Source organism: Acomys russatus, chromosome 29, assembly GCF_903995435.1.
Source record: "Acomys russatus chromosome 29, mAcoRus1.1, whole genome shotgun sequence".
In the NCBI taxonomy this organism is placed as follows: Eukaryota; Metazoa; Chordata; class Mammalia; order Rodentia; family Muridae; genus Acomys; species Acomys russatus.
The window spans coordinates 19,226,119-19,365,743 of NC_067165.1; the positions used below are offsets into that span (position 1 = coordinate 19,226,119).

The 139,625-nt window shown below is 48.6% G+C and overlaps 5 protein-coding genes across 9 annotated transcripts; 3 read left to right on the plus strand and 2 right to left on the minus strand.

Moving 5' to 3' along the window:
* The first annotated feature begins 4,103 nt into the window (after nucleotides 1-4,103).
* Gnl2 (G protein nucleolar 2) lies at nucleotides 4,104-31,590 on the plus strand. Its single transcript, XM_051171350.1, has 16 exons — nucleotides 4,104-4,263; nucleotides 8,948-9,032; nucleotides 10,011-10,105; nucleotides 11,634-11,773; nucleotides 14,722-14,906; nucleotides 17,276-17,342; nucleotides 18,263-18,421; nucleotides 18,882-18,995; nucleotides 21,487-21,615; nucleotides 23,225-23,329; nucleotides 24,039-24,197; nucleotides 25,022-25,135; nucleotides 28,110-28,567; nucleotides 29,199-29,278; nucleotides 30,404-30,489; nucleotides 31,402-31,590. The coding sequence occupies exons 1-16, from the start codon at nucleotides 4,200-4,202 to the stop codon at nucleotides 31,552-31,554; spliced, it is 2,193 nt and encodes a 730-aa protein (XP_051027307.1). The 5' UTR covers nucleotides 4,104-4,199; the 3' UTR covers nucleotides 31,555-31,590.
* Nucleotides 31,591-32,054: 464 nt separating this feature from the next.
* On the minus strand, nucleotides 32,055-40,953 carry Dnali1 (dynein axonemal light intermediate chain 1). Its single transcript, XM_051171379.1, has 6 exons — nucleotides 40,788-40,953; nucleotides 40,200-40,345; nucleotides 38,622-38,791; nucleotides 35,866-36,044; nucleotides 35,395-35,559; nucleotides 32,055-32,654 (listed from the first exon to the last, which is right to left on the minus strand). The coding sequence occupies exons 1-6, from the start codon at nucleotides 40,866-40,868 to the stop codon at nucleotides 32,619-32,621; spliced, it is 777 nt and encodes a 258-aa protein (XP_051027336.1). The 5' UTR covers nucleotides 40,869-40,953; the 3' UTR covers nucleotides 32,055-32,618.
* Nucleotides 40,954-42,069: 1,116 nt separating this feature from the next.
* Nucleotides 42,070-47,896, plus strand: Snip1 (Smad nuclear interacting protein 1). 2 transcript variants are annotated; one of them, XM_051171367.1, is made up of 4 exons: nucleotides 42,070-42,330; nucleotides 43,367-43,469; nucleotides 45,894-46,480; nucleotides 47,284-47,896. In XM_051171367.1, the coding sequence occupies exons 1-4, from the start codon at nucleotides 42,131-42,133 to the stop codon at nucleotides 47,546-47,548; spliced, it is 1,155 nt and encodes a 384-aa protein (XP_051027324.1). In that variant the 5' UTR covers nucleotides 42,070-42,130; the 3' UTR covers nucleotides 47,549-47,896. The 2 variants fall into 2 exon arrangements, with proteins under 2 accessions (XP_051027324.1, XP_051027325.1); XM_051171368.1 differs by having other exon boundaries at nucleotides 43,367-43,460.
* Nucleotides 47,897-57,394: 9,498 nt separating this feature from the next.
* Nucleotides 57,395-82,624, plus strand: Meaf6 (MYST/Esa1 associated factor 6). Of its 4 annotated transcripts, XR_007833426.1 has the most exons (9): nucleotides 57,395-57,532; nucleotides 58,429-58,544; nucleotides 63,738-63,825; nucleotides 63,961-64,006; nucleotides 76,422-76,614; nucleotides 80,590-80,619; nucleotides 80,730-80,787; nucleotides 81,388-81,421; nucleotides 82,244-82,624. XR_007833426.1 is itself a non-coding variant. In XM_051171380.1 (8 exons), the coding sequence occupies exons 1-8, from the start codon at nucleotides 57,443-57,445 to the stop codon at nucleotides 82,250-82,252; spliced, it is 606 nt and encodes a 201-aa protein (XP_051027337.1). In that variant the 5' UTR covers nucleotides 57,395-57,442; the 3' UTR covers nucleotides 82,253-82,624. The 4 variants fall into 4 exon arrangements, 2 of the variants coding, with proteins under 2 accessions (XP_051027337.1, XP_051027338.1); XR_007833427.1 differs by lacking the exon at nucleotides 80,590-80,619; XM_051171380.1 differs by lacking the exon at nucleotides 80,730-80,787.
* Nucleotides 82,625-91,337: 8,713 nt separating this feature from the next.
* Zc3h12a (zinc finger CCCH-type containing 12A) lies at nucleotides 91,338-99,716 on the minus strand. The gene is made up of 5 exons (XM_051171353.1): nucleotides 99,125-99,716; nucleotides 94,811-94,950; nucleotides 93,660-93,894; nucleotides 93,132-93,238; nucleotides 91,338-92,940 (listed from the first exon to the last, which is right to left on the minus strand). The coding sequence occupies exons 1-5, from the start codon at nucleotides 99,565-99,567 to the stop codon at nucleotides 92,075-92,077; spliced, it is 1,791 nt and encodes a 596-aa protein (XP_051027310.1). The 5' UTR covers nucleotides 99,568-99,716; the 3' UTR covers nucleotides 91,338-92,074.
* Between the last annotated feature and the right edge of the window lie 39,909 nt (nucleotides 99,717-139,625).

The window sequence follows — 139,625 nt, forward strand, 5'->3', positions numbered from 1 at the left end:
CTGACCACACTGAAAAAAAAATTTTTTTTTTTCTTCTTTAGAAGCAACTGCTATTTACCTACCTGACACTAGTGTCAAATGAGAATTAGGTCAGGATTCTCTGCTTCCTGTGAAAACATCAGCTCGGTATATAGCACTGGCTTGTTTCAGAAAAGAGGCATTTCTAGTCAGTCTCTGGGGGACTCTCCCCATCCACACAGACCCGTGGCTATGAGCAGCAACAAGGCTGCAGAGGATGAGGTGCTGCTAATCCTGAGTCTGGAGAAAGAGAGAGAGAGAGAGAGAGTGCGTTGCATCTACACACTCTGAACCGTATCTGTAATGTGTTCACCTACCATTACTTGTGGAATCACCTTGCGAGCTTTCAGGGTAGTTAAATCATCCTGTCCTTGTAAAGCTGAGGAGTTGCACTCCTGGACGCATCTTGCCCGCCTCTGGTTGCCATGCATTAGCGGGGAGGGGGGCGGGGAGTGAAGAAATGGTCACGACATTATATCTGTGGGAAGCAGGGTAGAGAGAATGCACAGGTAACTTGAGCTGAACTCACCTCCATCAGCCCCCTCAACGCCGGCCGGGAGAACTGAGGGTGGCTGTCAGGCTCAGAAACCACTGTTTGAAGGGTTGATGGGAACTTTGTACGATCAACATAAGCAGGGTAAGAGAGCAGGAGAGAAACAACCCACCATATCATCTGGGAAAATAAACTCTTTGGCAAGACTTCACAACAGCCCGACTCGAAATTTCATAATGAAATTATGCCTCTGATCAAAGCCTGCATGAGTTCATGAGCTGATTTTTGCCATTCGTGTTTATTCTGGTTTGCACCAAGTTGAGGCATCAGAAACACATTAATCTGATCTTCTCTCTGGGAGGAGGCTCTTGCACCCTCTTTTTGGGGGATCAAAGGGACAGTATATGGCAGGAAGGACCATCTTCAGCCCCTCGGTGAATGGACAGTTTTCTTTGATTGGTTCTCAGAGTCCCCTTAGGCACAGATCTGGGGTAAGACCTTCCTAGCAGTGTTGAGGCTCATGACTCTTGCCCTTGAGGCAAGAAAAGCAAAGCTTAAGACAGGGAAGGGCCTTCCATCTCCCCTCTGGGACATGGTCTGCTTTTGTTCTATAAAGAATATTTTGAGGGCTTGTTTGTTTTAGACTCAGAGAAATGCTCAACTGTGCTTCTCTCCCAACTGGAGTGCTTTATACCAAGATCTTCCTTTTCACAACATGAAGCCAAACCCACGGGCCTGCACTTGTCAAGGATCTCACCCACCTAAGCAGCACTTTCCTGGTCCTTCTTGAGGGCACATAGATAGGCACTTCCAGATAAGTCGAAGTCCCCAAACAGATGGGAGGCTCTCAGTTGAAACCTTGGAAACAGAAATCACTGGGTCTTCTCACAGAGTTGCTTCATGTTTAGATGAGAGGTGTTTCCTCCCCCTCCCCCATCTTATTCACGCAAGAAAGATTTAGTGAGGCCTTATTTTATGTCAGGTGCTTGGTCAAAGGGTTGTTAAGCCCAGGGACCTTTACACACTTGACAGCACCATTGTGACACCTTAGCTCTTTTTGTCTCAAAGGGCTGTGGTGGTGCACCATCAGGCTGCTGGTGGTGTACGCTTTTACACACAGCTCTCACTGAGGCAGAGGCAGGCAGATCTCTGAGTTCCAGGTCACTGTTGTCTCCAGAGTGAGTTTCGGGACAGCCAAGGCCGCACAGAGAAACCCTGTCTCACCAAACAAACAGAATGCCTTGTTCTATAGGCTGGTATGTACCTCCCTATATAGCCCAGGCTAGACTAGCCTTGAACTCAGGGCAATCCTTCTGCTTCAGCCTCTTTGACGCTGACAGGCTCATGCCATCAAATTCAGCTTTGTTTTAAAATCTGAGGACACAGAGGTGAATCAACATCTAAGGCGTCCGCTTTCCTGATGCTTCTGGCCTAGATTTGGGACAACAGCCAACACGCTTGTGAATAAGACCACTTTGGCTAGTGGCACATGCCATGAAGTATGATGGGTCCAAGTAACAGGAAGAAAGTGGTTGATTAAATCAATAAACCAAGAAAGACTTTGACCAATAGACTATGTTGCCAGATAAATCAAGGGCATGTAGGTCAACTTGAAAACAAGTGAACAACGGAAAAAAAAATTTTTTTTTTTGGATGTAAGGTCTCTCTTTGTAGCTCAGGTTGGCTTTGAACTTGTGGCAATCATCCTTCCTTAGTCCTTCAAATGCATCCTTATTTTCTTTCTTCTTTCTTTTTTCTTTTTTCTTTTTTTTTTTTAGGTTTTTTGAGACAGGGTTTCTCTGTGTAGCCTTGGCTGTCCTGGGGTCACTTTGTAGACCAGGCTGGCCTCGAACTCACAGCGATCCGCTTGCCTCTGCCTCCAGAGAGCCAAGATTAAAGGCGTGCGCCACCATGCCCAGCTCCTCCTTCCTCTTTTAAGACAAGGTCTTGCTGTGTAATGTGGTCAGGCCTGGAATTCGTAGCAATCTTCCTTCCTCTGCTTCTTGAGCTCTGGTATTCCAGGTGTGTGCCACCACAGTGATGTGTTTGCTAGTGTTTGCAATCCCACGGACAAGTGATACATGAGCAGGGAACTGACCAGAAGGACCAAGCTATGCAGATTCGGGGAAAGAGTGATTCAGATAGAACAGCAGCCAGTATAAATGTCAGAAGGAGGGACAAAAGAGGGCAGAGGAGACCGAGCCAGAACAGAAGGTTTTTTGTTTTGTTTTGTTTTTTGTTTTTTCAAGACAGGGTTTCTCTGTGTAGCCTTGGCTGTCTGGAGTCACTCTGTAGATCAGGCTGGCCTCGAACTCACAGTGATTCACCTGCCTCTGCCTCCTGAGTGCTGGGATTAAAGGCAAGCGTCACTGCGCCCTGTAGGCTCAATTTTTTTTAACCAATATATTTTATTAACAACTTAGTGACTGAGCATACGTCCCTTATAACCCGACTAACCAAAACAATAGGAAATGAGGATTAATGGACATAATAACAAAACTATAAGGATATCAGTTCCGAGGAACGATTCTCCTGGCGCAATCTGCAGGATTTCTTCTGCTGGAACCTGGAGTAACCAGAACCTAGAACCTCAGCAGGAGCCCGGAGCCCGGAGCCCTGAAGCCTTCCCTCGAGCGGTTCTCTATAGGAGCGTCTTGAAGTGCAGCGATAAACAGCCAAAACTATCCCAAATCTCCAAAGGTGCCCCCTCTAGTTTTTGGCTCATTTATATATCTCCTCCCAGAGTCTGTTCACGGGATCTTTTCAGATGGCAACAATCAAGCTCCTGCACGAGGTGGTTGGTCTTCTAGTGGATTAACCTCACCTGTTCTCTCACAAAAACCTTCCAATCCCGCACTTGGGATCCTAAAAAACAGGTTTATCTCTCCTTCAGCACCCGGCTTTATTTTTTTAAAGGAAGTATTTTTTTTTTTTTAAAAAGATTTATTTATTACATATACAGTGTTCTGCCTGCATATAAGCCTGTAGGCCAAAAGAGGCGTTCAGATTCTATTACAGATGTTTGTGAGCCACCATGTGATTGCTGGGAATTGAACTCAGGACCTTTGGAAGAGCAGCTGCTGCTCTTAACCGCTGAGTCATCTCTCCAGCCCCAGATCACAAGTTTTGTAAGGATGGAAAGGATCTTTCTTTGTGATTATAGGTCGTTAGAGGATTAGAAGTCTTTTTTTTTTGTTTTTTTTAACTGAGGTTTGAACCCAGAGCCTGGTGTGTACTAGATGCATGCTCTACTCCAGTCTAAAATTTTATGGAGAGGACCTGTTCTGATGTTTGCCTGCTGTTGCCGGGCCACTTTTAGAAGGATTCAGAGGGCAACTTCAGATCAGTTCGTGCACTGGCCTGAGAAGAGGATTCTCTCTTTTGGGGCCAGACTCAGTAGGAACCTAGGGTTGGCGGTGACCTGGTCGTTGCTATAGAGGGGACGCTTGGCGGTTGCTAGGTCAGGAGGAGGCGCGAGCGGGGCGGAGGCGGAGCCAGGCCAGCCCTAGGCTAGCTCGGCGCGTTCTCAGGAAGTCGCTCTGAGCCGCGCGTGGCGCGAGCGGAAGTGACGTCGCTCGTGTCCAGGGGGGGGGGTCCAACGTGTTTCACACAGGTCGCTTTCCTGGTTGGGAAGTTCTGAAGTGGTCTACCTCGGGTGTTGCAGAGCGGTGTCGGTACTGTCGGCAAGATGGTGAAACCCAAGTACAAAGGACGGAGCACCATCAACCGGTCGGCGGCCAGCACCAACCCGGGTACGGCGGGCCGGGCGGGACCAGGCCGCGGGAGCCCTCGGGGAAGGACGGCCCGGCCGGTGAGGCGGGTCCGGGGTGTAGGCACCTGCTTTAAAGTTGGGGGACGCGTCACGCCAGCCTCTGGCAGCCCTGCGGCCTCTCAGGCCGAGGTGTAGAGAAAGGCAAGTGAAGAGGGGACTAAGATCCTCGAGTCCTGGCGTAAGCCTGTCATCCCAGCACTCGGAAAGCTGAGGCAGGAGGATCACGAGCTAGAGGTCACTTGGGCTACAGGGCACAAAGTGGAGTAGGTTGACCCAGGGGCCTTTTACCCTTGACCATAACTTGTGTGCCACCGTAACTCTGACCATATAGTGATAAATGGTAGCTTTGGTCCTTGGAGTCAGACAGTGCGTAGGCACCCACAGGTAAATATGATCTCAATAGTGACGTTTTGAGATACGATTAAAAAATACCATCTACAGAGTGAACAAAATAAGCCTTAGAGGAGTCCCTCTCGCTTGGATTTAGCTACTAAAACCGTGTTTAAATATGGCTTGGACAGCAGGGCAATGGTGGCACATGCCTTTAATCCCAGCACTCGGGAGGCAGAGGCAGGTGGATCGATGTGAGTTCAAGGCCAGCCTGGTCTACAAAGCGAGTCCAGGACAGCCAAAGCAGAGAAACCCTGTCTCAAAAAACAAACAAACAAAATACGGTCTTGACATAGGTGGGCTTAGTGGTGGTTCCCTATACTTCCAACAATGAGAAGGCAGAGCAGGCAATTCTCTGAGTTTGAGGTCATCCTGGTCTACATAGTGAGACTGTCTCAAACTAAAAAAAAAAAAAATTTATTTTTTTTTAGGTATACTCTTGTGTCCATAAAGCTTCAAGGATAGCTGGCTTCGGTGTTTTCTTGTAATCTGCATAGCTAGGTTTTTAATTAGATTAGGGGCTGAAAACACTCAAGGAGGCTGGAGAGACCTGGGAGGGTAAGAGCTCTCTCATACGGCTCTTTCTGGAAAAACCAGAGTTCAGTTTCCAGCGTCCAGTTTAGTCAGCTCTCAAGCTACCTGTAACAGCTCCAGCTCCAAGGGGAATCTGATGCCTCTGGTCTTCCAGGCATCTCCCCACACCCGTACATGTAGTTTTTTGTTTGTTTGTTTGTTTGAAGTCCTCAAGCATGCTGTTTATGTAGCTGCGCCAAATGAGCCTATCACGAGTTTAAAGTTGTATTCCTTTGCTACCTTTCATAACAGTATTTAGTCATAGGATACTGTTCATTTGGAAATACACTTAGGATGGGCTGGTAGTTGGTCTGATGTTTTTAAGCAGAGATTGTTTATTAACAGTTTTAAAATACAAATGGAAGCCTTGGGGATTAGTAGAAAGATACTCAGGAGAAGAATATGTAGCCAGGTGTGCGTGCGTCGTGTGTGTGTGTGTGTGTGTGTGTGTGTGTGTGTGTGTGTGTGTGTGTGTGGACTTCTCAGTAGAGAGTTCTAGTGACTAGGTTTTATTTTGGATTTTCTCTTAAAATTTGGAGTAGAAGGCTGGAGAGATGGATAGCTCAGTGGTTAAGAACGCTGGCTGCTCTTCCGACTTCAAGTCCCACCCCCTCAAAGGTGGCTCACAGTTGTCTATGGGATCCAGTATGCCCTTTTCTAAGTTGCAGATGTACATGCAAACAAAACATAAATAAGATACATAAAATACAAATAAATAAATATTAGCTGGGTATAGTAGCACACGCCTTTAATCCCAGCACTCAGGAAGGCAGAGACAGGTGGATCTCTGTGAGTTTGAGGCCAGCCTGGTCTGCAAAGTGAATTCAGGACAGCCAAGGCTACACAGAGAAACCCTTGTCTGGAAAAACAAAGAAAAAGAAAAAGGAAAACAAAAAACAAAGGGGCTGGAGAGATGTCTCAGGGTTAAGAGTGCTGCTGATTTTGCAGGGGGCTTGGTATGATTCCCAGCACCCAGTGATGCTGACAACCATCTGTAACTCTAGTTCCGAGGGATCTGACACCCCTTCTGGCCTCCTTTGATACTCTGTTCATTTGGTACCACAGACGTGTGGGCAGGATCCCCCTCCATAAGATAGAAATAGAGTTACTAAGGATTTAGGACAGGAGAACTAGTTATGAGTTCACACACAGAGGGTTTCTAGACACACGCTCCTAAACTCAGTACTGTAAGCCATAATTTGTGTGGAAATTAACCCAACTTTAGGAAGCGTCAGCATTTCTTGAAATTTAAGACTACAAATAGAAAGGCGGTGGTGGTGCACGCCTTTAATCCCAGCACCTGGGAGGCAGAGGCAGGTGGATCTCTGAATTTGAGGCCAGGCTGGCCTACAGAGTGAGTTTTAGGCCAGCCAGGAAGGACTACACAGTGAAACCCTATCTGAAAAAACAAACAAAACAAAAGGGCGTACAAATAGCCCCTTTTAAAAAATATCTATTTACTTTACGTATGAGTTTTGCTTACATATATGCCTGTATACCTTGTTCACCTCTATAGATGGTTGGTGCTGGGAACTAAACTCAGGTCCTCTGTTCTCTTAACTGCTGAACCATCTTTCTGGCCTAGACCTTTAACTATTTTTAGACAGGCTCTCAGTGTGTCACCTCTGACTCACTGTGTAGCCAGGGATGTCTTTTAAACTTCTAATCCTCCTTTCTAATGCTGGAATTATAGTCTGTGCCATGGTAGCTGGTTTGTGCAGTATTTGGGATCCAGCCTATTTCGTTGTGTGTGCTAGGCAAGCATTCCACCAATTGAACTCCAAGATTATTGTGGACATAATAGCACTTAGTTAAACTTGTTAAAGATGGGAGCTGATTTTATTTGACCAGTGTGATTGAGGATTAAAAATCAAATGGTGGCCAGGCATGGTGGCGCACACCTTTAATCTCAGCACGCAGAAAGCAGAAGCAAGAGACTCTGTGAGTTCAAGGCCAGCTTGGCCATTACAGTGAGTTCCAGGACAGACAGAGTTAAATTGTGAGACCCTGTCTTTAGAAAAGAAATCAAATGGCCAACACAGTCAGTTTCTCTCACGTTGGCCCTCAGTTCTTGTCATCATAACGTCCTTCAATTTTTTACTTACATATTCCTTTCTCTAGAGAAATAAAAACACCAGAATTCTGAAAAAAAAAAAATTAATTTGTATAAAGCTGAGTGAGAACTTTGATGTTAGATATCCCAAAGTCCCTTTTTATTACAGATACTTTTTCCATTCTGGGCCACTGCAAGTTAAATGGGAAGAGTAAGATTCCCAGATGGCAGAGTCCTAAGTATGACGTGTCTAGATGAATGTAGCTGAGTGTGCTGTAGAGTCGTCTTATGGGGCTGTTTATGCTGGTGCTCCGGATGGTCCTTGAAGTCCTTGTTTAAGAAAGGGTCTGGAACAGCCTTTGGTGGCACAAGCCTTTCATCCCAGCTCGCAGGAGGCAGAGGCAGGTGGATCTCTGAGTTTGTGGCTAGTTTGGTCTACAGAGTGAGTTCCAGAACAGCCAGGGCTACACAGAGAAACCTTGTCTTGGGGTGGGGAGGATAGGAGAGAGCATAGGCGATTGGGGGGGGGGGTCTGGTAGCGCACTCCTTTAATTCCTGTACCCTGAGGCAGAGGCAGGCTGGTCTCTGTGAGTTTGAGGCCAGCCAAGGCTACATAGTGAGACCGTGTCTCAAACATCACAATTGAAAACACAGAGGGTTAGCTGGGCACTGGTGCAGCATGCCTTTAATCCCAGCACCTGGGAGGAAGAGGCAGGAGGATCACTGTGAGTCCAAAGTGAGTCCAGGACAGCCAAGGCTACACAGAGAAACCCTGTCTTGAAAAACCAAGAAAGAGAGAGAAAGCACAGAGGGTCTGGAGTGCATGCTAGCTCCAGAATAACTCTTTGAGGATTGGCTCTGTGTAGTTTTTTTCCTTCCTCTCTTCTTTCAGGTTTACCAATTTTACAACTATGTTTTTGCAACTATGTTTTAAGATTAGAAAAAAAATTTTATGTGTATTTGTGTTTTGCCTACATGTACATCACTCTATGTGCCTGGTGCCTGCAGAAGCAAGAAAGGGGTGTTAGATTCCCTGGAACTGGAGTTAGACTTGTTAGAATATAGGAAACCGAACCCTAGTGTTCTGTAAGACAGCTAGTGCTCTTGATGAGTGAGCCATCTCCCCAGCTCCTTTGAGGTGGGGGTTTGCTTATTTATTTGTTTTTGGTTCTATTTAGTTGTTAAACTGAGAGCTAGATTGGTGTCCTTCATAGTTGAGAACACAGAATGTGATCAAATGTTTGTGTTAAAATACTGGGTCTGCTGATTAACAGTTATATGACTTTGGCACAATGTGACTGCTCGCTGTGCCTCAATTTCTTAGCCTGTAGCACGGCAAAACATATCCCTGTATATGACAGTTGTGTGGGTTGAGATAAGACAAGTAATGGGGACAGCATGGTGCTGGTGCCAGAATCAAAGCTGGTGGTATTAGCATCGTGTTGTCATTCACAGTTTTTGGACATTCAGAGGTGGGATCCAGCTTCGTCATACCTCATTCCCATAGTCATTTATTGGAACAGCTTATGGAGAGAATAGACATTCTTTGGTAAGGTTAGCTTGGCTAGGTGGGTAAACAGTTTGGTACATTTCGGTGACTGTATTTTAACAATTATTGGATATCTAATGGCTTCTTGCCCATTTCTAGATCGAGTACAAGGAGCTGGTGGCCAAAACATGAGGGACCGGTCCACAATTCGGCGCCTGAATATGTACAGGCAAAAGGAGCGCAGGTGAGCATTGGGCACAGCCAACTTTTCCTTTCCTTCATGCCCTGGATTTAAAACTTGTATAGCCTTTGTTCTCACCCCTACTTTTTCCAAATAGGAGTAGGATGTTTTTAAATGCCATCTCATAGGAGTGTTGCTGAGTTACACAGTTAATATGGTTAAAGGCATGGGTAGTAGATGGCGAAGCACTGATTACAGTTAATACGGTTAAAGGCATGGGTAGCAGATGGCGAAGCACTGATTGTTTCCCAACACTTCCCAGCAAGTAGCCATCCTGTTCCTCTTACACTGCTCTCCAGCAGTGTTGTGTCAAATCCTAGCTAAATACCCATCAGCCACAAGTACAAAGTGTATAGGACTATTTATGAAAGCTGCCAGGAAACTTGGCTTTTAGAGCCAGACTTCAGAGCCCAGCATTGTGGCACGAGGCTGCTCATCACAGCCCAGAGTTCTGCTGAGGCAGCCTCCACGCCAGGACTTGCTGAGGGTGGCATTTTGCTAGCTGGTCTTAATTTGTTTGGTAATTAGATTCATTTCTTCTAAAAGTTATGTGTAAAACACAAACGTCAGTAACCTAACCTGCCTTAGTCGCCCACTTTGCAGTTTGTTTTAGAATTTTGAGTTCCAGGATAAATCACCCTCTACTTAAAATTCATTTAAACCAGCCTTTAAATAATTACCAAAAAACTCAAGTATGTGATTTTTTTTTAAAAAGCAAACAAACAGTAAATGGATTTTTAAACATCAGCGTTGTTACTCATCTAGCAGAAATCATTACGTGCTCTGTTGCAAGAGGTTAAACAGCTTTTGGGCAATCTGTTTTAAATGTGGAAGGACTTTTTGTTTACTGAAGTCTGTATTTCATGATCATTTTAAATCCCCCCAAAGTCCTTTTGATGGAAAGCATGTTCTGTAAGCCAGACTGTGCTCTTGCTGCCTTTCTTCTGTCGTCAACCCAAATCTGTTATTTCCTCAATTTAGGAACAATCGTGGTAAAGTGATTAAGCCACTGCAGTATCAGTCAACTGTGGCTTCTGGCACAGTGGCGCGAGTGGAGCCAAATATTAAATGGTTTGGTAAGTATCGTCTTGTATCTCTATTCTATGAAATGTATGTTGAATGGAAAAGACTCAAATGTTGAAATGTCCAAAAGAAGGTTTTGGTGAGTGAGACTGCCACTGGTTATGAAAAGGGAGTAAAGAGTATCTCAGTGGGAAAGGAGCTGCCGGAAGCGGTGGACTGGTCGCGCTGCTCCTTTGGAAGAGAGCTCATTCTTAGTTGGACCACAGAGGGCAGCTAGGACCCTCCTCATGAAAGCATCTGCAGACCTTGGACCTTCATCTCTCCATGTCTAGTTGCCTGGGGAGATGGCTGTACAAGAAGTCTTGCAGCAGCTCTGACCCCTGTACTAAGTGCAGGTGGCCCCAGCCTGTCACTAAGTTAAGTCCCTTTGATGGGCTGCCCCCTAAGAACTAAAACAGAAAGAGAATCAAAATTCTGTTCAAAGACAGACTTGGGGAGCTCAGGAGAGACTGCTTGCCTGGTATGTGCAGAGCGCTAGGGTCTGTCACCATCACTGTAAAAGGAAATAAATGTTGATGTATATGCATGTCAGCGAAGACTGTGGAGGGATGATTTACCATTGAGCTGGCTACTGGGACTCCAGGTCCAGAGAATCCGAATTTTGTATCAAGTTGTGTGTGGTGCTAGAAGCAAGTTATTAAGACTCTGCCCCTTAATTTCCTGATTTCTAAAATGGGTATAAGAATGGTCCTATCTCAGGGTGGTTGAGATAGCCCTGTAATCCTAGAACGTGGGAGTTGGAGGCAAGAGACTCAGACGTTCAAGGCTGGACTACATGAAACTGTCCAGAAAAAAAGAGGGCCAGTGAGGTGGCTCAGTGGTGAAGATGGCTACGCTCAAGCCTGACAACTGAAGTTCTGTGTGGAGCCCACATAGTAGGTGAACGGAGATAACCAGCTCCTGCATGTTGTCCTGTGGTCTCTACACAGGTGTATGGTGTGACTGCCAGGTAGTGAGCGTGAGCCGTGAGCCTTCAGTCTGCCCCTGCTGTTGCTGACTGGATGCTTTGTTCAGCATCAGAGGTCTAGCATTCTCCGGGTGCTTTTGCCTTCTTGTACGTGTCCTGGATTCCTTAGCAGTCCCTTAAAGCCCTCTTGGCTCTGCGCTGTGGGGTGCCCTCTCTTCTGTGTGAGTGGCTCCAGATTTGGGGTTTTGTTTGTTTGTTGTCTGTTTTGTTTTTTTGCCAGGACTGGCAGGAACTAAGACATTTGTCAACTCTCAGTTCCTTCAGTGATGTTTATTTTTTGGTTTCATCCAGTCAGGAAGTAGGGCTCTGAAAACTGTTGAAATCCTTTATGTGTGAGTTGGTATATGAATGCCTACTGTGTGATTGTGAGGGAGGCACGCTTCCCCCCATTTCTGTGGTTTTGCAAAGAGTTCTAAGGAGTGGATGGATGTGCTGACATTTGGGTGGTTGAGATGGTAGGATGACTAGCATTGTGCCTTCCCCTGACACAAGGCGGGGTGCCAGGCAAAACCAATCTCCTTAATAAATGGCAATGTTCTCTATCTGTGAAACAGGAAACACTCGTGTGATCAAGCAGGCATCGTTACAAAAATTTCAAGAGGAAATGGATAAAGTTATGAAGGATCCGTACAAAGTTGTCATGAAACAAAGCAAGTTACCAATGTCTCTTCTGCATGATCGAGTCCAGCCTCATGTAAGATGCAGTGCGTTATTGGTGCGGTGGTGTTGGGGCCAGCTCGGGGTAGATACCGCCTTAGTTTGTCTTTGACTTTGATGAACAGCAGTGTGAGTTTTATGAGGCTTGGGCTCTCTCCATTGTCCCTCTTGGTGTGAATTGAGTTCAGCCCAGGAGGTGCAGCACTGTGTGGATCCAGGCAAGGCATTCTGCCTTCACGCATCCTCTCTACTATCCTTAGTGAGCTCTCCAGGAACCTTACCTCCCCTGCCATGTTGGGACACAGCTGAAGCACCTGTAAGCGCCTGGTCTAATAAGTGTGCAACACCCTGGCTAGTAAGACTAAAGAGAGGACAGCTATTAGTAACGTCATGTGTGTGTGTGTGCATGCATGTCTTCACATGTGTGTGTGGAGGCAAGAGGACAACCTTGGCTGTCATTCTTTAGGCACTGTCTACCTTTCTTCCTTTCTTTTGAGGCAGTCTCTCTCTGGCCTGGAGCTTACTAAGTAGGCCAGCCTAACTAGGCAGCGCCTGGCGTTTCCAGTGATGGTTCATCATGTCTGGGGAGATGTAGAGTGTTGGGTAAGACAGAAGAAGTCCTTCGGTATTTTGTGAACTCCTTGGAGGTTTTTCCAGCTACAGGAGAGAAGAGTGCTGTTGAGATTGTTGGTTGCTGGAGCTGTGTGGAGCAGTAAGGGCCGAGTCTGGCCAGAGTAGAATGAGTTCATAGGAACAAAGAAGTGGCTTCATGTTTGCTTGCACGTTTTTAACTTGCATTGAATAATAATTCCCAGAAACATAACCAGTGCACATGCTTCAGTGCCAGTCTGAGGAGGGGAGGAAAACATCGACATGCATACAAGGATTAAACAGTTCAAAGAAAAGTGTTTACTTACAGAACAAAAATCAAAAGCAAAACTGCCTATTGCCTCAGGTTTTGTCAATTATGTTGTGTTTTATGATGGACTAGAAGAATGGCACCTATTAGTGGAGGGACTGTTTTCTTTCAGGGAACCATATGAGCGTAATTCATGAACCACAGACAAGTTGCTCATTTCCCCTGTTCTCTTTGTCTCTTCTCCCTAAAGCCATCTTCTGACCAGCTATTGAATCCATTTCTGGGAAGAACAGAGGTTCTATTGTGGATTTATTGCTCTGTTGCTTCTTTCAGTTGTTCGTTGCTTAGATATCTGATGTGTGGAATGAGGGAGCCTTCAGTTGCAGGAGTCGGCTAATGTTTTGATGCGGGAAAATACTCAGAATAATTGGTGGGCTTTCTGCGTTGGCTTTGAAAACTAGTTTAATCCAGTGGCTGTGGTATGGTATGGACTCTAGTTTTGAGATGGTTCTACACAGGGAAGTCAAGTCAGATATGCTTTAACTTTTGCTCATTCAGTTCTGTGTATTAGATGTGTTTCTGTAGCAATGTAGTAAAAATAGGTTTGTATGAGACTTTAATTGTGTAGTATTATATTAAGCTATTTGGTTCAAAACCATATGCTTCATAGGTTATAAGATTTATTTTAGATTTTATTTTGTGGGTATTTATGTATGTCATGTGTATGTACATGTGAGTACAAGTGCCCTCAGAGGCTAGAGGTGTCAGATCCACTGGTATTGGAGTTATAAGCAGTTGTGAGCTACAAGATGTGGGTGATGGAAATTGAACTTTGGAAGAGCAATATGTATTCTTAATTGCTGAGCCATCTCTGCAGCCTGGTTGTGAGATTTCTAAGAATAACTTTCACTCATGCTTGATTTTTAAACCTGAGATTGATTGTGTATGTCATTTGCCTCTACCTTCCATCTCCCTGGCATTACAGACTTACACCATTGTGTCTTTTTATATGGCTTTCAGGGATTAAACTGGGTCTTCACCCGTTGAGACATCTCCCCAGTCCAGTCATACTTAATTTTTACTCATTGGCTTTAGAGCCCATTGCCACAGAAAATGCAGTTTTCCTTGTAGATGATCCCTTCATTAGAAGACAGCAGGGGAAAATAAGCTAAGAGGTCAGTGAGTCCAAGAAAATGATGGTCGAGGAAGTTGGAGGGTCAGTGGATGTTTGGAGGTGTGGTGGGACTGTCCATCACTCATGAGCTTCCTAGCTTGTGCTGAGGGGAGGAAGGTGTGTTTTCTGTTTTGTTTTGTTTTGTTTTGTTTTGTTTTGTTTTGTGTTAAAGGAGAGTCTCTGGAGCCTTTAACAGTCTGTTACCTCAGACTTTGACTTTCATCCTGCTTCAAGAATTCCTGTGCCTGTAACTCCTTTACAGGCGCATCAAGTTCTAGTTAGGATCAGGTTCCTTTTATCACATCTAACCTATTATTCTGGACTTTTGCTAGATGTTTTTCATCTGCAGAGTTTCCATGTGCATTTAATAAAAATGTTACCTAAATTAGGGAGAATGTTATCTGAAACTAAAATGCATCTTATAAAACAAGCAATTCCTTTTAGCTATGAGAGAAATTAATTTCCAAGAAAAAGTTGGCATTTACAGTTGGTTTAAAAAAGAAAAACACACACACAAATTTGACTGATTGTCCTTGACAAAACCTGTGAATTTGGCAAATTTTATACACTTGTTTGAAAGCTCCAAAGAAGGGTCAGAGAAGATAAGTTAATTTTCATCTTTGTTGCCTTGACTGCATTTGACTGGAGTCTGTGCTGGGTGAAGGAAAGCAGAGTTTAGCACATCTCATGTGGCCGTTCTTACTTGGTGTCTGTGTCACTGTTAGAGTTCTGCAGGGAAGCCCATAGCCTTTCAGGATAGAAGAAGCCCTTGTGCAGTTTAAACGTGCATTGCAGACTTGAAACTGGGTCTGTGCTGTTGTAGGTTTTGGTATGGCTTGAGCTTCGGAAAAAGTAAACGCAGACATCTTTTCCCAGGTGGTTTTTTAGCTTTTTGCTTTGGCTCCATGTTTTCCTTTCCTGAGACTTACTTGTTCCTCTCCTTTGTCTTTAGAACTCAAAGGTCCACATTCTTGATACTGAAAGTTTTGAAAGTACATTTGGCCCAAAGTCACAGAGAAAGCGGCCAAACTTGTTTGCAAGTGATATGCAGTCCCTTCTAGAAAATGCTGAAATGTCCACTGAGAGCTATGACCAGGGCAAGGACCGTGATTTGGTGACAGAAGACACTGGTGTAAGGTACGCATTTGAGATTCTCATCTTTGCTGCTGTTCTACAAGGTTTTCTCGGAGCGCTTCCTGCTGGTGTGGGCTGTAGTGATTGCATTCACAGCTAGCTGCTTCTCCCCTCAGACTAGAGGCATCAATGCAGTAGAGGCCAGACCAAAACCAATTTCACACAGCTTCATCAGTACATACCCCTCTTCATTCCCAGTGTCAGTGGGGTACACTGTCATCCCTAAATTATATAATGTAGTTAAGTTGGAAATGGACACTTTGGCTTCCTGGGTCTCTAGACCACTGTAGTTTATGGTTGATCTTTTTCTGACTCTCCAATGAAAAATATGAAAAAGTGGTGAGCCTGTATAAAGGTCACGGGGTTTGCTTGTTTGTCAAAATTTGTATTATCTTATTTTTTATGTGCATACATGTGGGTATGTGATGCCACAGTGCATGTATGAAGGCCAGAGGAGTTGATTCTCTTCTTCTCCCACATGATCCTGGGGGTCTGATTCAGGTAGTCAGGTTTGGAGCAAACATTTTTACTCATTAAGCCATCTTGCCAGCCCTTCGTTGTTTTTTAAGTTAGTGCAGAAAGTAATAGGTTTTCATTATGGTGTTTTATATGTGTGTGTCCTTTGTGTAATGAGTGGTTTTTGTTTTCATTTTATATTTGTTTGGGAGAGAAATGATCGTTAGCTTTCTTATGGGGATTATAAACTACTAATAGCCTGGACATGGTGGCACACACTTTTAATCTCAGCACTCAGGGAGGTAGAGGCATGTGGATCTCTGTGAGTTCAAGGCTAGCCTGGTCAACAAAGTTAGTCTAGAACAACCAAGGCTACACAAAGATACCCTGTCTCAAAACAAACACAGAAAACAAAACAACAAAAAGCCCCAAGTTACTTATAGGGATCCTCCCCCAGACCCTCTTTTGTGAGATAGGGTCTTACTATTTAGCCCTGGCTGACCTGGAACTCACTGTGTAGAGTTAGTACGTAGCTTCAAACTCACAGAGATCCTCCTGTCTTTCTCTCCCAAGTGCTAGGCTTAAAAGCCTAGCCACCAGAGTTGGAGAGTTGCTCTTCCAGAGGTTCTGGGTTCAATTCCCAGCAACCACATGGTGACTCACAAGATACTGGGAACTGATGCCCTCTTCTGGCATGCAGGTATACATGCAGATAGAGCACTCATATACATTAAATAAATAAATCTTAAAAAGAAAAAGCATGTGCCACCACATCTGGCTATAGTTGTCTCTTTAATTTACAAACCAACTTTCTAAATAGACTCTAATTGTGGTGAGCTTTGCTGTTGGCTAGTTGTACTGTCTCCAGGTCATCAGTGACACTGGATCTTCCTCATCCTTAAGGGTTACTGAGATCACCTGGGAGGCAGAGGTGGGCAAATCTCTGAGTTTGAGGCTCCCTGGTCTACAGAGTAAGTTCCAGGAGGGATGGGTGGTAATGGAGCACACCCTTAATCCTAGCACTCAGGAGACAGAGGCAGGCAATCTCTGAGTTTGAGGACAGCCTAGTATAAAGAGCAAGTTCCAGGTCAGCCAGGACTACACAGAGAAATCCTGTCTCCAAAAGCAAACAAAAAGGATTATGGAAAGGATTAAAGTCACGATATCAAATCAGAGGGTATACCGACTTTTGATAGGCAGCTGCTTCCTTGTCCTGCAGAAAGGCCTAGCGTCTCTTGGACAGTGCTGGAGAGCTCCTGTTCTCCCCACATCCCTTTAACAATGTGTAGGCTGGTTTGCTTGTCTCACAGAAATGTGTGGCCTGAAGACTACAGTAGTGTTCTCTCATTGCTGTTGCCACCTCATCTCAATAGAGGTAAGAATAGGTCCTTTGGGAGCAAACAGACCATTGTGAGCCAGCCATGTGAGTGTCAGGAAATGACCTGAGGTTCTCTGCAGGGTCTGTTGAGCCATGACTCTAGCACTCTACCCCTTTCTACTTTTTTTGATACAGGGTCTCACTGTGTAACCCTGGTTGGCCTGAAGCTCACAGAGATTTGCCTACCTCTGCATCCATAATGCTAGAATTAAAGGTACATACCACCAACCAGGCAGTGTCCTTCCTTTTTAAGCCATGTACCACTCCCGGTTTATCTGCTGTTGGATGCTTTGGTGTAGTGACTTTGAAAATTCACTTCGATATGTTTTAGAGGGGTGTGTGTGTGTTTCATTTTTAAGACAAAGTCTTATTTTGTAGTCCTTGCTGGGCTGGAGCTTAACTGTGTGGACTAGGCTGTCTAATTCCCAGAGCTCCGTTGACTACATCGGAATGCTGGGGTTACAGGCATGAGCCCTCACAGTTTCCTTTTAGTCTTGATAGTACTTCAGTTGCTCATTCCTGGTTCTTTCTTACTTAGAAATGAAGCTCAAGAAGAGATATACAAGAAGGGACAGTCGAAAAGAATATGGGGAGAGCTCTACAAGGTAAGGCTCCTGGTGCTCACTGCGCAGCTCCTGGCTTTTATGAGCTTGCAGGTAAAATAACTGAACGACTAAAGATCTCAGATGAAATAATACTCTTCTGCCCGATCATCCGCTTCCCTCCATGAAGGAAATGTGATGTAGCCACGTGCATATTGCTGTGTGCTTGAAAGGAAGAGCATTTGTGTTAGATGCCTCAGTCTTCCGAGAACTACCTATTAGGACGCTGCCCCTCGTAGTTAGTGCTGGCTGCATAAGAAGTTGTAAGTTATTGTTGGCCATGGCGGCACACGCCTTTAGTCCCAGGCCTCAGGAAGCAGAGACAGGTGGATATCTGTGAGTCCAGGACAGCCAGGGCTGTTATGCAGAGAAACCCTGTCTCAAAAAACCAAAGTGGAGGGAAAAGAACAGAAAGTGTAAGTTACTTAGCCTCGCTCTCTCATTCTGTAAATGAGAGCACATGTCTGGGAAGCCTGCTTGCCTGGCTCTGTGGGGAAGGGAAGAAAGGCTTTGTGCTGCCCTGGTCCTTTTGACCTGACTGAGCTTTGTGTCTGTAGGGAAACAATAGAGAAGCTGCAAGCATGGCCAGGTAGTTAAAGTCATAAAAGGAAACTAGTACCATAAAGTAGACTAAGTACATTTAATTTTCTGTAAAATGTACAAACCCATACATAATGTCCAGTACTTAAGAATCAGAAGGATTTGGTCTAAGCCAGCTTTCCTGTTTGAAATTTGACAAATTTTGAATATTCTTAAAAAGCTTTTAAGTGCACATCAGTGGGCATCAGATTGGATGTCTCCCACTCTCCTCACTAGACTGTTTGCGGTTGCTTCTAAATACCATTTTATTCCTTTGGGCTCCCTGAAGCGGCCGCCTTACTTCATATACTACAGCCAACTGTTTTGCCCTTTTGGGTTTGTAGGTAATAGACTCGTCAGATGTTGTAGTTCAAGTCCTGGATGCTAGAGATCCGATGGGTACTCGGTCCCCTCACATCGAAGCCTACCTGAAAAAGGAAAAACCCTGGAAACACCTCATTTTTGTACTCAATAAGTGTGACCTTGTTCCAACTTGGGCAACGGTAAGTTTAGCTCATGACCTAAACCCACTAGGGCAGGGTGGTAAAGTGTCACTCTCTTGGGAGTGTAGTCACTGGCATGTCCTTACTGAAAAGAGGGACAACATGTGTACTGACAATGGGCAGAGCCACCTCCCGTCCTCTGGCCAGGCGCAGCTGAAAGATTCTGTGTCCCCTCAGTGGAGGCAGTTGCCAGTCACCAACTGCTTCCCCATTGTGTTCCATTAATTGCATTTAGTAGTTAGGTTAGCTTTTTTTAAATATTGTTTTGTAGTCAGTTATTAAGCGAAAGACAAAGTACTAACTGTCAAACTTGAAAGAGCATCTCAAAGAATTATAGCTGCTGCCTCCCTTAGGCAACACTGTATTTGAAGCCATCCAGTAATTCCAACTCAGAATCTTCCGAATATTGTAAAAGAAAAACAAGCTATAATTTACCAGCATGTTTTCTTCTCCCCTTTAGAAACGATGGGTTGCTGTGCTCTCCCAGGACTATCCAACACTGGCTTTCCATGCCAGTCTCACTAACCCCTTTGGGAAAGGAGCATTCATTCAGCTTCTGCGGCAGTTTGGGAAGGTAGGGAGGCTGCGTCTGCTGGAGTGGCGGAGCTGAGTTTATATGAGGAGTTGGCTTGTGTGTCCAAACTTGCTAACTTCAGGTCAGCACTTGGGAGGTTGAGGCAGGAAGATCAAAAGTTTGAAGTTGCTTGGCAGTGGTGGCGCATGCCTTTAATCCCAGCACTTGGGAGGCAGAGGCAGGCAGATCGCTGTGAGTTCGAGGCCAGCCTGGTCTACAAAGAGAGCCCAGGACAGCCAACGCTACACAAAGAAACCCTGTCTCCAAAAACCAAAACCAAAGCAAAACAAAAATAACAAAAACAAAAGTTTGAAGTCATTATGGGCCGCATAATGGAATCTGTCTCAGAACAGCTGTTGACTTCACTTCTCACTGTTATCTAGAGGTATAAAAACTCATAGGCCCTCTGTATTGGGAGGGATCTGAAGTGTTTTCTCATGCCACTTTTGCCCTTTCTGACATATCTCTAGCACCTAGTGGTTCAGCCTTTGCCAGAGGATAGTTGCCCAACCCACACCCTGATCCCCATCACATGAGGGACACCCTGGAACCAGATCCTTCTCTTTTGCCTGGCTCTAGCAAAGCGCTCCTGCCCCTCCCTTCCTCATTTCCCAGAAGCAATGCCGCTGACTCTGAGCCATCACTCCTGGCATTCCCTATATGCTGTTAGTACACATTTATGGTTTATTTCTTGATTCTCCCAACTCTTCCCCACAGTTTGACATACTTATTAAATGTTTCCTGCTATAAAATTTTAGGGCTAGATTTTTTTGTTGGGATGTTTTTCTTTCTTTTGTATCTTTATTTATTCATTTACCTATTAGATTTATTTATTATTTATTATGCATGTGTGCCTGCTCTCCAGAAGAGGACACAAGATCTTATTATAGATGGTTGTGAGCCACCATGTGGTTGCTGGGAATTGAACTCAGGACCTCTGGAAGAACAGACAGTGTTCTTGACCTCTGAGCCATCTCTCCAGCCCTATTTATTTATTGGTTTGTTTGTTTATTTATTTATGTTGGCCATTGAACCAAGAAGCTCAGCCAGAAGTAGCTCTTATGCATGCTCCCTCTCTTTCTCAAACTCACTCTTTTATGAGGGAGGGTTTCATTTTGTGGTGGTTTGAGACCAGATCTCACTGTGATCCAGGCTGGCTTCATATTCACTGTGTAGGTGAGGCTGGCCTTGAGTTTGCAGCAATCCTCCTGCCTCAGCCTCCTGTTGCTGGGCACGATTAGGTTACTTCTGTTCGTCTTCCCTGCACACATCTTTCACTCCCTCTGCTTTCCCTGTACTACAGCAGCAGTGTTGGGCTGACTGTCACTTGATGTTCACAGTATTCTGACTGAAGTGCCATTCAGAGCAGCCCACTCCTGCTGCTCCATGCAGTTCTCTGCTAGAAGTGTCTATCTCCTCTTGAGCTAATTTGTTTTCTTGTTTCTTTGAATGTTTAGCGTTTGAGCAGACACTCTGGTAGAGTACTTGGGCAAGCAAGTACTCTCTCTAATGAGAACTGGCTGCTCCCAGCCTGTGGTCTGCCTTTAAGTACTATGATGAGCACAGTGGCACGAGCTTGTAGTGTTAGCCACTCAGAGATAGGGCACCCCCTTCCCTCCCCCCCCAAAAATCACTTTAGCCTAGGAGTTTGAAACTGCCCTGGGCAACATAGAATTGGTATAAATCAGATGGAAAGCAAAAGGCCAGCCGGGCGTGGTGGCGCACGCCTTTAATCCCAGCACTTGGGAGGCAGAGGCAGGTGGATCACTATGAGTTTGAGGCCAGCCTGGTCTACAAAGTAAGTCCAGGACACAGCCAGGGCTACACAGAGAAACCCTGTCTCCAAAAAAAAAAAAAAAGAGAAAGAAAGAAAAGAAAAGAAAAAGAAAAAAGAAAGAAAGCAAAAGCCCCCACAACTCTGATAGGCTCTTGGTGTCTCTTTGGTTGTGGGAACTGCTGGGTAGCTAGATTGTTGGGTGGTGGATCTTACTGAAAAGTGTGTGACTATCTTCAGAAGAGTCTTCCAGTTTCTAGATTATCTGAGAGCCCTGGGGAGCAGGGTGGTAGAGGACTAGTCTCACTGCATGGTGTTTAGACTTGGTTGGGACTTGAACACTTGCCTTTTGCTCTGCCACAGGCAAGGTTGTGATCAGACTTGCATGTCTGGAGTGGGAACTCTTAGTCTCCTTCCCTAAACATGTCTCTCCTGTGGATGGTGACGCACTGAGATGAGGAGATGGTCAAGCTGCCACGTCCTGATCTACGTGTTGTCAACCTAAAGTGAGGATGCTTTACATAGATGCCTGAGGACATGGCCTACTTGGGACGTGTAATGCACGTGGCTCACTCGGTGGGCTTGTGTTTAGTCTTCGCGTCAAGTTGAAGTTATGTGAATGGTCCTTAACCAAGGAGCACCGTCTGACCAACCTGAGGGAATGTATGGCTGAGCATGTGATTGATAGGTATTCTTTTCCTTCTTTTTTTTCCACAGTTGCACACAGACAAGAAGCAAATCAGTGTTGGGTTTATTGGCTATCCAAATGTAGGCAAGAGCTCTGTGATAAACACATTACGATCCAAGAAAGTTTGCAATGTGGCCCCCATTGCAGGAGAAACAAAGGTACGTATGGGTTCTACTCTACATTTTCTTCCCTTCCCCCCCCATCCCTCCCCCTCTCTCCCTCCCTCCCTCCCCCCATCCCTCCTTCCTGTTCTTCCTGCCTTCCTTCCTTCCTTTTTTGAGGCAGGGTTTCTCTGTGTAGCCCTGGCTGTTCTGGACTCACTTTGTAGACCGGCCTGGCTAGAACTCAAGATTTCCTCCTGCCTCTGCCTCCCGAATGCTAGGATCAAATGCATGCGCCACTGTGACCAACTCTACATTCTGTTTCAATAGAGGGTTGACTGTTTAAGATGCGGAGACCACGCAGGCCATGATGGTACACACATTTAGTCCCAGCACTCGGGAGGCAGAAGCAGGCGCAGGTCTCTGTTTGAGGCCAGCATGGTCTACAAAATGAATTCCAGGATAGCCAGGGCTTCACTGAGAAGCCTTGTCTCAAAAAACCAAACCAACCAAACAACAAAAACTCAAAAGATACGGAGATCTCCCCTCTCTCTTTTCCTTCTTCCTGTCCTCTTCCTTACTCTGACAGTACTTGGGGTAAATCCCAGGACACCTAACACACATGCTAGGCAAATGTTCTGCAGTGAACATGGTACCCAGTCCTTGTCTGCCTTTTAAGACTGAGCATGCCTTGTATGCTAGTAGGTGGCTGTAATGTGATTTGGTTGATGGCCTATATTTAAGTCTTCTGTAAATTGCCACTGCCACCTTTTTTTTTTCCTTCAAGATTTATTCATTTTTATTTTATGTGTATAAGTGTTTGGCCTGCATGTATAAATGTGTGTGTGTCTGTTGCCAACAAGGGCCAGAAGTGAGCACCAGACCCTCTAGAACTAGACTGACTGATGGTGTGAGCTGCCGTGTGGGTGCTGGGAACTGAACCTGGGTCCTCTACAAGAGCAGCAAGTGCTCTAAACCACAGAACCACCCCTCCAGCCCCTAATTGCAACCTCTTGCTTTGATAAAAGCAACCCAAGAATATTTTGTGTATGAGTTAAGAAGTAAAGAAAGCTTGATCTTTAGGGCAGATTCCTGTATTTGCAAGTCAGTAGCTGCAACACAGAGCTTTTGAAACAGCATGAGTTTGCCTAGTGGCAAGGAAGCTAACAGCTCTGTACTTCAGAGGGGTCCCCCCCTCCCTGGCCCCCCCCCCCCCCCCCCCCCGTTTTCCAAGACAGGGTCTCTCTGTGTACCCTTGGCTGTCCTGGACTCACTTTGTAGACCAGGCTGGCCTCAAACTCACAGAGTTTGCCTCTGCCTCCCCAGTGCTAGAATTAAAGGCATGCACCACCACCCCAGCTTTTAAGACTTGGCGAGGTTCGCTGTTGTACTTTTACACAACACCAAATGGAAAGCCTGCCTCTGCCTTATTCTTGGATTCCTAGTAATAGAACTCTAGTTTGTGCATGGTGGAAGTGTGTCACACTTGGCCTAAGTAAAGGACCTGGCTTGGTTGTTCAGCACAACAGGTCAACCACAACAGGTTGCTTTTCTCCAGCCTTCCCTCCCTTCCACTCTTTCTAGTGTAATACCCCAATATCACAGATTAGTGAAGTTAAGCTCCCAGTATTTGACCTTGGCAATACTGAGCATTTCCTGTCTGCAGGTCTGGCAGTATATTACCTTGATGCGTCGTATATTCCTGATTGACTGCCCTGGCGTGGTTTACCCTTCTGAGGACTCAGAGACCGACATTGTGCTCAAAGGAGTGGTGCGTATTTGGGCTTTAACAGGTCTGTTTTTATTTGTGGGGAGCCCAAGTATCATTGCTACTCCTGTTTCAGAAGGCAGTTTGGGGTCAGCCTGTCTAAGCAGACACAGGAACGTGATGCTGAACAGAGCAGCCTCCTTTTCACTCAGCCTACCTCAGGAGGTTGAGGGGCTGTGGGCATGTCTGGTCAATGTCATCCCACGGCAGTGTGTAGTTTCCACATGGGCTCCAAAGAGAAGCAGGGATTGTTTATGCTTAGTGATAATTCATCTTCGAGGGTTTATGACGTGAGTCATCTTGGAGTCCACTCATTTCCTCACGTGTTTCTGAACATGACTGAAAACTTCAAGTGATCCCCCTTAACCAGAACCATGCTTCTAACATACCTCCTCTGCACATTCCTTCCTTTCCTTCTGAAATCCTTTTTGTGTTCTGGGTTCTGAGTAGCAGGCATCTTAACTATTCCTGCCAGTGGGTGACACAAAGCATTCCCGGTTCAAACTGCCTGTGGAGACCACAGTCAGTCTGTGGTAAAGTAGGATTAGAGTTGCTCTCTGGGCTCCATGCTGTGGTCAGCTCTCAGTGCTGCCCCTTACCCCTGCCAAGTTCTCTCAGACAGACTCCAGCACGCCCCACTCACCTTGTGATACAGAAATCCATTTTCCTATTTGTGTAGAAGAGTTGAACACAGTATTCTATTACTCTCTAGGTTCAAGTTGAAAAAATTAAGTCTCCTCAAGACCACATTGGTTCTGTTCTTGAACGAGCAAAGCCAGAATATATCACCAAGACATACAAGATTGACTCCTGGGAAAATGCCGAGGACTTTCTTGAGAAGCTAGCTTTCCGCACTGGGAAGTTACTGAAGGTGAGCTGTAGTGAGAATTCTGAAATTTTGGTTTCTTTAAAAAATGCAGAAATACTTACACCTCAGCACTCAGAAGGCAGAAGTAGGTGGCTTTCTGTGAGTTCAAGGCCAGCCTGGTCTACAAAGCGAGTCCAGGACAGCCAAGACTACACAGAGAAATCCTGTCTCAAAAAACCAAAACCAAACAAACAAAACACAGAAATGTTATAAGAATATTTTTCATTTTAATCTCAGGTGTGGGGATATGGGGCTGCTTTCAGATGTCCTAAGCAGCTGCCTATGGTTTGCCTTATGCTTCAGGAGAGACATAGTTTTGCCAGCAGCACATAGTTTCTGTGATTGTGTGACATTTGGGATTCTAGGAACTTTTCAGAGGGTCTATAAATTCTAGAGCCCCAAGAGATGTGGTTGGTGGTCATTGGGAGGGGGAGGTGGTTGTAGTTTGTTAGTAGTCCTGCTCAAAGAAGAAACAAAAGGAAAGAAGTTAGATTCACGGCTCTCTCACTCTATTCTTATTTCTCTCCTATCTAGTGATAGGGTGTAAAACTGGTGGGAAAGGGAAGAACCGACAAAGTAGCATAGACCAGCTAGCTACAGTGAGCCAGCGTCTTTGGGGATTAGGACTGGGACACAAAGTAGCATAGACCAGCTACAGTGAGCCAGCGTCTTTGGGGATTAGGACTGGGACACCCAGACCTGCCATTGCGAGAGCAGTAGGAACTGTGTGAGCTAGAAGATGAGGGGCTGCCAGCGTGACTCAGGTGGCCCTCGTGGGAAGTTCTTATGCTTTTTGGGTTTAACTGGAATCTGTCTTGTCTTTTCAGGGTGGAGAGCCTGACTTGCAGACTGTGGGTAAGATGGTTCTCAATGACTGGCAGAGAGGCCGGATCCCTTTCTTTGTCAAGCCACCCAATGCAGAGGAGCCGACAGTTCACCAGGTAAAAACGGGGGGAGCACAGCTCCTGGAAAGTGGGGTCAAATGACCCTGATGTGATGTGACCTATGGTTGTCTCCCTTTATGGGGCATTTTCTTCATCTTTGGTACGTGTGTATCATTCCAGAGAGCCCTTTTATAGACTTGCTGAAGAGCAAGCATTAGAGACAAAGAGCAGAAAAGTAAGACAGAATAGTGGGTATAGGTAGCAGCCTTTGGGGATGGGAGAAGAAGAAAATATTTGTTCCATGTTTGTTTTCTGTGAGAGCATAGGTGTTGCCAAAGTTCATTTATGAGGAATCCTTTATTCATACCAGCCTCGGCCACAGAGAACAGGGAGTGACAAGGAGCCCTTGCCCTAAAGAAAGCCAGAGCACAAAGGAAGGGAACAGGAACAGTAGAATTGATACCATCCTGGCCAGGAGGACTGAGCTGGGACGTGGACAGGAAGCTCCCTGCTGCCCAATAGCTCTTACCCTGAGAGTGGTGTGGCCCAGGGCTCAATCTTAACACTTGACTTTTGTGTTTCTACGGTCCTTTTCAGAACTCAGCAAGTCTTTGGAAGTGATGGCTTTGGGTTTTGTTTTTGTGCTTATATCAGGGTGGAACTCCTAGCACTCTGGGCACCAGAGGGGCTGCTGTGAAAAGCAGCAGGTCGCCAGGCGTGGTGGCGCACGCCTTTAATCCCAGCCCTCGGGAGGCAGAGGTAGGTGGATTGCTCTGAGTTCGAGGCCAGCCTGATCTACAAAGTGAGTCCAGGACAGCCAAGGCTACACAGAGAAACCCTGTCTCAAAAAACCAAAAAAAGCAAAGCAAACAAACCAAACAAACAAAAAGCAGCAGGTCACCACCCTAATGGACTGAGAGTTTAGTGAGGGGAGGAGGTTAGGTATGAAAGTACTTATACAGATGTGCGGTGGTGTCATGTATGTCTTTCCACTCCACTTCTGCAGTTCTCTTAGCTCTAGTGAGGTTCTGATTTTAACTTTTGCAATTAGTGGAGACCCCACAAGTCAAGGGCTTGAGTCCACAGCCTGTTCCCCCTTAACATCACAGTTACACTGAGTCAATTACAAATTCAGGGCTCTGGCATGTGATTTGCTACAGGAACAACACAACTCAGGAAAGTACTTTATCTGTGATTACCAGTTCACTGCAAAAGCTAAAGATCAGAAAAGCCCAACGGAACCATGCGTAGGGAGAAGGCAGCAGCCTCTGTTCTTGCACTGGGTGGGCACATCAGTGTCTTGTCCTGGAGGAGTTTTTTATTAAGTAGGTGAATCAGTGGCTACAGATGATTCAGGTGAGTCTCTGGCCCCTCTTCTCTCCCCAGAGGTTGGAAGTAGGGCTATGAGTGTTCCCTGGAGCGACCAGAGGATTTAGGAACTCCGTGCCAAGAACATTTTTATTATGCTGAATGCAGCCAACAGTTGATGGAGTTGAGGGTACTGCAGACTCCATAGGATATGGTGTTGAAGGAGTCAGAGGGCTTTTGCGTGGAGCTTGGGGAAGGCTTTTGGGGAAGAAGCACTTTCACAAAGATCTGCCGCCCCGCCCCCCCCCCCAATACAGGGTTACTTTGTGTAGCCTCGACTGTGCCGAACTTGCTTTGTAGACCAGGCTGATCTTGAACTCACAGAGATCCACCTGCATCTGCCTCCTGAGTGCTGGGACTACAGGCGTGCACAACTATGCCTGGCATAAAGACCTGACTCCTAAGCACAACTATGAGGCCTTACTCAGTGCCTCTCCTTTTTTTCTTTTTTCTTTTGGTTCATCCTTTTTTGTGTCTGTGAAATACTAATTTCTCTTTGTTTGTTTGTTTTAATTTTATTACTTATACAATATCCTGCCTGCATATGTGCCAGCAGGCCAGAAGAGGGAACCAGATCACATTATAGATGGTTGTGAGCCACCATGTGGTTGCTGGGAATTGAACTCACAACCTTTGGAAGAACAGCCAGTGCTCTTAACCACTGAGCCATCTCTACAGCCCCGAAATACTAATTTCTTGAAGACTGGGAAGGTATAAATCATCAGATGTGGTGGATTGTACCTTTAATCCCAGCAGTCATGAGTGGGTTTGGGGGTTGGTCTATAGAATTAGTTTCAGAATAGCCAGAGATGCACAGAGAAACCTGCCTTGAAGGAAAAAAAAAAAATCTAGAAATCATCTCACTACAAAATGTACAAAACTTCTTAAAAGTTATTATGTTTATGCCCATGTGCATATGCTGGGTACACACATGCATACCCTGATGCACATGTGGGGACCTGAGAACAACTTTGGGGGGCTGAATCTTTGACCATGTGGGTGCTGGGGGTAGAACTCAGGTTATCAGGTTGGGCAGCAAGTGCCTTTATCTGCTGAACAAATTGGCCAGCTCAAACCTTTTATGCAGTTTCCTGCATTTTATGGATTCTGGACTTGTTTAGCATATTACCTAGACACTTTGGAGAGTCATTATATGAGTCTAGGTCACAGGGATAAAACTATGTGTATGTGAAATACTCTGGAAAGCTTGGCAATGCTGGGTACCTACAATAGGCCAGTCATCTCAGTGTTTCCAGACTCAGTGCTCATTCTGAATTTGGGCCTGGAACTCTTCTTTGAAAAACTACTTCCCCACACCTCTCCTTATATTTCGTGGTCCTCTTTTAGCCTGGCTTCCAGTTTCTTGGACTTGTGCCTTCTATTTTTCCATGCGCTTCCTCTGCCCCCTTTTCCTGATATCCAAAGACAATGCTCATTGTCAGTTGGGTCAGTACCCTTCCTCTGGAACCACAGCTCTGCTGTCTGCCGGCTTGAGTTACATTGGCTCAGAGTAGATGACTGGTGCAGTTGAAATTCGAGGGTCTCCCTCTTGGCTTGGATGTGAGAGGAGAACTGCTCATCTGAGAGCTGGTAGAAGTTGAAGCATGGTTCTCCTTTCTGATCTCGTTTTTTCCCTTCTCCTACCTTCCCTTCTCCTCAATAGCTTCCACCTTCCTCACCATCAGAAGGTCCCACAGAAACAACCCAGAACCACCCAGAAGAAGAGACCAGAGAAACCGTAGTTGAAAGGTCAGACTCTGTCATTGAAAAGGAGCCAGAAGTAGACCGTTCCCAGGATGCAAACTCAGAGATGCAGCAGATCATTGCACGGGTTCGCCAGAATTTCGGCAAAATCAATGTGGGGCCTCAGTTTTCTGAGGATGACCTGGTTCCTGTGGAGATGTCAGACATAGAAGAAGATCTGGAAAGCCTTGCTGCAGAAGAGGAGGAGCAGGAGCAGGTAGAGGCAGGAGAGAATGCTGAGGAAGAGCCTTCTCAGCACTTTCAGGAAGAACCAGTAGCAAATGACACCCAAGCTGTCATTAAAGCCCTAGACGAAAAGATTGCCAAGTACCAGAAGTTTCTAAATAAAGCCAAAGCTAAGAAGTTCTCTGCCATCAGGTAATATCTCTTCCCCTTCTCCTTCACTAGCTTGCCTGTTCATTTTGACTGGCTGCGAACATTCGCTTTGGTGTAGGGGTTCTAAAGTACTTAGCATGGAAGCCAGGGCTTGTGTCTGCCAGGTAAGTGCTCTACCACAGGGAGCTAGTAGACGTTGCTTTTATTTATTTATCTTGGAGTAGTTTTTTTCTTTTTAAATCTGTAAATTTGTATTTAACCACCTGAAGTACAAGGAGCTTGGTTACCTACAATTTTAGCCCAGGAACTGTTCAAACTACTGGGCACTGGCTGTTTCATCCAATGATCATCACAAACATGGTGGAATTTCCTTTTCTTCAACGATGTTACACCTCAGGCTGGAGAGATGGCTCAGTGGTTAAGAGCGCCACCTACTCTTCCAGAGGTCCTGAGTTCAATTCCCAGCACCCACATGGTGGCTCATAACAATCTATAATGTGATCTGATGCCCTTTTCTGGCCTGCAGGTGTACATGCAGGCAGAACACTGTATACATAATAAATAAATAAATCTTTAAAAATAAAAAAGAATGTTACACCTCTCCAAACTGGAGTTGTCAGAGCAGTTAAAAAGGAGTACCAAGCAGCTTTGTGACTTTGCTTTTATTTTTCAGAATATCCAAGGGCTTGAGTGAAAAAGTTTTTGCAAAATATGAAGAAAAGAAGAAAACATCTGCAGAAGTCAGTGATGAAGGTGAGATTGATGCTTTGAACCATGTATACGTGATTTGTATTTTTTGATTTTTTTAAAAAAATATTTCTTTATTATATATACAGTATTCTCTTGCATGTACACCGGCAGGTCAGAAGGAAGCACCAGATCTCATTATAGATGGTTATGAGCCACAATGTGGTTGCTGGGAATTGAACTCAGGACCTTTGTAAGAACAGACAGTGCTCTTAACTTCGGAGCCATCTCTCCAGCCCGTATACGTGATTTGTAACTTCAGGATAATTCCCTCCATCGAGCAGATACTTAGCATCCGGAACCACGTTCTACTTACCGTGTGCATTGGACTGTCTACTTGAAGCTCTACACATTTATTAAGATCAAGTTGATGGCTTAGGAATATTGCTTTTCAAAAGTACATATTAATAACTTTATAGAGTCGAAGAGAAAATTCTATAGAAGAATTTGGGCAGGAGGTCTGTCTTAGTTATTTTTCTAGTGCTGTGATAAAGCACACTATGGCCAAAGGACGGGTTTAACTGGGGCTTGAGTTCCAGAGTGATAGGAGTCCATGTGTCGTGGAAGGGAGCATGGACGCAGGTGGGCGGGCGGGCAGGCACCTACTGGAGCTGACGTCCCAATCCACAAAAAGAAAACCAGGCATTAAGGATGGCTGGAGGCTCTTTTTAGCTGCAAAATCCACCTGTAGTCTTCTAGACAGATTTCCTTTTCTTCTTTTCTGTTTTTTCTTTTCTTTCTTATTTTCATTCTGGTTTTTCAGGACAGGATTTCTTGTGTAGCAGAGCTTTGGCTCTCCTAGACTTGCTTTGTAGAACAGGCTGCCTCTGCCTCTCGAGTACTTGGCTTAAAGGTGCATGTCACCGCACCTTCTAGACAGTTTGGGAATGCTGTTTTTCTTTTCTTTCTTTTTGTTTTTGTTTTGTTGTTGTTTTTCGAGACAGGGTTTCTCTGTGTAGCCTTGGCTGTCCTGGACTTACTTTGTAGACCAGGCTGGCTTTGAACTCACAGAGATCCGCCTGACTCTGCCTCCCGAGTGCTGGGGATTAAAGGTGTGCGCCACCACACCTGGCTTGGAATGCTCTTTCTATTGTTAATCTCCTCTGTGTTTTATGTATCATTTGTGTCCAGCACCCACGAAAAAGGGAAGAAAGCGGAATGCACAGATGGAAGAAGAACCTTCAAATAAAACTCAGAGGATGCTGACGTGTAAGGAAGTAAGTACTCTGTGTCTTTTAATGAGACACAGGCACAGAATTCCACCCAGGCGTAGTGGTGCGTGCCACCATGCTCTTAGTCCCAGCACTGGGAGGCAGAGGCAGACCTGGTATACACAGTGAGTTCTCAGACAGTCAGGGCTGCATAGTGAGACCCTGTCGTGGGGGAAAAACAAAACAAAGAGCAGTAGAAGTCCATTTTGAAGTTTGTTACTTGCATTTATTTTATCTACATGACACGATGATGAGCACCTGGAGTTCAAGGACAACTTGTGGATGGAGCTTAAGCAGTCAGGCTTGGCAGCAAACACCTTTACCCCTGAGCTATCTCTGCAAGCCCTGGTTATCCTCAAACTCGGGCAGTCCCCTTAGTCTCGCAAGTGTTGGGATTACAGGCGTATGCTATCATACCCAGCTAGAAGTCCAGCTTCTAAGACCCATTCTTTCTGAAACAAATCAGCGGTTAGAGCTGAGAGTCCTAGGAACCCCACTTATTAGTGACCTGGTGTAAGTAACTTAATTTGGTCAAGAAGTGGCCCCATCAGTCATTAAGACTGGGAGTTAAGTTTCAGAAATTCTAGATGACCATCCTCACACCTGTGTCCTGGTTGCCCACAGGATTGGATGGGTTTGTTTGGTTCCAGGGAGTGACACACAAAGAGTAGAGCTAGTAAAGGCAGGCGGGTGACTGACCCTTGGGAAGGGAGCTGTGCAGAGCTGAAACAGCCCCGCTTGGGAGGGAGTGAGGGCTGAGCCAGAGTCTGCTGCTGGTCATCAGTGTGAGGTGGACCCTCCTCCAGCTTTGCTTCCTTTGCTGTGGGAGCTGCACAGGTGTGGAGAGGGCTGCAGCTAGGCTCTTGTTTCAGAACTGTCTGTATCTGACTGGTTCTCTTTTGTTGTGTTTTCTTACAGCGGAGGAGAGCAGCACGGCAGCAGCAATCCAAGAGAGTTGGTGTACGCTACTATGAAACACACAATGTGAAAAATAGAAACAGGAACAAAAAGAAGACAAATGACTCAGAGGGACAGCAACAGAAGCACAAGAAATTCAGACAGAAGCAGTAACATCTAGAAAGCTGTTTATTAAATTATATAAAAATACGCCATTAGGAACTGTGTTCATTTTCTCATGCCCAGTTGGCATCTGTACGGCACACCCACTTCGGAAGCTTAGTGGTTGATGCTGTACCCCAGTGCTAGTTGGCAACAGTAAATCCTCAGCCCAGAAACAGTACCTGGCCCTTAGTTCCTCCAGGTGTGACCCTCTTGTGTGTGTCCACAGACATGTGTGTTTCTCTCACGTTGCTGAGCAGTGCTGGGGCTAGGAGCGCACAAAGCTGTAAGAGCACAAAGTATTTCAGAGACACTAGTGGTGAGGCTTGGAGAAATGAAGAGTGCTCTGGAAACTTTGTTGACTTTACTTGGGCTTGTTAGGGTACAAATGCTTTCCCGCACTGGCCACAAAGCTAGCACAGCACAGAGGAAGTGCTCTTCCAGGACCATGGCCGCACATGTAGGTTGCGTTAGTGGAGACTTAGTTCTTCAGGGTACTGGATGAGGGTCAAAGATGTGACTTCTAGTTGAAGTCAGAGTATTGGGATATATTCAACTCTGAATGGTTCTTGTGGGGCTCATAGGCCTTGGGGTAAGCCTTGACGGGGATGGGGTCAGAGCTGCCAAGGAGGAAGTCCTTTCTGGCACCCCTTCAGGGGTACTTGAGGTACTCCCACCAATTGGAAGGAAGTGTTAGTACCACTTTAAGAACAGTACTTCTGACACTTGACTAGATGATGGGTGTCCTCCCTGGGCTTCCTTGAATGGAGATTGGTCTATAAGTTAAGTCTTCTGGATCTACCAAACTGTCTTCAGGCCATAGGCTGACTAGAACTATGTGTGAGATGTAGCTTCCTCCTCAGCTGTTCATTCATGAGAGTGTGGAGTCAGGCTTTGATATCCTGCATAGGGTGAATAAATGTGGGGAGGACCTGGGGTGCGGATGCTCTTGTGATGCTGGGACTTTAAGCATAGAGTGGTGATGGGGAGGGTATAGCTGTTCACTCAGGAAACTGGCTTTTTTATTACAGTGGGCTTATGAACGTGCATGGTTCTTGCTGAGGCCCATATGGAAATCACTTCTTCGGTGCAATAATGCCTTCCAGTTGGGCCTGAAACACAAAAACAAAACTCCATTAATATTTGCATCTTGCATGGCCGGGCATGGTTGGCACATGCCTTTAATCCCAGCACTTGGGAGACAGATGCAGGCGCGGATCTCTGTGAGTTCAAGACCAGCCTGGTTTACAAAGTGAGTCCTGGACAGCCAGGACTAGAAGAGAAATCCTGTCTCGAAAAACCAAAACAACAAAAAACATTGCATCTTGCACCTTAACACGTAGCTGAGCTGGGAGGAATAGCCCAAAGGCTGCTATTCTGCTCATTTCTGGCTGGATTCAGGCTTGGCCCGGTTTCATTGCATGAGCAGTCCTTGTTTCCATACAGTTATAGTTCAGTGTATAATAGAAAGCACAGAAAGGGAAATGGAATATAAGTTGTTGAAATAGTGGTTTTCCATCGCTCCTAAGCCTGAGTATACCCACTAAGTTAAACATTTGGTACATGGAGCTCTGCTAGGACCTAGGACCAGAGGTCTGGGAAACGGCAGATTAGCGGCCGCCTAGAGAGCCTGGCATTCAGTTAGAGGACATTGTGGCCAGTGAGTAGGTAGAGCCTAAAACACTTGGGGCTTACTTAGTTCCTCTAGCAGTCAGCACAATGATTTACTGCGGTGATATGACAGACCCTTAAGGTCTATCCTGGGGACTAAAAACACAATTTTCTTTGTAGTGCAGCTTTGAGCTAGTAAAAAGAACTCGCTTGTAAAGAATCGTTCACCCTGGGGATTTCAAGGCTGCCTTTGGATGTTAGAAGGATGCTAAGGTATTCAGCTTTGCTCTTGTGAGAACTAAGGAACCAGCTTTGGAATCTGCTGAGTCAACATTTACATCTGGCTGAGGGGAAGTTTCTAGCTTTGTTTTCTAACAGTCTCTTAAGCAACTAGCGAAATCTTTCATCATCTGCTGATGGCTCATACAAAGCCTTCCTTATCTCAAGGGCCAGACCTTTGGCTTTAAGCGAGAAAGGAGGGAGGAGGGAGCGGCTATGGGTACCAAATTTAGAGGAGTGATGCTCAACCCACAAGCCCCAGAACCTGGCTATGCTGTACTGTTGGGCACTAGCCCCGTAGCTTCTGCTCAGAATATATGGGGGTGGCCAATAGTTATAAAAGTTGCCCTGTAGCCAAGCAGTGGTGGGTACATCTTTAATCCCAGCACTCAGGAGGCAGAGTCAGGCAGATCTTTGAGTTCAGGGCTCACCTGGTCTACAGACTTCCAGGACAGCCAGTGCTATACAGAGAAACCCTGTCTTGAAGGACAAAAGGAAAAATTGCCCTGTAATAAACATGATGCTTGTCTGGGGCTCAGCCTTTGCAGCCTGTGGCTTGATCTCCTTCCCACCCAGCCCTCTCCTAGCACCTCAGTTGGGCTGAGGAAAACCACCCATAGCTGGGTTCCTCTGCCATGCACCTACGGGGAGCTTTCCACATAAGCATCCTCAAAAGTCTTTGCTACTATAGTGCATCAAGATGTCGGGGTGGATAGCACTCCTGGTGGAGCCTAATGAGGAGACCTAGACCATGGAGGAAGGCTGCAATGACCAGCTTGAGGGGACAGATGCTGTTGCAGCCTCTGGTTATGCACATCTTTTTCCCAAGAGGGAAACAGATTGGTAAGCATAATGGCTCTACAGTGGAGAGGCAGACTGAGGCAGTGGTTAGAGTTGAGAATAGACTTCCTCCACAGCTAAAGGGATAAGGAACTTAGAAAAGGAGCCCCACCCCACCCCCATCAGAGTCAGTACACATGGGCCAACATTTAAAAGCCTGTGATCCCAGCTACTGGAGAGGCAGAAGCACAACTGCAAAGAAAGGCCTCTCTGGGTTAGAGTGAGTTCAAGGCAACCCGGGAAACTCAGGTCCTCTTTCCAACAAAAGGAGGGCTGGAGAGATGGCTCAGAGTTAAGAGCACTGACTGCTTTTCCAGAGGTCCTGAGTTCAATTCCCAGCAACAACATGGTAGCTCACGGCCATCTATAATGTGATCTGATGCCCTTTTCTGGTGTTCAGGTGTACATGCAGGCATAAATAAATAATTTTTTTAAAAAGTGCTAATTGTTCCTGCAGAAGATCAGGGTTTGTTTCCCAGCACTCACGGGTGGCTTACAGCCATCCATTACTCCCCTTCCAGGGATCCAACAAGCACACATGTGGTGCATGTATGAGCAATGCAGGCAAAACATAGATAAAAAACAGAGCTTTAAAAAATTCTTTAAAGCTAGGTGTGGAGCACACCTGTAATCCTAGCACTCAGGGAGGCAGAGACTGGCAGATCTCTGTGAGTTCAAGGCCAGCCTGGTCTACAGAGTAAGTCCAAGACAGCCAAAGCTACACAGAGAAACCCTATCTCCAAAAACCCAAACAACAACAACAACAACACACACACACACCACACTCTTTAAAAAGGAGAGCTGGGCATGATGGCATGTGCCTGTGGTCCCGGTAGTACAGAGGTGAAGAAGGAAGAGTGTGAGTTGGAGGCTAGCCTGGGCTATATGAGACCCTGTCTCAAAATCCAAACAGGAAAAATAATAAGTAAATAAATACATAAATAAATAGGAGGGCTGGGGATGGAGTTTGGGCTGACAGCATCTGGCCAGTGTTCTTCAAGATACTGAATCTCCACTGCTTCAAAGAATGAAGAAACATGAAATCAGGAGTAGGAAGGGACCTGTAGGTCTGGCCCCTGAGGGGTGGGGCGTGACCGTGGGGCGTGACCTTTGCTCTTTTACCTTCAGCTGCTGATTGGTCCGTTTCAGGAACTGGATCTCCTCATTGTGCTTCTTCTCTTCTACCTGTCGCCTCTCGCTCTCCCGCTTCTCGGTGGCCTCACATTTTGCCTTCTGTTCATTCACTTGCCTCTCCAGATCCCTCTTTTCTGTCTCCAAGTCTGCAATCTGAAGGGAGAGTGGCCATCATCATCCTGGGACATCCCCGAGAGTATGATCTCTGTGAGCCTGGGTGGAGAGACTCGGGACACAGCTGGCCAACCTAAGTCAATGCCAGGGTATGTACTGCCACCCAGTGGGAAGTCAGTGACTGGCATGGAGTGTCCTCAGACAAGACCACCTCTTCACTGGGGCCTTGCAGGATTAGTGTGGACGACATCCACAGGGCCAGAATCCAGGGTTGCTATGACAACTGCGTGCCCCAAGATTTACAGAAGAGTCTGGAAGCCAAGGGTACGTGTCAACCCCACTCACTTTCCTCTCCATGTCTGACTTCCCCTGTTCTGCCTGCAGTGCCTTCCTCATGCCAAATGCCACACTGCTCTCATACAGAGTCTGGTAGGCAGCGATGGTCATGCGGATCTCATCCCGGACTCGGAGCAACAGCAGCCCTCTCTCTGCACAGTTGATGGTGACCTCCCGGATCAGTTCATCTTCCAATATGCACACAGAGAGATAAAAGGCAGTGGTGAGGGGATATGCCCTTTGTCTATAGCAAGCCACCGTTCATCTTGGGAAGGACTTAGGGTGTGTTCTCAGAGGCATGGATCTGAGGAAATGACAGCTGGTAAAAGTAGGATACCCAAGCCAGACAGTGGTGGTACACGCCTTTAATCCCAGCGCTCGGATCACTGAGAGTTCAAGGCCAACCTGGTGTACCAACAAAGTACAGAACAGCCAGAGTTGTTACACAGAGAAACCCTGTCTTGAAAAACAAAACAAAGCAAAACAAAACAAAAAAAGTAGGATCCCCAACACCCATGAAAAAAGCCAGGTACAGTGGCATACATATGTAATCCTAGCCCTGGGGAGGTGGAGACAGAAAGTCCCCTGGATCTTGCTGGCCAACTAGTCTTGCTAAAGCAATGCACTCCAGGTTCAGTGAGAGATCCTGTCTCAAAAATTAGAGGGGCTGGAGAGATGACTCAGCAGTTAAAATCATTGTTTTCCAGAAAATCCGTGTTTGACAGCTAAAAACCATCTGTAACTCTTCTTTCAGGGTATCCAATACTATCCAAGCCTCCTCAAGCACCACACAGATGTGGTGCTCAGATATACACACAGGTAAAACACACACACACATGCACACACACACACACACACACACACACACACACACAGAGTTCTTTTTTCTTTTAATCTCAAAAAAGAAGAAAAAGAAGAAGAAGTGGAGAAAGATAAAGAGTTTTAACATTGACTTCTGGTCTCCACACATGTGCACATACATTTAAGCACAACCACACACATGTGCACACATACACATGCATGCAATACACTCACACACACAAACCAAAAATATGGTCTACAAGAAGGCATTATGGGAGGGTGCGTTCCATGCCCCCCCCCCCCCCCCCCCCCCCCCCCCGCAAAAAAACCCTAGGCCACACAGCCACTCCTTTGAACCTGATACTTGGAAAGAGCATGTCTGCAAGCCTGGCATGGGGAGAGAGACTCAAGCCCCAGGTCTGTTGTGTTCATTGGTCCCTGCGCTTCCATGTTCAGGCACAAAGTGGATATAGGAAGAACTGGCCTTCCCAAATGCTCTTGTTTAAAGTGCTCCTGTGTTAAGCTGGTCAGTGGTGGTGCATGCCTTTAATCCCAGCCCCCACGCCCCAACTAAAATGGTGTTAAATTTTTTTTTTTTGAGTTTCATAAAATAATTATTGTTTTAAATGAAATTACCAAATGTCCTATTTTACCAATAGAGACCCAGGAACCAGATGTTGGTGTGAAAACCTGCTATCTCAGAGAGGCAGATAAAGCACACAGCTGACCTCCCTACTCAATTCATGTCCCAATGGAAAAGGCCCCAAAAACTCACTAGCTCAACTGATATCCCAGGAGGAAAAGGCTAAAAACCTGAGGCCAAAGACTTGCTAGCTGAAAGCTCAAAAGCCCAAAAGGCCACACGCCAAGGAGCTGAAGAGCTAAAGAGCTAAAAGCCCAAGAGCTAAGGAGCTCCTTCTACTTCTACACCTGTCTTAAGTACTGTTCAACTCAACGTCCCTCCTACTCTGTAATCCCTGTCAGCTGGTTTCTTTTTTTTTTTTGGTTTTTTTTTTGGTCATCCTGGACTCACTTTGTAGACCAGGCTGGCCTCGAACTCACAGCGATCCGCCTGCCTCTGCCTCCCGAGTGCTGGGATTAAAGGCGTGCGCCACCACGCCCGGCTCAGCTGGTTTCTTGCTTGCTTCTTAACCTAGGGTTAACTTTATTAAATCCTGTGTACAGAAAACTCTTGGATTAAATGTGTATGCTAGGGCTGAGCTACACCACAATCACCTGTTCACAATAAACAGAAAGCTCTTGGATTAAAGGTGTGTGTTAGGGCTCAACTATACCAAACAAAAGACAGGCTTCTTACAGTTCACAATCTTGGGGTTCACAATGTGATCAACTATCCTGCAACACTCAAGATGAAAAGTCTTTTTAGCTAGACTCAGTGGCGCACACCTGTAATCCCAACACTCAGGGAGGCAGAGGCAGAGGCAGAGGCAGACAGATCTCTATCAGTTCCAAGCCAGCCTGGTCTACAAATCAAGTCCAGGAAAGCCAAGCCTGCACAGAGAAACCCTGTCTCAAAAACAAACACAGGGAATCAAACATCTGTGAGGAATCAGGTGCCAAGGTGACCATGAATGTTTGGCTGACAGATGGCTAGCTGAGGTGAGCAGGGGAGGCTGGGAGGGGAAAGGAATGTATTCAGCAAGTGTAGGAGAAAACCAGGCAAAGGGAGAAGGGATGATTTTTATTCTTTATTGTGTATTTTTGTTTGTTTGTTTTCGAGACAGGGCTTCTCTGTGTAGCCTTGGCTGTCTTAGACTCGCTTTGTAGACCAGGCTGGCCTCGAACTCACAGAGATCTGCCTGCCTCTGCCTCCCAAGAGCTAGGATTCAAGGAAGAAGACATGATTTCTGAACGAGGGTTTCAGTTTGGGGGTAACTAGGGCTTGGTTTCGTCCTAGAAGAAGGCAGAGAGTGTATAGTGCTTACTCTATCAAGCCTACTCACCAAAACACTGAGAGTAGAGTTCCCGGCGCACAGGGCAGATGCCCGTCTCTCTGGCCTGCCTCTGCTGCAGCTTCAAGTCCAGCTGCTCCTGCAGATGCACCACATCCATTCTGGTGCTGGGTGTGCTGGACACCTGCTGGATCCATAGCTGTGTGTCCTCCACCCACTCCCTGTGACACAGATACAAGCCACCAGATGTAAGCAGAGGGCCCCTGGAACTCTTGCCACCGGGTCACCAGAATCCACTTCCCTCTCTCTCCTAAGCCCTACACCACTATGCGGCCTGTATGGGACACCTACCTCAGGGTTGGTTAGTTGGGCAACCTCTACTCTCCAAGAGTCTACAACCCTTTGTTTCCAGGTTGTACCTGCCTAGCATGCTGAGGACAGATTTGCTTTGCTTTGCTTGATTTGAACAGAAGATGCGGTGGGATTTCCCCACACTGGCTTATGGTGGAGACACAGAACACCAGAAAACCTTATGCAAGCCAGTAGGGAGCATTTGTGTATGCTGGGACTATGGAGGTTCTTCAAGTGCTGTGTTGGCAATGGCTGCCCATAATGAATTCTGCGCTGGAGGCAGGCACAGCCAATTTCTGCCATGACAAACTTTCAGGCAGAATGGCAAGAGAGGGAGACCATCTATGTTAGTGAGAGAGAATCCACTAATAAGTGACACTTCTCTCTTGCTCCCCATCTCTGCACCTTTTATTCTGAGAGAAGAAACAATTTATCGTCTTGGGTATAAAAATGTCTATCGGGGGGGGGGGGGGGTTGCGAGTTCTAGCTAGGCTATGTAGCCCAGGCTGGCCTCAAATTCTTATCCTTTTGCTCCTGTCCCCAGAGTTCTGGGATTAAAGGTGAGATTCATTGGGCCTTGCCTTTTTTTTTTTTTTTTTTTTTTTTGGTTTTTTGAGACAGGGTTTCCTCTGTGTAGCCTTGGCCATCCTGGACTCACTTTGTAGAGCAGTCTGGCCTCGAACTCACAGCGATCCACCTGCCTCTGCCTCCCGAGTGCTGGGATTAAAGGCGTGCGCCACCACGCCCGGCTTGGGCCTTGCCTTTTATGAGTTTTCTTTTCTTTTTTTTTTTTTTTTTGAGACACAATTTGGCTATGTAGCTCAGGCTGGCCTAGTACTCACATTGTAGTCCAGGCTGGCCTTGACTTTGAGGCAATCTTTCTGGGTCTAACATTGCTGGGACTAAGTACAAGCCACCACACCAGGATCTCTAGGAGGAACCTTTATGGAGGCACCAAAGAAGCAGAAGATCAGCAATGAAGTCTAGGAGGAACAGGGCTGGGATAGAGATCCAGATTTGAAAGCTGACTGCCTAGCTAATGTCACAAAACTGCTCCGAAGTGGGTTTAGAGGTTTCCTGCCTGGCTGTGAGCATCCACCATACTCAGAATCCATTAACTCCAGAAAGCTGAGAGGAAACCCAGACTTCCTGGCCCTAGACACCTAAGTTCTGGGGCCAAGAATTTGGATCTTCTCCCAGCTACAGCGGTTTATTTTTTGTTTTTGTTTTTGTTTTGTTTGTTTTTTTGCTTTTTTTTTTTGTTTTTTTTTTTTTTACCTTGGAGGCAGGATGGCATTCAAGATTTCTTCTGCCTGTTTGGTAGGATCTGGGACACAGGAAGTTGAGGGCAGCTTGGCCTTGGGTGGCTGTGGGACTAGACCAGAGGGTCCAGGCTGCTGGGGGCTGACTTTCAGTGCCCGAGCCTGAGAAGAGACAGGTGAGACAGTACCTCCAGATTACTCCAGGTCTCTTGTACAGCCTCCCCCATTTCCAGCCTACTTCCCTCATCTGTGGTCTCAACAGAAATATGATCTGAAGGCACCACTAGGGCTATCTGGCTCTGACCCTGTGTTTGAACTGGTGTTTCTAGAGTGAGCCCTCAGGCCTCTGCTCTGACTCTACAGATAGGGAAGCCCCTACTGGACCTATTATTTCTATGTGACTTCTTTTTCATCTTAAATGTGTCCTTTGGGGTCACAGCTAGGCTTCTTGTACTCCTCTCCCAACCTCTGTCCCCGTCCCAATTCCCTTAGCTGTCAACCCCAGCAATCTCTGTCTCCGGAAATTCCAGAGCTCCTCAAAGCTGGGATGTCTTTCCCCATTGCGAGCTTGTAGGATCTCGAATCGCCTGAGACCTGCTCATACCTTGGGGCTCCGTTTTTCTGTGTTCCGGCTCACCAACACCGGGGTGTCATATTTAAGCAGAGAATCTGCGGGGGGTATCATGGTGGCTGTAAGGGTAGCAACTCCGTAGCGGCCCCTCCAGGTGGAGCCTTGTTTGCGGTCACCATGGAAACCCCTCCTTTCCTTGCCCCATGGATGGGGCGGGGCTTCAGAGGGAGGCGTTGCCGGCCGCGTGCAAGTTTTGTGCTTGCTCCACAAGCTCTAGGTCTGATTCGAGATGTGAAATGGGCAGACGACCTTTGCTGAGCCTTGAAACGGAAGTCATCTCCCGACTCTGTACAGTATTTGGCGATGATAGACACTTGGAAGCCAGAGGCGAGGGATCTTGGTTGAGTTCTAGGGCAGCCAAGGCTACATAGAGACATTATCTCAAACAAAGAAACAAAACATTTCATATTGTTGATATTTGTCTATGTTTTGTAACTATTAACAATGCGCAACAAACAGCGTTGGATTAGCTTTCCTACTTTTTTTTTTTTTTTTTTAAAGTCGGGCAGTGGTGCCACACACCTTTAATTCCAGCACTTGGGAGGCAGAAGCAGGCGGACAGCCTGGTCTACAGAGTGAGTTCTGGGACACCCAGGACTACACAGAAAAACCCTGTCTCAAGAAAAAAAATTGTGATTTTTGAGGTTCTGAGAATTGCACCCAGGGCTTCGCACACAAGAGGCAAACGCTCTCTACAACTAAGCTACATCCTCAGCGTTCCCTCCCCTTTTAATTTCAATTTCTTTCTGTCTTTTTATTTTTTGTTTTTTTGTTTGTTTTGTTTTTCGAGGCAGAGTTTCTCTGTGTAGCCTTGGCTGTCCTGGACTCACTTTGTAGACCAGGCTGACCTTGAACCCACAGCGATCCGCCTCCCGAGTGCTGGGATTAAAGGCGTGTGCCACCACACCCCGCTCTTCAATTAATCTCTACTTGGCGATGCTGAAGACAGAATCCGGGGCTTTGGGCTCAGAGCTCTTCTTTAGCTACAACTTTTTCAAAGTGAGACAGTCTCACTAAATTGCTCAGGCTGGCCTCGAATTTACAGCGACGCTCCTGCCTCACACTCCCGAGGGCTGACCCTGACTTTTCAGTACTCCAGCTACACCTTCCCAGCAGCAGGGACTCCAGGCCACCAGCCTGGGCGTCCCCAGCATCCGAACTCTATCACCTGCGGCCCCGCCTACCACGGGCTGGCGCCGTGACGACTTCTGGGATAGCGCGCCGTCCGGAAGCGGAAATATAAAGGTCTGTCCGTCACTTCCTTCGGCTCTAGTGGCTCAACGGACCGTTCGAGTGGATCTCGGCCGGGCCGCAGGATGAAGGCTGGGAAGAGCGAGCGGGAGCGAAGCGGCCGGCGGCGACACCGGACAGGCGACGCGTTGGCGACCGTGGTGGTGAAGCAGGAACGCCTGAGTCCCGAACCCACGGCCCACCGCCGGCCAGACGCCCCAGCTGCCAGCCCGTCCCCGCCCGCCGCCGAACCCGGGCGGACCAGCCACCACGGGAGCCGAGCCCGGTGAGTGGGGCTGCGGCCGGGACGGCGTGGGGCCTGGGCGTTGCGAGCGACTCGGGGTGCAGAGCACCTGTTGAATTGAAATGAGATTCACGGGTGGATGTGGTGGGAATGTTTTTCCACTTGTCTGCCGTCAGAGTGTGTCTCGCCTTAGGGCTTGGCGACTCCTTCGCAGCACTCGTTTTCATCATCGGTTTACTGAGTGCATAGTGTGGGCTAAGGATTGAGGTACTGGGCCACAGCGTGAAGGAGACAGTTGCTTTTACCCTGGAGAAATTGGGCATGCTCTAACCCCAAGAAGGAAAATAGCAAGTCGATCGTTTCAGTTAATGTTAAAACGGCAATGTGGTAGTGAGAGGCGGGGTGGGAAGAAGAGAGGGCTTCTAAAGAGGTCCCTGTCTCAGCCGAGACCTGATTGATAAGATTGGTCCATCCTCTTGAGCCAAGAGTTTTGACAATCCAGGCAGAACTCAGTGTGGGTCCAGCATTCTTGTAACCAGAAATGAGGATGCTGAGGCAGGAGGATCTTGAGTTCCAGCCTGACCTATGTAGTTATACACACACACACGATTATGAGAGAGGAAAATACAAAGATCCCGAAGCGGAATTGTGTTTGCTTTAGAAGTTGCCAGAGTATCTGGAATTGAGTGATGAGGAGCAGTGTAGCCCGCTAAGAACGATGCGGGATGGAGGACAGGGTGGGGCCCTGGGGCCTGCTGAGGGATTGGGTATGGTTGTTGGAGAAGGGGGTGTGTTAGAAAAAACAAACAAGCTTGACTTACGGGATAGTGGCGCCCGTTAGTAGGATGGCCTGACTGGGGAAAAGAAAGGTTTTTGAGGCCTTGGGTTCAAGAATTAGTGTGAAGGCTTAGTAGGCAGTTGTGTATGCATTTGGGAGAAGTGACCGGGAAAGGGAAGGCCTGACTCCACTAGTGGTTTTACAAATGTCCTGTGTTTAGTAGGCGACCCGATACTTGAAGCAAATTTACTTGGGGGAAGGGACATTGAGGTGAAATCCTGTGTACTATGCTCTGAAAAGGTCCCCAGCGAAAAAGAAAAGCAAGTCCTCAGGGAGAAGAAGCAAGTCTCCTCGGACTAAGAGAAGCCGGAGTCCTCACTACTCCACGGTCAAAGTGAGTGAGGTGAGTGAGCGGGCGGGAGCCTTTGATGGGATGGTCCAGTCTGGAGCTGATACTAGACCTGAAGAGGCTGCACCGTGGGTGCTTCGGCTTCCGTGGCCTTGGCTTTTCTGAGAGCTGGATATGTATTTGGGGCTGTTTTTTCCCGAGAATTTAAATCTGGAGGCAGTTACTGATTTGATTCTGATAACTCTTGTCAGGAATACTACAGAGAGGTGTAGGTTTCCACGCTTCTCCCAGTGGCCACTTCTCACCTAGCTGTGACACTGTCAGGGTCAGGGTGCACACGTTTCCCTGCCGCCAGCCCTCCCGACGCGCTTCAGACTCATTGCTTTCCACCTTCATCCTTCCTTACCTCCTGGCCTTCTGGGTGCACATGTAAACCTGTGGCCTTTAGATTTAGAGATTGTTTGCGGTGCTGTTTACACCAGCATGGGTGGGCCAGCTTTGGCCTGTGAGTGCTCGTGAGCTCCAGGTCCAGTCATTCAAAGGACATTGGTTTCCTCCATTGGATCGTTAGTTTTGCTCCCACATTGGACATCAGTCAGGGATATGTCATTCTGCCAGTACCATGCTGTGTTTTTGTTTGTTTGTTTTCGAGACAGGGTTTCTCTGTGTAGCCTTGGCTGTCCTGGACTCGCTTTGTAGACCAGGCTGACCTCAAATTCACATCAGTTCACCTGCCTCTGCCCAGCTCACCATGCTGTCTTGATTAAATAAGTCTTGAAACTGAGTGCCCTGATTCCTTCTACTATATTCTTTTTAAAATTTAGCTGCCCTTTGTCTGCATCTCTGTGTAAACGTTAGAACAGTTGTGAATGTGTATGATAAAGATCTTTTAAAGATAATTTTTTTGCATGTGTATGAGTGTTTTGCCTTCCTGCATATGTATATATCTGCTGTCTACAGGGTTCAGAAAAGTGTACAGATTCCCTAGAACCTAAGTTAAGGATAGTTGTAGCCAACTTGTGGGCGATGGGAGCTGACCCATCTTCTCTGGAAGAACAGAAAGTGCTTTTAACTGCAGAGTTAGCTTCTAGATTTGCTGGAGGCAGGTGTGGTGGTGCAGGAATGTTATCTCTGCCAGAGGCAGGTGCATCACAAGTTTAGTACTGGTTTTAAAAGCTTACTGAGAGACTGCCTAAAAAATAGAAAGGGCTGGGGATAAACTTTAGAAGTAGAGTGCTTGTCTAGCTTGCTCCTAGCCTTGCATCCTAGTCCCATAACCATCATATATGCATGTATATTAATGAATATTACTCAGCCTTTAAAAGGAAGAAAATTCTGACCCCTGATGACTTGCTTGATAAACCCGGCAGAAAAAGACAAAGATTTCATGATTCACATTTTTGTAGTTAAGACCGGTTATCTCCTGCCAGTTAGGCCCAGGATGGCCTGAAACTTGCTTGCTAGCACAGGCAGGCCTTGAACTCTTGATGATTCTCTTGCCTCAGCCTCCCGAGTGCTGATATTTAGGGTGCACTATCAATCAGACTTCACCAGTGATGTCTCCTGCCTCACCCCCCACCCCTTGGAAACAGGTTCTCATTCTCACTAAGCACTTGGCTGGCCTTGAACCCCTGGAGATGCACCTGTTCCTGCCTCCCAAGTGCTGAGATTAGAGGTGTGCAGCCCCAGTTCCTTCTCTTGGCAGTAACTAGTTCTAACCTTTCAGTTTTGCTAATCTGAGAAGATTCCCATTTCTTTTGGCATTGATGCCCTGCTTATTAGAAGAAACACATCTTCAGGGATAGACTAAGTGTTAGATTCCTCTGGAAATGCTGTTGCCATGCTTTGCCCTTGGAGCAATTGCCTTTGTAATTGAGGCTGAAACCTTTAAAATTATTTCACTTTTCGTATCTTAAATGTGACTGTTCTGTTTTCTACCCATGCTGCCCTGTGGGTTTGTCTGCAGATGACTGCGAGGGGTATCTCTCCTCCTCCCTCTTGTTTTGAGGGCTCTGGATGCGGGCTTGAGCTATCAGGCCTGTGTTTGAGGAGTACAGAGTCTTGATGGCCCTTGGGGCGGGGGGTGGGGGGGTGGGGACAGAACCACACAGACAGCCTCGTGTAGTTAGCAACCTGTTCTCAGTACCAGAGGCCAGGCCACAGATGTGTTGTTGGGGGTTTTGTGGTTGTTGCATTATTTTGTTTTTCTTTTTTGAGATTTAATTACTTTTGTGTGGAGGTGTTTTGCCTGCAGTGCATGCCTGAGCACCACATAGATACAGTGCCCACACTAGCCACAAGAGGGCTCTGGAGGGCTCTGGATCCCTGGAGCTGTAGTTGCAGATGGGTGACAACAGCCATGTGGGTGCTGGGAACCGAATATGAGACCTCTTCCTTGCTGAGCCATCTCTCCAGACCTGGCAGATTGTTCATGGAGTAGAAGCCATTCTTCCTTTACTAAATCATTCTGAATTTCAGGAACGTGAGGACCATGCACGGAGAGGACGAGAGGATCGCCAGCACCGGGAGCCATCAGAACAGGAGCACAGGAGAGCCCGGAACAGTGAGCGAGACCGGCACCGGGGCCATTCCCGCCAAAGGAGGAGCTCTGATGAGAAGAAGCCTGTCAGTGGGCAGGGCCGGGATAGAGACAGCCAGAACCTCCAGGCCCAGGAAGAAGAGAGGGACTTTTATAATGCCAGGCGCCGGGAGCATCGCCAGCACAATGAACGTGCTGGCAGTGAGGCCCAGGAGGTGATCCCTCGCCCTGCTGCTAACAGAAGCAAAGAGGTGCCTGTTAAAGAAAAACAAAGCTTTGAACTTTCTGGGGCACTTCTTGAGGACACCAATACCTTCCGGGGTGTGGTTATTAAATACAGTGAGCCCCCAGAAGCCCGGATCCCCAAAAAACGGTGGCGTCTCTACCCCTTTAAAAATGATGAAGTCCTTCCTGTCATGTACATCCATCGGCAGAGTGCTTACCTCCTGGGTCGGCATCGCCGCATTGCCGACATCCCCATCGACCACCCCTCTTGCTCAAAGCAGCATGCAGTCTTCCAGTACCGGTAGGTAGAGGGAGGGAGAGGGGAAGGGGACAGTCTTAATAGCCCGTGGGTACTCTCTTAACATCTGTGCGAGAGGCTTGAACTTGGTGTCAGAAACCCAGATATTAGCCCAACCACTGCATGGTGGTACGGGCCTTTAATCCTGGCTCTCAGGAGACCAAGCAGGATAGTTGGTGTATCCTCTAGGTGTGGGCTATGTACCATCTCCCATCTCAAAAACATAAAAAGAAGGAAGAAAAAGAAATGTAAAAATCCTGCCATGCTCTGGACCTGTTTCCACCTGCCCCTAGGGCTGTATGAGGACCAAACAGAACTAGAAGCCAGAGTCAGAGCGCCAGGTAGACGCTGCTGCACTGGCTGCCTGGGAAATGTCCCTTTACCATTTGACCCTCAATAGTCGTGTGAGGGAAACAGGGCCAGTAACACCCTCATTTGACAGGTGAGAAAACTGCAGCTCAGCACAGGCAACTGATGGCCGTAAACAGTCTTCAGAGCAGAACTCTGCCTCACATGCAGCCTTGGCTCTCAAGTCCCAATTCTTCTGTTCTTATTCCCCACGGGGATCCTTCTGGCCCTCCATCCCTCCCACCACCCACAGCCAGCTTTACTTTTTCTCTTCGGTATATGTAAACTGTTTCAATTTCCCTGTGGGGCAGCACTTCCCCCCTGACTTTCCACAGTTGGCATCGGAATCCTGTGCAAGCCAGGTCAGTACCATCTAGATCTGTAGCAGAGAGCGTTAGAGAGACAGATGGTCTCTGCTAGGCCGCGGCTCACAGGCGTCTCTCCTCGGTCTCTTCTAGGCTTGTGGAGTACACCCGTGCTGACGGCACCGTTGGTCGGAGAGTGAAGCCCTACATCATCGACCTCAGCTCTGGCAACGGAACCTTCCTGAACAACAAGCGTATCGAGCCGCAGAGATACTATGAACTGAAGGAGAAAGACGTCCTTAAATTTGGCTTCAGTAGCAGAGAATACGTCTTGCTCCATGAGTCCTCAGACACCTCTGAACTAGACAGGAAGGAGGATGAAGATGAGGAGGAGGAGGAAATGGTGTCTGACAGCTAGCAGCCGAGAAGCAGCCTCCGCTGTTAGCAACCACTCCCGCCGGAGGCGGTGGAGGTGACTCCAGCGCCTCCTCTTGCCTTAAGTCTTTCCTCTGTTGCTGCCCAGCTTGTGTTGCAGTATGAGAACTCTCACTTCATGTTTTGTGGAACTTGGCATGGCAGCTGCCTGCCTGTGGGCGCTTGTTTCCTGAACAGTCTCACCAATTACAGCGTGTGGAGTTTGGTCAAAGTGTGGCTGTAGTGGTGCCTTCAGAACTGCTGCCCAGGAAACGGCTCTTGGAAAAGGGATTGTGGCTTCTTCTTTGTACAGTTTCTTATTTATATAGTCGTTGAGCTTTGTGGACCAAGAGTCTTGGTCCACACGCTGTAATTGGTGAGACTGTTCAGGAAACAAGCGCCCACTGGCAGGCAGCTGCCATGCCAAGTTCCACAAAACATGAAGTGAGAGTTCTCATACTGCAACACAAGCTGGGCAGCAACAGAGGAAACCCTAGATCAGAGAATCTTAGTAAGCTTTGGTCGTCACCCAAACAGCCTCCAGTGTATACCAAAGCTTTGACCTGGTTCAGCTCTTGAGTCATAGAAGTTGATTTTGCACTTCATTTTTGGGGGTGACACTTTCCACACGACTTCATCATTGACTGTCTGTGCTAAACAGACACTCAGTGACGCCTATGTAGATGTGACCATGTAGGGAGGTCATGGCTTCTACTAACGGGTGCTGGTGTCATAGCACACACTGGGTTGTGGGTCTGCGTCCCGTTGAGGATTCCTGATTTCCCTATGAAACACAGACATAACAGTTTTGATCATCTGGCCTTTTCTTTGCATTGCATTTTTATTCAGATGTTACCTCTCTCTTCTCCCTTTGAGAAATACACTGACGCTGACTCTGTAGCAGGGGCCATGCTCTGGCCTAGGGACGTGTATGTGTCTAAAGGAGTGTGTGTAGCTTCCACATTTCTGTTTCATCATCTTTTGACCATGTGTTTGTATTTACCTCCCAAGGGTGGGAAGCAAGGGGCAGCCCTGTTTCCGACCTTCCCACCTGGGGTCTGTGTAAGTAGAAAGATACTCATTGCTTAAAGTGTGTGTGCTTCTAAGTGGTGTGTTTGAGAGCTATGTGCTGATTTTCATATGACAGTGTTTTGTGATATAAATAATACCACATGATAGGCAAAGGCTTATCTGTATTTGGAGAGCAGGTTTTCATTTATATGTATTTTTGAAATTAAAGAAATAAAATTTGTAAATATAGCCCTATTTTAGAGGGTAGTACTTTTCTCACCTAAGGGACTTTTGTTCATAGGTATGTTTGCTTCTAAAAGAATCTTTGTAAACACGTTCTGAGGTAAGAGCAGTATGTGTGTGGGGAGTTGTAGGGAGAGACCCAGAAGTGCAAAGGACAGGAACCTCGTATTTCAGCAGGAAGGCTATGGATTGGTGGGATCACCAGTGCTGTTTTGACCACCAGGGAAGGTTTTGTGTCGATGGCTCAGCACATGATGAAAACACCATCAGGACCACTTCATCCTCAGGTGGCGATGAGGGTGGGGGCGCAGAGGGAAGTGATACCACTCAACCTGACCTTCTCTTAGCTTCCTCCTGGGGTTAGAATTTAGGATGCTGATAACTAGACTGTCTTTTTAAATTTTATTTATTTATTTTTATTTAGTCATGGTCTCGCTTAATCTCAGGTCTAGAGACTGCTAATGCAGGAGGCACACATTCAGAAGAGGTGACCCCAGTCCCTTCTGTGTCCAGAAGGCAGATTGTACCTGGGATATTTTTCTCAATCCAGACAAGGTTTTATGTTCTGGGATTCCACAATAATAATCTACCATCCTACTTCACGGTCTCCTTGTCCAACAATAGTTTGTGAATTCCTTTCTTGATAAACACTGTGGAAGGTGACCTCTTCACCTACATTTTCTTAGTAAAGAGTTCCCAGGAACCAGAAGTGGTGACTCATGCCAGTAGCCATGGTCCTGGAGAGGCTGAGGCAGGAGGATTGCTGCAAATGTTAGGGGACATGGACTGCGAGGCAACCTGGTGTGTGTAGTGAGACTTCCATGTCTACAGACATGCCCCAGTTCTACTGATAGCGTTTGCTTTAGTGGAGCAGTGGCCTCCTAGGTTAAGAACTTCACGTCAGACACCTGGGGAGATGTCTTTCTTTTCCTCTTGGAGACATCTTCATCTTGGCTGTTTGCAGGGTCTTCACTGTCTCTCTTTGCCTTGATGAAGTCTGTCTGGGTGTGAAGTGGCTCTTTGCTGCTGAGCTTTTCGGCCAACTTCCTGTTGGTGGTCCGTAGTCCTGAAGCCGTGTGAAAAAGTCTTTAGATGTGGGCCAATGAGATGGCTTGGCTAGTAAAGGTGCTTGTCACCAGGCCTGATGACCTGAATTTGATCCCCAGAAACATGGTAGAAGCTCCCACAAGCTGTCCACAGACCTCCACACCTGTGCACGGAAGACAACTGTAAAAGTCCTCACCAGGACTCTGTTACCTTGTTCTGATCTTATCAAAGATGGCTCACAGAGTGCGGGGCTGGTAGCTCCTTCAGATACTTGTACTGTGTCTTTGGGTGACCTGTGGCCAGTAGGGATGATTAGTTGAGATAATGGTATTTGAAAGAGGGTTCTAGAGCTCAGGTTGGCCTGGAACTCACCCCAAACTCCTGCCTATCTTTGTCTCAGCAACTTTCTCCCTGTCCTCGAACACTCCCAGGTCTTCACTGTGGTCTTCCAGCGCCAATCTGAGCGCCCAAAGTAGCTGGCCCTAGAAGCCATCAAGGTCCCTGTTTTATGCACGGACACCTGGGACTTACGAATGCAAGCTCTGCTGGACGCTGCACAGTGAGGATAGAGCTACCTGGCCCACAGCCACAGGAAGGAACATCAGACCAAGTTGGCCCCGTTGGTTGCCAGGGAGGTCTGCACCCTAGGTCAGTGTGGAGATGGCCTTGGTAAAGATCGGCCAGTGGGACTACAGAGTGATCCAGCAGAGGGACATGGAAATGGATCTGCAGAATTTACTCTTTCAGGCCGAACCCTGAGAGCGGGGAGAACATGGTATCACACAGTGGCTTCACGCTCACCTAGGAACAGAGGATGGAGGACCATGGAGCCAAGCCCTGAGAGACCACACTTTGCCTGGAAGATGAACAAGGCCGAGAACGAGTCCTAACCTGACTGCAACTTTGAAGGCTAAGCGCTTCCTCCTGCAGTTTCATATAAACGTGGAGACTTCCCTATCCCATCCGTGTCAAGCAGTCCCCTCTCCTGATTATGAACTGCTGGTTACCTTGCTCCTAGACCCCCGTTCCCCACTCTATCCAGCAGCCTTTTCCTGCTCTTGCTGCATCTTTCGTCACCCCCTTGGGCCTCCTCAAGTGCTACCACTGGTCCCAGGTCCACCTCCCAGCACCAGAGTTGCATCTCTCAATCCCAGGAGTCTACCCACCAGCACTAAGTGTTCACCCCCAGGCTCCAGGAGCACACCTACTTGCTGTGCAGTCCACTCATGCCCCAAGGGTGTTCCCTCCGGCCCTTGGAGTCCATCTACGGCTGCTAAGGGTACAGTCCCAGTCTGCTGGGGTTCACCCCTTGAATCCCAGCATGTATCCAACTCAATGTCTCCCAGGCTAAGGCCCCCACTTTCCCTAAACATTCTCCCCCAGCACATCTGGCTGGCTATATGCCACCTTCCTATGGCCAGCTCTTAGAAAGGTTTTTATTTTGTCTTGTCTTGTGCCCAGTAAGCAACCTCCCCTGTGTGTAAGGGTAATTTAAAATGCCTGGGGATTAGTTTATTGGGAGAGGGCTTGCCTGGCATGAACTCAGTTTCCAGCAGTGAAGACTTTGTTTTATTTTATTTTGAGACAGGGTTTGCTCTGTGTAGCCTTGGCTGTCCTGGACCCACTTTGTAGAGCAGGCTGGCCTCGAACTCACAGATTGACTTGCCTCTGCCTCCCGAGTGCTGGGATCACAGGCATGCACCACTGCGCCTGGCTGCACTGAAGACTTTTAAAAAGAGGAAAATGAAGATGAGACAGCTGGGTGTGGTGGTCATACCTTTCTTAGTACTTGGGAGGCAGAGGCAGGCAGATCTGTGAGTTAAAGGTCAGTCTGGTCTTCACAAGGAGTTTGAAGCCAGGTAGGGCTACACAGAGTAAGACCCAGTCTCAAGTAAAATTTCAGAACTATAGTTCACAAAGTGACCCAGTTGAGTTCATTGACTGCAAAGCTGGAGTGACTCGGTTGAACAGTTGGTTTGTAGCTGCAAGTCAGACACGGCAATGCTGAAGCAGGACACTCTGGAATGGGTGACATCGGAAGCCTGTCTTCCAGGAGAGGCAGATCCTGAACTAATAGGAGAGGGCCCCTGTACACAGTGGGGACAGCTGAGGGGACAGGGGCCCTGCAGAGGGGTGTATGGAAAGAGACTAAGCCATGCTCTGAAATCCCACAGTGGTAAGTGGCAGTGAGGTCACACACTCATCTGCAGAGCAGGACAGACAGAGGGGAGGAGGCAAAGAATCGAGCGGGCTGCTCAGATCATGGGAGCCACAGAAATCCCACTGGGTGGGACAGAGGCAAACCCTTGTCTCAATAATAACAACAGTAGAGCGCTTGCTTTGCAAGCACAGGAACCTGAAATTGGGTCCCCAGCATCCACGGGAAAACCAAGCACAGAAGCCTTTGAGTCCCAGTGTTGGGGATGGCAGGTGGGTTCTTGGAGTTCACTAGCCAGCCTGCATAGTCAGTTGAGCGTGAGGTATGGTGAGAGACTACATTAAAAAATAAGGTGGGGAGTGATAAAGACTCCTGATGTCGATCTCTGGCCTCCACATGAACTCACATTCATGCACACAAATGTGGACACCCCTGTTGTGCGACAAAACTTTCCCTGAGGAGACTGAACATACACACGCACTCACCCCAAATAGGGATCCCACAGCAGACCAAAGTACGGATATCACCGAAATCCAATTTAGTGAGTTTTATGGGGGTTATTTACAGGAACAGAAATGACTCAGCTGCATCACCAATGCCCACCCCAGCATCGGTGACAACTCACGAAGGCTGAGAACTGGGAGCATGCTGCACAGGCTGCTGGCACCTCAACAGGTTGCAGTGTCCTTTCTAGACGCCTCAGTTGGTTTAACTCTTCCAGGCAACTGGTCTGCTCTCAGAGTCTTGGCAGCTTAGCTTCCCTTCCTCTCAGAGGGACCCTTGGCTTTTGTTTACTCTGGCAGAGGGCCAAGTGAGTCTAGTGAGTTTCAGGGACTTGCTAAAGCTATTTTGATTTCCCTTTTGGCTTGAGCTTTCTCCAGCAGGATAGAATGTTTCAATCTGTTTCCTATCTGTGTCGTCTGTGTCCCCGCCCCCACTCCTCCCCATCCCCTTGTAGCCTTGGCTGTCCTGGATTCCCTTTGTAGAGCAGGCCCGCCTCAAACTCGAGATCGGCCTGCTTCTGCTTCCCTGAGTGCTGGGATTACAGGCGTGCGCCACTGCTCTTGGCATTTCAATCTGTTTCAATTTCTAAAGGGCCTCAACAACTCCACAAAAATGTTCATATGTTAGAGCACAGTATAGGAAAATAAAATTCTAAGCACTTTAAACATGTACTAGCTCATACCAGAACTCTATTCTCAGTTAAGCAGGATTTGACTTGCAAAGGAGAGAACTGAAGCACAAAACAGTGAAAGTCACAATTTTTGTGTGTGGGTCTTCTGCCTGCACGTATGTCTGTGCACCCTGGTGTATGCCTGGTACCACTGGAGGCCCGAACATGAGGCAGGTACACTGGCAATGGAGTTCTAGACAGCTGTGAACCACCACGTGGGTGGCTGGGAATCTAACTCAGGTCCTCTGCAAGAACCACAAGCACTCTTGACTGCTGAGCCATCTCTCCTGCGCCATATACCATATTTATTTATTTATTTATTTATTTATTTATTTATTTTTGCGGTGGCTAGAGAGATGGCTCAGAGGCTAAGAGCACTGGTTATTCCTCCAGAGGTTCTGAGTTCAATTCCCAGCAACCACATGGTGGCTCATTATCACCTATAATGAGATCTGGTACCCTCTTCTGGCATGCAAGAAGAACATTGTGTGCATGATAAATACATCTTTAAATAATTTTAAAGATGTGTGAGTGTTTTGCCTGCATATGTGCCTGCATTTCATGTATCCCTGGTACACAGGGAGGCCAGAAGAGGGAGTCAGGTCCCCTGAGCTGGAGTTACAGAATATTGTGATAAACTGGGTGGATACTAAGAACTGAACCAGGGTCCCCTAGAAGAGCAGCCAGCCAGTGAGTACTCTTTAGTTGCTGAACCATGTATCAAAAGCCCTAATCTGTAGGAATTTTTGGTTTTCTTCCCTGTTGCTGGGAATCAAACTGTAAAAAAAAAAAAAAAAAATCAAAACCTCTGTAACTCCAGTTCCAGAGGATGCAATGTCCTCAGAGCGACCTCTAAGGGCATTGCAAGACATATATACAGGCAAAACACCCATCCACACACATGAAAAGCAATGGGTCTCTAACAAGAACTCCACAAATTGTTATCACCTATGAACTTAGCTATAGAAAAAAATTAGCATTAGTAGGTCATGTGACATGGTTTACCGGTAAAGCACTTGATGTGTGAGGCCTGATGACCCGAGTTCAAGCCACAGAACCCAGGTAATGGAACAAACTGGCTCCTGCACGTTATCCTCTGACCTTCACACCTATGCCCTGGCACTCTCAGCACTCACACAAATAAGTGTGAAAAATACATTTAAAAATTAGTAAATTAAGGGCTGGAAAGATGGCTCAGTGGTTAAGAGCACTGCCTGCTCTTCCAAAGGTCATGAGTTGAATTCCCAGCAACCATATGGTGTCTCATAGCCATCTACAGTGAAATCTGGTGGCCTCTTCTGGCCTACAGGAATTACATGCAGGCAGAACACTGTATATAATAAAAAAATTAGCAAATTAAACCCAGTAAAATAAGGAAGAGAGGATGTCTATATAGAGGGGTCCATTGATTTCAACAATATATAAAAATAATTAAGCAAGATGCCCAGGAAATTTAGTCCTGATATTCAACATTTGAAAATCAATCCATGTAATCCACTGTTAGAAAGGGGCTGGAAGGACGTGGAGGCAGGCATGGTGCTGCAGACTGTGATCCCAGCACTCGGGAGGCAGAGGCAGCTGGATCTCTCTGAATTCGAGGCCAGCCTGGTCTACAAAGTGAGTCCAGGACAGCCTAGGCTACACACAGTAAAACTCTGTCTAGAAAAACAACATAACAAAAGAGCATTTGCTATGCTTGCAGGAGACAGGTTCAATTCCCGGCACCCACACGCTAGCTCACAACTGCCTGTAACTCCAGTTCCAGGGGAATCTGGTGCCTTCTCCGGCTTCCACAGGTACCATGGTACACATGATGTACAGACACACATGCACACAAAACACTCAAAATAAAAATAAGTCTGAAAACAGCTATATTTTTTTAAAAAGCTAAAGATGCCTAGCCACAAATGCAACATCCGTACCACTACCACCACTGTAAGACTCAGGGGCCATTTCAGACGGTAAGAACCAGAGTTCAGGGAGGACTGAGGTAGGATGTGCCTTCTGGACATGAGAGAGCTGCTGTATTTGTGGCATAAGGCCAAGCCTGTCAACATTCCAGCCTGTAGGAGTGAGAGCCTCACAAGCCCCTATCCCTAGCTGGAGCTATGGACAGTGGATGCCTTCTGTTGGGAGAGTTAGTTTTATCTAAGGTGTGGCCCCGAGTAGGTTGATTACATTCCATTGGATGACCCCCATACCCATAAGTATATGGGCACCTCAAATTGGGACTTGTTTATTAAAAGGGGGAGGGGTGCTGATCATTTGTTTTTTTGTTTTGTTTCTTTTCTTTCTTTTTTTTTTTTTTTGGTTTTTCGAGACAGGGTTTCTCTGTGTAGCCATGGCTGTCCTGGACTCACTTTGTAGACCAGGCTGGCCTCGAACTCACAGCGATCTGCCTGCCTCTGCCTCCCAAGTGCTGTGATTAAAGGTGTGCGCCACCACGCCCGGCTAAACTTTTTTTTTTTTTTTTTTTTTTGGTTTTTCGAGACAGGGTTTCTCTGTGTAGCCTTGGCCATCCTGGACTCACTTTGTAGACCAGGCTGGCCTCGAACTCACAGCGATCCGCCTGCCTCTGCCTCCCGAGTGCTGGGATTAAAGGCATGCGCCACCACGCCCGGCTCTGTTTTGTTTCTTTGAGGCAGGGTTTCTCTATGTAGCCCTGGCTGTTCTGGACTCACTTTGTAGACCAGGCTGGCCTCGAAGTCACAGCGATCTGAGTGCTGGGATTACATGTGTGTGCCACCGCATCCTGCTCATTTGTTTTTTTGAGCCTGGATTAGCCTCAAATTCTCTATGTAGTTGAGGCTTGCCTTTAACTTTTATTTATTTATTGGAGACAAGGTCTCACTATGTAAGCCCTAGCTGTCCTGGAACTCATTATTGTAGACCAGGCTGGCTGCAAACTCACAGAGATCGGCATGCCCCTGTCTCCTGAGTGCTGGGATTAAAGGTGTGTGCCACCATGCCTGGCCTTGAGAGGTTCTTTTTTTTTTTTTTTTTTTTTTTTGGTTTTTTGAGACAGGGCTTCTCTGTGTAGCCTTGGCCATCCTGGACTCACTTTGTAGACCAGGCTGGCCTCGAACTCACAGCGATCCGCCTGCCTCTGCCTCCCGAGTGCTGGGATTAAAGGCGTGCGCGACCACGGTTCTTTTGTGGCCCAGGCTGGCAGGAAAAGAAGGGGTGCAGGGCTCAAAATCAGGGATTTATGCATGCTTAGGCAGGGATTCTACCAACTGAGTTCTATCTCTAGCCCTTGACTTTTTTTTTTTGAAACCGGGTTTTAGGTAGCCCAGGCTAGCCCAAATACTATGCAGTACCTTGACCTCCCTGCTTCTCTTACCCCCACCTCTTAGGTGCTAGGATTATAAGCTTGTACCATTGGAGAGGAACCTGTGATAAGGGGGAGGTTTATGAGAGAGAAAATTAGAAAAGAGGATTTGAAGAAAATTGAGAATTTCTCAGACCTGTTGAACAATATCCATCTAGAGCATACAAACTCAAAGACATCCATACCAACCACTATAAAGTTGCAGAGCACCGCGAAACGCAGAGCTGGGCTGGGGGTGTGGCTCCATTGGCAGCGTGCTTGCTTAGTTAGTCTGTCCAGCGTACCATCCCCAGCACCAATTAAGAATGGGCACGGCAGGTCAACACTTGCAATCCCAGCATTGGGAAGGCAGAGGCAGAGCTGTAAAACTCAATGTCTGTGTGTTCTGTTCAATACCAGCCTGGGATACAGTACTGGACCTTAAAGATAAAAAGCTAACTCGTTCATAATCCTTCCCCTCCCGCAAACCACGTACAATAGATCTGCCTGCTTTTGCCTCCGGAATACTGGGAGGAAGGACCTGTGCTATCACACAAGAAAGGGATGGGTTTAGCATCTTCTCTCCAGCCTCCTGGGATGGTGGGACCAGATCTTGCTCAGGTTTCTCACCTGCAGTTGAGTGGTTGAGGTAAGGGCATTGTTTGGGGCGAGGCTCATGGGATACTTAACAGGCTTATGCTGCAGCTGGGCTTTGGATGCAGTGAACGTCCGTGGGTGTCAGTAGAGCTCAGAGGCCCACAGTGGGGCAGCAAGGACTATGCCACACGAACTAGAGCCACTTTGCACCCGCTTTCGCGCGCTGAGCGAGTCAGCTTCCCCGGAAGCCGCGCGCGCAGGCGCAGTGGCGGCGCGCCCCCTGGCGGCCGGCGGCGGCAATGCACAGGGTCCGCCTACCGGTCGCGCGCCGCCGCCTCCGCCGCCGCTTGAGCCCAACATGGCGATGCACAACAAGACGGCGCCGCCGCAGATCCCAGACACCCGGCGGGAGCTGGCCGAGCTGGTGAAGCGGAAGCAGGAGCTGGCGGTGAGTGGCCGAGGCCTGGGCGCCGTCCCCGCCTGGCCTCGCAGGCCGCTCCGGAGGCCAGAGCGGCGGGCGGCCGAGGTCCTGGCGCTCTGGGCGGCCGGGCGCGGCGCGGTTCCCTGCGGCGGCGCGGTTCCCGGCCTGCGCTCAGCGGGGCGGGGCGGGGCAGTGAGGGCGCGGGAAGGGCGAGAGGCAGGAGGCGGGGACGACGCTCTGGTCCGGCTTAGCGGGTGGGAAGGAGGCGGCTGGACCCCAGCCTGGAAAAGATGCGGGAGCGTGTGGGCAGTACCCACGGCGGATTCCACGGGCGGCGCGTTTCAATGGCTGGGGACTGTGGTGCATTTGAGGATGCCAGGAGGGGGGCTGGCGGGAGACGCAGGTCGCCAGTCTAGGGAATTTGGAATGGTGACGCGCACCCGGAGCCGCCGGCACCCTGGTGGCTGAGCCCTGCAGGCTCCCGCCTTTTGCAACGAGCATCCGGGAGGCAAGCTCACCTGAAGCTGCCCTTCCAGGTTGCCATAGCAACCGGCATCCGCTGCGGGCTGCCCTTCCAGAGCTAGCAGGGAGGGAGCAGTCAGTCGATGTAGAAAAGATGATTTTGAAAAGCTGTTCATCCTTCTCTCTGATGGTAGCGACTCATTTAGTGAGAGTGGGGACAGCTCAGGGTCTGTCTCATCCCTGCTCGTGATGACTAGCTTTGCCTCTGGAAGTAGATACAATATGTCTTGCATTTTTCAGGACTACACATTTCATTTAATTTATGAAAGGGTCTATCACCTTCACTCTTCCACAAAAAAATGGTTCAGTGTGGGTAAGCTGGACTTTGCAAGTCTGTATCGGGATCTCTGTTTGTTTATGCTTAATGTTACTTTTCCATGTCCCTGTTTTCATTACCTTAGGAAACACTTGCAAACTTGGAGAGACAAATCTATGCTTTTGAAGGAAGCTACCTAGAAGATACTCAGATGTACGGGAATATTATCCGTGGCTGGGATCGGTATTTGACCAATCAAAAGTGAGTGTCAGAATATTCATTTTTATCCTCTACTAATATTTATCTGTGGGGTGTTTGTTTTTGTTTTTTGTTTTGTTTTGTTTTAAAATATGGTCTTACTATGTAGCCCTGGCTGGTCTGGAACTCAACTAGGTTAAACTAGGCTGGCCTCAAATTCACGGATCACATAGATCCCTTATCCCAATTTAAAAGGTATGGACTGCCGTGCACTGCTTGGGGTGTTGTTGGTATCCACTCTGCACAGCTTGGGGTGTTCGTATCCACTCTGCCCAGCATGGGGTGTTGTTGGTATCCACTCTGCCCAGCTTGGGGTGTTGGTATCCACTCTGCCCAGCTTGGGGTGTTGGTATCCACTCTGCACAGCTTGGGGTGTTGTTGGTATCCACTCTGCCCAGCTTGGGATGTTGTTAGTATCCACTCTGTACAGCTTGGGGTGTTGTTGGTATCCACTCTGCCCAGCTTGGGATGTTGTTAGTATCCACTCTGTACAGCTTGGGGTGTTGTTGGTATCCACTCTGCACAGCTCGGGATGTTGTTGGTGTCCATTCTGCCCAGCTTGGGGTGTGGGTATCCACTCTGCACAACTTGGGGTGTTGCTGGTATCTACTCTGCGAAGCTTGGGGTGTTGCTGGTATCTACTCTGCGAAGCTTGGGGTGTTGCTGGTATCCACTCTGCGAAGCTTGGGGTGTTGCTGGTATCCACTCTGCGAAGCTTGGGGTGTTGCTGGTATCTACCCTGAAGAGAGAGAGAGAATCATAGTGTGGAATGAGGTCTAAGCTTGAACTTGCTCTCTGTCTCACAGAGAAACCTTGGACAGAGCCCATATTTGGGACTAAGGAAAGGGGGGCCCATGGTGCAGGGGTCTATGGGCATAGATGAAATAGAGCATGTGACGTGACAGACTTCCATACTGTAATCCGCCACTATATCCAGTTACAGTTTTTTTTTGCCATGCCTGTATGCTAATTGTACCTACTATTGACTCGGGAACAATTCTATAAAAATTCCCAAACTTGTGAGAGTTTTTCAAATCTATAGAAAAGTTGAGATGATGCAGTGCATGATCAGTTTGTATTCTTCCCATCTATTCATGAGTTGCTAGCATACAGTTCGCGAATGCTGTCTCTAATGCATGAAAATGTTGTGCATGCTTGTTTTGAAAGTAGTTGGAGATTTGGATAGGAAGATACAAAAAGAAAAGAGAGGCCTTGTACTTTCCTCACACGGCTTTCTCTGACGGGTACATTTTATGTAACTATAGTACATTATCCAAACCGGGTATAGACGTATGGCATTTTGTCATATGTGCGTAACCGCAAGATGTAAAACTAGGCCCGGGAGACATGGCTCAGTGGGTAGGTAAAAGTACTTGATGTGCAAGCCTGGTGACCTGAGTTCAGTTCCCAGAACCTGTGTTAAAACCACACATCTGGCGGCCGGAGAGATGGCTCAGCAGTTAAGAGCACACACTGCTTTGGCAGAGGACAAGAGTTTGGTTCCCAGCACCCATGGCAGGTGTCTTACAATCACTTGTAACTCCAGCTTCAGGGTATCAGACTCTCACGGGTACATAGCTCCGCTCTCCCTCTCCTCCTCCCCGCCCCAGATTAAACACACATGTGTACAATTCTGGGGGAAAAAAAAAAAAAAAAGAACATCTGGAATTTTAGCACATTGAGGTGGGAGGTGGCCACAGGAGAACTGCTCAGAAGCTTGCGGGCCAGCTGGGCCCAGAATATGCAGTGCTGTGGAAATAAGAGTGACTCTGCCTCAGCAAGGAAGAAAGCAAGGGCCAACACTGGAGACTCCTCTCTGATTAGTGTGTGCATAAAGATGCAGGGCTACTCAGGCATCGCAGAGGTCTCTCCCATGCCACACCTTTGTAGTTGTGTTTCTGTTTCCCACTAACCATTGAAAATGTAGACGCTTACAACACAAAGCTTTGCACCTAAGTATGTTAGACGTTATCTCCTGAGAAAAGTGAGATGTTTCTGATCTTTTTAAATTTAATTTTTTAAATTTATTATGTATACAGTATTATGCCTGCATGTACTGCAGGCCAGAAGAGGGCACCAGATCTCATTGTGGATGGTTGTGAGCCACCATGTGGTTGCTGGGAATTGAACTCATGACCTCTGGAAGAGCAGCCAGTGCTCTTAACCACTGAGCTATCTCTCCAGCCCCGACGTTTCTGATCTTGTCTCTGATGCTCATGGCTTAAAAATTAACACCAATTCCTTCAGATTCCCTCAGTTGGCCCCAAAATGCCTTGGTTTGGTTTTGTTCTGTTTTATTTTGTTTCTGATCGGGGAGCCAGTTTCTTTCAGCCGTTTAGGTTTCATTATTATTTTGTTGTTTGTTTTTTGTGGGGCCAGGGTTTCTCTGCAGAGACCAGGCTGGCCTCTGACTCACAGAGATCCACTTGCTTCTGCCTCCCAAGTCCTGGGGTTAAAGGTGTGCGCCACCATGCCCGGCAAGGTCCCAGTTTCAGATCTTTCTTTTCCCTTGGTGTGGGGACTAGAACCGAAGGCAGTGAGCATGTAAGACAAGCGTTCTGCCGCTGAGCTGAACCCTCAGGCTGAGCCCCAGGTTGTGAACCCTTCACTCTGTACCTGCCTTACTGGGTGCATAATGTCGGGTGATCCTGGGACTGCTCATGGATCCTGAGATAGCCCTGCTGGAAAAGTTCAGTCCTTCATGCCGGGGAGACAGCATAGTGGGTCAAGGTGCTTGTCGACAAGTCTGAGGGCCTGAGTTCTGTTCCTGTGACCCACAATCCCCATGTAGTAGCAGGAGAGAACTGACTCGTGCCCGTTCTCTCTGCCTTTTACACAAGTGTGTACATATGCACGCACACTAAAAAGAAAAAAAAATTAAAAATTTCTTTCTTTTTTTGGTTTTTCTTTTTTCTTTTTTTTTTTGGTTTTTTGAGACAGGATTTCTTTGTGTAGCCTTGGCTGTCCTAGACTCAATTTGTAGACCAGGCTGGCCTTGAACTCACAGTGATCCACCAGCTTCTGCCTCCCGAGTGCTGGGATTAAAGGTGTGCACCACCACTGCCTGGCAAAAATTTATTTCTTTTTATGAGGTTATACTTTTAGATACTGTGAATATACTATTCTCACCAAGATTTTTTTTTTTTTTTTTTTTTTGAGACAGGGTCTCACTATGTAGCCTTAGCTGGCAACCCTCTCTGCAGACAAGGTTGGCCTTGAAATCCCAGAGTTCCACCTGCCTCTGCCTCTTGAGTGCTGGGATTAAAGAACTGTGACATCATGCTTAGCTGTAGTCACTTTGAAAAATTGTTTATTTTTTTATGTATACAGGTGTTGTGCCTGCATATATGTCTGTGTACCACATGTGGCCTAGTGCCCTTGGAAGTCAAAAGATAAGATCTGATCTCTTGGGACTGGAATTAAAGACAGTTGTAGGTGCTGAGAGTCAAATCTGGGCCCTCTGGAACCAGCCAGTGCTCTTAATCACTGAGGCATCTCTCTAGCTCCCATTTTATTCTTTTTTTTTTTTTCATAGTCATTTAAAAAAAGATTTATTCTTTTATTTATTTTTTAAAAGATTTATTTATTACATATACAATGTTCTGTCTGCATGTTTGCCTACACACCAGAAGAGGACATTAGATTACATTATACATGGTTATAAGCCACCATGTGGTTGCTGGGATTTAAACTCTGGACCTCTGGAAGAGCAGTTGGTGCTCTTAACCTCTGAGCTATCTCTCCAGCACCATAGTCATTTTTTGATGGAAAAGATTTGCTGGGCAAAGTGGCATAGGCCTTTAATCCCGACACTCAGGAGGAGAGGCCAGTTACTTCAGTATGAGTTGAAGGCCTGGTCTGTGTACCCTGATCCAGGCCGGCCAAGACTGCATAGTGAGGCCCTGTCTCGAGACAACAGCAACAAAAAGAACAAAAAAAATTGTTTGTCGTGTGTGTGTCTAATGGTGGTGCGGGAAGGGGGTCAGAGGACAGCTTTGTGGGATTGATTCTTTCTTTGCATGTGCTGAGGGTTGAATTCAGGTTATCCGGCTTTGCGGCAAATTCTTAGTGCCTCTACCACCGTCTTTTCAGCCCCTGAGCTAAGTCATTTCTGACAATAAGCATTATCATAAATGCATACTAACAGAGTGGGGAGCAGCACTGGGTAGGGCAGGCCAGACTACCGCTCCCGTGATGGTGATAGTGGCTTGTGGCTCTTCTCACACTATTTGTGACAAGGCTGTGTCCTTGGGTCTCCTGGGCTGCTTTTTTTTTTTTTCCCCCTTCAAGACAGGGTTTCTCCATGTAGCCTTGTTAGTTCTGGTCTCGCTTTGTAGACTTGGCTGGCCTCAGACTCTCAGAGATCCGCCTGCCTCTGCTTTCCAGAGTGCCGGGGTTACAGGTGTGCACCACCATGCCTGGCTCTTACTCTTTTAAAATTTATTTTACCTTTTATTCTTATTTATTCATTTAGGCTTATTTTGGGTTTCTCTGTGTAGCTTTGGCTGTCCCAGACTCACTTTGTAGACCAGGCTGACCTCGAACTCACAGTGATCTGCCTGCCTCTGCCTTAAAGATGTATGCCACCACGCCCGGCCTTATTTTTTATTTTTAATATATGTGTATTGGTGTGTTGTCTGCAAGTATGTCTGTATGAAGGTGTCAGATCTTGGAGTTCCAGACAGTTGTGAGTTGAACCTTGCTCCTCTACAAAAGCAGCCAGTGCTCTTAATCACTGAGCCATCTCTCCCGCCCTCCTGGGCTGCTTAAAACAAGCAAACAAGTGAAGAAATAAATGTGACAGTGTTACAAAGCAGCCCAAATCATCTCACCTCTCAAGGTGGAAAGTGTTGCTGTTTCTAAAGTGTCTCTGTTGTAGGCATTCGATAGAAAGTTTTACATGGATCAGAGGCATTCCTGAATTGAACTTGGTTAAAAGAAGAACAGAGCGGGGCTGATGGCTCAGCAGGTAAAGGTGCTTTCTGGAACGCCGGATCACCTGAGTTCAGTCGCTGGGGGCAGAGAGAGCTGTCATCCTCTGACAGCTGTCCCACCCCTTCGCCCCCCATCATGCACAAACACAATGATAATCCGTAACTTGGAGAAGAGCGAGTGCTTTGCACATGCCCCCAAGCACCCCAGTTTGAGTTGAAGTCATAGCTTGGTGCTTACTTCAAGCGTTTCTTCTGTTTTCAGAAACTCCAATAGCAAAAACGATCGGAGGAATCGGAAGTTCAAGGAAGCCGAGCGGCTCTTCAGCAAATCCTCCGTCACGTCGGCCGCTGTAAGTGGCAGTGGGGAAGGACATGCCTGTCTGTGGCCCTTTATTGAGGAATGTGAACTGTCTTTCCCTCCCTGTGTGGGTTGGTGTCTCGGGGTCTGTGGTCACTTGTCTGGTAACCGGTGACTTCTCTTTCAGGCAGTAAGTGCCTTGGCAGGAGTTCAGGACCAGCTCATCGAAAAGAGTGAGTCTGTTTTTACCTTGCTTATCGGTTTATTTTAAAGCAGCCATGGGCCCTTAGTTACCTCTGGTTTACCCAGTTGGGTACCCAAGGACTGCATCTTTTCTGGTTTTCTCTTGCTTCTGGAAGTTGAGACACCGGTGGGCATCTTCACCAAGTCTTTTTTTGTTTTGGGCGTCGGGTCTTGCTGTATCGTCTGGCTGTGTAGATCATGCTTGTCTTAACTAGGAGATCCACCTGCCTCTGCCTCCCGCTTGCTGTGATGAAAGGCCTGTGCCACCTACCGACTTCCTGCCGCTTCTTTCCCTTGTGACTTGGCTAGAGATACTGAAAGACCCCCAAGCTCTGAAACTGCTGCAGTAGGGCTTAAATTCCAAGGAATTTTGTTTGTTTGTTTGTTTGGTTGGTTGTTTTTTAAGGTAGTCCCGTCTTGTTCATGCCAACCTGGAGCCTGCTAATAACTGAGGTTGGCCTCGACCTCCTGGTCCTCCTACTGCTACTTTCTGAGTGCTAGGACCATAAGTGTGTCATCATCCACTAGGAGAACTTTTCCAATAATAAGTCATTTAGATTGGGAAGATGGCTCAGTGGTTCAGAGTACTCACTAATCTGGCAGAGGACCAGGGTTAAGCACCTCCTCGCACCTATGTGGTGCCTCACACAGCCTATAACTCCAGTCCTGGGGATTGGTTGCCCTCCTCTGGTCTCTGAGGGTACCTGTTTGCATGTAGTGTACATAAAGTCAGGGAGGCATACATGTATAAATAAAAATTAGTTAATTTTTAAAAACCCCATAGGGCCGGATGTGGCAGTTTATACCTTAAACCCCAGCACTTGCCGGGTAGTGGTGGCACATGCCTTTAATCCCAGCACTTGGAAGGCAGAGGCAGGTGGATCTCTGTGAGTTCAAGGCCAGCTGGTCTACAAAGTGAGTCCAGGACAGCCAAGGCTACACAGAGAAACCCTGTCTCGAAAAAACAAAACAAAACAACCCCCCCCCCAACAAAAAAACAGCACTTGGGAGGTAGAGGCAGGCTGATCTCCTGAGTTTAAGGCCAGACAGAGCTACATAGTGAGACCCTGCCTTAGTTATTTTTCTATTGCTGTGACAAGACACTGTTACCAAAGCAACTTCTATAAGAAAGAGTTTATTTGGGGCTTACAGTTTTAGAGGGTTAGAGTCTCTCACCATCATGGTAGGGAACATGGCAGTAGGCAGGCAGGCAGGCGTGGTCCTGGAGCAGTAGCTGAGAGCTCACATCTGCAACAAGACAGAGAGGCAGAGATAGGGAGGTAGGGAGAGACTGACACCGACACTAGGAATTGGAAGGAGGGAGGGTGGGGGGGAGAGAGAGAGAAGAAGAAGAAGGAGGAGGAAGAGGAGAAAAAGGAGAAAAAGGAGGACGAAGAGGAGGAGGAGGGGAGGGAGGGAGGCAGGCAGACAGGCATTGGAAATGGCTTCTAAACCCTCCAAGCCCACTCCTAATGACACACCTCCTCCAACAAAACCACACTTCCTAATCCTTCCTAAACAGTTCCCCCTACTGGCGACCAAATGTTCACCTATGTGAGCCTATGGGGGCCATTTTCCTTTAAACTCCCACAGGCCCTATCTCAAAACAAAGTTACAGCAAATAATTTAATAGGAAATTTCAAGTGTATCTGATAAATCCCCAGTGCTCAACTTAGGACATTCTTTTCCCTTTTTTTGGTTTTCTGAGACAGGGTTTCTCTGTGTAGCCTTGGCTGTCCTGGACCCACTCTGTAGACCAGGCTGGCCTCAAACTCACAGAGATCCGTCTGTCTCTGCCTCCTGAGTGCTGGGATTAGAGGTGTGTGCTACTTTCTATATTCTTAAATATAGAAAGGAGAGTGGATACTGTTTGCTTAAACATATTTCTGTGTGGAAGCTGGATCTAATTAAAAAAAAAAAAAAAGCGCTGGCGTCCCTGTGGCTGCTGTACGTGTTGAGTGCTCTGTCACGTGAGCATGGCAACATACCGTAAGCTGAAGAAAATGTCTATTCGCAACCATCACCGGCTTATATACATCAGGGAGGGCTGGGGACTTGTGAGTAGGTCAGATCCATGAGGAAGTGGTGGCAGGCCCAGTCTTGCTCACTTAATCGTGGCTGCTGTGAGTCTGTGAGTTCTAGGCCATGTCATGCCCAGAAGGCAGGGTTTCCCATCACTCCGCCCCGTCACGGGCCATGTGCTGCATTCCTCGAAGCTTTGGAGCTGGTGATGTAGATGTCCCAGTTAGAGCTGAGCGTTCAGTGGTCACTCGTTCTCATGCTTTGACCGTGTGAGTCACTGTCCACTGCAAAAGGAAATTTCATTGACCAAGGCTGCCAGTCTGTGGGCACAAGTGTAACTATCTAGAAGCCAGTCTCCCAGGTCCGTCAGCAAATCCACAGCCGTGGCTTCTCCACTAGCCGGTGACTTCCCCCAGCACAGGCTTTTGACCAGGGTTATAGTAGATCCTGTGGAGTGAATGGTTGGTTATCCCCTTGATGGTCATGGCATCTTTGTGCTGGTGGACACTCTGTGTTGAGCACATAGTACTGTGGTACATGAAGTCCACAGCTGAGTAGACTGCAGATAACGTCTGCCCCGGCCGCCAGCATCCTACCTGATTGTACCATGGAAGCTTCCAGCTTGGTTCCTGTAACCAAAACGGATGGTGTTTCAATGTTTCGGTTTTTAAAAAATTTTTCATTGAGCCGGGTGGTGGTGGCGGCCCACGCCTTTAATCCCAGCACTCAGGAGGCAGAGGCAGGTGGATCGCTGTGAGTTCAAGGCCAGCCTGGTCTACAAAGTGAGTCTAGGACAGCCAAGGCTACACAGAGAAACCCCATCTCGAAAAACCAAAAAAAAATTTTTTTTTACTAATATTTTATTTTTGAGGCAGGGTCTTTGCTATTGCAGAGGTGCTGGGGACTGCAGGTTTAAGACACCGTGCCCGTCTAAAAACTGTTTTTCTTTTTTATTTGAGACACGGTCTTTCTATGTAGCCCTGGATAGCTAAAGCTCACTCTGTACACCAGGCTGGCCTCAAACTCACAGGGCTCCTTCAGCCTCTGGTTCTTAAGTGCTGGCATCAGAGGTCTGTGCCACCATGCCTGGCTCCTCCTGATTGGCTGGCATCAGAGGTCTGTGCCACCATGCCTGGCTCCTCCTGATTTTATTTTATTTTTTCAATTAACTAGAATTTATGAAAAGTTCTTTACTGGATTCTGTGTATCTGGGTTTCCTTTGATTTCTTTTCTTTTTGTTTCTGATCCCCCCACCCCACCCCCCGCCGCCCCTCACTCTGAGTCAGGGTTTATCTGTGTAACCTTGCCTGTCCTGGAACTCACTCTAGACCAGGCTGGCCTCAAACTCAGAGATCCACCTGTCTCTGCCTCCCAGTGTGCTGGAATTAAAGGTGTGAGTCACCACTGTTTGGCTTTTATTTTATTTTTATTCACTTCCCTCGTTTACTTTTTAATATCACTTTCCCTATTTATTTATTATTGTATGTAGCCACATACGCGTGTGCCATGGTGTACGTGTGGAGGTCATAGGGCAAATTGTGGCATTGGTGCTCACCTTTCACCATGGGATTCAGAGATGAAACTCAGGAGCCTCTGCCTGCGGAGTCATCTGGAGGGTCTTGGCTTAGACGACTATAGAGCAGATGCAAGACGTGAGGGTCCCTGGAAGCCTCTTCAGTGGCTGAAAGCATGATTCAGTCCCACACAAGGAGCAGTGTGCTTGGCCCGCACGCCTGTCCTCCATGGAATCATCAAATCATCAGTGCCACAGCCTTTCTGAATAACCAGGCCTGTGGATTGAGTCCTGCATGCATGACACCTGTGGTCTCCAGGAGTGAAAAGGCAGAATCTTGCCTTAAATCTTCTTTAATTTTGAGGATTTCAGAATTTTCTATTTTGAGCATTTATTCTCGAGCCACTCATAAAAATTTCCCCTCTAAATGTATTATTTCTGCTTCCTTTGGCTTCCGTATATTTGCCCAACTAGAAAAGGAGTGAATTTGCATGGCCCCCAAAGAGGAATTGCATGTAAGTTGTGAAGCATCGGACGTTTTAGTGAAAAGAATAAAGTAGAAGAAAAAGCAGACAGGCAGATTTTTTTCCTCGATGCCTTGATGGCAGGGGGCTTCTGTGTGTCCCCAAGTGTCCAGGAGAACTGCTCCCTGGCCCCCTGCTCAGCGCGGTGGGCCTTCCCTTCCACCCGGAGACCTGCCCTCCGTCAGACACAGCCCTCAGTCACCCTTTTTTCTCTTTACAGCGTAGACTTCCTAGTCTTGCTAGTTTTTCTGTCAGTGAGAAACAACCCTCATGCCTTCCTCAGTGCACCGCCAGTGGACCCGCTGACTCGAAGTTGCTTTATCCTTTGAGCCTCTGTGAGCTAAGGAAGAAAACTCTCGTTTGTATTTCATAGTGTCTAGTCCCCATGGTTCCTTGTCTGTCACAGGTGTCATCGACACACTGGTAATTCAACAACACAAGCTTTGGGCCGGGAGTGTTGTCTATGGTAGAGCACTTGCCTAGCATGTTGGGGCCCAGAGTATGATCCCCAGTACTGCAAACCAACAACTAAAACAAAGTTCTTGAAGGAGAGCACCTCCCCCTGCCCTTAGCTTTTTTTCTTTCTTTTGAGCCTTTTGAGTTAGGGTCTCAGTTAGCCCAGGCTAGCCTCACACTCATTTTGCAGCCAAGGATGACCCTGAATGTAATTCCTGAATGCTGCCCTGGTTCCTGCCAGGGATTGAACCTGGGGCTTTGAGCATGGTAGACGAGCACTTTACTAACTGAGCTATGTCCCAGCCAGTTGTCATGGTTCTTGATGTCTCAGAGAGGAGTCCTAGCTAGGTGAGTTCATGGGCTTTGAGCACCGGGTGAACTTACAGAGTTGTGACCCCGCTGTCTGTTTACACAGTGCTCCTGCAGATGGACAGCCAGCTGCCTTCCCCTCCCAGTGTCTTTTCAGAATTGGAGTTAAGGCAGAGTTTGCCTCTCTGTCTCGGCTCAGATGGAAAGCCAGAGAGTCTTTGTCTCTCTGTCACCCTCTATGGTCCAAGGCTTTGTGGTCTCCTGCCCTGCTATCTCTTTCTCTCCCAGCAGTGTTTCCAATATTTAACTGTAGAAAAGATCTTTAATATAAATATTTAATAATGCCATCTATCAAAAACAGGGACCTGTTAGTACATTTGAAACCACGCTGTAGCCAAAGCAGGCCTTGAACTTGTAATCCTCCTGCCTCCCTATCGGTAGCCTATGTTATACTCCATGGTCCAGTTTGAGGAAGGAACTTTGACTCATTCGCTTGTGAGGCCACAGAGAGTGTATTAAGTGTGGGTCTGGGCTGTGCGCTCCTGGGTTGAGTCCATCCTCTCCCTGTTTCTGGGTGTGTATGCCTGCCTCCTGGGCATGGTTTATGGCAAATAACCCCAACCGTTGATCCCGGAATCCAAGTGTGGCTTGTCCACTCTGCTCACCTCCACTTTCAGATCTCTTAAAAATGTTTTTGGGTTTGTTTGTTTTTGATTAAGGGTTCCTCTTTCCTCACATTCTCACCAGCATTTTTGTCATTTGTTTGTTTGTTTGTTTTTTCAGAGCTGAGGATGGCACCCAGGGCCATGCGTTGCTAGGCAAGCACTCTACCACCGAGCTAAATCCCCAATCCCTGTCATTCATTCTTTTTGCAACAGGGTCTCACTGTGTAGACCTGGCTGGCCTGGACGCAAAGATCCACCTGCTTTTGCTTCTGGTACTAAAGACTTGTGCTGGGATTAAAGGCTCTTTCCACAGGATGAAAGGCTTTTGTTTTCTTGGGATTCACCATTTGTGTTGGAGTCAGGCGGAATCTCAAAGAAGTTTTGTAAGGAAGCTGTCACTTGTTTTCAGTATCTATTGACCAGGCCATTTGTATTTCTTTTCTTTTCTTTCTTTCTTTCTTTTTTTTTTTTTTTTAAGACAGGGTTTCTCTGTGTAGCTCCTGGAACTCACTCTGTAGACCAGGCTGGATTTGAACTCACAGAGATCCTCCTGCCTCTGCCTCCCTAGTACTGGGATCAAAGGTGTGCTTCCCTATTCCCTTCTAATCCATAAATTTTCTGTTGACAACTGCCTTTAGTTCATTAGCCCATTGTTTGATCAGATGATTTGTTCTTTTTTAAAGATTTATTTATTTATTATGTATACATTGTTTCGCCTGTAGATGTACATGCTTATTACAGATGATTGTGAGCCACCATGTGGTTGCTGGGGATTGAATTTAGGACCTTTGGAAGAGCAGGCAGTGCTCTTAACCTCTGAGCCATCTCTCCAGTCCTCATGTTTGGGTTTTTTGACATGTAATTTTTGTAGTTTGAAAAAATCATGAGAGAGAGAGAGACATAGATAGATAGATAGATAGATAGATAGATAGATAGATTGTGTGTGTGTGTGTGTGTGTGTGTGTGTGTGTGTGTGTGTGTGCGCGCGCGCGCGCGCGCGCACATGTGGAAACTAGAAGAGGGCATTAGGGGTACTCCTAGGACTCTTTGCCTATTCCTTTGAGGCAGGGTCTCCCTCTGAACACAAGGCTTGTATTTTCTCTGCTTGGCTGCAAACCAGCAAACCCCAGTGAGCTCTCTCCACCTGCAGAGGTGGCCTTGCAGGGATGTGCAGGAGGTCCGACCCGCTACGTGGGTCTGACATCTGAGCCCTGCTCCTCATGATTCACAGCAAGTGCTCTTGACCACTGAGTCATTTCCTTCAGCCCCCAGTTGAAAAATAAAGCATCCAGGAAATTAATTCCATATGTCACATGTAGATGGTAAAGACGTCCCCTTATTCTGTAGCTTGTCCTTCACTCTGATGTGCACTTTGCTGTGCAGAAGCTTCCAAATTCCCTGTAATCCCATTTGCCAGTGCTTGGGATTATTTCCTGTGCTACTGGAGTCCTGTGGAGAAAGTTCTTGCCTTTGCTTGTATAGATACATGAATATCCACATATATACATATATATGCATATTTAGATTTTAAATTATGTGTGTATTGTGGGCTAGGAGATGGGGTAGGGATCTGCATGAGTATATTGCCCCCTGGAGGCCAGAAGAGGTAATGGATTCTCTGGAGCTAGAGTTGTAGGTTGTTGTGGGTGCCCCCTGACACAGGTCCTAGGAACTGAACTGAGTCCTCTGCGACAACAGTTTCCAGTCCCAGGGAGCACCTGGACTGGCCCTCTTCAAGGGTTCTCCCCCAACAGGCCCAAAGCTTCAAGTCTGTTGTGTGAGAGATACAGATCTAGCTTTATTTCCTGCATGCGGGAATCCAGTCTCCCTATGCTATGGAGGGTTTTCTCTAGTGTGTGCTGTTGTCAGGGTAGGCAGCTGTGATTGTGTGGGCGTCTGTCTGGCCCTCTCTTCTAGTCCATGGAACGACCTGTCTGTGCCTGTACCATGCTGCTTTTGCTACTATGGCTTTATAATATGAGAGTGGGTACCTCCAGCATTGGTTGCGTTTGTTTGTTTGTTTTTCTGCTAAAGATTGCTGTAACTGTTTGGGGCTTTTTGTGTTTCCATATGAATTTTAGGATTTGTTTGTTTGTTTGTTAAGGCAGGGTCCCTCTGTATAGTCTTGGCTGTCCTGGACTTACTTTGTAGACCAAGCTGCCTTTGCCTCCTTGGGTGCTGGGATTATAGGCACGAGCCACCGCACCTACTGACAGGATAGATTTATTTTTAGTGTTCTATTTCATTTTCTCTAAAGTTATTATAATTTTCACCCTGGTTTATTTTTAGGTAAATTTAGCGTTGGTACATATTTTTCTCACTCCCTTTCTTTCATTTTCTCTCCTTGTTTCTTTTTTTTTTTTCAAATGAAACAGGGTCTCACTATGTAATATAACCCTGGCTATTCTGGAACTCACTATGTAGATAGACCAAGCTGGCCCCAAATTTACCTGCCTCTGCTTCCTGAGTGCTGATTAAAAGGTGTGTGCTGCCACATTTGGCCTCATTTTATCTTTAAAAAACAAACAAACAAACAAACAAACAAACTTAATTTATTTGTATTTCAGCCAGGTGGCGGCAGCACATGCCTGTAATCCCAGCACTCAGGAGGCAGAGGCAGACAGATCTCTGTGAGTTCAAGATCAGCCTGGCCTAGAAAGCTAGTTCCAGGATAGCCAGGGCTTCACAGAGAAGCCTTGTCTCAAAAAACAACAAACAAACGAAACAAAACAAATGAACAACCCCCAAAAACAAAACAAAAACCCCAAATTTATTTGTTTTCCATGTGATATTTGTGCACCATGTGTGTACAGTCCTAGACCTCGGGCCCCCTGGGATTGGGCTTACAGACCACTGGGAGCTACCATGTGTGTACGGTCCCAGACCTCGGGCCCCCTGGGACTGGGCTTACAGACAGCTGGGAGCTACCATGTGGGTGCTGGGAACCCAGGTCCTCTGCAAGAGCTCTCTCCAGCCTGTTCTGTCTTTCTGAGATGAGGTCTTGCTGGGTTGCTCAGGCTGGTCTCGAACAAACAGAGCTTCACTCTGCATTGACTTGTCTCATTAACCCTGTCAAAGACGAGCTGACTTAAGTTCAGGCTTCATGCTGGACTGAACTCTAGTTTCATTGGTCTGTCTATCCTTACGCCATGAGCAGTGCAGTGCTGGTGACTGTGGCCTTGTGAAACTAAAATTTAAAATCCTGCTAGTCTTTTTTTTTTTTTTTCCTGGTTCACTTGTTTTGAGACAGGGTCCTGTTCCTGTTCTGTAGTCCTGACTGGCCTTGAAATCACAGTCTTCCTTCCTCAGCCTTCTGAGTGCTGGGATTCCAGGTGTGAGCCAACTCCTAGCTTATTGCATCAATTTTATGTGAGATCAGGTGTTTTTCTAGGCTTGTGCAGCTCCATGGCTCTGGAGCTCCCTCTCGTGGTGCTTTCCTGCATCGTCTTCAAATGAGTTCGATCATTTCTGAGATCTGGCTGCTTGTTTGCTTTTCCAGAGTAGTGGAGAAGTGTGTGTTGTGTATGTGTTCCGTGGCGTGCATATGAACAGCTTTTGGGGTTTGGTTGTCTCTCTACCAGGGGCTTTAGGGATTGGTCCCACATTCTCAGGCATGCACCAGAAACACTGTACCATCTAAGTCATCTTGCTGGGCTCTTCTGCTTTTAAGGTGTATTGTTTGTTTGAATAAGTTTTTGAGATGTAGTTTAGGCTGGCCTTGAATTCCTGGTCTTCCTTCCTCAGTCTTTCCAGCTCTGGGATTACAGGGATATATCACTATGGTACACAGCTTTCTGTTTTATTTTACTCTTTAATCTCTCTCCCCCCTTCCCTTCTTTCCTCCCTCCCTCCCCCTCTCTCTCCCCCCTCTCTGTCTCGTGTGTGTGTGTGTGTGTGTGTGTGTGTCTCACATGTGTCATGGTACACACGCAGAGGTTCGTATGAGACAGGGTCTCTTCTTGTTCTCCACTACACTGCCCGTGCCAGGCGTGCTGGCTCAGGCCTTCTAGGGGTTCTCCTGTCTCCATCTCCCATCTCCTTATAGGAACTCGGGTTTCAGATGTGCACGTTGGTGACCAGCTTTATCTAGGTCCTGGGAGTGCAAATCCAGGCCCTTGCACTTCTGTGTCAGGTGCTTTACCCACTCAACCATCTCCTTGGCTCCCTTCCTGCTTTTTATTTTCAGACTAGGTATTCCTTTGTAGCTCTGGCTGACCTAGACCTTGATATGTAGGCCAGGCTGGCCTTGAACTTGGTGGCAGTACTCCTCTTTCAGTTTCCCTACTGTCTTTTTGAGCCTGTGCTCCTCTGCTTCTGGTGGTCACATACTTCTTCCTAAGAAAACCATACTGTACAGACAAGAAAACACTGAGCCCTGCATGACCCTGCTGCGGACACAGACCCTTCGGACCATTTTCAGAGGCAAATACTTACATAGTTGGGTCCATGAGTGGTTGAGTAGAATGCAAGTCTCTCCCCATCCTTATCCAGTGACAGTTTCCATAAGCTGGACATGGTAACAACACAGCTGTGATACCAGCACTGGGAGGCAGAGGCAGAGGCAGAGGATGGCCCCCAGCCAGCGTGGAGCTCACTGTAGCCCAGGCTGATCATGGACTTGGGGCAGCTTCCGCTCATGTTCCGCCTTCTCCCTGTTCTTCCGTCCTGTTTGGTGTAAGGCTTGAATCAAGGCCTTGTTGATGCTGTGTGAATGCTTTACCCTGTGGCCAGTTCACCTAAGACAGGACTTATGAGACGTTCTTAACCTTGCTTCTGTGGTTTAAATATATCTAAATGATGATGATGATGGAGGAGGAGGAGGAAAATTATTATTATTATTATTGTTGTTGTTATTATTATTATTATTATTACATTTATTTATTTATTTATTTGGACATAGGATCTTTTTATGGAGCCCAGGCTGGCCTTGAACTTGAGATTTCCTGTCTCATCTTCCCAAGTGCCAGGATTATAGGCATGTGTCACCCTACCTGGCTCTTTAAGTACTGTTTTAAAATTGATGATTTAGGTCAGTTGAAGAATATTTTGTTCAAGTGTTCTTGGGTCATCTAGCTTACTGGCTGGGTTCAATACTCAGAATTGCCAAAGGGTGGGGGGAAAATCCTGGTGGCAATGTGCCTGTAATGTCAGCATTCAGGCAGTGAGATGGGAAGATCAGGAGTGCAAGATTTAGTGGGTAAACACACTTGTGGTCAAACCTGAGAGTGAGCCTTGAGAGGTGGAAGCAGGGAGCGCTGGTTCCCTCAGGCTGTTCTCGGGGCCCCTTTCACTTGCTGCCGGTTTAGTTACTTTGTGTTGCTTTAAGGAAATACTGTGACCAGAAGTGACCCGGGAAAGAAAGTTTGTGTCTGCTTCCTTTATGGTTTGAGAATGGGTTCCCTGTGTAGGAAGCCAGCTGACTATGTCTTGTCACACTCTGAGAGAATGAACAAGAGGTGGGGTGAGGCTCTACACTCCCCCCGCCCCAAGCCCACCCCTTGTGGCATATACTTGATTCTGCAGGTCATGCCGCCTCCCAGGAAGCTCCACCACCTAGAAACCAGGTGTTCGAAACCGTCTGCTGGGGCACCCCTCCCTAACCCTCACACAAATAAATACAATGTAATTTAAAAAGATAAAGGAGAGGGAGCTGGAGAGGCGCAGTTGTTAAGAGAGCTCACTGTTTCTACTGAGGGTCCTAGGTTAGTTCCCAGCACCCTTGTCTGGTGGCCTGGAATACCAGTGCCAGGAGATCCAGTGTCTTTTCGCTTCCACAGGCACCTGTGTTCCACTGCCCAAAAGCCTGCCCGAAAACACATACATGTCATTTAAAACTGAAATAAACAGCTGGGCAGTGGTGTTGCCCACCTTTAATCCCAGCACTCGGGAGGCAGAGGCAGGTGGATTGCTGTGAGTTCGAGGCCAGCCTGGTCTACAAAGTAAGTCCAGGACAGCCAAGGCTACACAGAGAAACCCTGTCTTGAAAAAAAAAAAAGAAGAAGAAGAAAAGAAAAAAAGAAAGAAGCCAGGCTTGGTGGCGTATGCCTTTAATCCCAGCACTCGGGAGGCAGAGGCAGGTGGATTTCTCTGAGTTTGAGGCCAGCCTGGTCTACAAAGAGTGTCTAGGACAGCCAGGGCTCTGTGTAATAGAGAAACCCTGTCTCAAAAAACAAACAGACAAACAAACCCAAAGGAAATAAATAATATTTTTTGAAAAAAGTTCAGAGTACCATGAGACCTTCTCTCTACCCCCTCACCACCACCCCACCACCACCCCCCCAAGAAAAAACCTGTTACTCAGGGATTGGACTAGACTTTCCTTCCCAGTGGGTACCTTTTCTTTGCTTTTTATTTATTATTTTTAAGTCATGTATGTGTTTGGGGTGTGTGTGTGTGTGTGTGTGTGTGTGTGTGTGTGTGTGTGTGTGTGTGTGTGTGTGTGTGTGTGTGTATCATGCCAAAGTTCTAGTTGATGAGCCTTGTACCATGGATCCTGGGGATCGGGCTCAGGGTCTCTGCTAGAGCAGTGTGTGCTCCCCTCACCGCCCACCACAGGATGCGCCGATGGTTCGTCAGTTTTGCCAAGGTTACCATCCCTCATCCTCTGGGCTAATTCTTCTCTTGAGCACACTCCATGTTGAAATAGCCCTTAAGTAGAGGGGTGGCACTGTGTTGGGGCCAGGGTTATCCTCAGCACTGCTGTTCCACTTGCACTGTCACGGATTATATGGTTTTCAGGAATTCCCAAGCTTTTTAAAATTTAATTTAATTTTTATTTATATTTATTTATTTATTTATTTTAATTCCCAAGCTTTGATACTTTGAGTGTATGCTCCCTGTCAACCTGTTTTCTCCTCTGGCCTATGGGCTCACAAGAAAGCCTCTGCTGATGACAGACCTCCTTTCTCTCCTCCAGGGGAACCAGGAAGTGGGACGGAGAGTGACACGTCTCCAGACTTCCACAACCAGGAGAACGAGCCTGCGCCCGAGGACCCCGAGGACCTGGATGGGTCTGTTCAGGGGGTGAAGCCCCAGAAGGCTGCCTCTTCTACCTCCTCAGGGAGCCACCACAGCAGCCACAAAAAACGGAAGAATAAAAACCGGCACAGGTTAGTGGCAGGGTCCCACCCAGTCCCACAGTTCTCACAACTACTGGAAGGGACTTGGTTGGAATACAAGTGCCTGGGACAGTGGCAGAGCCCTCATGTTTTGGGTGGCAGAAATCCTTTTGGTGCAAGTCAAGTGGGCTGGTGTTCTCTGAGGGAGGAGTGGGTGGCAATAGAGAGGCCCTGAAGCATCGATGGGAGTCGAGAGGATGGACTGTGACTCCTGGAAGTCCCCTGACATTGTGAGCTTGGGTCCTTTGCTAAGAGAAAAACAGGGAAATAGAAATGAGTCCTTGAAAGCGACTCTGGTTTTTGGGAAGCTGTAGTCTGGGATGGAGAGTTCTCTCAGCCCTGGGTCCTGTCTGCTCCTACGAGAGCAGAGCTGACATACCTTTCTCTGACTTTCTAACTATGGGTTTGGTTTTTGATTGTTATGACTTTTCTATTTTGTAGTTCCCTGAGTATGCTGCCTTCAGATACGGGGAAACACACTTAAAGCTCCTAAATGCGAGTGCCCCTTCGTAGGAACCTTCTGAGCACTGTTACTTTTGCAGTGGGGAATGAGATGGGAATGACACCAGTGGACAGAGAGGTCAGGTGTCTCAGGAGACTTTAGTGGTCACTCTGCCTGGGTTTGTATGGTAATGCTGGGCCATAACTCACAGGGTAATGAAGTCTCTAGAGCAAAGGCTGTCCCTCATCCTGGTCCTGGAAGCCTGAATACTATTGGGGTGAAAAGGCTGTGTGGGGCTCCCTGTTCTCTGGTTGGCTAATGAATTATGTTGCTTTAAAAACTTGTGGGGTGTCCGTTTCTGCACCTAAGGTGTTATACTGTGAACTTAACAGACCTGGCACTGTGGATACTATAGATTAAATTTAACTGGTTTGAACCTCTTTGGCATCAACAAATTCTTGAATTCTTTTAAACTTTCCTTGTTTTTTTGTTTTTGTTTTTGTTTTTTTTAATTGCAGAAATAGTATTTCCTCCCAATAAATAGTGATGAAGGATTGCTGCTTTATCTTTTTTCTGCAACCCAAAAACCACTGTGCTAATCTGAGATGATAGTGAAAAACAGCAAAGAATTGCCCCTCCCACTGTGGTAAGGTTGTAGGTTATTGGAGCATTGTATTGGGTCCTGTCTATCCCAGACAACAGAGACCCATATTCTTAAATTTTGTAGCCTGGGAGATGGCTCAGTTTGTAAAGTGCTTCCTCTCCAGGCTTAAGACCTGAGTTCAAATCCCAGCACCCACGTCAGAGCACTCAGTGAGGTATATGTGCCTATAAGCCCAGCATTAGAGACGTTGAGATCCTGGGGCCTTACTGACTAGCCAGTCTAAAAGAGGTGGTGGGCCCTTTCCCAAACATGCAGCATGGACCTCTGGCTGTGTTGACACATGTACAGAAAACACACACACACACACACACACACACACACACACACACACACACACAAATTGGCAAGATAATCCAGTGCTTTTTTTCTGTCATTTTGGTGAGTCTTTTCCTATTCCAGTGCCTAAAGCAAGGAGAACATTCTTGAGAATCCCTGGGAATCTGCATCCCCGACCAATGTTCTCCCTAGACCCTGCTGGCTTCGCGGGCTACCTCATTTGCCCTAGTCACGTGACCAGCTGTTGGCTGAGAAAAGGCAGCTAGGGAAGCATTCAACTTAACTTGGTCCTTGCAGGTTTCTAGAACATTTCCATGGGAATAACACTTCTTTATTTCTCCCTTTTCTGGTCCCAGGAATGCATTCCTTCTAGAAACGCACTAGCATTTAGAAAGGTCACTCATTGTTGGGCACTGCTCTTCTTAGGGGCGAGCCCTGCAAAGAAGGGGAACTGAGTCTTTACATTCAGCAATTGTATCTGTCTGATCTCCTCCCAGGCCCTCATGTGCTCATCTGCCCCCCAAAGAGGCCAGTGGCACTTGCTTGCTTTCTCAGGAAGCTGGGGTCAGGGCGGCCCTGAGTGGCACGTCAGTGGGCTAAGGTTGCTGGGGGTCCTGCTACCTTTGCACACTCAAGGGCAGGGGTAGAGTGCAGTACCTGGACACGCTGGTGAGTTGGCACCAGCCCCCGTGGTCAGGCCAGGCTCACAGGATACTCAAAGCAAATGTCTGAGGACTTGCCATGTGCCAGACACTGCAGAAGAGAGGTGGCAGGAAGTACTTGGATCTACCCTCTTGAGGAATCCAAAAAGCCATCACGTGATTCCCCTTCCCTGGTCCGTGGCTGAACCCAAAGCTTCATGCTTGCGAGTCACAGCAAAATGATTGCGACTCAGGAGACAGAGGCAGGCGGATCCCTGTGAGTTCAAGGCCAGCCTGGTCTACAAAGTGAGTCCAGGACAGCCAAGGCTAACACAGAGAGACCCTGTCTCGAAAAACTTTAATTTAAAACAAAAAGCGCTTTTCTGAATTCTTATAGTTTACATGTCTGAACAATAGTGAAACCCCACTATCTTTAAAGAGAAAAAAAGCAAATACTGGCTGCTTTTAGAGGTTTTACTATGGCATTGCATCTGAGATTTGTTTTTGTAAGTCATTGTTTAATTTTAAGACAGGCCTCAAACTAATTTTTTCTGCCTTAGCCTCCCGAATACTGGGGTTATGGGGTCTTACCGTGCCCACCACCAAACCCAAGGTCGGGCTAAATAGATACACTTTTCTGTGTATTCATTTCCAGTACCAGGGGTTGAATCCAGTTTGCACCGACCAGTGAGCCACAACCCCAGCTGATACAGTCCACTTTAATTTGTGAAGGTTGACTCAGCTTGAAAGGGAAACATTGTAAAAGCCCTGGTATCCACTGTGTGTGTCCTAAACGAAATGGCTGTGTAAGTGGTCCTGACTCTCACAGACATAGTCTAACAGAACAGCCATTCGAGTGTTGTCTTAACTGCCTGTTGACAACCTGAAAGGTGTCAGAGGCAGCGAGGACCTGGAGTCAGACTCCAGGCTGATGCTTGCTTTGGAGATCTATGCAGACCATGGCCTGTCAGCAGTGACAGCTCAGAATGGCCCCCTCTGCCATGTGCTCATGGGTCCCGGTTGCCTTGGTTACACTGGAAGCTCTGCAGACTCTGGTATTCCTTAGTTGCTGCACCAATGTAAACAGTTAGCTGCCATACTGGACAAGGCGTCACATTCCTGCGGTCACAATACATGGAGGCTGAGTCAGGAGGGTACCACATTTGAGGCCAGTGTGGGCTCTGCCGCACGACAACCTCCCCCTCCATTAAAAACAAACAGAAGGAAAGGAACAGTGAAACTGCCATCACCAGTGCAGGAGGCAGAGTTTGTGAGACAGGAGTGTCACTGAGAGCAGGACTGTCACCGAGGTGCCTGTAGTCAGCACATGGCTTCTGGGAGGAGCTCAGCAGCGGGAGCTGGTGGCACTGGACGCATTTAGAACAAGAACGTGAACAAAAAGTTACCTGTTTTGCTGTTTTCAAAGTACAAAGTGTTTTGTCACCTTTTGTTTTAATGACAATACGTTATGCCAAGTCTAGCACCTTTTGCTGTATGACTAACACCTCCTTCCTTCCCTCTCTTTCTTTTTCCTTCTCTCCTCCCTTCCTCCTCCCTCCCTCCCTCCCTCCCTCTCTCTCTCTCTCTCTCTCTTTCTCTCTTCTCATGCACTAATTCTGTTTTCCATACAGACCTCTCAGCAGTTCTAACCCCAGGGCTGCGCTGTTGTTGTCTGTAGTCCCCTAACGCAGGCCCCCTTCCCTCCCATAGTTACCCTCTGCTCTGGTGTGCACCGAGGGAAGGGGGTCCCCTGACCAAGTCTTTGGTGCTTTGATGTTTGAAACCTTATGGCTTAAGATTCTTAAATCTAAAAAAAAAGAAAGAAAAAAAGATTCTTAAATCTGACTTTGTTTCCACAAATCTTGCTAGGATGGCTAATCGACTAATTTATCCAACTAGTATATTAATTTCTATTGCTTTCTTCCTCCCATGCTGACCCTCAGCCCGTCTGGCATGTTTGATTATGACTTTGAGTAAGTTTGATTTGAATTAGTGTCTGTGCTGTGCTGTGTTGTTTAGTGTGTAGACACCAGTATGCTGTTTTGAGATCTTTCTAACCCATAGTTTATCTGTTTAATTGTAGGTATGTATATTAGGTTAGGCTGGGAAGTTTTTTTTAAAAACAGAAAAACGTGATGGAGGTAACATTTTATTTAATAACTTAAGCAAAATTAAGTAAACTTCACTTTTATGCATTTTAATTTCTTTTTAAGTAGATAACCTGTACTTCATATTTAAATTGATTTTCTGGCTTTGCTTTGTGAGGAGATTAGTAGCTTAAGATTTTGATATTTTGCTTTGAAAAGATTTGAAAATGGAAATTCCTGTAATTTCTTTTGTGTTTCATATCCAGAAACACAAACTCCTAGTCTCTTTGCTCTCGGTCACTGGCCGCCTCAGCCCCTGTCAGTGACGTAGTTACAGAGCTAACACATTGGCTTGAGCATGCCTTCTTAACCCAGTTTCTCTAATTCTGCAATAGTTTTTATTTAAAATTTATGGCTTTTGTAACTGCTATATGTTTCCTTTTGAGTCACCTCAGTTTGCCTTATGGCAAAAATATCTGCTCATATTTTTTAATACCTGCTTAATATCTGAGATCACAACTAAATTACAAATAGTCTAATGAAGAGTGTGGATGTAACTGGGTAGCCTTTGTTATAGCTGTGCTCTTTGCAGTAGCTGCTTGTTACCCTGTTTCTATAAGCTAAAGTACAAATATTTTATTTTTCCTACCACAGGATTGATCTGAAGTTAAACAAAAAACCCCGAGCTGTAAGTATCTTCCAGACAACTCAGGGAGGCTGGCATTGTTTTCTTCTTTTGGTGGGTTCTCACGCAGGGCCTTGTCCATGACGTCACACCCCCACGGGGGTGGGGGGGCGGGGCTGGCAAGCTTGTAGGTGATGTGGTCTTCCGAATCTGAATGTTCCTAATGGAGTCACTCTGGTTTCCTCGAGCCTGAGGTACCAGCGTCTGGGTGCTTCAGCTTCTGGGTGCTCCTTGCTAAACTGTTTTGGAACAGACACGGTGACCTTTAATCCCAGCAGTCAGCAGGCGGAAGCAGGAGAGTCTTTGGGAGCTGGAGGCCAGCCTGCTGCTCTACGTAGGGAGTTCCAGGTCAGCCAGAGCTGCATAATGAGAGCTTGTATCAAAACAACAAAATAATTAGAGAACGAGTCACACGTTTTTATTGAAGAAAACGATTCTTCTATTGAATAGTCCTAAATTATTAACGTTGGTGCTTTCTTTTGCTGGTGAGTTAGTGGGCAGCATTGACATTTGCACTGATGGGGCTTGTGGCATCAGAGGTGCGTCGCTGCACATGTGAAACATAGTACCTGAAACAGAACCTCTAACTATACAGAAACCTGCTAGCATAGTTGTTTATGATATTTTAAAAAAATTATTCTATAGGTTTACATTAAGATAATTTTCACCCAACCCTATAATATTCTTTGAGCATGTTCTCTCCTAAGATGTGTGTGTGTGTGTGTGTGTGTGTGTGTGTGTGTGTGTGTGTGTGTGTGTGTGTGTGTATGTATTTGATCAAACCAGACACTGAGTAAGTTGTGGCTTTTGTTTCTCTCTCTTTAGGACTATTAGAAGACTTGCTAGCAGCAGCTTCCAGGCTGTGGAGCCCTGCTTCCCCTCTGACCTCACAGTGACAAATGCCCCTCGCCTGACCGTGGCCATCCGCCTCGTGGGGGGGGCCCCCCCAGACCCAGTGCCTGTAACTGGCTAGTCTGTCCGTACTGTAGTGACGAGTTCTTCCGACGAGACTTTGGGCCATTCGCCGTTGTCATCCTTAGTAGCAGAACGGCAGGAAGACCTGTCCTCAGTTCCAGTCCATGCGGGTGGCTAACTGTGCATTTCTCCCTTCTTAGAATGAATGTCTCCCCCCAAACTGGCTGGCACCAGCTCCATCTGTGACCTCCCCCCACAGCGAGAAGTGCACACTTCTGATTTTGTGTTATGCTGAAAGTACAACCCGCGTTCCATTGCAGATGGAGGCTGTAAATATTTGCCATTCTTTTGTTTTGTTTTGTGTCGTATTGTTTTTTTATTGTTGTTTTTACCATCTGATTTTCTTCTGGGACATTTTGTGATTCCTGTACCTTCCTGATGACACATCTGATCGCCTGTTTCATGTGGTGTCAACACTCATGACTGAAACTAAAATGGCTTTTAGAAGTAAATGAGCGGCTTGGCTCTCCGGTCTTTTGATTTCTGCAGGGGGAAGGTAGGAAGTGTCAATGGTGGCCTGTTGGGAGCACTTTCATGTTCAAGGAACAAGAGAGCCGGAAAGCTTCTGTTGAAGCCTTCTCGCTAGAACAGACACTTTGTAGAAATAAAACTCCCCTACATCCCATTTCTCCTGCCGTCCTTCTAAACCTGAAGTTTGTTTATTTTTTTTTTTCTCTCCCTTTATTTTACTGCTATTGTGCCTGTCAGAGATTTTCTTTTTCCATCTTTTTTCTCTTTTTGCTGACATCCACTTGGTTAGATATGCTGTAAAAATCACCAAGCCAATGGGAAAGCCCAGAATGACTGAAAGTCAGCTTCCACCGAATAAAATGAGAGCCTCCCCAGAGCCAGCAGTGCCCGGGTGTCCCTCCCTGCAGAGCGCAGGTCCTCACCTGTACCTTTCAGTGCAGAGGCCACTGAGCCAGAGACTGAGCCATACAGCCTGGGTCAGGCTGGGGGCTAAGATTCTGGGCCTCGCCTGCCCTTCGACTGTCTATTCACAGTCCTTTCTGATGCTGGGGTCTTTGAAGAAGACTTGGGTCTTCTTGGTATAGATGGCTGGCCGCCTACCAGCACCGCCCTGATGTGCAAAAGCCTTTCCTTTTATATTAAATAGACTCCCTTTCTCTTCAGTGCTCTCGGTCTTTGGCCTTGTTGATCTTTGGCCACGTCTTTATCAGCAGAACTCAAGTTCTTAAGGAAGTAGTTTCTAATGTGTAGGTTGTTCCTTGAAAAGGAGACTCTCAGAAGCATTTTGTCAGTTACTGCTTTGTCCTTCACTCTGAGGAAAATATTTTAAAGTAGACTTGAAAACATCTGGACCTCCATAGTTGGCCGTGTGATAGAGAATAGGGGTACTGCTCAGTAAAAGGTGTATTATTTATTTATTGCAGTGTAGAAAATTGGATACAGAGCCTCACCCATGCTAGGCAGAGTGATCTCCCACTGAGTACCCTCCTGGTCCCTAACAGTGTGTTATGTAATGGAATGTCTGTATGTGACTGACTCTGTGTGTGTGTGTGTGTGTGTGTGTGTGTGTGTGTGTGTGTGTGTGTGTGTGTAGAAGATTGCAGTCTGTGGGCTATATGCTTTATGCCTCCCCTGCCCCCAGTCCCCACCCTATAAGGTTTAACCATTGATTGGGTCTTCGAGTTTTCCTGTAAACTGGCCACTGGTACTCAGGCTCTGAGAGATGACTTGCTTTTCCTATTTTGGGATAGCGTAGGAAAAGGCACCAATCTGACTAATGATGGAGTGTCATTGGTCAATAATTGATGTAGTGATTGTCCGGGGTGAAGCGTGTCCTGGGGATTAAGCCTCAGCACCGAATAAACCTGGGCATGGCAGTGCCGATTTTAAAATTTGCTTGTTTGTTTTTTGTTTTTTGAGATGTGGTTTCTCTGTGTAATAGCCCTGACTGTCCTGGAACTCGCTTTGTAGACCAGGCTGGCCTTGAACTCACAGAGATCCACCTGCCTCTGCCTCTGCCTCCCAAGTGCTGGGATTAAAGGTGTGCGCCCCCATGCCCTGTGGTACAGTTTTTAATCCCAGCTCTCAGAAGGGATCAGAAGTCAGGGTCGTCCCTGGGAGTTTGAGGTCAGCCTGGGCTACAAGAAACCTTTCTTTTTTTAAAAGACCAACTCCATTGGGTTCCTGCCTCTCTGAACTATGCTGTGATAGTAACTTTATCAACCAAGTTTGCTTACAAGAACGATGTGCTTACACAAATGTACACTAATCTCACTGGCCAGGCCAGCCTTTGCCTGCACCTGCCAGCCGGGGGTCCCTAAACTGCAGTGGCAACTAGAGCCCAACGTGTTGTGGGAGCGGCTGGTTTAAAGGAGTAAGCCGGCTCCTGAGTTGGGTGTGATGGCACAGGCAGAAGAGGAAGAGGAGGTGATTCCCCCTGAAGGACAAAGGGAAGGCATAGCAGGCAGCACACTGGTTCTGCCACCTGATGCTCTGCACTCCTAACACAGGAAGAGCTTGCCCTTGACCTCAGGTAGTTGTACGATAAGACCTGGCCTTTTGGGTAACATATTTGTCCATACTTGGAGGACACTCTAGTGCGAAGCTTCATGGGAGTGCCAAGCATACTGTTGTTCCAAGGACTGAGGAGGGGGCCATTCTGCTTAACATCAGTGTTCCCAACACTCCTGGGGTGCATGAGGAGAAGGTGGGGAGCAGGACCAGCGTACGGGGTTGGGGGTCTACAGGAGAGACCTTAGGAATCTTGGGAATTGAGACAAGGCCAGTGTGAACCAAGAACAAAGCTTTCAAAGCTGATGTGCTGGCCCAGACAGACCCCAGGTCTCGGGAGCCTCGTCGGGCCAGGAGAAAGGGAACTGGCCTTGCACAGGCTAAACCATTTCTCCATGCTTGTGTTTATACTGTTCACTTTCAGGAAAATCTTGTGTTTCAAGAGTAGGATGCAGGCAGTAGGGTGTTCACCTCGAAACATGAGCTTTTGGTCCCGGGTGCAGGAAGTGTAGATAGTGATGTGCCCGTCCCCAGCCCTGTAGCATAAAGGAAGCGTTCCGGGGCCTGCACTTGTGTTAAGTAGTTGGTGCGGGGCTTTAAAGCGCTCTCTGGCTTGGTTTTTGCACCTGTTTGGACTTTCCCACCCTCAGCCTTATTCCAACTCACTAAGGCATTTGCGCACTTGCCAATCTTTTCAGAAGCTATGACTTGATGTTCTGGTAGAAGGAAGTGGAGGGCGCTGCTCTGTGTGCACTACTTCCTCCCAGCAGAGGGCTGTGAATAGTGCCAAGGAGGCGCGCGCGCGTGTGTGTGTGTGTGTGTGTGTGTGTGTGTGTGTGTGTGTGTGTGTGTGTGTATGTGTATGTACACGTACATGAGAGGAGCTGGCAGCAGTGTAGGGGAGGACATGTCGGTCTATTCCTTGTCTTCATAACGCGTCTTCCCAGGTCCAGATCTTCAGGGTCAGTCTCAGGATTTGAAGTACAGGTTTCATTTTAAGCACTGTTGTGTGGAGTCAGTGGTTCTGGGCGTCTGAAAGGAAGCGGGGTGGGGGGTGGGGGGTGGCATGGGTGCTGGCCCTTGCTTGTGTGTCCAGGGGAAAGGGAGTGGGTGTGGATGGCTTGGCGGTGGGAGGGAAAGGTCAGATCTTCGGTGTGTTTTCACTTTGGACCTCAGCCTTGTGTAGTTCTTCATTTTGAACATGTTGTGTAATACACCTAAATACTAGCTCATTGGTACATGTGGATAATTTATAAATAAATATTAGGTTGAACCACAAGAAACTGCTGCTAGTGAAATTGTTTTCATCTGTGCAAGTGCCCGTTTGTCATGTGTTGGAGAGAGCTTACCAGGTGAGGGCAGTTGCAGCCCAGCCTCATGACCTCAGTTTCATCCTTAGGACCCACACCATGAAAGCAGAGAACTGACTCCCTCCGGCTGCCCTACTCCTACACACACGTGTGCACACACAAATGTAAAAACATACATGCACAGCCAGGCTCAGTGGTGCATGCACACCTGTGATCCCAACCAGCTAGTGGGAAGCAGAGGCAGGGGGAGGAGCTTTCTATCTCACACTACCCAGAAAACCAAACAAAAGCCAATCGCAAATGGACAGCTGCCTCAGTTTTACTGACTACTGTTCCACTGCCGCGTGCCAGTTTCCTAGGCTAGCACTCTCTTGAGGGTGTTGATGGTTTCCAGCTTTGGCTGTTGTGGTAAATGCCTTCCATTATTTTACATCTGAGGGCTCGGGATAAATTAGTGGAGTTGCTGAGTCCAAAGCTGTGTTTTTCTTAGGTAACCTGGAGTACCAGGTCCCCTCCAATGTTGACACCAGGCTGTCTTGGAACTCACTCTGTAGACCAGGCTAGCCTTAAGCTCAAGAGATCATCCGCCTGCCTCTGCCTCCCAAGTACTGGGACTAAAGGCGGGTGCCACCACCGCCTGGCCTGGGACTCAGATCTTTTGGGATGGCAGGTCATGGTGATTTTATTAAGTAAATGTAATTGTATGTTTTTCTCTTTGATTCTTCTTCCAGTTTGTGTGTATGTGCGAGTGTGCATGCACGCATGTGTGCACACATATGAGTGCATGTGTGTGTACAACATGTATTGCTAAAGGTTGAACCAGGGGGCTGACACATATTGACCAAATATGCTTAATCACTCAGCTCTACTTTCCGGCCAAGAATCTTTCTTGGATAATTCATTGCCTGGACAGTCAGAACTTTTCTGCACATGTCTGAAGATTTACTGCTTAGATAGAAGACCTGCTGGTTGTGGTGACGCACACCTTTAATCCCAGCACTCAGGGAGGCAGAGGCAGGTAGATCCATGTGAGTTTGAGGCCAGCCTGGTGTACAAAGCAAGTCCAGGACAGCCAAGGCTACATAGAGAGACCCTGTCTCAAAAGAAAGAAAGAAAAAGAAAGAGCGGGCAGGCTGGAGAGATGGCTCAGAGGTTAAGAGTATTGGCTTCTCTTCCAGAGGTCCTGAGTTCATGCAGGCAAAGCACATATATACATAATAAATGAATCTTTTAAAAAAGGAAGAAAAAAAAAAAAAAAACCAAAAAAAGACCTGTGATCTAGGTACTTTAGGAGCTGAGGTAAGAGGGTAGGTAGTCCTGCACAACATACTGAGACCCTGAGGCCCCATCCAAAACAAAAACCAAAAGGAGTCTCTTGTGTTACTGATCTGTTTGCATATTCTCTCAGACAGAGCCATATCTCCACAGTGCGTTATTTCAAACCCCATGTAGTCACTCCTACCCTCGCCCGCTCCGCCCCCCCCCCCCCCCCCGCCAAAGACACCAGCAGTTTGGGGCCTTAGCAGCTCCAGGTGAGCAAGCCACTGGCTCCAGGCAGTGGCAGTAGTACCAGGAGCTGCCAGAAGGTGGCAGCAGGGTGCTACATGCCTTGTGTAGTGTGGGCTGGGGCGGCTAAGCCAATCCTCCCACAGGAGTCTCCCTAGCTGTTTCTTAAATTGGCAGGCAGTTTAGGATCACCAGCTGCTGCCTTGAGGACAGCTTCAGGAGGCACACCCTAGGTTAGAGGCTGGGCCTCCTCCCCCCTCCAGGAACTGACTGGAAGGATTTACATGCCATGGCCAAGGATAGTTAGGGCTTCCTTAATTACAGGGCCCTACTTCTGCATCCCTCAGCCAGATCTCCCACACCCTTCCCATGAACTAGGAGGTCCCCAGGACAGGTTCTTGCCACCCAGTCTGCTATGGGCCAATGACGGAAGATGGGCCAGGAGATGAAGAAACCTGGGACAAAGGTTCTGGGGTCCTTGAGCCAACTTCCTGTTGGCAGGGCTTAGCTGATGCAGCTTTCTTTCCCCCCCACCCCCCCACCTTCCCCCACCCCCACCCCTATCCCCAGTCCCCCTCCCTGGCCCAAGTTCTGTCTGCTCACTTCTTCATCCTTGAGACTGGGGTTAACATGCGTAGGCCGTTCCTGGGGAAGCTGGGCATAGGACATTGGTGGTGAGGTGGGAAATGGAGCTTCAGACATGGGTGCTGGCCTTGTCCCCCCCCACCACCACCACTGCAGGCTACCCTAACCCCCTGAAAGACACCAACAGGCTAGGGAGTCAGCGGCTCCGCCTAGACTCTGTACAGTGGCTCTTTTGTTCTTAGTCTATTTATCCAGGATCTTCAGGGACTGCCAGGTCTTCCCATATCCCAAAGAAGCCCTGATGGGGACCAAGTGGACAGTGACATCCGGAGCAGGGGTCCTTCGCTCCATATTGGGCTGCCTCAGTTTGACGGGGGAGTATGGAGATCTCCCATCTCAGACTACAAGCAAAAGGAGACTGCAGTCATCTTGGCTTTTGAGTAGGCAGGCCTCCCCCTTCCCCCCAATACCACCACCAGGGCATTCATCTTGTGGGGTTAGAACTTGCTGAAGGACCTAGGGGGTCAGTACCCGGCTGGAGCAAGTGGGAGGGTGGAAAGGCCCAGCTCCCAGGGATCGTTTCCCAACCGTGGGTATTTGCATACACACCAGTTTCCCCATCAGCCTCTTGGCTCAAGTAACCAGGAAAAACCAGAGGAAAGAGCAGCTGGGGCAGCTACTTGGAATTTGATCCCTTGCAGCATGCCTGGTGACTTGAGCTTTGGTCTCAGGAGTCACATTCTGTCCTTGTCACCCTCTGCCTGTAAATCTCACACGTGGATCACTGTGGGTCAGGCAGCTGAGGCCCTGAGATGAGTTGCCAGGGCCTGCTCAGGGCTACGCAGCACGGAGTGGGGCTTGAACCGGGGCCTCACCGCCTTTAGCTGCCAGTAGTCCAGGTGTCCTTTGGTAACATCTGGAGAGTGTCTCCTTTTCACAAGGGCCTGTGATTCGGTGCCACTTGCCAGGCTGCCTTAGTGGGACCAGGGGGACAAGAGGTGGTGGTAACTTTGGATTTAAAGCTGAAGCAAGTTACAGAGAAGAAAAGCCTGGGTAGCCCTGCTGGGAGCTAGATTGAGAAAGAGTCCTGGAGACATGGCTCTGTGGCCGGCTAGTCCAGCCGAGCTGACTATGCTGTCAGGAAGCATGGGTGCCAGGCAGGCGTCAGACCCTCTCCTCCCCAGAGCCCAGCTGGCACCTACAGTGTGAATCTGTAGTCCTCACTGGTTCCCGTCAGTGAACCAGCAGAGCCAGGCACTGCCTTCTAAACATTAAGCCACAGCCAGCTGGCACTAGTGCCGCTGCCTGCCTGTGGGCTCACCCCAGCTCTCACCCCCACAGCGGCAGATGACTTCAACTCTAGGGAAACAAGTGGGAGAGTTCCCCACTTGTACTTCCAAAGGGCCCCCAATCTCACAGTCCCCCAAGCTCCGCTGTGCTCTTCTGAGAATACAGCTGAGCAGCGGAATGGGTGGGCATTATAGTTGTCCTGGTTGGAGGGCAACCTCACTTCGCGTTTCTACAAGGGCTTGAGTCACCATAGACTGGTGTCAGGTGTTGGGATCAGGGACAAGTACTGAAAGCCCTGCCCCAGCCTGCCTTCCTCCGCGGGACCTTGGGTAAGTCACCCAGCACTGCCAAACAGCTGATAATGAACCAGACTGTCCGGTATTATAGCTTCCTGTCCTGTAAAGACAAACAGATGCCCATAAACAGCCCTCTAACCTGAGAGTACATCGGAGTGTTTGTGTGTCTTGTTTCATGTAGTTTGAGACAGGCTCTTAACGCAGGCCAAGTTGGCCCAGAACTTGCTTTGTAACCAAAGATGACCTTGAACCTCTGGCCCTCCCGCATCTCCTTCCCAGGTGCCGAGAGAATACAGGCGTATGCCCCACGCCAGGTGCTGAGCATTAAAACTCAGCACATGATTGGCTACATTCCCAGAGTCCTGGACTCGAAAATCTAATAGCTCCTGTTGTAAAGTATAAGCAAGGTATCACCGGCTCCCTGGGCAGAGAAAAGCTCCTGAGGGAGGCTGGGAGAAACCAGCGTGGGACAGACATTTTGGAACCCTGTGGGAGGGAGGCTCCCAGCTCAAGCCTGCCAGTGCACCCTGATCCCTCCTTTAAGCAGGAACTTGTGGAAAAGATGGTCAGGGAAGAGGGGTGGAGCTGGTGGGCTGGGTCCCTGGGGTGACATTTTCTTCCCCAGCTTCACAGCTGTTCTGTACCGAAGTCGTTTTTTAAAACAGAAAATACACTATAAGCCGCACCGACCATTAGGCACAAATCAGAGGAATTGTTCAAAGGTGGGATTATTAAAGCTGTAATTTTTTCCATTTTCCCTGGCTGATTTGGGGGTTGTGTGACAGCCTAGCCTTTCATTTAAAATATTTAATACTCACGTTCATTTCTGAGGTAGGAATGGGGAGGAGGGAGGGAGGGAGGAGGTATCAGCTTGCCTGGGCTTGTCTTGGGCTGATGAGCAGATTGACGTAGTGGATGGGGTCAGCCCTGTGAACCCGCCCACAGGAGTCACACTTACTGAGGCCTCTTAATGAGCAGTTCCTGTGTGGCAGAAGGCAGGTCACACACCCAGCACGTATTCTCTCACTGAATTATGACAAGCCTGTAAGGTAGCTGCCATTAGTATTCCCATTTCACAGATGGGGAAACTGAGGCCCGGGAGGGCCAGTCCCTTGCTCCAGCTGGTAGAGTAAGTGGCAAGGCCTCTGCAAGCTGCTGCAGCTACCCCAGCCCTCCCCAGCAACCCTGGTTCTTTGGACGCACAGCAGATCTGGAAGGAGAGCTCCCTCATCCACTCAGATTCCCCCACCCTCTACAGCTATAATCTGTCAGGTCATTTCCCTATTTCCTACCCTCAGTTCTCGTCAGCACAGAAAAGGAAACAGCTCCATCCTGTCACCACGCAGTGGTACCCTATCCAGCTGAAGCCACAGGGCCCTCTGCTTCCTGCACCTGTCACCTTCTGTGTCCAAGGGACCAACTGTTTCTGGAAACCCTCCTTTCTGAGGACAGGGAATGACATCAAATGGCTCTCTCAGGGTATAAAAACTTGAGGCCACTTGGCCACTGGCTTGTCACTCCAGACCAGCTTTAGTCCCCAATCACAGCAAAGACAACTACCTCTTACAAGGACTTGCAGTATCCTTTATTTTTGTCATTTTTTTTCCACATAAGTTTTGTATCTGTACACAGCATACATATGTCCTCCCACCCGTGGGGAAGGGGCAAGTGTGGAAACAGAGGGCCTTGGAGCCCTGATGGGGCAAAGGGGTAGGTGGGCAGAGCGGGCGGGTGGGTTATAAGAAGCATCTTGCTTACTAACATGAAGCCTCATGCCCTGTGAACAGAGATGAAGCCACATTGGCTTGAGAGGGGCCTCAGAGGGCAGGCACACGGTGCCCAACTAGCCGGTGGTGCCGGCGTCCCAGGGACAGGGTGGAGGGTGGGGTCCAGCATAGGCTTCTGCTCCCCAAGGCCTCCCTCTCCTGCCCTCTGAGAAAAAAAAAAGAGGGTTTGGGCATCAGCCACGGATGGACGGCCTGACCGGCAGCGTCTCCTTAAATGACAGAGATACAATGTGTATCAACAGGGTGATCGCTTCTGACCCATGCAGGATAGATAGAAGTGCCGCAGGGCCAGAATCAATCCTATGGTATCTTTGGTTTGAGGATTCCCTTGCCTGGTCCACTCGCCCCTCTGTCCAGCTTCCAGGGAGGGCCAGGGGCTGGAGACCGATCTGTGATGCCTGATAGCCCCTTGAGCCACCTTCTGGCTTACTCACTGAGGTGCTGGGACTTGTAAGAAAGGATCTCAGCGGCCAGCTGCTGGGGGTCCAGGAGCTGCGGGAAGCGCCCCATCACCGCTTCTACCAGGTGCGGGGGAAAGACACCACACAACTTGGTATATACACCGGCCCTTTCTTTGGCCAGGTGGCTTACCCTGCCCCAGGGGCCCCCACCAGCCCCTGGGCTGGGCCTCTGGGCCTCCTGAAGGACTGGGGTGGGTGGGGGCAATGGATATGGCTCAGACCAGTACTCTCTGGCGGGATAGGTAGGCGGTGGGGGCACATAGTCAGTGGGGACACTTAAGTGACCAGCACCCATGGCCTGTCTATAGGGAGAAAAGGCAGGTGCTGCTGGGAGCTCAGACCCATAGGTATGATAGCTAGCATAGGGGCCCCGCATGGGGCCCGCCTCTCCAGGGTTGCCTCCTCGCATCCCCCATAATTCTGACATCTGGCTCTCCAGGGAGCCGATGCCAGAATCGAGGCACTCCTGGGAGGTGTATGGGAGCGAGTCCAGGGTGTGTGGGGGCCACTCTGTGGGCCCGAAGCTGCTACCACTAACAGGGAGGCTCCTGGCGGCTGGAGCAAAGGTCTGGGTTGAGCCTTCTTGGTGGGGGCCTGGGGATGATCTGGCCCCCAGTTTTTTCCCATCCAGGCTGCCCTGTTCAGCCTCTGTGGACACAGAGCTGGGCTGAGAGGCAGGGGAAGGCCTCTGGCCACTTTTGTCCTTGACTGGAGTCCTGGGGGGTGAGAGGAGGGCATTAGCGCGGAGCTCATCAGCCACAGAGCGTTGAGGGCGGCTTGGCCGCTCAGGGTGGAAGAACCGGCACTTGATTCCATAGGTACACTTCCTCCCTGCAAGAACAAAAAGCATCTCTAAATGGGGCCAGAGGGAGCAAGAGACACAGGGAGACTTAGGATTGAGGTGGCCTAGTACAGGTGGTCCGCACAAGGAAGCCATGAGGGCACAAGAAGGCCTAAGTGGAGAGGCAGGCAAGAGTACAGGTAGGGTTAAAAAGGTTACTGAGGGTGGAGCTGGGTCTCACCATAGGGGCATGGCTGTTTCCTGTGTTCAGAAGGCAGTGGCTTCTTACGAAGGAAGTTGTCCAGGCTAGGCCCATGCCGTCCTAAAGGGTCGTCAGGGGGCATGAACCTGTGGTAGGAGACATGTCATGAAGAGGAACCATGGAAAGGGCTAGCCAGCCAGCCCCGAAACTGTCTGTCCTGCAGATGCCCCAGAAGTCTTTTTATAGTTAGCAACTGGGTCACTCCAAAGGAGGAGGAGATCCCTCAGTGCAGAGGGTATATAGCCCAGGCTCCCCTTCAGGGCATTTCCTAGTTTGGGAGCTCTCAGGCTATCCGGAGGCCACAAGCTAACTGCATCTTAGGATGTAAGCTGCCATTATTCGAGAGCCAGCTAGGAACTTACTGGGCCCATCTCAAGCTAGCTTCAGCCCTCAGCCCCCTATCAAGATGCTCCACTGGCCCATATCATCCTCCAAGCTGCAACCCAGACCTTGGGCCCAGCAGAACCCACCCCCAGGATCTCCCCCAACCCTCTAGCAGTAACGTACTTGTCATTGACAAAGGAATACATGAGCAGCCGCTCCTCAATGAAGCGCTTCCACTCCTGCCTCTCGCCTTGGAGGTCCCGGTATGTGTCATTGGAGACTATCACCCCGTCGGACTCGAAGCCCAGTTTCACAATGAAGCGGTCATCGTAGCACACAACACGCTTGCCACCCACACGCCTGGATGGCGTGAACACCAGGATCTTCTTTTTCTCTAGCTCCCGCAGAATGTGCTGGTCTAGGGGTTGACGGAAGAGCGGGTCATGGCCCATTGGGGACACCCGAGACAGACCCACAGGGCTCCACGGCTCATGGTGGCCAGGCTCAGAGGCTATTCCCACCAGTTTCAAGAGGACAGGAACCAGCTGTGTGGCGAGCGAGTGTGCCTGCACGCAGCTCCATCGTGTTCAGCAGCAGTGCGGAGCCTAGAGTGGTGCTTCTGGCTCCCCTCTGGGCTTGTGCACCTGACCAGTACCCCAGGGTCCAGGAAGAAGTGTTCTGGCCCTGTCCCCTGCATACTCAGAACAACACTCCCAGCTCTGTTCAGAAGAGACCCAAGAGCCCCTTAAGCCTGGCCCAGATTTGCAGGCTTCTAAAAAAGCTGCCACTTGTCCCTCCCTCCTCCTCCAGGTGGGGGGCTCTCATGGGGGTTGGGGCTGCAGCGGGACACTCACTCTGTACTGGGCTGAGCACACCTGTACCTCCCACCGCAACTGCTCTATCAGCAGTGTTTGCAGGATGCTGTCAGTGCACCTCCACCCTGCCCCATTTCACGGCTGAAGAGCCCACGGCTCAGGCCCATGGCTACTTAGGCCCTCCCTTGCCTGAGTTACTTGAAGCCAAGCCTCTTACCCTGTCTTCTTGGCCCAGCACCCACAGTCTTGATCATGAAGCTACACTGCCCCTTTCCCACTGGGGCTATTGAAGGAGGGGTTACCCTTCCAGCAGGATGAGGGGGACACCCAGAGGCTACATAACGTGACCTCTAGCCATTGCTGTCTGAGTTGGGCTGCTGGAGGCCACAGGAGTTGGAAAAAGATAGGCTGGTTCTTGCTTACAGCCTAGAAGGTGCCGGCCCTGTTCAAGGGCTCTTTTGGGGAGCACCAGGGTCCCTGGTACAGCGAGGCTGTCCCACTTCCAGACGGCACACATACCTGTGGTGGGTACATCTGGCCGAGGCTGTTCCTTCCTCCAAGATGGTACAAACACGGTGATGTCTGTATGGCCCCGCTCCAGAAACCAGTTCACAGCCAGCTGAATGCCCCGACAAGAGAAGACTTCCTTGTTCCCATGGCTGGCAAAGGAGGGACAGGTTAGCTAACAAGGTAGCCAGTCTGTGGTCACCCAGGCCGGAGCAGAAGTGAGAAGTAGGCCACATGCTAGCCCTGTCTGGCTTTGCTGAGTAGCTGGAGGACTCAGTCCATGGCCCTCTGCCAGTAGGACCTAAGGCCTTGTCCCTGGGCCGGTTCCCACAGCGCCTGATGGCCAGCCTTAGTTGGGACTTTCCCTAAGATTCCATCTCTTGAAAGCGTGGATCCACCCAGGAATCTAGCCACACTGGCTCCCCACATAGAGGGGGAGGGTCGAGCCATTTGCAACATACCTGGGGGTGGGGAAAGGGGATGGGAGACTTGGGGATCCTGCCCCACCCAAGCTGCAGGGACCACAGGGACATAGATGTGCACATGCAGGCTGAGTCACCTCTTTCCCTCAACACTACATAGGGTGGCACCAGTGGAGGAGGCAGTGGAGGCACCAGCCACCTTAAGCGGGAGAAGCCAGACTGTTCTGGATTAAAGTTCAATCTGCACAAGGTCTCAACTTGGGTCCTCAGAGGGTGCAGGGAAGGAGCACGGGGAGTCACCCTTCCACAAGGGGGTCAGGAAATAACAGAGCCAGGAGGAACTCAAGGAACTTTTCACTGTAAAAGTGAAAGGCCACCTTTTTTCCTCTTAAGAGGCTGGTTCCCAGTAGACCTGCCCCTCCCTGACCCAGGGAGGGCACGATCCCTGGCAGGGAACTGCTGAGGTACTCTGCTCACTCACAAGAAGGGCTGGGGCATCAGACCTTGGCCTTGTTCTAGCTAAACATGGCTGCTTGCCTTGGTCTGTCTTTGCCCACAAGCTTGGTGGACAGCAGTTTTCTTAGACAAGCCGTCTCATGCCAGGGCTACAAACTTCCCTAAGGCATGAGGCCAAAAACAGCTGGCAAGGTGGATTTCCTGGGAGTGCTGGGGCTTGGGGCTCCCTCCCCAGCAAGCTCTGCCTCTTGTTAGCTCCATAGGGAGCGATTCACTCATATTTGGCAAATAAAACAGAATAAATGTTACGCAAAAGAGGCAAGTCCATGGCAGACCACATCCTGTGGGTAGCTTTGGGGGAGTGATAGCTGGAGCCCCAAGAGAACACAGAGTGGGAAGTGGGACACTAGTGGCATGGAGGCTATCTGGAGGTGAGCCTCCAAGGTCTAGAAGTCTCTGAATTATAGGAGAAACAAAGTTCATCCCCAGGGTAGTATTCACACCATCCTGGTCCCCTGTGTCCCATGCAGCCTGCTCATAATGAGTTAACACTCACTGGGAGCTGCAAACCTGGCCATTCTGTGCTTTGCACTGAATCATCAGTCAGCAAGCCCAGAAGAAGTACACTGCCAATACCATCCCCTTCCCCTCCGTTTGGATGGTCCAGAGCGGGATACTTAGTCACCAGGCTCACACAGCAGCCGGTGATCAGCATCACTCACTCTTGTTGTTGCTTAGGTACCAAGAGCCCTGATGGTTGGGAAAGGCATGGAGTCTACCAAGACCGTCACCCTTCAGTGCTGGCCAGTGCTAAAAGGTGAAAACTGAAGGCAGGTGTGGGGCTACTGGACCCAAAGTTTATATGAGAGAAAAGCCAGTTTCTCAAGTATCACTGATGTGTGTCCTGTACATGGAGAGGAAGGAGCATCCGTGCAGCCAGAGAACCGACGGCCAGTTCTCGGCAGATTCTTGTTCTTCCTTCTGGAAGCAAGGTAACATGTCAAAACCTTTGAGAAGCCCCCTCTCACGGGCCAGGGCAGCTCCCAGACAGTGGTTTCACAGTGTCCAGTGCCACCCATCACACTTGTCTTCTTCTCTGGGCTATCTGCTGTCTCCCCAAGATGTGAGGTAGGTATCTACCCCCAGGGCTCCCTGTCCGAGTGTGCAGGGTCCACATGTCCCCTGACCTCTCTGTGGACTCATGGACCTCTCCTCGACCAGCAAAGCCAAGCTTGAGAATCTAGATGCCAGGGTTTTTTTGTTTGTTTGTTTGTTTGTTTGTTTTGTTTTTGTTTAGGTTGTGTACTGCCTCTGGGCATTTAAAACCCTGGGTGAGGACTGACAAGCCTACCCCTCAGCAGGGCTGGCAGTGGGATGCTCCCTCAGGAGGCGAGGCAGGGGGAGCCTTAGGCTTGGCAGGGCTAGCAGCTAAGGCCTGAGGCCCAGAATGCCTGGACAGCTCAGCTAGCTCATGCAATGCAGGAAGCTTGGTTGGCCCAGGAAAGCCAACTTCCTCCCACCCACCCACAGAACCCTGCTGGCCCCCAGCTTAGCCGCCTTGCCCCACCCCAAGCCTGATGGGTTTTGTATATGGAAGAGTTCCTGCCCAAGGACAAGGCAGGGCTAGTCTCCCCAGGTGAAAAGAACTGCCTGGGCTGGGCCCAGTGGAGGAAAATTCCCTTAGAAGGAAACAGGAGGTGAATTTCCCCACGATTTGCATATGGTGGAGGCTAGCTGGCCTGCCCTGGTGTGTGGGGAGCAGCAGGGTAGGAACCAAGCAGCTGCGGAGACAGGAAGTGCGAGGCTGGAATTCCCCTCCCGTGGCCACCCCAGCTCAGAAACCCCCAGCAGATAGACAGGCGGGCATGGCCTTCTGTCTCCTCCGTATCAGCTCTCCTGAACCCCTTCCACTACTGCCCCTCCTCCCATCCAGGCCCCTCCTTTCCCTGCCCAGAACACAAACACACACAGCACATGGCTGCCCACAAGACTCAAAACACCCAGCCCATGACTCCCAGGGGAAGTCAGACCCTTCCTAACTCCTACCCTAGCTCAGAACCTCAGAGAAAACTCCTGACTCTCAAGGTACCAGTTGGACCTGATGCCCTTTGGCATGGGAGCCAGCATTTCTCAGCCTTCCACCCAGGATTAGCCTATTTTAAAGATGTGATGACAGAGCTGGACACAGTGGAACACACTGGTAATCTCAGCACCCGGGGAGACAGAGGCAGGTGGTTTTCTGTGAGTTCGAGGCCAGCCTGGTCTACAAAGCGAGTCCCTGACAGCCAGGGGTACACAGAGAGACCCTGTCTCAAAAAGTACAGACCAAAGGTGGTAGAAGAAGGGTGACCCCCATGTACCAGCTGGACAGCTCACTTGACCCAGCTGGGCTGGGGAGTAGCTGGGACCAAATGCCAGGTAGGGAAGAAGCTGACAGCAGGACGAGTTGGGCAGCCTACTTGGCAGAGCCCTCAGGGCAAGTAGAGAAGAGAATTCCCTTCTTCCTGCTCTCTTGCTGGGGTCTCCCCCATCCCTGCCAACAGGAACTTTTCCTTGTGAGCCATCCACCCAGTCCTGACTCACCAGCCCACTGCTGTGCAGGGAGCTGGGAGAAAGCAGGGCTGGAGGGTGTGGCCTAAGATGGAAGGGAGAAGTCAGACCTCCTTAAGGTCAGAGGTAGCCTGGCAAATATTCTGTCTTCACCACACCCCATTCCCTGAGAGATATGCAAAGGGGACAAGCCTTGAAGTCTGGGAATCCCCCCTCCCCCCAGAGATCGGACTAGCCCAAGCAGCTGCAGTCAGTATAGACACCAGCAGAGCTCACCTGAGCCCCAGAGCATCAGGCCACCTGCTTACTTACAGGCATCTTGAAGAGCCAGATCTGGCCAATAGGTCACAGCTGGTTAGGGCTAGGAAGCTCTCAATAACTAATAAGCTTCTGTGGGAGCTCAAGTCTAGGAAAAGGAGGTCCCAGAGGACTCAGCCACAGAATGGTGACAACAGCTGTTCACTGAGTACTTGTAATTCTCCACGTTCTATGCATTTTTTGTCCCCACAAGGGCCACCTGAGTGGAAAGTCTGACAAGAGAGTGAAGAAATGGCTCCACTGGCTAAGTGACTGACTCCCCCCAGAAAGCTCTTGAGCCCACGGGCTAATGCCCTGTACCGTGCTGCCTCGTGTCATAGGCAAATAAAGGACTGGTCCCAGGAGAGATCATGGCACAAGGTATACTCTGGGCACAGAAGGCAGTGTTTGAGTCCCCGTTTCCCATTTATCAAGGTGCTTTTGATTTCCTTCTTACGACACTCAGGAAACACCCCCAAGGAAGTCTTTAAGGCTTAAGGGAATCCTCCTGGCATATGGTGGAACTTGCCAGGGAGCTTTAGAATTTCCTCACCAGACCAAAGGAAGAGGCACAGGTCTTCTCCACAGAAGTGACACCTACCTCATGGCCACATTGCTTCCATCGATGACCACGGGCCTCAGGTCACTGCCCTCCTTGTCCTCCTCTGGGAGTAAGGGTTCTAGAGTGGAAGGTTTGGGAGTGCTTCCACCCCGGGGCACCAGAGGGGGCGGGGGACAGGGGTCTGCAGAGGCCTGGCACTCTCGCTCAGTAGCCGAACCATGTTTCACCAGCTCTCCCAGCACTGTGTTGGTGTCTGCTTGGACCCCCAGCTTCTGCAGGACACTGTGGATCTCGGAGGCCGAGTAGCCCAGTTTACGGAAAAAATCCACCTTCATCTGCAGCTCGGAAGCTGAGGCTTCTTTAGCCACAGGATCCTGGGCTGGCTGAGGACGACCCTGGCAACTGTGGCTGTCCTCAAGACTCCATAGACTCATGGTGCGGCTGGCTTCTTGGACAGGCCTCTTTTCACGGGGGTCACTCATATTTCAGATTCATGAAAGGCGTCCATCAGAGCTTCTGTTGGCCAAACCAGAGGGTTAGGAGGCAAGGAATGCCCAATGAAGGTCTCTTTCAGCCTTTCTTCCCAACAGGATGAGGCAACATGAACTGAGGTGACTCTCCCAAGCCATCCTCACGTTTCAGGTCAGGCTGTGCTTTCAAGGGCTCTCGGCAAGAAGTTATTCTTATATGAGGGAAACCGAGGCACAGGCAGTAAGAATTTGCTCAAGGTCATCAACTCATAGTTTGTGACACAAAAGTTTAAACTTGGTCTGACTCCACCCCCAAAACCGTTCTCATCCAGGCAAACCCAAGGGACCTAGGAGGCAGGGGCGGGGCTCTCAGAAGGAAACTGGGGACTGGAAGTGCGCAGGGGACCCAGGGGTTTCCCCGTTGTGGCCGCTGGCTTCATCCTCGAGTCTCATACTAAGAGCGCAGGGCAGTAGTCCCATTCCGGGAAGGACAAGTTTCCGGGGTGACACACGGGGAGAAAAGTTGCTGGGCGACTCTGGTTGGCTACCGGGCCGCGTGACGCGAGGCGGCCTCAGGTGCCCCAGGATACCCCACTCCACGCACCAGGGTGAACTCGGCGGGGTCCTGGGGATTAGCGATGGAGAAGCTAATCTCGCGTCTTCCTCCCTGGCCCTTGACCTTCCCGGGGCGGGACCCAACGCAGCGAACCACCCGTCCCACCCCGTAGCACTCACTTACCCCGCCAAGCGCCGGACGCCATCCGTAGCGCCTCCATGGAGCCGAGTCTCGGGCTCCGACAGCACCTTCGTAGCGGCGACAGGCGGGCAGGTGCTTTAAGGGCCGTGACGCGGAAGCCGGGCAGGGCCGCCGCTCCTTCCTGCTCCGCCCCGCTTCTGCCCGGCCCCGCCCCTCGGCAGGCTCACGCTGTTCCGTCCAGCCCCCGAACAGGCCCCGCCCCAGGATCTAGCCACGCCCCTGGTCACGCCTAATCTGGGCGGCTCCGAGCTAGTACCACTCGACTGCTTAAGGCAGGCGCTGCAGGAGCAGGTTCGGTGCGTCGTGCAAAACAGCACTAGAATAGCCTCGAAGGTTCAGTTCAACAACTTGACAGGTCCAGCGGCCTGGTCCAGGCTTCCAGGTGAACAAATGAGACCACAGCCGTTGGAGGTCGCATCTCCCTGCCTGGTGGAGACCGGACCACTCCACTTCAGTCACTTAGGCTGTGAGTGAAGCCGGTTCAGAGGTGGAGCCACACTCAGGGCCAGAGACACTTTTCCAGAAGTAAATACCTTCCCAAGACAGGAGGACTCCACCACCACAGATGCACAGTGGTGAAGGAAAATCCTGGGAAAGGAGAGACATTGATGTCAATCTCGATGGGAGAGTTCATGAAGAGTGCACACTGTAAAACTGCTGCTCCTTACTCTCAAGCACTGGTCAAGATCCCTTAGATCTTTAATCGCAGCACTTGGGAGGCAGAAGCAGGTGGATCATTGTGAGTTCGAGGCCAGCCTGGTCTACAAAGTGAGTCCAGGACAGCCAGGGCTGAATAGAGAAACCCTGTCTCCCTCCCCCACCCCTCCCCCCCAAATCCCTCAGATGAGCACAGCCCTTTACAGTATCTACTTGGAGCTTTAGATGAGGGACAGATCCTTGTGCTCGAGGATCTTTTATTTCCTTTGGGTTTTATTGTTTTTCTGATACAAGGTCAAGCTACATAGCCCATGCCGGTCTTAAACAACCCAACCCTCCCCCACCGCTTCTTCCTCAGCTTCTTGGGTGCTGCAGTTAGAGCTGTGAGCTCTTATGCTGGCTCTATTTACCCCCTGAGAAAAGCAGAAAAAGGTAAAGGGCATCAGCCAGAGAGACCAAGACCAAGAGCTCCCATCCCAGAAGCTTCAGAGACCACTGGTGAGCATTCTGGGGGCCACTAGTCACCCAGGCCAAAGGGAGCCTGGGCTGTCAGTGTGGGGTGTGTGTGTGGGGGGGGATGGGTGGAAGGAGCCCAGGATCTGCACACTGGAGGACAAAATCTATTGTGTCACCAGCCTGCTTGCATATAGGGAAACTGAGGCTCAGGAAGCCAAAACACTCAAAACTAAGTGCTTATTACTGTGTTTCCAATACTTCAGGCGTGTTACAGCTGCCTAAGCAAATGTAGGCGCCCTCTAAGAATGTTGGCTGTTTTAATAAAATAGTTTATAGTAAAAGACACCACCACCGATATAATCAGCCTTAAGAGTGATAAAAACATTTTTTGTTTGTTTCTTTTTCGAGACAGGGTTTCTCTGTATAGCCTTGACTGTCCTGGACTCGCTTTGTAGACTAGGCTGGGCTCAAACTCCCAGCTATCCACCTGCCTCTGCCTCCCGAGTGCTGGGATTAAAGGCACGTGCCACCACTGCCCCGGCTGATAAAAACAATTTTTATTGACTTTATTTATTTCTAAATTATTTTATTTATGTGCATGGGTGTTTTGCATACCACGCACATGCCTGGTGCCCCAAGAAGCCACAAGGGGTTTAGGACCCCTGGACCTGTGCCGCGGACCATCTCAGTCGGGTATCGGTCCTTAGGGCAGGAGTTCTCGAAGTGTCGGTGAACAAAGATGGACGAGTTACAGGTGGTTGTTAGCTGCAATGTGGGTGTTAGAAATTAAATCAAGATCCTTTGGAAGAGCAGCCGGTGCTCCTCAACACTGAGCTATCTCTCCAGCTCGAAAGAATAATTTTAAAAAATCTTGTCTATGTTTTCTTTTGTGTTGTTTTTAAAGGTTTATTTTATTTACGTATATGAGCATTTTCCTTGTATGTAATTTTGTGTACCACATGCAAACCTGGTGCCCTTGGAGATTAGAAAAAGGTGTCAGATCCCTGGGACCAGAGTTACAGCCCGTTGTGAGCTGCCATGTGGGGACTGAACCTGGGTCCCTAATGGTTGAGCCGTCTCTCTAGCCCTGTTTTGGTTTTTGAGAGCAGGTCTCATGGAGCCTAACCTAGCCTTGAATTCAGTATGTAGCAGAGGCTGTCCTTGAATTCTGATCCTCTGCCCTCCAACTTTCACATGCTAGGGTGACAGGAATGCACCACCATGCGGCTCACCATGTATCCGTTATCTAACTTGAAAAATAGGCCACTGTGCTGTCTTTGAGGACTTCCTGGTGCCCCACCACACTGCCTTCCCTTGTCTGGAGGAACTGCTGTCTCGAACCTATGCCATCACCCCCCCCCCCCCATGTTGTTCCCTTGTACCAACACTGTGTTGTTTAGCTGTGCTTTCTGTTTAGAATTTTAGGTAAACAGACTCCTTCTATAATAACATGATTTCGCCTTTCACACAGGCTTATGATGGTGAAGGTCCATGTCTGTTGCCTGCATATTGTACCTTATTTGTTTTTCTGTCAAAAATTATCCTACTTCATGGAGAAACTCAAAACTATTTAACCCTCCAGTTGTATTGGATGTTGTTTCTGTGAGTTGAATATTATCTGTATTATCCTTGAAACAACAACAACAAAAACAAAAACAAAAACAAAAGGAAAAAAAAAACACCCTAAAAAACAGGGTCTCACTATGTAGCCTTCTTAGCTTGCTAGGAACTCCTTATGTAAACCTATCTGATCTCAAACTCACAGAGGTCCACCTGCCTCTGCTTCTCAAAGTGCTGGCAGGAAAGGCTGAGCCAGCTTTCTTTCTTTTCTTATGTATCTACTGACAGTGTCCTGCTGTGTAGGTAAGGCTTGATCCCAACTTGTGGTCCTCCTGCCTTTGTCTCCTGAGTCCTGGGACGAATGACACCCACCACCGTGGCTTACCCTCATATATAACTAGAGAACTGCAGAAATGTCACTCCGAGGCTGGGAAGGGCAAGGTTAAGGCCTGGAGGTTGATGGAGCTGGAAATTCTGCAACCTTTCCTACTGCATCCGTTTCCCTCAGATACCTGTGTGTGGAGGCTTCCGGGAGGAGGAAGTACACAGGGTTAGTAAGCCCTGAGGTTGTTCCTTGAGGCTTACTAAATGTCATCAAGACACATAAGCATGTGCTTGATCGGTGGCTGGTTGTAGTTATTTATGCTTGAGGGCTGAACAGAAAAAGAAGCCAAAACGTTCTTGCTGAGTGCCAGCTCATGACTGGTGCTGGGCACACGGCATGCTCATGGTCATTCCTGTTGAACTAAGCACACTGTCCCCTCACCTCCTGCATCTCCCCCTCGCATCTGTGCTCAGCGTTAGCGACTATCATCTGTGGTAACCACCTTTCAGATGGTGGAAATATTAAGTGACACGTCTGGCTTAAGAACCTCTTCTGCTGAGTGGGACCAGCCAGGGATCCACCAGCATTCCCAGGCCCTGTGCTGTCCAGCACTTAACCAGAGGCAGCTGGCAGGGCCTGCGGTGAGTCATGCAGCTCCCTGTAAGCCACAGTCTCCCTCTCTTCCGGTTTCTGATGATGACTCCTTCCTGAGACACCCTCTTCTGCAGACACCCCCTTCTGCAGACAGCCCTGGCTGCCCCTGGGAAGCACGCTCCCTTTACAACTGGGTTTTACAAGCTCTGGCCCAGTTCCCAGGAGCCCTATGGATCTGATGATCCCAAAGCCACATCCCACACTGCTTCTTGCATGCATGTCTGGGAGGCTAGGCTTCACCACTTCCTTCCTAGAGTCTTCCTGTCCTCTGTCACCTGGAGAAGCTCTAGAAATTTCTGGACTGTCACCCCTTAGGGCTAAGTGGGGGAAGGCTAGAGAGGGAAAGGTCCCAGAATTGATCCTAGCTTAGTTTGGAGATGACAAAGAAGCTGGGCCTCCTCTAGAGGGCTGAACCCATGCCTTGGCTGAATGGCTGTAGAATGGCCAGGCCTCCTGTGTTTTGAGTCTTTATGTGAGATCCAAAGATTGAATTTAAATTGTTAGGTTTGTGCATCGAGTACCTTTACCTGCTGAGCCATCTTGCTGTATCTGGTATATGTTTTAACTAAAAAGAAAAAAAATTTAGTTTGTCGTTGTTTGCTGCTGCTGTTTGAGTGTTTTGCTTGCATGTATGTCTATTAACCACATGCATGCAGTATTTAAGGAGGCCAGTAGAGGGCGCTGGGTCCCTTGGAAATGGTGTTAACAGATGCTGTGAGCGACCACAGTGTGGGTGCTGGGATTCAAACCTGTGACCTCTGGAAGAGCAGCCAGTGCTCTTAACTGCTAAGCCCTCTCTCTAGCCTCTGTTTTAAAGGGTAACTGAATAATTAACTTAAAAAAAAAATTAGGTTCTCAAAAATGGCACGATATATTTGTATTATTAGCGTGTTTTAAAAATACTTTTTTTCTTTTCTTTTTTGTTTTTTGCTTTTGTTTTTTTTTTGTTTGTTTGTTTGTTTTGTTTTTGTTTTTTTCAAGACAAGATCTCTCTCTGTGTAGCCTTGGCTGTCCTGGACTCACTTTGTAGACCAGGCTGGCCTCGAACTCACAGCGATCCGCCTGCCTCTGCCTCCCGAGTGCTGGGATTAAAGGTGACTTCTTTTTTTTTTTTTTTAAAGGTGACTTCTTTTTAAACTGGGGGCATAGTGGCACACATCTTTAATCCCAGCACTCTGTAGGCAGAGGCAGGCAGATTTTTGTGAATTTTAGTCTAGGACAACCAGGGCTCCATAGAGAAACCCTGTCTCAAAAAAACCAAGAAAACAAACGAAATGAAACACAATTTCTTTTTGTTTTGCTTTCTTGGTCCTTTTGAGACAAAGTTATACTATGTAACCCTAGCTAGCCTAGAACACATTGTAACACCTGGTCCCAACCTTCTAATGCTAGGACCCTTTACTGCAGTTGCTCGGGTTGTAGTGACTCCCAACCATAAAGTTATTTTTGTTGCCACTTCCTAACCATAATTTTGTTACTGTTATGAATCATAATGTGAATAAATATCTAATGTGCAGCCCTGGAGGGGTCTCGACCCACAGGTTGAGAACCACTGTGTTGTCTAGATCAAGCTAGCCTTTAAATTGTGGCGTTCCTCCTGCCTCTGCCCTTGCCTCCTGGGTGCTAGATCACAGGCATGTGTCGATATGCTTGGCTAAAAGTATTTGTTTCTTTGGAGCAGTGTCTAAGCCTAGGGCTGGGACAGGGAAAGGTGGGCCTGTGGTACCTTCTAGGGCCAGATAACTTCAGTTGGCCCCCTCCACAGAAGAAAGGCATAGGGTAAAGGGCGCTGGCAGGCTACTGGAGCTCCAGCCACTGCAGCTGGAGCAGTGTTCACAAGCAGTGACACAAAACAGGACATTTTCTTTTTTTGTTTGTTTGCTTTGGTTTTTGGAGACAGGGTTTCTCTGTATAACAGTCCTGGCTGTCTTGGAATGCACTCCCTAGACCAGACTGGCCTTGAACTCACAGAGATCCGCCTGCCTCTGCCTCCCAAGTGCTAGGATCAAAGGCGGATGCTGCCATGCCTCACAAAGCAGGACATTTTGATTCCAGGTTCAGCTATCTCAAATAATAAGGTGGATGGGGCTGGAGAGATGGCTTAGGGGTGAAAAGCATTGGCTGCTCTTTTAGAGGTCGTGAGTTTGATTACTAACACCTACATGGCGGCTCACGGTCTGTAACTCCAATCCCAGGGGATTTGAGGGATTGGATACTTTTTCTGGTCTGTGTCCAGAAGGCACACATAATGGTACATAGGCTTACATGCAGACAAACACCCATAACCATACAACAAATAAATTTGCCAGGTGGTGGTGGCACACACCTTTAATCCCAGCACTCAGGAAGCAGAGGCAGGTGGATCTCTGTCAGTTCCAGGCCAGCAGGGTCTACATAGCGAGGTCCAGCACAGCCAGGGCTACACAGAGAAACCCTGTAATATTCTTTCTTCCTTTTTCATTCACTCTTTTGTTTTTCTCTTAATAATTATTCACTTTACATCTTTTGGGGGGAGCGTTCTAGACAGAGTTTCTCTGTGTAGCTTTGGCTGTCCTGGACTCAATTTGTAGACCAAGCTGGTCTTGAACTCACAGTGATCCACCTGCCCTTGCCTCCCAGAGTGCTGGGATTAAAGGCGTGTACCACCATGCCTGGCTCATCCATCTCTTTTTTCCCCTTTCCTTTCTTTCTTTTCTTCCTTCCTTCCTTTCTTTCTCTTCTTCCTCCTTTTTTTTTTCTTTTTTTCTTTTTTTTAATAGGATCTTTCTATGTAACCCTGGTTGGCCTAGACCTCAATGTAGACCAGGCTGGCCTTGAACTCACAGAATCCACCTGCCTTGGCCTTCCAAATGCTATGATTGGAGGCATTCTCTACTTCATTTGGCCCAAAATATATAAATATTAAAAAGCATAAGGTGGAGAGGGGTTAAAGAAGACACACAATGTGGTTTTTACACATGCACATGGCTTGGGTGCACGCAGGCATGCATGCACGCACACACATATACTGGAAAAAATGCACATGTTTCCTGAATTATACAAAAAGTATACTTGGATGATTGGCCTGGGATGATCATGGCTTCACTCATCTTTGCTGGTTGTTTGTCCTGTATCTGAGTTGGACCCATGTGTTCACAACATCCAAAGTCTATACTTGTGGCCTCTTTGTCTGGGGGGCTTTGACGAGATGGCCCTTCTACCTGCCTTTCTTCTTGCTGCTCCGGTCCACTTACCCCTGCTCCCTCTTTTTTTTTTTTTTTTTTAATGGGATTTCTCTGTGTAGCCTTGGCTGTCCTGGACTTGCTTTGTAGACCAGGCTGGCTTCAAACTCACAGCAATCCACCTGCCTCTGCCTCTCAGTCTCAGTCTATACACCATGGGTGTGCCTTCTGTACACAGACCAGAAAAGGGTAGGATTATAGGTATGTGCCACTGTGACTGGCTAGCTCCTTTTTTTTTTTTTTTTTTTTTGACCCTGGAATGGCCTAGCAGGCTGGAAAGTCCCTGCAGGCTGGCCCACCGGAAACTGTTTTATAGATGGGAGACTGGTGTGTATGGGAGACCTTGCCCTGGCTTGCTGGGTTCAGTTGGGTCATACTGAGAGCAGGGCGAGGCTGTCTTCTGTACCCCATGCATCCCCGGCCCTATTCATACAAAACTGGGTGTCAGCTACTTGTTCAAGTCCTTGTGAGTCTTCTTGAACCTCCCCAACCCACCCCACCACCAAGCACAAGTGACTGGAGGCCTTAATGCTGCCAACAATACATCCTTCATAGGTGAGTTTCACCTGAGTTTGAACCTCCAAGAAAGGGTGGCTCTGAAGGCAGGTAAAAGGCTGACTGTCATCCAGATCACTGCCCTGAAGGGCTCAGAGAGGATTGTGGGAGTCTGAGTGTGCATAGCAGGGTTGGGGCCCCAACTAGAGGCTGACTTCCCTAATTCCAGTAATACACAGGAAGCATCTAGAAGATGTGTTGTCCTCCCAAAGGCTCTGGCTGGGTCACCCTGCTGTGAGGAGATCTGACTGCTTGGAGAATGCCCTGGCTGACTTGGCAGCTGAGGCACTGCCTTCTCCCCTGTCTGTGGCTGTTGAGGTGAGGCTTGGCCAGGTCCCATCCCTGGTGAATTGGTGTGGGAGAGTGCCCTAGTGGCTCTCATGTGGCTTTGCAATGCCAACTTCTGCAGCCCACCTTTTCCAAGCCCGGCTCACAGATTTCCTGTCTGAAAAGGCTGTGCCTGTGCCTAGGGACTTAAAGCTGGCAGGAAGCTCAGGGCTCAGGGAGTTGGAGGAATCTAGCTAAGCTACCCGTGAGGATAACCAGAGGAATAAGGACCGACTGGGGCCAGGATGGACAGAGAGGTCACAAGGCTGTATTTGACTATCTTATAGGATCTGGGGGTGCCCTGTGCTGACATCAGCTTATATGAGCCTCGTTTGTGGTCACACTCAGATAAATGTCACTGTTGCAGCACCCCACAAACCCTGGGGTTCACCAACACGTGAGTCTTCTGGTAAGAAGCTAGTGTTTGCCTCTGTAGCACCGTTTGTCCCACACTCCACCTAACAGGGAATTTCCTAGCTATATGACTTGGTCAAAAGTGACCCATTCAAGAGAGGGGTGTAGTCTCCATAAACAAGCTAGAAAAATCTCATCCTGTAGGCTATAATCATTGGTCCAGAAAGATGCAGCCCCAACTTAAATGAGCCGGAATTAATCAGTGTGTCTCAATTCTGGGTCTTTCTTTCTTTCTTTCTTTCTTTCTTTCTTTCTTTCTTTCTTTCTTTCTTTCTTTCTTTCTTTATGACCGGGAAAGCCAGCAATGCCTGGAACTTCTGTTTTTTTTTTTTTTTTTTTTTTTTAAATCATCACAAGACATGAAGATGACACTCATAAAAGGCATGGGTTGTGCCGGGCATGGTGGTGCACGCCTTTAATCCCAGCACTTGGGAGGCAGAGGCAGGTGGATTGCTGTGAGTTTGAAACCAGCCTGGTCTACAAAGGGAGTCTAGGACAGCCAAGGCTACATAGAGAAACCCTGTCTCGAAAAACCAACCCCCCCCACACACACAAAAAGGCGTGAGTTGTTTGGATCATCTGCTGGATCAAGCTTGACCTGACGTTATCCCCAGTTCTAGCTTTTGGGTGCCATCTGCTTGCAAATATTAGTCACGGTTTAAAAATCCTTTCTAATAATAAGTAATGACTTATTAGTTATTAAGTGAATAATAATTTCCTAAGTAGAGCTTAGGATAAAATCTTACAAACTGTGAGTTCTGTGTTTGGAAACAACTGCACAGACACACAGTAAAAGGCAGCAAACTGTTAAGTGCAGTTCAACCTTCGCTGTTGGGCGCATGGTCAGACTAGACAAGTCATGAGACAAGTCAGAGTTTTACAGCTGCCCACAAGCTCTCCTCCTCTTCCATTTATTATCAATATTACTGCTTGCTTCTTTTTTGAGACAGGGTCTCATGTAGCCCAGGCTGGCCTCAAAATCATTATGTAGTGGAAGATGACCTTGAACTTCTGATCCTCCTGTCTCTACCCATTGAGTGCTGGGATTTCACATGTGTCTGGGCCATTATGCCTGTGTTTTATGCAGTGCTGGGCACCGAACCCAGAGCTTTGCGCATGCTAGGCAAGCATACCAATTCATTGGCACCCTCAGCCCCCGTCTTCTAATTATTGCTATTCATTGAATTTCTCCGCATTCCTATCACTACACGTTTTCCTTCTTTTGGGTTTTTCCAGTAGGAGGAAAAACAACAATTCCTTTTGTTTTCCAAATAGGAAAGCAAAAACCCAGAGAGGCTGAAGGTCCCAAATGTCCTGAATGCATTTTGCCCTGCCCCCTTGTGCTAGCTGCTTCTCCTCCACTCAGGTGGCACTCAGAGCCTGCTGTGGCCTTCCTTCCCAGTAATTGAAAAGCTGCAGAGGTCAGAGACGGGGTTGAGGCACAGGGCATGGAAAGGGTTGATGAACCCTTTTTCACTTAGGAGTTCAGAAATTCTACAGCCTTCAACAGAGAGGCGTGGGGCCTGGCTTGACGTATTGAGGTTTCTAAATGCACAACAACAAGGGTTAAAACTCAGAATCAAATTAGTAAGGAATCCACCATGTTTCAGGCCAAGTTTACCTGGGTCGCACCACAGCCCTGGTTCTCAGCACATAGCACATGGGCTTTGCACCTTAGCACCCCAGGGAGCTCTTCCTGAAGCACAGACTTCCCTATAGTCTCTGAAATGGCCCTAGACCTACCTCCGCCATCTTGCACGATGCTTTTATGCCAAGTAGTTTTCTCAGCAAGGTGATTCTAAAATGAAAACACAGATCGACTATGAAAAATATTGAAGAAGCCCAATGTCCTGCCATGTCAGATATTTAGCCAAGACTCAACTCTTCATGTGAAGTCAGCAAGCTCACCCGTCAGGGGGATGCAGAATTGCTTTCATCTTTAATAACTGGTACAATTTTATCAGTTGTTCCAAAATAAACTCAAAAGGTTTATCATATTTTAACCCCCCCCCCCTCATTTTTCTCTCTCCATGTGAGCTTGCGCCATGGCGTGAGTGCACATGGAGGTCATAGGACAACATGTGGGAGTCAGTTTTCCTTCTACCACGTGGGTCCTGGGGATGGGGAACAGGTGTTTAGGCTTGGTGGCAGGGACCTCTACCCACTGGGCCATCCTGCCAGCTCCGAGACCACCTTGGACTGTTTTCTGTTTAGGGAGTGAAGTTTGCTGCTCACTAGACTTTAAATGAGTTTTACGAGGAAACGCAGGGCGTGTAGACAAGCTTAATAATCAGTCACAGTTCTTCCTAATAACTGAGCATGTGCTGACATTCTCATTAAAGAAGGAAATCGTACACCTAAGAATTTAAAACATGGATGCCTTTCTCCTCATGTGTAGGTCTGGGGTTCCTACAGCGCGTGTTTCGGTTCTGTGATCTGCTCTTCTTGTTTCTAGATGAAGAGATGGGAGAGAAGCTGTGGCTTCCTCAAAGTACCCACGTGGCTCTGAGTGGCTGTGATTTCCCCAGAGATGAAAAGCAAACATGGCTGCACTTCCCAGTCTGGTGCCCCTGTCTGAAGTATTGGAGATACTCGCATGTTCTCCCTGACAATTTGTAAACAGGTGAGGCATTAGCAGTGCAGGGCACAGTGTGTTACAACTGGGGTTCCCAGCCTTCTTGACTATTTGCTTCTATCTTTGCTGGGGGGGTATGGGGGTGGGGCCTGGAGGCTGAGGCTGGGGGGGGTGAGGCATGGGGATGGGGGATGGGGTGGAGGATGGGGGTGGGGTGGGGCTGGGGGCTGGGGGCTGGGGGATGGGGATGAGGGTGGGATGGGGTTGGGGGATGGGGTGGAGGATGGGGGTGGGGTGGGGCTGGGGGATGGGGTTGGGGTTGAGGGATGGGGGAGAGGGCATGGGGGGCAGGCAGGCAGGAGCTGAGCTCTCCAGGAAGAGTTCCCCCAGAAGCACACACAGACAAGTTCTTCCTTGTTCTGTTGTTGTTTTAGGCAGTGTCTCACTCACCCAGGCTGCCCTCCAACTCATGGCAAATCTCCTGTTTTCAGCCTCCCAAGTGCTGGCATGAGCTACAACACCTGGCTTTTCCTTCTGTTTTACTTGGTTTTTTTTTTTTTTTTTTTTGCTTGTTTTTTTTTGCTTCATAGTGTTGAAGACATTTGCACGTTGTTTTTATTTTTAATTACGTGTCTGTCTGTCTGTGGGTATGTGCACATGGTGGCTGGTTTCCACAAAGGCCAGAAGAACGCAGGACATCCTGGAGTGAGAGTTACAGGAAGTGGTGGTTTTCTACACTTAAGCCCCTGTTTATCTGCTGTGCTGTCTAGTTTTACGTCTGCTTGACATGGACTAAAGTCAACAGAGAGGAGGGAGCCTCAGCTGAGAAAAGGCCTCTGTGGTGGGCGCACGCCTTTAATGCCAGCACTCGGGAGGCAGAGGCAGGTGGGATCGCTGTACGTTCAAGGCCAGCCTGGTCTACAAAGCAAGTCTAGGACAGGCAAGGCTACACAGAGAAACCCTGTCTTGAAAAACCACCACCACTACCACCACCACCACCAACAATAACAAAAGACCGGGCTGCAAGCAAGCCTGTAGAGGATTTTCTTAATTAGGGATTGACAGGGGCCAGGACCCAGCCTACTGCCAATGGTAGCACCCCTGGGCTGGGTGTCCTGGGTTCTATAAGAAAGCAACCTGAACAAGCCATGAGAAGCAAGCCAGTAAGCAGCACCCCTCTATGGCATCAGCTCCTGCCTCCAGGATCTTGCCCTTTTGAGTTCCTATCCTGACCCCCGTCAGTGATGAATGTGGAAGTGTAGGCCAAAGAAACCCTTTCCTCCCCAACTTGCATTTGGTCTTGGCGTTTCATTTTAGCAAGCAATAGTAATCCAAACACACACATCTGTGTGCATACATATATGTTTATGTGTACATATACAGAGCATGATCTTGGATGTCATTCCTCAGGAACCATCCAACTTGTTCTTGAGGTAGGGCCTCTCTTTGGGACCCAGGGCTTCTGACTGAGCTAACTGGCTCGCCACCGAGCCCTTGGGATCTGCCTGTCTCTGCCTTCCCAGAACTGGGATTATAAGCACACACGATCCTGTCTGGCTTTTTATATGGGTGCTTCCCGTTGAACTCAGGTCCTCGTGTTTGCATGACACTGATGAGGCTCTCTACACAGCCAGGCTGCCCTCGGATGTTCTCATTTGAAAACACTCCACTGGGGTACTGCTGTATACAATCCAGCTTCCTCAGCTGAACAGCTCTGTAGATGATGCTGGCTGCTCTTCCCCTGGCTGTTGTGTGCTGAGCTCTAAGCTATCTCTGGTCTTGAGCTCACTGTGTAAAGCACTAGAGCACAGCAGGTGTGCTGGGCAGTTCCACATCAAGGTGACAGCATGCCTGAGACGAATCAGCCTGTCAGGCGGAGAGGTTGCCTTTTGGTTGGGGCTTTCAGCCTTTTGGTTGTCAGGCTCCCTCGCTCTGGGACTGTATCAAGGCGTGGAGGAAGAATGGGGCATGTACTGGCCAGAGTTTTCTAAAGGAAATACTGGTAGAATGCATATATGTGTATATATTAAAAGAGGATTTATGGGGCTGGAGAGACGGCTCAGTGGTTAAGAGCACTGGTGGTTCTTCCAGAGGATCCAGGTTCAATTCCCAGCACCCACATAGCAGCTCACAACTGTCTGTAACTCCAGTTCCAGGAGATCTGGCACCCTTACACCGACATACATGCAGGCAAAACATCAATGCACATAAACACAAAAATAAATAAGTCTTTTTTTTTTTTTTTTTTAAAGAAGACGATTTATCAGGTGGCCTACACGGTGGACCAGGTGGACCAGCAATGGCTATGTTACAATAGAGAGGCTGGGATTCCAGCTGTTCCACCCTACAGGGCTGGAGATCTTGCTGGCCCCAGGCTGGTGCTGAAGGCCTGGAGGATTCCTAGGGAGCTGCTGGTCTTCAGTCTAAGTTGGAAGCCTGAAGAAGCTGAAGAAACTGACTCTAAAATCAGCTGAGAGTGACACAGCAGTAAGATTTGGTATTGAGAGTGAGGCCAGACAGGCAAAACATAGTTTCCTTCTTCCCGGGACCAGAGGTGCCACCCACATTTAGATCAGATCAAATAACCGGATCAAGAAAACACCTTTTAGGAATGCCCGGAGGCTTGTCTTTTAGTTGATTTTGTAGCCAGGCGAATTGACCACTAAAGTCAACCATCAAGGGATGTGAGCATGAGGCGTGAGCACAGGGTGAGAGAGAAGCAGCTCTCCTCGTGGCAGCGGGGGAGCAGAGAGAGACAGGCAGGGCCAGGGTCTCAGCAGCCCCAGTAGACCCCACAGGGTTCCTAAACGGTCCACCATTTATCTTAGCACAAGGAGCTTCAGGTCCCAAGGGCGGGAGTGTCTGCTTGAGGATGGCTCCCCTGTGCTGTGGAGTGGTTGCTTTTGTTGGTGTCCCTCTGGTGAGCTATTGGGCCTTTGTGCTTGCTGAGTCCCAGGAGGCCCCCTTTAAAGACAAGGGAAATTAGCTCTTTATGAGAGTTTTCAAATTATTTTCTTCTAGTAGCTCTTTGTTATTTGACTTTGAATATGGATTTCTGTTTGTTTTCCTTAAACTGTAGAAAAATGTTCAGCTTTGTATAGACACATATATCATTTTCTTTGGCAGTTTTGGGGATCATATGTACCGAAAGGAGGGCCTCTCACATGCTAGGAAATTGAGCTGTGTCTTGAGTCCTTTAAATTAAAGAAAAAAATCCCTGCCCTTTGTTTAGTGTGTGTGTATATGTATCAGTGCACTCAATGTGTGCATACATACACATGAGTGTGAGTGTGCATGCCATAGTGTATGTGTGAGGTCAGAGGACAGTGTTTGGGAGTCAGTTTTCTCCTTTCACTGTGTGGCTGCTGGAGACTGAACTCAGGTCATCAGGCTTGGTGGCAACAGCCTTTAGGTGTTGAGTAATCTTGATGCCTTCTCTATTAAAGAAGAAAAAAAAAAAAAAAAAAAACATATGCCAGGCATGGTGGCACATGCCTTTAATCCCAGCACTCAGGAGGCAGAGGCAGGTGGATTGCTGTGAGTTCGAGGCCAGCCTGGTCTACAAAGTGAGTCCAGGACAGCCAAAGCTACACAGAGAAACCCTGTCTCGAAAAATGAAAACACACACACATACAGACACACGTAGATACATACAAATAGATACATACATATACACATATATATAAAATATATATTTGATTTTCTTTTTTTTTTTTTTTTCTTGGTTTTTCGAGACAGTGTTTCCCTGTGTAGCCTTGGTGGTCCGAGACTCACTTTGTAGAACAGGCTGGCCTCAAATTCACAGTGATCCACCTGCTTCTGCCTCCTGAGTGCTGGCATTAAAAGCATATGCCACCATGCCTGGCTTTGATTTTATTATCATTGTGTAGTTGTGTCTGTGTTGGTGCAAGAACACACATGCCATGTGTATATATGGAGCCCAGAGGATAGATTTCAGGACTTGTTTTTTTTTCCTGCTGAGGCATCCAGCAATTAAGCTCAAGCTATTAGGCTCATACTGCAAGCACTTTTACCTGCTAAGCCATCCCAGTGCCTCTCCCCCGCTTTTTGTGTCAGTAGGGTAAGAGCTCGCAGAGCCCTCTAGCTGAGGGTAGCCTTGAATGTCTTTCTAGTCCTCCAGACTCCAACACCCAAGCACGAGGATTGCAGGCAATTCACCACCACACCAGGCATGGATTATTTTTAAATTTTCTTGTCTTTAATCAATAATCCCTTATGGGTATTAAAAGCAATTTAGAATTATCTAACAGGGGGAACGATTCCAGAGTAGGCTGTGTTGTGTGTATTAGCAGATAGGACAGTGTGAGGCTCCTCCTGGCAAATGCAGTCTGCAATGGTTCAGTTGCAAAGATTGATAAGTAAGTGCTTATCAATCGATTAAAATGTAGAAACAAAGGTCAGTGCTACCCATAAAAAGGCAGGATGCCAGCTGCTGCCCCGGATCCTCAGGCTTCACAAAGGGGGCTGGGGATCCCCTCCCTCACCTGGTCAAACTGACTTTACCTCTCTCTGTGGCTTTTCGCTTATTTACAAATGGATGGTAATGGAGAGGTTTTGTAGTGCCTGAAGCTTATGCAACTGAGGAGCACTTAAAAAAAAATGATTCATTTATTTATTTTATGTATCTGAGTGCTCTGTTTCTTGTACACTGGCATGCCAGAAGAGGGCATCAGATCCCAGTATAGATGGTTGCTGGAAATTGAACTCAGGACCTTTGGAAGAGCAGGCAGTGCTCTTAACCTCCGAGCCATCTCTTCAACCCCTATGTTTGGGTTTTTTGATGTGTAATTTTTGCACTGGATCCCTTGGAGCTGGAGTTACAGAGACCTATGAGCCGTCATGTGAATGCTGAGAAAACCAACTGAGGTTTTCTGGAAGAGTAGCCAGAGCTCTGAACCCCACTGAGCCATCTCCCCACTTGTTAAGGAGCCCCATATATACCAGACTGGTCCCTAAACATTTTTTACATCGCCTAGGATGACTATGACCTTCTGTTTCTTTTTTTCTTTTTCTTTTTCTTCTTCTTTTTTTTTTTTTTTTTTTTTTTTTTGGTTTTTCGAGACAGGGTTTCTCTGTGTCGCCTTGGCCATCCTGGACTCACTTTGTAGACCAGGCTGGCCTCGAACTCACAGCGATCCACCTGCCTCTGCCTCCCGAGTGCTGGGATTAAAGGCATGCGCCACCACGCCCAGCTCTGACCTTCTGTTTCTGCCTTTACCTTTTGGTGCTGGGATGACAGGCCCTACCATGCCTGGTTTACGTTGTACTGGGCATCACACTCAAGATTTTGTAAATGCTAGGGGCAAAGCACTTTACCAAAGGAACCGCACCCCTAACTCCCTTCTTTCTTTCTTTGAGAGAGTATCACACTGTAGCCTAAGCTGGCCTCAATTCACTATATGGTTGTAAACATGGCATAGTCAGCCTGCCTCATCTTCCTGAGCGCTGGGACTGCAGCCATGACTCATCATGGCCGCTGTCTATGTGGGTGTCGTATAGCCTGCTCCTTTCTCCTTCCTGCAAGGTTGGGTGAAATGGAGCAGGCCACTGGAGAGGTCCTTTGACAATCTGTTTCTTCTCATATTTGTGTTCTTAGAGTATGTGTCTTGGATGATGAGAGGGGAAAAAAAAAACCCCATCTAAACAGCTAAAAAGAATGCAGCTTTCTCTTTTTCATGAAGTCATATTCAATCTATTGAATCCATCAGTGACGACTGTCCACCTTGCGCCCCCTCCCCCTCCCCCCCCATCAGAAACGGAATGGAGAAAGGCTATTAAACTGCATTTAACACATTTAGAGCGGCAGGTTCTTGGCTGGGGGAAACGAATTCCACTTAGGAGAGCCGTTCCTTCTCAAAGGAGGCCAGTTAGCCTGGAGAAGAGATCTTGGAGGGGCTTTTGTTCTAAGAGGCCCGCATCTGGATCTGAATGTTTCTCTGCTCAAAAGGAGACTTTCTCATAATGGACCGAACCCCAAACACTCGAGCACAAGGACTGGCAAGCTTTTCAAAAGCAGAAACACTTGGCTCGGCTGGAGGCTGGGAGGGCCCTGGTCCCCGCTGGCAGGCGTGTGGGCTTTGCAGGTGGGTGGAGGGGCTCCCCGGGCTAGGCGCAAGTCACCTTCCTACTGAAATACCCGCGTGCCTCCTCTCCCCGCTGCCCCTCCTGGGAGCTGGGAGCCTGAATTCATTTGCAATCCCCGTGTGAGTTTTCCTACTAAAGCTGCCAAATGAGTTCGGACCCGTGAAAGGCATTTTAGGGGAGATCGGGCCAAGGCCAGCTTGCTCCCCAGCAGCTTCTGTGCAAAGGAAGCTGGGAGGAGTGGCCACCTGCAGACAGGGAGAGTTGGGTGCCTAGTGGGCGCCAGGCTCCACTCACAGCTCTGCTGGTGTCTCCACTGTGACCGGAGGGGAAGTTGCGCAACCTTGGTTGGTCCCGGAGGGCCTTTCCTGCCGCGGAGAGCTGGAGCCTAAGCCCTGACATCAGAGGCGACGCCGTTATTGCTGTCATAGCAGGTCACGACTCCACTCAGGACATGCCACTGGTTGTGTGGGTGTGTGGGTGTGTCGCCTTGTACAAGGCACGCTAGCTCCCCAACATCCTAATTTCCTCACATCCACAGTGGGGAGGGGCCCAGAGCCAGTAAGGATTTTACTAGTTACTAGTAATACAGCTGGCCCTCAACTGATGGTGGCCCACGGTGGCCCCTCCTGGTGACCATATGGAGATCAGGGAGATGAGTAGTCTAGACCAAAGGAAGTCCTTCCTACGGTCTGGCTCCAGGAGGGCTTGTCCTCTGCACATTACAAAGTGAAATTTCATGGACCCTAAGCAGCTAGGGATCTTGAGGCCAGATGGGAAAGTACAAACTGGAAGGAATTTCTGTGCATACGGACTCAGGACTGTGAGGATGGCCGTGCACCTGGGGTGGGTAGGGAAGGAGTCCTGGGGAGGGATACACATGGGAGGGGTTACAGGTGAGGATGGAGAGCATGCGCCTGAAGGGCTTTTTGGGCCTGGGTGCCCATTTCCTCCTGGGGGCGGGGGCTGAGTGTTACAACCCCAGAGCATCAATTCTCCCCTAGACAGTTGACTGGGAGAGTGGGTCTACTCAGTTCCTTCCCGCCACAACATGGGGGGGGGGGAAGGTACTGTACACAGCCCTCCTCTGAGAAAGCAAGAGGGCCTCTGAGGAGACAAGAGGCAGATACACTTGGCTGGAGGGCCCTAGTCAGAGCAAGGAGGTGAGATGGTCCTGACACGGTCTGAAGGTGCGGTGTAGGGTAATAATCCCTGGGGGTCCAGGATTGGGAGGCTTCTGAGGTTCTTGGCATCTGTGAACCTTGGGGCTGGGATGATCCTGCCAGGTGAGAAAGGGAATGGGGAGACTCTGGGGCCTAGAGCCCTTGTCAGCTTGCTTTTGCACACCTGGTATACTGTCTTCCTCCATCACAGCCCATCTTCTCTGCACACATCCTGGCCCAGGGGCAGAGCATGATGCTCCTTGCTGTGCTCCCACTATACTCCTCGCTGTGCTCTCTCCCTGTGAGCCCCTCGCTGCACTCTCTATGCCACTCCATCTTTAGTGCTCCTTACAGTGCTCCCCTCTTCGTGCTCCCTTTAGTGCTCCTTTTAGTCCTCCCATCCATGTACTTCCTTTGGTGCTCCCCTCTCTGTACTTCTTCCCACCTGCTCCCCCACTATCCCTTCGTGTGTCCTTTGGCCATCTTTCTCAGATCCTTTGGTGATGTCATCGCCTCTGTGCTCCACAGGCAGTCCCAGTGCGCAAGGGACATTGTAAAAACTTGAAGTAATCCCGGCTGGGCCCACGTCATGCTTGGCCTGTTGTTCAGCTTGGCTTTAGAGAGGACCCACAAGGGTGGCCTGCCTTCCTCCTCAGCCCTCATGGCTCTCCACCCTCAGGGGATGTGAGGACACTTGCTCACTTGGGGCTCCTGGCAGTCTGGGTGCAGGGACTCTGGGAGGGAGCAGAGAGAGTCACTGTGGAGGGTTTGTGTAAGAAAATTGGCACCAGAATATGTAAACTAGAGTTGTTGGGCCAAGTGGGGGAAGTGAGGGAAAGAGGGGAGAGGAGAGAGGGTGGGAGGAGAGAGGGAGAAAGGGAAGAGAAGAAACGAGAAGAGGGAAGGAGAGAGAGAGAAGGAAAAAGACCAAGGAAAAGGGGAGAGTGCCCTGGGGCTGGTCCTCACTCTTCTGTCCCACCCTCTCAAACTCCAGCTGCCAGTGAGTCCTCGGGTTCCTTCGGGTTCCTTTGGGAGATGCTGGGAGGTCCCCTCCCACAGGACAGCTGCTCATCCTGGAATGCATGGAGGCCAGGCTGTTTCTGCCTGGAGGTGCTAGGGTGTCTTGGATCTGCCAGGAAGCTCTGGGAATTCTGGAATGTGTGAAAAGACTAGAGAATTAGGAGAGCATCCTTGTCTATTTCCTCCCAGAGGGTCAGGCGCCCCAGCTCTGTCCCCTCAATGGTCTCTCCACAGCAGGACCTGGGAGAATCCACCTTGCCTTGACTTCCTCCTATAGTCCTCAGACTAGAGCTCTTTGCAGTTCTTGGAGAAATCTGCTCTCCCTACCCCCAGAATATGGGGCTAAGGGTCACAGGTTGCCATTTTCCCTTAGTCCCAGCTCCATACCCCTACTGTTCTCCTAGGCCTTGCCCATCAGTGTAGTGAGCTTCCTGCCTGAACCAAAGTCAGGCAGGATCCTGGGCCAAGGTTAGACCTAGGAAGCACGAGGGGTTGAAGGTTGGGGTAGCCTGGGGTAGGAGGGGCACAATCTACCTCCAGATTCTAGAATGGAAAGGCTCGCCGTGTGTACTCACTCCATGTCAATGGACGGGAACTCCCCATCCTATGCAGCCACTGGCCCTCATTTACTGACTTGTCAAGGTTCTGCCTGCTTCTGTATTTCTAGCTGATGCCAGCCACCAGCCACCTTAGCATTATCTGTGTCCAGTGCTGCACAGGTCCTGTTATTTTGGCTGATTGACTTAAGAATCTCATCTTACTGATAGAGGGGCTTTTCTAAGAACACATAGCTAGATAGTGTTGGAACTTGGATTTGAAGCCAGGGAGATTATTGTTTTTTAAAATTATTGTTATAGAATGTCTTTAAAGTGTTATCTTTTTAGACCAGGCGTGGTGGCACATGCCTTTAATCTCAGCACTTGGGAGGCAGAGGCAGGCAGATCACTGTGAGTTCGAGGCCAGCCTGATCTAAAAAGCAAGTCTAGGACAGCCAAGGCTACACAGAGAAACCCTGTCTTGAAAAAAAAAAAAACCCAAAGACCAAAAAAGAAAACAAAACAAAAAACACCCCCCATACAAACAAATACACAAACAAAAACCCAGAGTTATCTTTTTAAAATGTGTATTGGTGTTTTGCCTACATGTATGTCTGTGTGAAGGTGTTGGATCCTCTGGAAGTGGAGCTACAGACATGCCATGTAGGTGCTGCAAATTAAACCCGAGTCCTCTAGAAGAGCTGTCAGTGCTCTTAACCACTGAGCTATCTCTTCAGCCCAGATTTACCTTAAAACACTATAAGCCAGCACTCGGGAGGCAGAGGCAGAGGCAGAGGCAGGTGGATCACTGTAAGTTCGAGGCCAGCCTGGTCTACAAGGCGAGTCTAGGACAGCCAAGGCTACACAGAGAAACCCTGTCTCAAAAAACTACCCACCCACCCACACAAATTATACATATCCGTGTGTGTCTACGTATATATATATATGAGCATGTGAGTGCAGGTGCCTGTCAAGGCCAGAAGAGGGTGCTAGATTCCTCCAGAACTAGACTGACAGGCGGTTGTGAGCTCCTATGTGTGGTGCTGGGACATAACTCAGTTGCTCTGCACGAGCAGCCAGTGCTCTTAGTCATCCAGCCTTAGTTATAAAGGAATTTCAGTGAATGCATCTGAGCCCCAAGAATCATGTCTTGGAGTGGGACTCCCCACACTGTCAGACCTTCTCCCGGCCTCTTCCCAGCCTTTAGTTCAGAAACTTGAATGACCAGGGAGAAGAGAGGCAGGAAGGATGGATTCCGATTCTGAGGTGGGAGGGTAGCAGCAGGACGGGAGCAGCAAAGCTGACGCTTATTAATCACCTATTGCATACAGAGTTGTTTCCAGAGCCAGTGAGATGGCTCAGCAGATAAAGGTGCTTAAAGGTGTTTGCCACATAGGCCTGGTGACCTGGGTTCAGGTCCCTGGATCCCACAGAGGACAGAGAGAACAGGCTCCCCAGAGTTGTCCTCTGATCCTGACACGCAAGCTAGTCCTGTGCCAAGTACATACAAACTCTCTCTCTCTCTCTAATTAAGACAAAAGAAAGCAAAAACAAAATCCCGAAGTCATTTAAAATGTTTTCAATCTACTTATTTAATCTCTCTCTTCTTTCTCTTTCTGTCTGTCTCTCTTTCCCTGTCTCTCTGCCTCTGTCTCTGTGCGCGCATTTGCTAAGGTGCACATGTGGCAGTCAGAGGTCAACCTTGGGAGTTGGCTCTCTAGACTTCCACCTGGCTTGAGATCCAGTCTTTTGTTAGCTGCTCTATAAGCCAGGCTCGCTGGCCCACGGGCTTCTGGTGATTCTTTTGTCTTTGTCTTCCACTTCACTTGAGGAGTGCCGGGATTAAAGGCAGACATGATTGCATCCCACTTTATGTGGGTTCTTGGGATTTGAACTCAGATCTTCATGATTGCAAAGCAAGTACATTACCCACTGGGCCATCTCCTCAGCCCAACCCCAAACTAGTTAATCCTTATAACAACCTGTTTGAGTAAGGACTATCATTATTTCCATTTTGAAAATGGCAAAGCTGAGGCCACTGCCTTCCCTAAATGCCCCCTTATGATGCAGCTGGTAAGTGAGAAAGCTGAGCCCACATAGGGATGTCAGCTGCAGGACCTGGCTTAATGGGTAGGTGTCCTCCTGGGGAAAAACACTACTGGGGTCCGAGGTTTGCTCTTCCCTCTTCCAGCATCTGTGGCTGGCCAGCGTTCAGTGAGCAGAAAGCCCATGGTCTCTTCTTCTGGTCCTCACTTCCTGCTTGCCTCAGCTCTGCTGTGGTTCCCCCAGGAGGTTTAGGAGGCAGTAGTGATGAGAGCTGGGGTCCCCACAACCCTCTTCGAAAGCTCATTTTCATTCATTTTCTTTAAATGCTTCTCGCTCTCTGTTTTTAAATCTAATTTTTTCCAGCTTCTTTTTATTTTTTATATTTTATTTTTTTTTTTAATCTTCACTCAAGTTGCTTTAATGAAAAAAAAAAAAAAAAAAAAAGTGTGTCTTTCCCTCTGCTGGAGCTGCCCGGGGAATTTCAATATAAAACAAACAAGTTGGCTTTTAAAATTAAAATTTTATGGGTGGCATTTCCTCATTTAATGGAAGGCACAAAAGGCTGGAGTAAAACCAATTAACGTGGGGTCGGGACTTGGTGTTCAGCAAAATCAAACAACAGGACTGTTGCACGCCAGGAGGAGTGGGGCGAGGAGGTGGGAGGTATGGAGGAGGAGAGGCAGTGTGGAGGAAGGGCAGTGGCCCAGGTGTGCACATTCAGGACCCTGGACTGGCCTTGTCACTATATACCCATACCCAGGTTTCTGTGCGCCTATCTTCCCTGCACAGTGGTGGCAGGTGACCAAAGGTTTGAGAAGACATGCAGAGTTGCGGGGAGGGTTCTAGACAGTGGGGTCTGAATGGGGCTGAGACTTCTGCCCAGGCCAAGCATCCACAAGGCTCCCTTAGAACAACTTGAGTCCCGTCCAAGGACGTGAGTATAATTTTCATAAAAGCTGTGCTGCGGAGAATGTAGTCTCGGAAGTGCCTGGTGCCCCACGCAGGCTTCAAGATGGAGTGAAAGAGCAGGTGAGGTTAATGGGACTCCTGCTTTGCTGTGAGTCCCTCGGGGTGCCTGTCACCCAGTGAAGGTTGCATTTGGAGAAGAAATAGGAAGCTACCCCTGGAGACCCAAGAAAGAGAAGGCCATGTGGAGCATGGTGGGGGAGGGGGGGACTGTCTTGTGCACAAGCACTGGAGGAGAGGTTGTCAGGTGGGGATTGGACGGAAACGTGAACGTGAGCACGGGCGGATCGGCAGCAGGGGGCCACGCCTTCATCACCGGGGCACTGCAATTCCAGCAAGTGTCCATAGGAGTTGGGTAGGGCACAGAGGCTCCTGGGAGATCAATTCGCAGGACCAGTGGAGGGCGAGGAAGGCTCCAGGCAGGTGTGGGCAAACCTGAGGTCTGACTTCCAGGGGATGGAGGAAAGGGATGCAGGAAAGGCGGCCTCTGGCTGGGAGCCTGCACAATAGGCAGGTGGTAGATGGAAGGGCCAAGGGGCTGGTTGTGGTCTGACTGTGGGAAGACATGAGGAGCAGATCTCAGAATGACACGAGTGTGTATCTTACAGGGACAGGGAGGGACAGGGGACCGCAGCCCCCAGGTAGTCTCCAGGAAAGCAAAGCCTCCTGTCCCCTTCCCCATGCCTCCCGTCTAGTTCTTTCTGTCCTTCCCTGTGGTAGCTTTCTCTGAGACTGCTGCTACGTTCTGAATCTACAGCAAAGGCCACTCTGGTTGCCCTTTGAGTCAGTCATTGAGCTGGTCCCCACGGCCACAGTCAGCATGTTTCTTTCACCAACTGGGCCTTCAGATGAGAGTCATAGACTGCACATCAAGGATGGGCCTCTGACTGAGTACGGACACTCTCTGGGGGAGATGAGGGTGTCTATGAGGGAGACAGCACTCAGCTCTGTTCCCACGAGAGCATTCTTCTCAGGCCTGTCTGAAGAACCAGTTTTAGTTTAGAATCTGTCTGTCTTTATCTCTAAGTCTCTTTGAGGCCTGTTTGAATGCTGAAGGACTGTGCTGATGGCCCTAGGGCGAGGCTGACATCAACTTTCTCCCTCCATGTCACAGGGATGGTGGAAGCAACCAAGCCTGATGTGGTTTTTTTTTTTTTTTTTTTTTTTTTTTTTTTTTGTTTTCTGTTTTTTGTTTTTCAAGACAGGGTTTCCCTGTGTAGCCTTGGCTGTCCTAGACTCACTTTGTAGACCAGGCTGGCCTCGAACTCACAGCAATCCAATCCACCTGCCTCTGCCTCCCGAGTGCTTAATTATTATGTATATATTGCTCTGCCTGCATGTACACTTGCAGGCCGGAAGAGGGCATCAGATCACATTTTGGATGCTTGTGAGCCACCATGTAGTTGTTGGGAATTCAATTCAGGACCTCTGGAAGAGCACTCAGCACTCTTAACCTCTCCAGCCATCTGTCCAGCCCCAGGTGGAGCCTATTCAATCACACTTTATTGGCACAGAAAGTTGACCAACTTTGCCAAACCTGATGAGGGTGGCCAGTCACCTACTCACGTTTCACTGGGGAAAGAGGTAGTATCCTCTCTTCAGTGGGTTTTTAAAGCATAAATTGAGGCTCTTGTGATGAAGAAGATAGGAAAGGACCATGTTACCACGGTTCAAGTGGGAGCTGTCCCTCATAGGCTCATGTGTTTGAATGCTTGGTCCCCAGCTGGTTTGCAGATTGTGGAACCTTTTGGACGTGAGGTCCAGCTGGCAGAGGTAGGGCAGGAAGCGATGGACTTGTGAGTTTTAGCTCGCCCTACCCCTGGTCCTGACTTTCTGAGATGGGAACAGTTGAAGCTCCTGAGGCTGCCATGAGATACCCCACCTCCATGGTCTCCCTACCATGATGGACCACGCCCTCTCCAGCCAGAAGACAAAATCAATTCTTCCCTGACCTGGGAACGTGGCCATCAGTAGAGTCCTTGCTTAGCACGCATGAAGCCCTGGGTTTAGTCTCGGCACTGCACAAACTGGGTGTGATGGGGTACACAGTGTCCCAGCACTCTGGACGCGGAGGCAGGAGGATTCCAAGTTCAAGGTCATCCTCAGCTACACAGGGAGTTTGAGGACAGCCAGGGTTATGCGAGAGAGACTCTGTCTCTAAAGTAAAGAGGTAAGTTGATTAATAATTTCTGCTTTAATTTGTTTTTGTGAGGCACTTGGTCACAGAGGTGAGTGACCTGAGCAAATGGTGTTGACTCAGTGGCACCAGTGGAGTCAGCAATGGGGGACAGTTGTCCTTGCCCCAGAACTGTTAAGTGCGCAGTTTTATTGGAGTGTGGAACTTTTGGGACTAGATAGCTCAGCATCTGGACATCTCAGTGCCATGTGAGACAGTGTGTTCCAGAGCCTTGCAAACTGTAGCGTGCCCACACCACGGCCTCACTGCGACCCCTCATCTCTCTTATAGGAGCTACAGGGGTGGAAACCTGCCAAGTTGCCTTATTTATGAAAATGTTAATTAACCTAGGAGTAGGTAGATGAAGTGTGACTGTGTAAGTAATGGAGCAGACAATGAAAAGACCTGCTCATTTCTTTTCTTGAATTCACATTTTAGGAAATGTTTATAAACTGAGAATTCTAATTACTTTTCTCACTCTGGCTTCTCTTCAGATAGCTACGTTGTAACAGAATAATAGCCCCGCCCCCAAAGACATCACCTAGTTATTTATGTATGTATGTATTTATTTATTTTTTTAACAGTATTGGCCTGACTCTGTTCAAGTAGCAGAGGCCCACTCTATGAAAGGAGTTTGAGCTCATGCGGTGTAAAGGTCCAGAGGGAGATTCTGCCTAGGTCACCTCATTCATGATGAATGGAAGCAACATCTGGATGGACATTCAGGCTGCTTCCTCCAAGTCCCTGGCTTCTCTTGTGCTAGACCAATCAAAAAGCCTGAGCGTCATTTCTGTCTGCATCAGCTGCATCAGCTGTAGGGCTTTTTAAGAACGACCCGGAGAGCCCGGTGTGGTGGCTCATGCCTTTAATCCCAGCACTTGGGAGTTCGAGGCCAGTCTGGTCTACAAAGTGAGTCTAGGAAAGCCAAGTCTACACAGAGAAACCCTGTCTCGAAAAACCAAAAACAAAAACAAAAAAAGAATGACTCCAGAGTTCATGCGCTGAACAGGATAGAGGGCAGCACTGAGTTCCCCAATGAAGACAGAAATGAACCCCTCTCCATTTGGGGATTTGTATTGGATTAGACTAGCTTGGGTCCTGCAGATGGGAGATCCTGGGGTCTGTTTGGTTTGGGTCTGGGTAAAGTGCCCAGTATGACAGCTGTCACTGTGGTAACAGAAATGCTGTGGGCACTAGGAGTTCATGATGGTGCCCGTAGTGCCTGGTCATGTTGCTGGACCATGGGTCTTAAGTGGGTCTTATACAGGGATGTGTGTTCAGCTGGCCAACCATGCTGTGCATCTCTGCAGAACCTCATCAGCAGTCCTGGTCCAGCTTTGCCCCATCACCCCATCCTCCACCAGGCTGTCATTTATCTGTTTACTCAGTCACTTTCTTGTTTGCTGACTTCCCCCCTCCAGCTGCCTTGAAGCCTGGTGTGTCCAGGCACAGCAAAGAGCACCAAACAGCCAAGGCGATGAGACAGAAAACAGCACAGCGAAATTTATGGGAGAATTATCGTTATTTGCCAGAGATGTAATCTTATTACTAGGAAATCCAATAATATTAACTTAATAATGGCAACTAAGAGAGTTTAGTGAGATGTCACACCCAAAATAATAAAGGTTTAAAGCTTTGGAAAAATAATAGCTGTAATTGGCTTAACAATACTGTAAGCTGTTAAATTATTTTTACATTAGTTAATTAATTAATTAAAATGGTTTAGTTTTATTTTAAATTGTGTCTACACATATATGTCTATGTATGAGAGTACAGAGGCCGGAAGAGGGTGTTGGCTGCTCTGGAGCTGGAGTTGAAAACAGTTGTGAGTCACCTGGTGTGGGTGCTGGGACTCAAACTCAGGTCTCCGCGGTAGCCGCGTGTACTCTTACGGGCTGAGTCACCTCTCTAACCCTATTTATTCATTTGTTTATTTGTGGCTATAGGTGTGGGTTCGAATGTGCCTTAATGCCCATGTAATGGTCAGAGGACAACTCGTGGGAATCAGCTCTCTTTTCCTACCATGTGGGTCCCAAGAGCTCAGGGTCATCCATCAGGACATCTTGCCTGGCCAAGATACAGTAGCTGGATGAAGCCTTTTATCTTGATTCTTCTCTCTTCCTCCTCCTCCTCTTCTTTGTTATCTTCTTTGAGGCAGACTTTTGCTGCACAGCTCACACTGGCCTCAAACTTACGGTAATCCTTCCATCTTGCTTCATTTAATTAAAACAAAATTTTGTTTTTTGTTTTTTTTTTGTTTTTCAAGACAGGGTTTCACTGTATAATCCTGGCTATCCTGGAACTTCCTCTGTAGACTAGGCTGACCGAGAACTCAGAGGAATCTGCCTGTTTTTGCCTCCTAAGTTGCTGGGACTAAAGGTGTGTGCCATCAAAGCCTGACTTAAAAAAAAAAAAAGAATTCATTTGTATTTTGCATTCATGTGTATGTGTATCTGTCTGCCTGTGTGTATGCACATGTGTGTGCAGTCTCCCTTGGAGGCCAGAAGAGGACATCAGATTCCTTGGAGTACATCCACATTGTAGCCACTGTACCATCCATCCATCAGAGGCGTTTCCTTGTTATCACTATTCACTAAACACTACCAGACCTGGTCTACTTCCCGTGCTTGTGAGCACATGTGATGTTTGTCCTTGTGCATCTGGATTCTTTCACTTAGCACAGTCCCTTCCAGATTCACCCACGTTGTCTTTGAGCGGTAACTAACTTCCTTTTAAACCCATGCTGTCCCCACCCCATGGAAAGGCAGTTCTGTGTTCACCCAGGTATCTGTTGATGGATAGATAGATGATACCTTTAGCTCCCGCTCTCTGCTAGTGTACATCACTACACAAAAACCAGTTTGAAACTGCGTGTGATACTTTTGGCTCTGTCTGCAAGAAGAGTTGCTGGACCACGTGGCCTTGACAATACATGGGTGTTGCTGTTGAAGACTGGTCCTGTGTGGGTCAATGGGCGTGCTGGTCATGGCTTGGCTCGTGTCTCTGTGGTTCCTTCCTTAATCAGTTGACCTCACAGAGGGACAAGGCAAGAGTGTCTGGACTTGGTAGCTTCTGCCTGGGCTGAAGGAGATAAGATGGCGGAAGTGTTTTTTTTTTTTTAAATAAAGAAATAACTTCACTTTGGAAAAGTGTGGGGTTGTGCCTGGCTCACCCCTTCTGCTCAGGTCCACCTGGATTTGGTGACAACTTAGATTGTCCAGGCTGTTGGTTTTGGAGGTGGCAGGTATGGACTGGGAACAAGACGGGGGCGGGGGGCGCGGGGAAGGCATCTTTGGGTCAGTCAAGGCTAACTGGGGCCCATCCTATCTCTCTCGCTCTCAGAGGAAGTGGTAACGAGGTCAGGCTGTTAAAGAAAGCCATTGCTTCAGTCATTTCCTCAGTTTGGAGAGTCACAGGGTATGGCAGCTGGCCCGGGGTGAACCATGGTGTTTAGGAAGAGCCATCTGCACCATCACTGTGACCTTCGGCCAACGATAGCCTGCAAAGGCAAGGGAGCAAGAAGCCATCTTTCCATTCATTCCTTTCTTTCCACCCTCCCCACTGCTTCCGGCTTCTTCTCTCTGCCAGACGCAGCCCTCCTCTCCGCTTCCGGCTTTGCATGCGTGTCAGGCTGGAGACTCAATGGAGCCAGGTTCTGCCTGTCCTCAGGGACCACCCAGTTAGGTAGGGGAGCTGAGATGGAGTCATTAAGCCCACCCCGAGTGGCATCAGAGCTATGGAGCTCTTGTGCCAGCTTTTGGTAAGCTAGGGAAGGCTTCCTGGAGGAGGAAGCACAGCCTGAGGCTTTTCAGAGGGAAGCTGTTACCGAGGTCTCTCCAAGTGAGCATGGGTATCTGGGAAGGGAGGATCAGGCTGAGCAACAGGCTGGAAGGAGAACACAGGAGAGAGGAGGTGTCTTAGGATTTCTACTGCTGTGATGAAACATTGTGCGCAACTTGGGGAGGAAAGACTTATTAGTGTGACTCTCAGGGCACACTCTGTTGTTGACAGAAGCCAGGGAAGGACCTCAAATGGAGCAGGAATGTGGGCAGGAGCTCATGCAGAGGTCGTGGAGGAACACTGCTTACTGGCTTGGTCCCCATGTTATGCTCAGCCTGCTTTCCTTTAGTAGCCAGGATCACCAGCCCCGGGATGACACCACACACGGTGTCCTACATCGATCACTAATTTAAAGAGTACACCATTGGATAAGCTGGTGGGGAGCGTTTTCTCAGTTGAGGCTTCCTTTTCCCAAATGACTCAAGTTTGTGTCAAGTTGACGTAAAGCCAGCCAGCACAGGAAGACGGGAAGATTTTGTGTGTGTGTGTGTGTGTGTGTGTGTGTGTGTGTGTAGTTGGCTGAGCTGTACTGAGTCTGTAAGACCACACTGCAGACCTGGAGCTTGATCCAAACATAACCCATGTGCGAACCTGCAGGCACACGCCCACGCACGTGTGCACGTGTGCACGTGGCTTGAAAAAGAGTCAGGAAGCCTCATGTGGGTAGTTAGTGCAGGCGTGCGGTAGAACACACTGTGAAGCCGCGTCCCAGTTGATACCAACTGTGATCACAAGGTACTGAGCCAGCAGCCAGGGTCCAGGGCTCAACCATGGTTTTGGAGACATGTGAGCTGAATTATGCAAAACACAGAGAACCAAACCTAGTTACTGCCCACCTTACACCTTCCCTCCCACCCGACAAGGTAGGATGCTCCCCTCTCTGTACTTCCTTCCACCTGCTCCCCCACTATCCCTTTGTGTGACCCTCGGCCATCTTTCTCAGATCCTCTGGCGATGTCATCGCCTCTGTGCTCCACAGGCAGTCCTAGTGCTCAAGGGACATTGCATAAACTTGAAGTAATCCCGGCTGGGCCCATGTCATGCTTGGTCTGTTCAAGCTTGGCTTTAGAGAGGACCCACAAGGGTGGCCTGCCTTCCTCCTCAGCCCTCATGGCTCTCCACCCTCTGGGGATGTGATGGCACTTGCTCACTTGGGGCTCCTGGCAGTCTGGGTGCAGGGGCTCTGGGAAGGACCAGCGGTGCCTCACTGTGGAGGGTTTGTGCAAGAAAATCTGTGTCAGAATATATACACTAGAGCTGTGGACTTCAGTCTTCCACAGCTGTGAACTCATCTCTGAACGGCTGGCTAAGGCTAGAAGTGTGCCCAACTCCTGGGTCTTGTGGGACAAGACCTTTCCTGGCGGAACATAACATACACATCGACTCACCCCAGATAGGGAGCCTACAAGAAACCAAAGTTCAGACACCACCAAAGTCCAACTTGGTGGAGCAGTGAGTTTTATTGGGGTTACTTAGAGGAATATAGGTGAGAGGGTTACTTACCGGAGCAGAAATGACTCAAAGACAGCAGCATCGCCAAAACTCAGGCTAGCATGGGTGATGGCTCACAAAGCACAGCCTGAAGGCAGCTCGGCAGATCGGAAAGTGTCCTCTCCAAGTGGCTCAGCGGATAACACACCCCTTCCAGGCAGGTAGGCTGGTCTCAGACTTTTTTTTTTTTAACACCTTGCCTTGTCTGAGAGTGGTGCTCTGCAGTCTTACCTACTCTGAGAGGGAGGGGCTAAGTGAGTCTGGTAAGTTCCAGGGACTTCCTGAAGGCACTTTGAATTTTTTCTTTTTTTTTTTTTTTTGCTTCAGGAACTTCCCTGCAGGCTGGAATGTTTCAGTCTTAGGAGGAAACTGTTACACAACACTGGCTATTGTTCCTTCACTGCCTGTAGCTGAATCAGAGAAATACACTCAGAGGTCATTTCCCCCAGTCCCTCTACTCCAAAGTTAGCCCTGCAGCTGGAGAAACCCAGGTCTGCTCTAAGGAGGAACTGTCCAAGCATAGAGCAACTTTCTGTAGTTGTGTTGGGAGGTGCTTCTTGCACCCCAGACTTGAACGACTCATGAGGCTGATGTACCAGGCATGGGGCAGAAAGCTGTGTCACCCCAAGAAGTACTCTTACCTCTTCTAAGACCTTTGGCCTGCCAGGGTGTACTCTGACAGAAGGGGCCTGAGCAGTGTGGGGCACATCACACATGGTGACTCTCCCACCTGCTGTGGATGGTAAAGAGGGCCTTGTGCCAGATGGGGTGGAGCTTAGACTTTGGGGGTACTTCGGAGTATAAGGGGGGACAAATGAATAAGAGGAGTGGGGGGCAGGGGCAGGGATCCCGGAGCAGGCATTCCGTCTGCTCCTTGGTGTTGTGAGTGGGAAAAGATGCTGGCCATGTGTCAGGGATTGCTCCACAGTGCACCACCACATGGGTTAATTCTAACACTGCAGAAGCAAGAACATTAGCACCGCACCATACGGGGGGGGGGTGGGGGGGGGGGGGGGGGGGGGGGAGGATATAGGTGCCTGAGTGGTTGGCACGAATCGAATCTGCTCCCCAACAGATGGGCCTTAGTGTCTGCACCATTACAGAATCTTTGAATCTGCCTGACTGTTTCCCTAATCTGGATGGATGTCCTTGAAGAAGACAGTGATGGGCTGGGTCCGTCTCTGCCTTCTGTCTCCAGAAACTGGTGCAGGCCCAGCGCCTGGGAAGTTGATCAGAGTTTTGAGGGAAGGAAGAAAAGGAGAGAGGAAGGAAGAGGGTAAAGAAAACAGTGATGGAGTCGGGGGGGGGGGGGCTCGTGCAGACCTCCCACTGGCCTCTGGGGCCTCCTGTCCTATGCCTGTACCCACCCCAGCCTGCTGGCATCCCATCTGTACCTGTCACCCATGGGTGCTCCCTGTCTCCTGAAGCTCAGCAGCCCCCTTGTCCAAGTCCATTTTTCCACCAGATAAACGAGGTCTGGGCCCGCCTTCCCGTTCAATCCGACAGGCTGGCTGTCAGCTGCCGTGGCATCTGCTCTTGTCAGAAAAATTAAGAAGGAAGCAAGAGATGCCACAGCTCCAGAGCTGCCATGGTGGGGCAGAGACTCCAGCTGATTTCTCCTGAGAAGGGACTGGGGAGCCGGCCTTGGCCAGTGCGGACACAGCTCCCCACTGGTTCTCTTCCTGAGCCAACCCCTGGGCTGAGTCTCGGTTCTGGGCTGACCCACTGTGTGTGTGTGTGTGTGTGTGTGTGTGTGTGTGTGTGTATGTGTGTGTGTGTGGGGGGTGTATTTAGGTCTCACTTAGCCTCTCCGTGCCTTAGTTTCCTAGAGCATAGAACAAAAATAAGGATAATTATGTATGAATTAAATGAACTATTACTAGCACAGTGCTTGGAACAAAAGATGTAGTTTATGGAGGTCTCCCTCACCCCAGGGGGTAAGTATGAATGGGAAGGCCTGCCCATGGCTCACACAGAGCCAGAGAAGTAGGGGAGGCCACTGGAGAAGGCTTTCTGCATTCGGCAGACTCTGCTGGCCCCAGGCCTGTTCCCTCTGCCCTGGGAACTCTCAGTGCGGTGGGAAGAGACTTGGTATAAGACGTAGCTACTTCAGGAAGGAGAGGCACATAGGCATGGTAGCTAGTGAAAAGGGGTTTCTAGAAAGCTGGGGGAGGCTGGAATTTGCAGCAGGGTGCAGTGATGTGAAGTCCCCCGCTTTTTTTGTTTGTTTTCAAGACAGGGTTCCTCTGGGTAATAGCTCTGGCTGTTTTAGACTCACCTTGTAGACCAGGCTGGCCTTGAACTCACAGAAATCCGCCTGCCTCTGCTTTCCAAGTGATGGGCTTAAAGGTGTGCGCACATGCGCACACACACACACACACACACACACACACACACACACACACACAATTTGACACAGGCTTTCTCTGTGTAGCCTGGCTGTCACTGTATATCAGGCTGGCCTCGAACTCAGAGATACACCTGCCTCTGTCTCCCTGAGTGTTGAGATTAAAGATGTGCACCTCCACTACCATCCAGCTTAATTTTTTTTTTTTTTTTTTAAAGACAGGATCTTACTATGTAGCCCTGGCTGTCTTGGAACTTACTATGTAGATCAAGCTGGCCTCAAATTCACGGTGATCTGCCTGCCCTTGCTCCTTAGTGGGACCTCACACTAGGCCTAGACCTTTGTTTTTAAGACAGTTTTCCCACATAGCTCTGGGTGGCTTGGAACTCACTATATGCCCTAATTCTGCCTCCGCTCTCCTTGATTCTTCTGCCTCTGTTTCCTACGACCTGGGGTTACAGGCATGGCTCATGCCCAGCTGGTCTCTTTGAAAAATTGTCTCACTCGTTTACCCAAGTTGGGCTCAAAAATCCTGAGCTCAAGGAATCCTCCTGTCTCAGCCTCCTGAGTAGCTGGCACTACCAGCATGCCACCAAGGCCCAACTAAGGCTTTCTCTAAGGGACTGTAGCTCCCAGCTTGCGGATCCTGCAGCAGCTGAGTACTGCAGGCTCTGTCCAGCAGGGGGCAGCCGCAGCGCGTGGATGCATGTCAGCTTTGCTGCGGTGGTGCTTAGGGACGGGTCTAAGTAGGTGGTGGGGAGGTCAGGTTAGGGTGTTCAGGCTTCCAGGGCTCTAGCGCCACCGCCACATCTCAGGATCAGTCCTGCCAGAGACCAAGGACACCCAAGAGCGGGGGAGGGGGTGGGGGTGGGGGGGGGATGGGGGCGGGGACTTGAGTTATTTTCAACCCTGGGACAATGTTACAACCACTCTGGCAGGGTTAGAAATCTCTGTAGCCTGCGCCCTCCCCAGATCACTATCAGTCCCTGGAACCCAAATTACAAAAATCTCCTTTGACATATTAAGCGACCCGGTTGGCAAGATTGCATCTGAGATTGAACAGGTAGCATTCCTGGGCTACCTTTTCTCTCCTAAGAGCGGAGTCCTGAATGGGTGACAGTCCCAGGAGTGGCTAGGGTTGATTTGGAGGGGGGATGGGATGGACAGAACACAAAGGAGGTGTCTGCTCCTACCCTTGGAGGGGCAAGTTCTCAGAGGTAATGGAAGAAATGCGTTCTTGAGCCTGTGTGCATAGGTGTGCTTTGAGGGACACCTCAAATACAAGGACACACATTTCACTGGTTTGCACAAGTGCTACACATGTGTGTTGGTACAGGAGTTATTCATACCCAGAGCTGCTGAACAACTCCTGTGCTCATAGGCACACACGCACATATGTGAACATGTGTACACACACACACACACACACACACACACACACACACACACACACATGCAGATATGCACACATACACACACGCATGTGCACACACACAGCTCTGCTTTCTTTGTGACTCACATGTCCCACAATGTGTGGCTAGCTCAGGAATGGACACCTGTACACCCTGTATCCGGGAGTCTTTTCAAGCCTCTGCAGATGGTGCAAACTCTGCTGTTTGAAGGTGGTTCCCTTTCGTCCCCCATCCAGCCTGATTGATATGCCTCCCTAGCGCAGCCTCCCCACAGACCACACACAGAGTCAAGAGTGGGCTTAGAAAAACCCACAGCCTTCCGTCAGCCAGCCTCTAGATAGGCAGCCCAGCAGGCCAGGCTCATCATGTTGGAGAGGATATGGAGGCCCCAAGTTATGCAGTACAGGATGGGGACCCAGAACTCCTAGATGGACCAGTTACTGGGTGACTTTTTTTTTATTAATTTTTTAAAACTTTATTTGTATATGTGTACTTTATCTGCAAAGAGGGCATCAGATCACACTATGGATGGTTATAAGCCACCATGTGGTTGCTGGGAATTGAACTCAGGACCTCTGGAAGAGCAGGCGGCACTCTTAACCGCTGAGCCGTCTCTCCAGCCGCTACTAGATGACTCTTGACGTCACTTTTCTCCCACTATTTGCTCAGCATTTATTTAGCGGAGAGCATAAAGGAGGTGTTCTGTTAGCAGAAGTGGTGTCTGTGCTTACTGGGTGATGGCATGGGCTGATTGTGACATACATCTTGGTTTATTCAGTTGCCTTTGCGATCAGGTTCAGTCCTCTAGAGGATGTGGCGGTGAATCATCTTCATTGTCACCTTGGTGGGATGTGGAATCACCTAGGAGACACACTTCTGGGTGTGTCTGGGAAGGTGTTTCCGGAGACGTTTGCTGAGAAGGCAAGACCCTCTCTGAGTGTGGGCAGCACCACACCACTGGCTGGGGGGTTCCAGATGGAATAAAAAGGAGAAAGTCGGGCTGGAGAGATGGCTCGTTGCTTAGGGAAGGGTATTGCCCTTGCAGAGGACCTGGGTTCGGTTCCTAGCCCACAATGGCCTGTAATACCAGCTTTGGAGGGAGCCAATGCCCTTTTCTGGCCTCCAAGACCACATGCATGCACATGCCCCACACATCACATACTCACATAATTATGGAGGAAGCAATCTGAGTGGCACAAATTTCTTTGCTTCATGAGTTTGAATGCTGTGTGACCAGCCACTCTACGGCCTTGCCACCACGCTTTCTTTACCATAATGGAGTGTGTCCCCTTAAATGATGCAAGAATAAGCCCTTCCTCCCTGAAGTTGCTTCTGTTGAGGTATTTTACACAGGCTTCTCCAGCTTTCTGCATTCTTACACAGCCGTGGCTACAAAAAACATGTCTATGGACAGGACGCTGTCGGGCACTGTCTGGGTTGAGAACTTTAGCTCTCTCTGTACAAGAGGCAAATGTGCCTCTATGTGAGGCATAAGCAGACTCCATTCTCTGGACATGTGGCTTGGGATGGGACCTCAGCACCAGGCCACATAGATGTGGGAGGGTGTGTGTGCTCACCTGCCCATAAACTGTGAGGCAGGCCAGCTCACAGAGGTGTGGGTGTGGGTGTGCCATTCTGTGTGACACATTAACTGACGTTTGTACGATGTGCTGTATGGTGGTACAGAAAACGTGGCTTGTGTGTGGTGTGTGCTGGACTGAGCATGTGGGGCCTAGGTGTTGGGTGGGGCAAGATGAGTTTGGGTAGGAAATGCTTCTTTTGGAAGGGGAGGAGGTGTGTTTATGTGTGTACTGGACTAATGGGAGTCACAGTGTACGTGAGGCAGATGCTCCAATGTTTTCTGTTGGACAGGATGAACTGGGTCTATCTCACTGTGCGCACGTGCGCATCAGGCTGGGTGGGGCATCCCCCCCGAAGGCCCGTTCAAGGCTTCAGCATTCCAATCAAGTTTTTGCGTTCATGGGCAGGCCTCCTCAAGGCTCCAACCTGCCTCAGGCTGCGTGGACTGGGGCAAGCTGGGTTCAGTCCTGACCCTCTTTCAACTATACTGCCCCAGGGATAAGAGGCAAGCCAGGGCCCTGCCTGTGAGTTTGTACTGGAAGTAGGAAGTGGTTTGCATAGGAGCTTCCTCAGGCGTCCCCTGGCCTCTGACAGGGCCTGTGTGGTCCTCATCTTTGCTTAGTATGCTGTTGAATGACCTTTGGGACTTGGAATGTGGGTGCACTGCAGTGGCCTTTGTTGGACAGTGGCCATATGAGCACAGCTTCCTTACATGCTTGGGGTGTGTGTGTGTGTGTGTGTGTGTGTGTGTGTGTGCGTGTGTGTGCGTGCGCGCGCGCGCACCAAACACCCATGTGTGGTATTGGGGATGGACCGCAGGGCCTTGCACACAAGTTGCCATGTCAGCTCTCTGAACCCAGGGCACAGCGGCTGTGTGTGCAATGGGAAGAAGGTAAGTAAAGTCACAGCGGGATAAGATCGTCTCATCCTCTTGATGCCAAGACTGACAAAACAGTGACAGGAACGCTGGGAAAGGAAAGGGACAGTGAGGTTGGGGGTGAGGGAGAGTCACGGGGTAAGTGGCAGCAAGGTACTGTGATGGATAGTCATAAACATGCCATAACGAGACTCATTATTTTAAACCGAACGTGATATCAGCCACTTGTAAACCAGCACTCGGGAGACAGAGGCAGGGGGATAAGGAGTTCAGGGCCAGCCTCGGCTACACGAGACACTACTTAAAACCCAAACTATTATTTTGTATGCTTCCTAAAGAGATTTAAAAGCGCAAACAACGAAACAGAAAGGCCTTTGTCACACAGCTCACACCCTCACTGGACTCAGTGAGACACTTGTTTTGTCAGCTGGGTATGCACTCATGGGCTTGTCAAAGGACACTGGCTTCTGCCCTGTGAAATTGGCCTGACCTCAGCCTATTCCTCTCTCTGGCATTGGGATCCTGGAGTGTGCCCTGTCCAGATTGTAAGGTGGGAGTCTTTGGCGAAGGCAGGCCCCTGGCCTGTCAGGTTTAGTTTTGTTTATGCTGTCTCTATTTGTCCCTGCTTCTGCTGCTCTTTGTTTGGCTTGGAGGAGGTTCTCAGGGAATGTCCTCTGTGGTTCAGGCGCCTCCGCCTACAGACTGAGGTGTGCTGGAAGCACCACACTGTTTTCCTCCTTTCATGCCATTTACTTGGGCTATGGAGCCCCACCCATCCTTTCCATCCTCAGGACTGTAGATGAAAGAGAGGTGGATGTGGGTGGGAGCTTCTAGCCGGTGTAAAGATGGGAGCAGACAGGAGCCCAGAGGGGCCACTGAAGGTTCCTGGCAAGGACCAGTAGGTAATGACAGTTCCGCGAGCTGGTGCCCTGGGCAGGCTGCTGAATTCCTGACCCAGGGCCTAACACCCTTTCTGCTAAGGTATGGCTAGGTCCTGGTTTATTCTGACCTCTGCAGCTCGCTCTCTCTCTCTCTCTCTCTCTCTCTCTCTCTCTCTCTCTCTCTCTCTCTCTCTCTCTCTCTCTCTCCTCTCTCTCTCTCTCTGGGGCCTCCTTCTGTGAGGATGCTAGCCACAGCCTGTCTTGAGTGCTGTGTTCTCAAACTATTGGACTCAATTCTCCTTGGTTCTGTCCAATTCAACAGTGTTAGGCTATGGGAGCTTTGGAGTGACACTTGCTTGGCTCGGGCCTCTGGAGCTGGGGCCACAGATGGGCGGGGTGGTTCTAGGACTTAGTACTGCTAGGAACTCCCAAGACAGGATGTCTTGTCAGCCTGCTGCCCTGTGAGACCTTATGAGGGGGTCCACATATGGTAGGAGATACAAGGGCTTCCAGGCTGATGGGAGATAGTGGGCAGGGGGATGTGGAGATGGAAGAAGTGGGAGAGATGGTGGGCTATGACTGGCAGTGTGGCAAATTTAAGTGTTTTGTTTGTGTGTGTTTGGGCATGAAGGTTCACACCTGTAATCCCAACACCCTGGATGTGGGAAGTGGGAGGATCGGAGGTTTGAGCTCATCTTTGGTTGCGTTGCAAGTTCAAGGCCAGACCAGGGTAGTTGAGATCCTATCTAAAAGGGGGAGGTTTGTCTGGTATATGTAGGACATGAAAGTAAAAAAGGGAACTGAGAAGAGAAAGAGGTCTGAAGGAAGGGAGGTAGGGAACAAGAGAGAGTGTGTGTAAATGTGACATGAAATTGGGAGGGGCTATTTGTGAGGAGGAAGCTAAGGGGGAGAGGGTAGGACAGTGAGAGGACGGAGTAAGAGGAAAACACCATGTGTGTCTGGAAGTGTCTCAATGGAAACCCGTTTCTTTGTATGCGAACCAAAGCTTCACCATGAGAAGAAAGCGTTTGGTGTTTAGCTGTGGCAGTGCAGAGAGGCAGCACATTGCAGAGATCCCTTTATTTGCAGGTTTTAAAGAATCTCTCCGGTAGGTTTGAGGGTGTGTTGGCAAGTGTTTAAACGCCGCTGTCACTCTGGACCAAAGGCTTTTCTTTTAAACCAGTTTCTTTGGTGCAAATGCTCATCTCAAGCCCTGAGTCACATTGCTGACTGTGGAGCTATGGGGGAGGGCCTGACAGTAGCTCTCCTGATCTGGTGCAGGCAGGTTGTCACACAGATCAAAGAGAAGATACGCATCCTGCCTCCTTCTCCTTACGCATTCCTCACTGGCCCGAAGCTCACAGAGATCTACCTGCCTCTGCCTTCTGAGTTGCTGGCATTAAAGGTGTGAGCCACGTCCAGCCCAGCTTTCTTTCTTAGACACAGCCAGGAGGTGAGAATGCTCTCTCTAAAGTCCCTCTGTGTCCTCATCCTTTGGAGCTAGCACACGGGCCAGACAATGTTCCAGAAAGACACACAGGACTGAAGAACCTTCCTGAGAGTCTTATCCTGTTTCTTGAAGGGACCTTGAAAAGAGGCTTTTTGGGAGAAAGTAGGGTGTTCATGTGATCAGGTTTCAGAGCTGAGGACGGCAGGAGAGCACGCTGGGATGAGAGGCTGATGAGCTGATGATAATAATTATGACAATTATGCAAAATATACAAATAATAATTACGGAAAATCATGATTATTATTTGTGGGTGGGAGATGTCTGTAGCTTTTTTGGAGTTGGGTGCCTCTCTCCAAGTGGGTGGCTGAGTGTCACAGCAGGCTTGGGGCTGGTTGGCAGTGGGACTTCCTCCCTGGACAGCTGTCCTGGGTCCAGGGTCTTTAGGAGAATCCTGCCCTCTCAGCTGTGCCAGGCCTGGATAGGCAGATCTTCCAGGATCTGGATTTGGAGCCTCACTGAGGACAGTCACAGGCATAGAGTAGCTGGGATAGATCCATGATGAACACAGAAGAATTTAAATCCACAGGACCCCAGATTTCCCGATGGGCTGGGCTGGATCATGGCCCACTGGAGATAGGATCCAAATGTGCTCCGTCAGATTCCCTTTCTATTTATTACTAT

Bases quoted from the DNA above. Each gene is read 5' to 3' on its own strand.
- Gnl2 (XM_051171350.1), top strand. From the start codon at position 4,200: ATGGTGAAACCCAAGTACAAAGGACGGAGCACCATCAACCGGTCGGCG. The intron at 4,264-8,947 runs GTACGGCGGGCC...GCCCATTTCTAG, and splicing joins GGCGGCCAGCACCAACCCGG to ATCGAGTACAAGGAGCTGGT. The intron at 18,996-21,486 runs GTAGGGAGGCTG...TTTTTTCCACAG, and splicing joins TTCTGCGGCAGTTTGGGAAG to TTGCACACAGACAAGAAGCA.
- Dnali1 (XM_051171379.1), bottom strand. From the start codon at position 40,868: ATGATACCCCCCGCAGATTCTCTGCTTAAATATGACACCCCGGTGTTG. The intron at 40,346-40,787 runs GTATGAGCAGGT...GTCTCTTCTCAG, and splicing joins CAGAAAAACGGAGCCCCAAG to GCTCGGGCACTGAAAGTCAG. The intron at 38,792-40,199 runs GTAAAAAAAAAA...TCTGTGTCACAG, and splicing joins AATGCCATCCTGCCTCCAAG to GGAGTGGGTGGAGGACACAC.
- Snip1 (XM_051171367.1), top strand. From the start codon at position 42,131: ATGAAGGCTGGGAAGAGCGAGCGGGAGCGAAGCGGCCGGCGGCGACAC. The intron at 43,470-45,893 runs GTGAGTGAGCGG...TCTGAATTTCAG, and splicing joins CCACGGTCAAAGTGAGTGAG to GAACGTGAGGACCATGCACG. The intron at 46,481-47,283 runs GTAGGTAGAGGG...GGTCTCTTCTAG, and splicing joins CATGCAGTCTTCCAGTACCG to GCTTGTGGAGTACACCCGTG.
- Meaf6 (XM_051171380.1), top strand. From the start codon at position 57,443: ATGGCGATGCACAACAAGACGGCGCCGCCGCAGATCCCAGACACCCGG. The intron at 57,533-58,428 runs GTGAGTGGCCGA...TCATTACCTTAG, and splicing joins AGCGGAAGCAGGAGCTGGCG to GAAACACTTGCAAACTTGGA. The intron at 80,620-81,387 runs GTAAGTTTGATT...TTCCTACCACAG, and splicing joins ATGTTTGATTATGACTTTGA to GATTGATCTGAAGTTAAACA.
- Zc3h12a (XM_051171353.1), bottom strand. From the start codon at position 99,567: ATGAGTGACCCCCGTGAAAAGAGGCCTGTCCAAGAAGCCAGCCGCACC. The intron at 94,951-99,124 runs GTAGGTGTCACT...CTCCTTTGCCAG, and splicing joins GGAAGCAATGTGGCCATGAG to CCATGGGAACAAGGAAGTCT. The intron at 92,941-93,131 runs GTGAGACCCAGC...TTGTTCTTGCAG, and splicing joins GAAACAGCCATGCCCCTATG to GGAGGAAGTGTACCTATGGA.